At 39.3% G+C, this 120,779-nt stretch overlaps 4 protein-coding genes across 8 annotated transcripts; 1 reads left to right on the top strand and 3 right to left on the bottom strand.

Annotated features, from left to right (window-relative positions):
• Nucleotides 1-15,785: 15,785 nt before the first annotated feature.
• Nucleotides 15,786-38,294, bottom strand: CUNH1orf198 (chromosome unknown C1orf198 homolog). The gene is given in 9 exon segments (XM_029961624.1): nt 15,786-18,240; nt 20,184-20,735; nt 30,021-30,071; nt 32,131-32,144; nt 33,585-33,597; nt 37,903-37,953; nt 37,955-38,025; nt 38,028-38,046; nt 38,049-38,294. Coding segments are annotated over 9 exon segments (1,005 nt in total). The 5' UTR covers nt 38,226-38,294; the 3' UTR covers nt 15,786-18,183.
• Nucleotides 38,295-43,002: 4,708 nt separating this feature from the next.
• Nucleotides 43,003-83,745, bottom strand: TTC13 (tetratricopeptide repeat domain 13). Of its 4 annotated transcripts, none has more exons than XM_018077445.3 (23): nt 83,547-83,745; nt 79,769-79,863; nt 76,897-76,972; nt 74,049-74,119; nt 71,693-71,758; nt 70,840-70,932; nt 69,711-69,827; nt 68,811-68,921; nt 66,313-66,395; nt 64,206-64,347; nt 62,817-62,991; nt 62,239-62,395; nt 60,979-61,109; nt 60,523-60,655; nt 59,958-60,050; nt 55,704-55,787; nt 54,251-54,335; nt 51,821-51,930; nt 50,296-50,431; nt 49,481-49,560; nt 48,279-48,357; nt 46,665-46,744; nt 43,003-43,196 (listed from the first exon to the last, which is right to left on the bottom strand). In XM_018077445.3, the coding sequence occupies exons 1-23, from the start codon at nt 83,743-83,745 to the stop codon at nt 43,073-43,075; spliced, it is 2,520 nt and encodes an 839-aa protein (XP_017932934.2). In that variant the 3' UTR covers nt 43,003-43,072. The 4 variants fall into 4 exon arrangements, with proteins under 4 accessions (XP_017932934.2, XP_029817475.1, XP_029817476.1 ...); XM_029961615.1 differs by lacking the exon at nt 83,547-83,745 and adding an exon at nt 81,715-81,817; XM_029961616.1 differs by lacking the exon at nt 83,547-83,745 and adding an exon at nt 81,715-81,817 and having other exon boundaries at nt 51,821-51,927.
• A 202-nt stretch (nt 83,746-83,947) lies between these two features.
• ARV1 (ARV1 homolog, fatty acid homeostasis modulator) lies at nt 83,948-99,620 on the top strand. Of its 2 annotated transcripts, none has more exons than XM_008923577.3 (5): nt 83,948-84,083; nt 94,082-94,201; nt 95,869-96,022; nt 96,909-97,133; nt 97,598-99,619. In XM_008923577.3, exons 1-5 carry the CDS (start codon nt 83,985-83,987, stop codon nt 97,702-97,704), a joined length of 705 nt encoding a protein of 234 aa, XP_008921825.1. In that variant the 5' UTR covers nt 83,948-83,984; the 3' UTR covers nt 97,705-99,619. The 2 variants fall into 2 exon arrangements, with proteins under 2 accessions (XP_008921825.1, XP_017932946.1); XM_018077457.2 differs by lacking the exon at nt 83,948-84,083 and adding an exon at nt 84,234-84,345 and having other exon boundaries at nt 97,598-99,620.
• A 10,934-nt stretch (nt 99,621-110,554) lies between these two features.
• FAM89A (family with sequence similarity 89 member A) lies at nt 110,555-116,819 on the bottom strand. The gene is given in 4 exon segments (XM_029961606.1): nt 110,555-112,551; nt 116,565-116,635; nt 116,638-116,684; nt 116,686-116,819. Coding segments are annotated over 4 exon segments (411 nt in total). The 3' UTR covers nt 110,555-112,392.
• Between the last annotated feature and the right edge of the window lie 3,960 nt (nt 116,820-120,779).

Raw genomic sequence — 120,779 nt, 5'->3', positions numbered from 1 at the left:
GTGGCTCTAGGCTAGACTTGCATTCCCTACTGTCCACTGAGACAGGCAGGGGTTTGTTTTCTCTACATTTAGACCTAATAAGGTCTAATTCTGGAAGGAAAGTCAAGCTGCTGTAAGGGTGAAGTTCAAACAATGAAAAAACATAGGAATCGTGGTGTTTAAAATATCTGTTTTCTTTTTTCTAACAATTATAATCTTGTAACTATGCAGAAAATACTCTGGAAGCTGATCAAAAGCTGATGGTTGCAGTATTTGATTAACTGAGGTACTCAGCCCCATGAGGTATATTGATTTTCAGATGTGCTGATTTCATGCCTTTTTGACAGCACCAGAGAGAGCTGTCTAAATTTGTGAAAGTTTGGATGAAAATCTAGACTGTAAACATTCAGGCACATACTTGAAACAGAAAAATCACAGATCCATAATTGGTTCATTGTGCAAGCTTAGATGTGGATACAAATTTGTTGTAATATAGCATCGCTCACAAGCATGCAGAAAAAGAGGTGTCTCAATACCTGGCATCACCAGAGTAGCTTTCTGTTCCTCTCCACAGAGCTGGGATTGTCTTGTGGAAACAGAATTGCTATAAGAATGTGATAAATATTGAGGTGAAAGCGACGAGGCACAGGCAAAATTTTCCTCTGCGTTCAAAAGAAAACTCACGCATTTAAGAAAAAAAACACACTGGAGAGTTTTCTGCCCACTTAGAGTAGTTGACTGCTGACTGTATGACAAGGAACTTGAAAGGTAACATCTGAGTCCTTTAAGAATCAAGTGTCTTTCCTGGCCAGCTAGCTCTCTGCAGAGAACCAAGTCCCTGTCCTACCTTGGGGCTACACAACACCCATAGCCACAGCAGAGTTAATGTAAGGATGTTAAGCACATTGAAACCTGTACGTACAACTTCACTATCCCATGGCCACTCAGAGTCTGTTGCAGCAGAGTCCCTATCCCACAACTATAGGCTATAAGGATATTATGAATGCTCTGTGCTGAAACCCTTGCTAACATCAAGGTGAAGGACAGCAACTGCTCCCTGTTGTCCTGTGTGCTAGACCATTTTCTTTCTGCATTGGAATGACGTCCACCTTAAAAAGTAACCTTAGAAGTAAGGGCACGTGAAGATGGAGGATTACATAATCCCTGGTAAGGCGTTTTTTTGTCTGCTATTATACTGTTCACATGAGTGACTGAGTGGGTAAGCGAGACATTTTACTTCACAGCCCTATCTGAACATGATGGTCCTTTTCAGCACAGGACCCACCCAGTGTTTGAGCAGGAGCACAACTCAGTGCCCAGAAGCAGGAGTTTGGGCTTGCAGTTCTTCTTTTCCTTTAATCAAGGATTTTGAACTTAAAGCTAGATCTTGCTGCCTTCTCTGGTGTGAGATGTAGGTATGTTTGGCTCTGTTGCATTATAGGAGCTATGGCAAATCACTTACGGTGCTCTGAAAGCTATGTGAGTGATACATTCCCTAATGTGGTACACACAGACCCTGTTAGCATGAACTCACTCATGCTGGGAAGGCCTGCCTGTCTGCTAATAGCAACATTAATGGGGAACATGAGAGTCATTCATCATAATTATACTGCTGGAAAAAAATAGGAATTGCTTAATTACAGGATTGCAATCTGAGCCTGCTCTCCACTACCTCACAGAATGAAAAATCTCGCTCCAAACCTGCTGCTAAAGCCTCAGTTCAGATGTTAGCAGGGGCTGGCTGCTGCCCCAGAACTGGTTGTCTGTGCCCTCTCAGCTACCTCATCTCCCCAAGACGTTGGGCAGTGCTCATGGCATGTTTCTGAGTTTATAGGAATAACATCAACTCAAGCCTTTTGAAAGGGTATTCATTTGGAGTTTGCCCCAATCTCAGCCACCTCCACTACCCTAACCACCCTGATGGTAGATTTGTCAATGGCATTTTCTTCTCTTGAAGTAGATTTTCTTCCCAACCTGTTGCTGAGGCCAGAAGGGGTCTAGTTAGTGAAAACTACCATGAAGAACAGCCATAAAAATGTAAAGAAACTGAAAAACAGAGAAATTGCATTCTGCCATTTCTCCATGCAGAGACAGAAACTGTCGATAAACGTTTTAGACAGAAGCACCCCATGTTTTCTCAAAAACTCCTAGGGAGTGGCTCAGCAATGCTGCATCTTCGGCAGCAATAGTTGGCTTAGAAAATAATTTATTTTTTTTTTACAGGTCTATTTTAAGCCTCTCTAGGTCTTTCGGGGGCCTGCACACTCATGTGTGAGCACAGAGGGTGTGTGAGGCATTGTGGGGGGGCAAGAGGGTGGGAGAGAAAAAAAGGCGAAGTCTGGGCATCCCTCTGCTGTAAATCCTCCATATTGTGGTGCTGTGACATCAGGAAGGGGAGATGCTAAAAGTCATGTGGCAGTTCATCCCATTTACAACAGTTGTGGTTGCTTCCAGTCATGAAAATTAAATATTTGTGAATAGATACCAAGTTATCTAAATAATTTTCATTTCAACTACATTATCTCCCCACAGCCCCCTCTTCCCCCCCCCCCCCCCCAAAATATTTGAGTCTTTGAGCTTTTTGACTTGTGGCAGTATATGTTTTGGAAGCACATCAGAATGCTGAGGGCAGTTTGTAATGTTCCCAGCAAGGCCGGAACTTCAACATTTTAAAAATTAATTATAAATACTTGCTGACTGAGGTAAACACACAAACTGTCAGCAATTGCCAACAACTATCTTTTGCACGTCAGCCACTTATAAGGGCAAGTGTGTATCAACTGCTCTCCAAAAATCTCTAATTTTCATCCCTCGCCCTTTGCGTGACCTTTCAAGGGAAGTGAGCTCTGCTGAGCAGGATTTGGCTTCCTGGGCAGCCTGGATACCTCTTTGAGTATTATCTGCAGAGGCAGAGGACTCAAACAGGGTAAGGACAGCAGCAGGCATCAGACACGTTCTTCTGGTCCAAAGAATATGTAGCCATAACTCTTCGTTGCTGTTTTTTCTGTTTTTTCTAGTTAAAATGCCCTGAACCAAAGTGAGATGGTGTATTCATCCCCATCTTCCCCAAAAATATAGTCAGAAATGGTGGATATTTTCAGATAATTCAGGAGAATATTTCAAGTGTGCTTTTTTCTCTGATCCTTCAGAGAGGAAAAAGAATTTATCTACTCCAATCTGAAGAGTGTCCATATTTCATCTGTCCCTGGGTTGCAAGCAGCCAGAGCAGGCAGAGCTGCCTGCATGCCTTGCTTGCAGTGTGGCATTTGCCATGCACGAGGGCCAAATTTCCTCGCGCTTTGAGAGAGCTCAGTGGGGAACAAGGACAGGGATGGGGTCCCCTCATGAGTGCTATGTGGTCACCTTGCTTGGAGACAGCCCCACCAAGGACACAGTCCAGCCCCTGTCCTGGTAAGGAGGGCAATGCCAGCATTTTGTGACAATTTTATCCAGTTGCTAAGCAGCTAGGTCCCAGGGACACAAATAAAGTGAAAACAAAATGTCCCGAGGGAAAATGGCTGCTCTGGGAGGGCACTCCATGCCTCAGACCCACATCTTCCGCTCCCCTCCTCGCTCAGACATGCACAGTTTTCTGGGACTGTGCCAGGAGCTGTCTCAGGGCCTGAGTGAGGGTGATGGCATGTGCAAGGCTTTGGGAAGGGATTCTGGTAGACAGGGTCCAAGCTGAGCTGGCCTCTGCTCAAGGGGGTGGCAGTCCTAGGCTGCCAGCAGAAGGCTGAGGGCACAGAGCTGGCTCTTCCAGCCCCTCAGCTGCAGCTGTGTCTGCACAGGGCAGCATTAAGCACTGCTGGGGCTAGAGAGCAAAGCTGTGTTCAATGCTCCAGCACAGCTCTCAGGGCACCCACTGCTGGGACGCAGGTTCTGCGCCTCTTGATGGCTAAGTGTTTTATGGCAAATGTTCTCCTTGTCCTACTAGCAAGACCAGCAAATCATACTTTTAAATACTTACAGACTCCTTTCACCAATCTTGACCTCTCAAAGAACTGCTTTGTTTCAGCACAAACCAGGTAGCTCCAGCACAGGGAACTGAGAAGACCCCTACCAGCACACCTCAGTGTGTCCTATCCAGTGGTAAGAGCAGAAATCGGAGATCAAGGTTCAAAAACCCTTGAGCAATTCAGATAGCATTTACCTTTCTCCAGTCTATTCTGGTTGTTAGATACTAAGCCTTTCTGCATCAGTTTAGCATCAAAATCCAAGGCTGTCAGCCATTCAGGAATTAATGTGTGGGACCTTACTGCTCAGACAGGTTGTGGAGTCTCCCTCACTGGAGATATTCAAGAACTGTCTGGACACAATCCTGTGCCATGTGCTCTGGGATGACCCTGCTTGAGCAGGGAGGCTGGACCAGATGACCCACTGTGGTTCCTTCCAACCTGACCCATTCTGTGATATATCAGCAGGTATTTTAGGACACAATACAGTGTAGCAGAACCACTTATTGCACAAGGGGGAACCAACACAAATCTTCAGGGATGCAGTCACATTGCACTACAACCCCCTTGGTAATCCAGCAGGCTGCCAGTGTGGGCATCTCAGCATCTGCTCCAGCTTGAAAACAGATTATCTGGTGCCACAGAAAATGGACTTATCATGACTGATCCCATTCATTTCCTAGAGGACATGCCAAGTGACTGAAATAGAAATGGGGTCAGCAATTAATAGGGTAGCTCTCAGTCACTGTCACCATATGTTGATATGATGATGGCTGGTTTATCTATTTACCTGATAAATAGCTTACTGCAAGTTTTATCAGGATACAGGTCAAGGATAATGGAGACAAAACTCTCCAGGCCATCGTACAGAAACTGACATCCTCACATATTCCTTCTCCAACATTGAAGCTTGCATAAATATTTCTCCCATTTTGGGGAGGGTTTCTTCATGTCCCTGGGGAAAGGAGGGTGGATAAGTCACAATCAGCTGCAGCCTCAGTTTAGCCTACTGCCCCACCAGGTTCAGATGGAGACTCTCTGACTTTATTCCTTACAGGGACCTCATATATGCCGTGTTTTCTTGAACTGGGGTAGGCAAACTTTGGAGCACAAGAAAAAAAGCTTAAGGAAGCTGCCACAATAGCAGTGGCCAAGTTGCGTCTTATGTTGGAGCCAGGAGCTCTTGGACATCTTTAGTCCTGCCATCACAAAGGCTGTTTAAGTTTCTGATCCTTATAATAAGTCCAGCCTTCTCTGCAGCTCATGGTTAATACCTCTCCAACAGAATCCATGGCACTCTTTTAGAGAGATGTTATTCCTTCCTGAGGCAGGAAATTTCAAGCTTGTCAAAGCACTTTTCTGAGCCAACAAGAGCTACAGTAGAATAATTTTGATTGAAAACAGGTGCAAGGCTGGCTGGACAGCTGAAAAAGTTTTACTGTGCAGTTTGCATAAACCCTGAGGAAAAGATACGTAATTCAGTGTGATGAAAAGAAACTGAGTGTGGGATGGTGAGTCTGCAAGGAGACAGTGATGGCTCCCTCAGCAGCTCACACTGCAGTCCGCAAACATTTCATTGCAAGTCTGGCTTAACTGGGTGGAATATAGCTTGCCTAGACCACTAGGGAGCAAATGTGCTGCTCCCTTCTGCTGGCATCCTTTACAGTTGTGCTGTCAGTAACATAGAATTTCGTCTTCTCCAGAAGCCTCTGAGGAAGTGAATTTGTCAGCTTTTTTACTGGAAGTTTCAGCTTTTGTGTTTACAGAGAATATCTATAAAATGGCATTTGAGCAGGCCTTAAGGCTTCAGAAAATGGAACACAAATAAAGATCAATCCCAATTTATTATTTTTGAAGTCTAAACCCTGTTGATAATTTTAGTGGCCCTAACTCATGTTTTGTGAATGTCTTGATGTGTTGTTACTGCTCCTGACATGAAATAACCCTATGCTGGCTTTGTTTACAGGCAGGGATTTCCTTCCCTAATAAATGATTGAGAGTGTTTGGTCAATTAACTCTCCAAAGTTGTTAATTTAGTAGTGTCCTGATCACTAACAACCAGTTCTTGAAAAGCATTAACACCAAACTACCCCAAGAGTGGGAATTTTGTCGCTGAGACCCTTGAAGAACTAACATTGGTTTTCTAATGCTGCATTGTTTGAGTGAGCAGTATTTCTTTCCTCTCTGTAGCCTCTTTGCTTTTGGGCACCTCCCAGATGCACAAACAAGGGAGGGAGATATCAAATTCTATTGCTTCAGAGGCATATCAATATGTGTGCTAAGTTAGGTTTATATACATTTTATAAAATATGTAATATAAATAATTGTATATGCACACACACACACACACACACACATATTTTCATCTACATGTAGGACAGCTTCTATACAAGGCTTCAGTAACAAACCCCAGTAGTGACACAGCTTGTCCCCTGTAGGTATTGACAACCAACTTTTGGTTCTCCATGCATGGATTATCCAATTTCACAGTTAACTGGGAAACTGTACCAAACCCCCAAGCCTGCTCTGCACAGACAATTGCCTGTAGTCACAGACTCACCTCTGTCCCAAGGGCAAAATTCTGTTTCTCCAATTACTCCATAACATGGCAGGCAAAAAATTTCCTATGTGTTTCATAGACCTCTGAAGGGAAAGGCATAGGCATGTATGTGTGTATCCACATGGGAACCCTGGTGAGGCGGCTGTAAGGAAGAGCCCCCTGTGGCCGGTGTAACAAACCCTGTCATGACAAAGACCTATCAATCTCGCACTACTTGTTTTGCCTCTAAATGGGAGCCTGACTTCAAACCTCTGAATATTAGCCAAGTGGCTGGGCCAAGCAGGCAACAGTGAATACAGAACTCACAGTAAGATGCTTTTTTTTTCCAGTTGGTCCCTTTGCTGTATAAGTGGTGAACGCCTCTAGAAGGTGCTTGGTCTTCTTGAAACAAGGAACCTGCTTTCCTGGCCTCCATCCGTAGACCTGAAGAATGCTCTGCACCCTGCAGGTATTTGTTGCTTTTTTCCATGCTTTTAGCTTTCACCCTGCATATACATTGCACATGTAGATTTCTTCTCAGTCAAGTTTGCATCAGACAGCACAACAAAAATATCCCAGGCATTTTTGCCTCTTCTTTGTGTCTCCCTTAATTCCCAGTCCCTACAAGCCTCAGACACCCTGGGTAACTATTGAAGGCAGACACCTTTAGCTCCAGTAAAAAATGTTAAAAATATTAACAATTCCTTTTAACATTCAGCAGTTAGCCTTTCCCATCTGAAAGCCAGCTTTAGGCCAAGCAGCATTGACTTAAATGATTTATCAAGGTATGGGGCAACTCAAGAGGGCTTTCAGGGCTCTGGAGGCTAAAATTAGATGTGCCAGTTACACTTTGGCATTGTCAGTGCATGATGCTCCAGCTGGCCCTGCCAGCTGTCACACCAGGGTGACATACTCTGCAGTGGAGTGACTCTCAGAGCCCAGCAGTGCTCCCATGAGCCAAGGGGATCTGCTCTGTAGATTGCTGTGAAAGCTGCAAAACTGACCTTCAGTGGGACATCATTAGTGGGGAAACCTTGTTAGTGTCTCCGGGCAAGGGGCAGGATATTTAGCTGTGTTTGCAAAGGAGGTTAAAAATAAAAAGCTATAGATCCATGACTAGGAAGTGCATCCAACAGTGGCTCCAAAGCTGGCCCATGTGCACACCATGACAGGCATTTTGGAGGTGCTACTTCTCTTTGTGTCAGCCATCAGCACAAGCATGGGTGAAATGCCGAGTCTGCCTTCCCTTGGAGGCACAATAAGCCCCTGTTTTCCAAGCTGGATCACATTTCTATTTCAGGGCAGCAATCACCTGCCAGCAACACAGTGTATAGAGATATCAAGGAGAAAGGGTCCCTGTTCCCTTGCTGAGAGCTTGGAAGCCCTCCTCAAAAAAGGGCCACCACATATGCACAGATGGGATGTGCCAGATTCCTCATCAACTCTGTTCCCACTATGTGTGAGTGTCCTGAAACACCCAAGGGCTATAGGAATATCTTTCTCAGGTGTGTTTGGCAACTGGGGCCACCTTTTCTGTTTTTAAGTGTACTTAGAATTTACGTTTCTCCATAAACTGTACTGAGAATGAATTCCTCCAGCAAAGACTTGCCTTTATTGCATACCAGTGGGTGCCACTTCTCCAGGACACCTCAGTGTGGGAAATGCTTTTGGGTTGCTAGTGGTAAACTGGCCAGCCACAATTTCACACCACAGCAGTATTCCTGTGCAAGTGCCGACAGGAGCCGTGGGGACATTTATTCTGCCTGTACCTTCATCTAACGTCCAGAAAGACATCTTTGCCACCACCTCAAGTGACTTACAAAGGTCTGTTTCTTGCACTTCCCACCATGAGGCTGCTTCGAAGTGACTTCAGCTGATGTTTTTTGCAGCTTTTCAGGAGGCTAAAATGATGCTTTGAGCTGTGTGCTGGCATCCGGCTGGAGGTGATGCCAAGATCAGAGCCCACAGCTTTCACTGTAAGTCTCACAACAGGAGTCTTGATGTACTTTGCATTATCAAGAGAAAATCTGAAGGATTTCAGTGCAGAAAAGTTCTCTGGAATAACTTCAACACTGGAACAAATGATGTCCTGTAATAATAAAATTGGCAAGTTCATTTACTGGGCTACACCTCATACAGCCGGCTGAGGCACGGGTGCTCTCTTGGCTCTTCGCAGGGAAGAACTGTGGCTGCGAGTAATTTGGGAAGGGGAAGACTGACATCACTATCTCACTGAGGCTGAGATGGGCCATGAGGACCATGAGGGCCATGAGCACGTTGTCTTTACCATGGTTATTAGCAATCACTTTGGGCAGGAAGTTTTCATATTCTAATTTCATTTTCTATTTCATATGCAAAAAATCTAATTCACAGGCCTTTATCTAGCTGGTCCTCAAAAGATGACAACAAATGTCAGTATTACTGTCCTTAGGCTTGTATGTGCTTTACGCACACACATGACCAGCATCCCTTCAGGACAACCTGTAAGGGCTTCTCTAGATGAAGCTAGCAATCTGAGGTCATGCTGAGTTTGCAGACAAAGGCTTGAGCAGAGGTGTACCACAAGCATTGCCTCAATCTCTGCAGCTTGGCTGTCCATGGCTTCCATTCCCAATCACCCCTTCAGCACTGGAGCAAGAAGAGGTGCTTCAGGGTGGAAGCCCAGCACTACTGCCAAAAGGGACAGTAAAGAGCTGGGCTATGCCACAGTCTGTTTTGGAAACAATGTGACAGATGGAGCTGACTCTGATCCTTGGAGTTTTGCTGAAGGCAGAACCACTGGCAGATTTTCAATGTTTCAGTTGCTGTTATTAAGAGTGAGCATTTCTAAGCCCCAGTTTCTTGAGTTTGAAAATACACGTATATACTAGTTCACATCCTGTTGACACTTGGTGTTCTTCAGGAGTGTGAATGCACCTTCCCTACAACTACCACTGATTTTGAGTTGTGCTGTCTCCTGCAATGACTGGGCATGGAAACGTTACACAAAAATGGATCAGCCGCTCATGAGGGGTTTTGAACTGGCCACATTCTGTGGGTAGTTGGTTGCAAGTGCTGAGGCTGTTAAACTCAAAAGCAATTTTACATGTGGCAAGAGTAACTTGAAGCCCATGAATTTTTAAACAGAGGAGCTCTGGGTCAATTAAAAATCTTTCAGTGCACCTCTCCAGTAACAAGTTGTTTACGTGCCATGTGCTTTCCCTCTTTCTTTAACTGTGTTATAATCACTCTCCTTACATAACTGTGTGGTGAATGCATTGGCATGTCTTGCCACTCTTTTTGAGCCAGTCTGACAGCAGGAATCTGGTCCTCTTGTTTCAAGAGAGTCACTGCCCTCACTGGGGTGGGTTTGGAGTGTCTCAGCCATGAACAGGCAGCTCAGCTGCGAGAGCAGAGCAGAGACTGAGCTCCATCACCTGAGTGCCAGGAGGATGCTGGAGCAGTTGGGTCCTTTTTTTTTTTTCATTCAAACTGTGAAATATCTCAGCCCTATCTTGAGGCAGAGGGAAGCTCTGAGGTGCCTGGGTCTTCCGCTTTTGTGAGGCAGGAACCTGTTTTGCTCCTCCACCGGTTCAGCGCTTGACCTTCGTCTCTCCAAGGTGGGTGAGGATGTGGGGTGAGTGCTGGTCTGGAAGCTGAGACACTGTGGGTAGTGGCAATCACCTCTCACAGCTCCATGGAAGCCACTGGCAAATGCAACTTCCCTGAAGTCCAGGTGTTTCAGCGGAGTGCTGGGCAGTCTGGGCTGCCTGTCCTAGGAGTACCCAGAGAGCCAGAGCTCTGGTCTATCATGGTCTGTCGGCTGGTAGTGTTACAGGGACAGGGAGAAGCTGCAGAAGGGACAGGATGGATGGGTGCTGCTGGCTGGGTGCAGCAGCATAGCTGAGCAACCACTCCAGAGTCCCTGTGATGGATGTAGCGGGGAGGCTGCTTCTGAAACACTGGGAGCAATATATCCTACAAAAACATTTTTTTAATTGGAAATTTAATAATTTCTTCTCTAAGTATTTCTACTGCCTGGCCAAAAAAAAAAAGTGTCTAAAATTAGCTTTCCCAGATAAAGACATTTTTGTCATATTTGGTGCATTGCTATCTGAACACTGAAAGCCAGCTGTTTGGGCTGGGTTACAGAGAGGAATCTGTTTGTAACTATACTGATCTGGCATTGTTAGCCCTAGAATTAATAGCTTTTTTATCTTTCTACATCCTAGGCTCATTTTTTCCATACTAAGAGAGTGCCAGAGGAAGCATTATAAGGGCTATATAATTAAAACCAGAAGAGCCTCCCAGTGAACTTAACTGTAAATGCTAATGGCATTTCTAGCAAAAGTAATGCCCTGAGGGACTCATTGCAAATGAAATAAAAAGGACTCAGTGCTGTTGTTTTTATGGATTTTAACTGAATCTGTACAGTTGAAAGGAGTCGGGATTTGGATTTTTTTCATGTCAGTTGAAGTCCTCTGTAACTGAGGTCACCAACTGCTGGGTAAAACCTGTGAGACCAGATTCAGAAGCCACTCTTGATGTTTTTTATCTTCATGTAACTTGCCTTACCAGGACATTACCATCACAACCCAGTTTTTCCATCTACTCTTCTGGCTCTACACTGGTGAAAGTCATTTGGTTTCAGGGAATGGAGTGAGAAAAGAGCTGGGCTTCAGTTTGAGGAAAAAGTGGAGGGAAGCTGGTGACCTGGCAGTTGGGCTGATGACAGCAGAGGGACTGAGAGCTGGCTCTGAACATCGTAGGGCTCTGCACCCTTTAGGGAGTAAAAAAAAAAAGATGTAGGGAGAGACGAAAATAACATATTTGAAGAATGCCCACAAAAATCCAGTGGTCTCTTAATGTCCATGCTTTGCAAATACTTCTGTGCCTGATTTTCCAGGCATATGTGAGAAGCTTGCACATATGTGAGAATTTTAGGAGACTTTGCTGTACTGGTGAAGCCTTCCTGTGGCCTCTCCACCGAAGTGCTTGATGCAGGGGTGGGGGCTTTGGGGGTAAGGCAGAAAACTGGGGAGCCAGTAACAGCTCAAAATGAAAAGTTTTCTGCACTAAAGGTCAAGGATGGCACCAGTGGGCTGCAGGTGGACTCTGGTGCCTGGGTTATGACCTACTGACAGCCAAATGCCTCTAAGAAAAAGTGTCCTGTCCTGGCACGGGGCCTTTTGCTAAGCTGCTGCTGCAATAACAATCTGTACTGCTGGGGAGTCACCTGGCAGCCTGGGAGGGGAAAAATTCCTTTAAAAGGGCAAGCCCAGGGAGCAGGCTGGGCTGGAGGCTGGCAAGCTAGTGCCCACCTTGCCAGCTCTTGGTTCCTGCTCTGTCCATCAGCATCAACCCTCTCCTTGAGCCCTGGAGAGCCTGGATAGCCCAAAATGGACAGCTGTCTACTAGGAGTGACCTAGACCAGTGACTGTCTGGGCAGGGAGAGGTCTCCATCACTGGCTGTAGGTCTGAGGGACCTGGCTTGGTGCTTTGGCACATTCATGCCATGTTGGGAATGGGGAGAATGAATGTCATTCCTGGAAGAGAGGTGCCAGATGCATCAGAGACATGGAACTGCATGTGGTTACAGGGTAGAAGCTGGTTCATTTACCTCATAAGCAAGATTTGCTTGCTCCCAGCCAGGACTGGTTTTGAACCAGCAGGTGGAAAGAACATATAGGAGGGTACTTTGCTCTTTGATAAGCTTGTTCCTAGTCACCGGTGCTCCTGAGATGTTACTGGGGAAATCCTAGTGATGAAAAGCTTCCTTGGAACTGTTCTGGGATTTCCACAGAGTAAGTTGATTTGACACCAAAGTTAGTGGGTTGACTCAAAGTTTGTGTTAAGGCTGATGGTAGAGATATGGTACAACTTGACCAAAGATTGGGCACTCAGAATTACTTGATCTGGGATTTTTTCCCCCCTTTCTCAACTCCTTTTGAGGTTTCTGGAGGAAAAGCAGCCAGGATCTTCATGTAATTTAACATGCCAAGTGTGGCCCAGTGAAAGAAAGTCCCTGATGCCTAGCTATGTTATTAAAATGTCTTGCAACTTCACATTTTCTCACTAATAAAACACTTCATGACATTTCATGACAGCAAAACTATTGTCTTGGTGAGATGAGAGCCAGAGAGGATGAAACAGAGGACAAGCAAGAAGCAGTACTCCTGTGTTGGCAGGACAGTGGGCCAAGAAACTCTCACCTCTTGGTACTTTTGCAGTGACTTGGCCAGACAGTTTCTGGAGCCAGCTCAGTGTGTCTCAGACCGCAGGTCACTGGTCACTGCCTGCACTGCTGCCAGCCTGGTGGGAGCTTCTAGGTGCCCTCCTAGGTGCCCTAAATCACTGACAGCAGCTCAGTTTCTCCAGGATGGAGAAGTTAAAAAAAAAAGCTGTAATTACTGACCACAAAATTTGCAGTACTCCATGCCTTGGAGGAACTGAGCTGCAGCCAAACAGGGGTAGAACTGAAAGGGATCAGTACAACACTCGGGCCAGAGCAGGGTTTCTTAAACATAAGCTTATAGGCACATATCAGAAGTTTCTTTCTTGGCAGATGTAAGCTCTGAAAAATGTGGCAAGGAGAGCAGGATGTTCAGTCAAGCTTTTAATAACAAACAGCTGTAATAAAGTCCGGGCTTCCTCCAAGGCAGAATAAATTTTGCCAGCAAGCTTAGTGGAGCCAGTGCTTCAGCTCACATAGCTTGGAAATGCCAGGGTGGAGAGGACCCACACGGTGAATTTTCTCCTCCCATCTGAACTTTGGTCCTTCTTCCGTCACCTTTTCTTCTTCTCCCAGCACCCTGCCACCACATCTTTTCACAGCAGCTGTCATTTTACAGCAACAAAAACAATCCTCATAACATAATTAGCACCTATTACAAGTGGGAGATTTTCAAAGACTACCTTCAGCTCTGGTTATCGGGCTTCAGAGAACAAGCTCAAGAGACAAATGACCCACTGAACTTCAAGGTCACTGGCACTCTTTACACTTCTGGTAAGAAGAGAAACTAGGGCTGAGGTCAGGCCCTTGTAGAAACCTCTGGTATATCACTGAAGTTGAACTGTCCAAAAATGACAGAAGACTCTTTCCTTTCCCCATCAATTTTTTGTTCCATTCCCTTATTCGTTTTGGAGACAGGCATTACAGGAAAGCTACAGTAAGCTATTTTCAGGGCAGTTACATGCTTTTTGATTTGTTGGCATCCCAGTAAGGTCCTGACCTGCCAAGAGCATTTAAGCCTGTATCTTGGTCCTGTATGAGGTCCAAGTTTCGTAGCCATTAGGCAGCAGAGCTCATAAATGCTGTGATTTAGAGGTTGCCTAATGGAATCTTTTGCACCAGAAGACATTCAGAGTAAAATCCACACTGATGCTTACAGAAAAATGGTAAGCTTTAAAAGTAAAGTGTTGGGTTGAAAATGAGTAGAGACATGGCTGCCATTCTTCAGCCAGGCCTGATTGTTCATTCCAATAGCTGCTCTAGTAGAATGTACCTTTACTGTGCTAAGCACATGAACTTGTCCTGGAAAGAAAATCAGGCTGCTGGTGAGAAGCAAGATGAGCTGCACCCTCTCCCTTGTCATCTTCAGTATGAACAGCTAAAAGAACAGGAAGGAGCAATGACCCTGGTAAGGAAATCTTAGGGAACCAAAGGATCTGTTGAAGGAGAAGGATGAGATGGTGAGGTTTTCTTCTCTGCTCCATTTATGGAATAAACTTGGTCTCAGATCAGCATCTTTTGGGTGCAGTCCCCAGTACCACTGCGGAACTGCAAATTAGGGATTCAAACAGGTCTTGTGATCATCTCCCACCCCACATTCATTGACTTGAGGTGCTGTCAAGGCTCCCCAGATGGTGGGAGGTCAGATGAAGATGTAGCTCTTCGTGGCGAACTACTTGGTTACATTATATGTTGAGGGGTAAAGCCCACTTGAGGAAAGGGGACAGTAACAGAGACCTCCAAAAGAAACACAGAAAGCACTCTGTTGAGAAGAATTGGCTGTGCCTGGCTTACCTGCTCTGTAGAGGCATTAGCTCATTAACTCACACACAGGACAGCCAAATTATGGTTTTGTCCTCATGGTAACATGAACATACTGAATTAAGTGGGTCATGAGCAAACCTGGACAGCAAAGCCTGGGGCCTTGTCTGTAAATAACGCCTACAAAGTCAGGTTTGTATCTCAGGGAAATTACTTGTGAGCTCTTTGGGGGATGCTGTTGCCAAGTGATCAACAGGACTCTGCCTGCTGGATGCTGCTCCCATACCCACAGCCATGACCTCAAAGGCCGCCCTGTGCTGTCTGAGCACCCTCAGCAATGATGGCTAAAGTCACCAATAAATAAAACAATCGCTATCCTTTGACAGGCTGACAAAGTGTCTTTTCTACTCTGCCTTTACAAGTCTTCACTCAGTAATGAGACCTGCTAGCTCCTTGTGCCAAGACAGTGCCCAGATGCTGTGGATTTGCCTTTGTTAGAGAGAACTTTTAAAAGTTGAGGTGGAGCTTAGACAAGATTGAAGCAAACTATGTGTAGGCCAGATCCTAAATATAGTTGGAATACCACCCCTTAATTGGCTGTCGAGTCTTTCCAAACCAAATTCTTCTTCAAGTGCCTTTTTAGTTGTTGTTGGAAATTCAGCCCAAGTGTAAACCAAATTGTTTTTCAAAATACATTTTTGTAGATGTGAGCAAGCAGAAGAAAAACTATTCTTGTAGCTGCACATTTCGCTTTCTTACACTTTGAGAACTTGCTTCATAGGACAAAAGGCAGAAAGTGAGACTACCCAGTGGCCTCTGCTAGCACCTTCCTTTTCGTGACATGCTTTTAAAACCCATACATAACCCATTCTCTCCTCCATCCTGCTTGGGGGAAGTGAAGAAACAGCTGTGTGGTGTTTAGTTGACAGCTGGGGCTAAACCATGATATGAGTTTTCAAATTGCACCTGCAATAATGATCCAGATACTCCTTTGGATTACCTGAAGATATTGAGGGGAGAGTGTGTGTTAGGTTTAAGTCTATTACAGTGAAGTACAAATAGATTTCAGTCTTTCCAAAATCTCACCTTGTCCCCAGCTGTCAGATGAAATAATAAAGCAAGGATAGTTTCCCAAAAGATTCACTTGACACCTTGAAAAAATAGCTGAAGTGTGTTGATTTCTTTTTTCCTGACCTAAAAAATTCAGCTTGTAAGTTCTAGATCAAATCATTCTTGGCTGCCTCTCAGGAAGATTCAAGATGCCACAAACAACTCCAATGGCACTGACGAAAGCAGAGTATATGGGACATCACACAAAGCACCACAACAGCCTCGAACGTTTTATTTAAAGTGACTTTATTAAAACACTGTTAATATAAAATGTGACCAAGTACAATTTTTTTGTAAGAATGTTTAATAAAAACATATTCAAGAAAGAAGGAGCATCAACTCTTGTTAAGCACAGGAAAAACCTACCAGGATAAGTAAAAAGTTCTGCAGCATGTTCTACCAGCTGGTCCCAATGTGTCTTAGGGTCGAGTTAGCCAATGGAAGAGACAGGCAGTCAAGGTTCTTCCCTAAGAAGCTTTAAGGTATTTAGCAGAGATTTAATGTAACACTCCTCAACAGCAGAAGACTTCATTTTCAGATCTCCCCAAATCACAAGAAGATTAGAATTTGCATCTTCATTTTGGATTTAGAACTTTTCAGCAGCTCAGTGTACAGAAAACTAGATTCACTGGTAACTGTAAACCCCAAGATTAACATTTGTCAGCTTTGAAAAAAGGTGCGAGTCAATGCTAATTATACACCTAAAGAATTTGTGCTAAAGTTGTTCTAAGCTATATTAGTGCTGGATGCTTGTAGCAAATGCTAAAAAAGTGCAGCTAATTAAAAAACAGCAGAAAAGTCCAGGATGGTAACAAGTACTTTCTGAACTGCTGAATGCAAGAGATAATATCCATGAATTACAGGAGTTTGTACAACTCAGGAAGAATGTAAATATGCTTTCAGAAGTCTGTAAATAAGACTATGCAATGACTTCCACTCTGTGGCAATCTTCCCCTTTAGCTAAGAAACCTCTTAAGAAAACACTAGAAAAATTGGAAGGTTTGGCCGTGGTGGTTCAATTTTTTGGGGGAGTGAGGGGTTCGAGGAGGAGTGGAAGGAGAGACATACAGTATTTTCCTTGATCAACAAGTAAGTTTTAATGCTCTATCAGCACACTGTTCAGAGAAAGCAGCACACCAATTAGAGGTAAAGATTCTTCCAGGACATTTCAAACTCTTCCTGTAACAGGTAGAGTCCTGCTTCATCCAATTCTGCACATATAACTGCCCCTGGCACCAAACCAAATGTCAAGTGCTAATCCATGAGAAGCCTAGCACAACTATGGTCTAGGAGATGTTGACCTTCTTATAGCCTTGGCTGGGACCCATTAGAGCCCTGTGTTTTGCCTTCTACCCCAAACAAATGCTATGGGACTATTGCTGAGGTAAAGGGAAAAGTCAAACCTTTGGCATTGGAGCAGACCAGTCACTGGCTGTGCGTAGGGGAATTAAGGCTTCAAGGTGAGGTAAACACAGTGAGAATCAGTGTGTAAATCATGCTGCATTTCAGAGACGACAGATTCAAACGACAGCTACTCTTGTTCTCTACATTTTAAACACCAAAGATCATTCAAAAGCAGAACTGGAGGCAAGACTGCTGAGGGCCACCTTGAGATGCCTCTCTGCACCTCAGGAACAAATGTAACCCAGAGGTTGAACACTAAAGAGAATGTACCCACAAGGAGGAAAAAGCACCAAAGTTGATGAGTCCTTGAGACGATAAGCTGCTTAAAAACAAAAAAGCCTTACGCTGCTATGACCTCCCATAAACATAGTGGTTTCCTGACATAAAGGTAATCTACACTCCAGAAATTCTCCAGTGCTGTAGTTCCAGCACTAGTATTATGAAGAGTTATGCTCTAGTAAGGAGGCAGTGAAATTGTTAGGCTTGTGTTCCCTGAAGAATTTCGCCAATTCATTAGTTGTTGTTCCATTCCCCTCTACCCACCCCCAAGTCTTTAATCCAGAGAGCAGAAACACCTGTCATTTCCACATATCATTTTTCTAACACTCTTATGTTATTATAGCAGATTTGTAGGGTACAAACACAGTGCTTCTTTGGATCCATCATTTTGGCAATGCCTTTGCCCTCTTCAGAAGAAAAGTGTTTTCAGTAAGTGGTACAAAAGTAACTTTCAAACAAAACAAAATCTATAAATCAATGCAATTCTGTATGTTTGTTTTTCATACTACTTTTGCTAGCTATCTGAAGTATGGAATGATTTTCTTACTTGGAACCACTGCACGTGCAACACTATTTCTTACAAGCCATGCTAGCAAGGTTTCGATTGAAAACAGCAATCTGGTCCTGCAGGTTCCATTTGTAGGATACAGAGACTCTCATTTGTGTTTCTTTAACATGTGTATGGTAACTTCTCCCATTCTCTCAATACAGTAGCTACCAAAAATTTTAAGAGATATTAAAAAAATATCCAAATGAAACCACACTTCTATCACTGTTTAAAAAACAAAACCGCATATGGTGTTACAAAAGTTTATACAAAGGCAACATTTAAGAGTTTGAAAGTTACTTCTAGAAAAAGACACAAATTCTAGTAAATTAACATACAAGGAGAAAGGTATTCCACTCCTTCCTCAAAATTGGTTTGATCTGTTTTGAAGTATCTTTTACCAGTTGTCCAGAAAATCAAAGCCAGTCTTCAAGATAACATTGCTTGTACTAGTCTGGAAGGGAAAAAAAAAAGAAATAATATGTAGTTGTTAATTATGGTATTACAGACTCAGTATTTGACTGCCTATCTACAAAATAAAATTTAAAATGTTGTCTGCCAATATTTCAAGGTCTTCGCCTTGCTCTAGACACCTAAATACCTACACCATAAAATGCCAGACACGGAAAAATACTCACAATGGCTATTTAAAGGCAATTGCAAATAAAAATAAAATTCTTTTCATGGGCTGCAGTCAAAAACTTATTTTTCTCCTTATGGAAAAATTAATAAAGATCAATCTTTTAGACTAGAGTGGGAATTGCAGAGAATGAAACAAACACAGAAGAGAAGCATCACTAATTCAACAGATTGCAATTATAGTCAGTTGTTTCCAGGAAACTACACAGTTTAAACTTTGATAAGTTATTTACTAGGCTGTCAAGAACATGCTCACTCCTGTAGTGTTTCACTTTTAGCCATGACATTTGAAGTGATTTTAGCGTTCAGGAAAAGTATTCAAGAGGCACAGGTGAGTCTCTGCATTATCTTCCTAGAGCATGGCTTCCCAGAACAGGGAAGAAAATTCAGAGAAGAGGAAAGGAAGAAAATTCTATAATACATAAAATTCTCTGCTACTCTGTTCACATTTTGACATGAGGGATGTGCTTTTCCATAGAGAGAAAAATCAGGCTTTTCAAACTCTTTCAGTTAGCTTGAAAAAATTCCCAAAGGAATTAAAACTAGCAAATCATTAATTTGTAGGAAAACAAGTTAAAGCCTTTAATTAAATTAGAGGACTACCATGGTCACAATTTGCAGCAGAACAGCTCAATAAGCATTATCTCTTAGCTTCAGAAAAAATAACTAATCATAGAGCTTCAAATACTGAAGTGGCTTAAGTATTGTTCTCTCCTAAGTGCTGCCACTTCTCTTGCGAGGAGCTACCTCATTCTGTATCTTTCTGACCTTACATAATCTTGTTCAGAATTTAAACAATCACAGTTCAGAAAATGTAGTAGAGAAAAAGTTATGCCATGTGCTGAAGATGTACAGTAATGTGTCAGGCTATTGCCAGAGTGATGCCACAGATTACAAACAGAACTGCACAGCTCTGTTTGAAGAACCGCTCCTCTTCCCTACTTCACAGTTTTCAGGCTTCAGATCTCTTTCTTTTCTTTCCTTCACTATGTCATATCCTGCTGATCCCTTTCTTTTCTCACAGATCAGCATCTCAGCATCTGCTTTTAAAATAGCTTCAATTGGCTATTGAGCTGCTTAAGGTTATTTTTTGTTGTTGGGTTGTTTGGGTTTTTTTATTAAAAAAACATTCAGAAAGCTAATTCTGGAAGCTCACTCTATTTCTATTTTGGACTTTAAGAGAAAACACATTTGAAAGCAGCCCAGCTGCCTGGGACAAAGCACTGGGAAGTGGCTGTCAGGCTACTGCCTGAAACAGCTGAGAAACTAGTTCACCATTCACCACTATGCTGTGTGTACCAATAAAGTATCCTAGCCTAGACTCCAGCTTATCTACTTTTCAAGTTAAAAATTTATTCTTTCCATTAAGTGTTTTGCTGTTTCAAAAAAAAAAACTAAAACCAAACCAAACCAACCAAACAAAAAAACCCCACACTCGACCAAAAGAAACCTGCACAACCTCTTTTACTTTATATAGCATGTTACTAGGTAGCTTGCTGTCAATTAGCCACTGGGTGCCTTGTCAGCATTTCTGGTGTTATATTTAAATTATGCCTTTATCCTATGTGTTAAAAAATATTTAATTCAAGTTAACGTGTTAAACTTTTAAACAAAACGTTTAATAGACTCCTCCATTTGAAAGATAAAAAGCCATCAAGCTTTATGGAGTCCCCAATCTTTGAGAGTGGGTGGCCCTGTCAGATTTTAATGTACTATACAGTTTTTAAATCTAGGGACAGTGGATATAGCAGTACTTACCTGTCCAGGCATTTGTGGGTCTGTAAGTATAGTACCATCAGTATCTTCCTTGTTTGTCCTAGATGATGCCAGATCCTGTGGTGGGTCAGGAAGAAAGAAGTCATCTAGAGAACTAGTGGGGAGTTGAGAAGGTCGAGGTTTCTCCCATTCGAGAGATACGGAAGGTAGGCTGGGGGCGACAGACTTCTCTGGTTTAGTTATGCTCGGCTTCTCAGCTTTTGTCATCTCCTTTGGAGTAGACTCCTGTCTGTAAAAAGAGGGAAGGGGTTTCTCTCCTTTCTCCATGGACTTGATCTGGCTGGGGGTCAGGGACTGGAACTCAGACTTGTCTCCTTCAAACTTTGAGCGCTCTGCATTTATCTTCCAAAAAGAGGACTCCTCTTCCTTTCTGGGTGCTATCAACCCATCAGAGCCAGGGGTCTTATTGGCCTGAGAAGATTTAGGGACTTGGACGCCAGGTGCTGCTTTAACAGGCTGCCTCTGTTCATTTTGCATCTGGGCACCACCTTGTTCTTGTATGGATAGAGATGCAACGCTGAACTCCATCTGACTCTGTTCAGGGTTAAAGAAAAACAGAATTTCAAAGCCCCTCACGAAGATAGTTTTGACCTTCCGACCTCGATGCATATAGGTAACACCTTTGCCCACAGTGAGGCAACTCCCAGACAACAGATACACAGCAAAGTTAACTTATTTTCTCAATAAATGTCTATTTTTGTAGTTTCATAAAAATAATAATTTTTAAAAGTCTGAAGTGCAAGCAAATATAAGAGTCCTAGACCTGCTGCAGATTAGTCAGAGAAAGCAATCAGGCAATCATATTCGAGTTACTCAGTGCATGCACAGCACTAGAACGTTAGAAGAGCGACACTAAAACATCAGAACAGCTGCAGATGTATTTTGAAAATCATAGATGTTTTACATGAAAATATTAAGCAAAAAAAGCTTTTCAGTGTAGTTTAAAGGACAATCTTCCACTACAGCCTTTGAAATAGTTGGCTACAATTCCACCTACTTCCAAGATAAAGGATTAGATGTAGTGGGTATGCACAGGCAAGTCATTTTACAATTCTAATGCACCTCTGAAGGAAAAGAAACATCTCCAGCAGGACCAGTTCTTCACCTATTCCAGAACCTTGTTTTGTTTTTACTTGCAATGCAAATAGCTAGTCATTTCTGATAGGTAACACTGGGTCAAGGAAGCAAGTGTTCACAGTTAATGCATGATACAGATCTTGCAAAAGTCACCTGAAAGCTAACAGTACTTCAAAACGTTCATTTTACTTACCACCACTTCAGTGAAATGATTGTCAACTAGTTGCACACTCTTTAGGCTAATAAAAGTTAAGCCTTATTTCACTCTGAGAAACATGTAACCATCTTTAGGAGCACAGACAGCACCATAGCAAGTGCCAGGAAAGAACAACCTAATGTCTAGACTTTTGTTTGTAAAATGGAACAAATAATGCAAAAAAAAAATAAAAAATTTGCATTTACTGTTACAGCTATGCTGTTGCCTGACTGGGTTTGAAAAAACTCAAGACGAGCTGTAACTTTTCCTACAAATGGTTAATAGATACTTTAGAAGTTCATTACATATTTGTGATGTTTTTTCCCATTCTACTTCATTACCCAGCCTTTCTGAATAAGACTGCAATAGTATGTATGGGCCTGATTCTAAAACAAGTCCCAGTTGCATATCATTTTCACTAGAAATGTTTGATCTCGAGTCCTACATTATTGTGCATGTTAAGTTCAAAGGGACTCTAGTTCTAGCAGGTCTCACACAACTAGTAGTTAATATTCTGAAACTTCTCATCAAAGAGCAACTGTTAACCCAGCAACTGATTATTTATAAAACAATTTTTTTTAAACAGTCAGCAGCTGCCTACACATAATTTGACTCCTGGACTTACTTCTGACCTTTCTAAAGAATTAGATATATTATTTTTCCAAGGTTATAGGCAAGGAAGCACCAAGCTCCATGTTTTCCCTAAGAATATCAAAAGATGCAGAACATAAATAAGCTGGAAGTAATTATAGCTCAGCTAGAGTAAAGGTGAGTGCAAGGATACACACAACTCTTACCAAACAGCTCAACACCCCATGCTGCCTGCAAAAAACTAAGAGGAAAACCGTGGTGCTCCAATTTTTTTTTTCAACAAAAGTCATGACGTAAACCTAAGTGCAGAAATTTATCCTTAGATAAATTTTGCATAAACAAATTATAGATGCACTGGTGTTGAGGATTATTTACAGTGACTGCCATTCCTTACATTAAAATATAGGGATTTATTTGCCTAAGCTCATTTGGCAGCAGTACTGAATAGCGATTTATCACCCTGAAGTTAAGACGCTTTACGACTTTAGAACTGATAAAATTCCAGCTTAAAAAACCCATAACACAATATAAAATAGACCTGCACTTCTCTACTATCCAAAAGGAAAAATAAAAGACAGATTAAAAAAAAATTCCATCTTGGAAAGCCTAAATTGTGTACGACTTGTCATGTAGGAATTAAAACAGTGCTACTTTTTATCCTTCAGCAGTCAACTGCCTTCTGAGTAGACTGTCCCAGGGCTCACACTAGGGATGACAGTAGCTAAAGGCCACCACAGCAGGAGTCACTTTCAGTAGAATGATTCCTTCACCCTCCAGCCCAAGAGAGAGGGAAGGTCAGTGCCCAGAGGGCAGAGAGGCTATCACAACCCCAGATCCACCAGGACAGTGTTGGAAATAAAACCCAGCAAAAACACTGATGGAAGGGAAGCAGGGGTCTGTTAGAACAAAAATTAGAAAAAGTAAACCAACAAGATGGCTCTGCATTTCAATGTCAGTAAGACAGACAAGCAAAGCCAGGCCTCCTGAGAAGTTCTTAGACTGTGGAGCTAAAGGTATATTTTATGTTCTTTTTTATGGGTCCAAATATCAACTCAGAGGTCTGGTTTGGAAGTGGCACAGATGTTGTGCCTTTCCAACCTGCTCACGGATGCATGTTCTGAAGAAGATGTCCTTTTTGTCCTCTTAGTATGGAGATCATGGAGTGTACCTTTCCATTTTAGAAGACAGGGCCACCTGACATTTAAGATTGCATACTTGTATCATGGTATGCTTTGGAGATCAAACAGTTCATAATCTGACATGGAATAATCCAAATGAAAATATTTCTTCAGGAGTTTGCGTTCTCCCACAAGGAAGGTAAAGAAGATAAGACTACCCTGACAGGTTCTGAAAGCACTGCGTCTCAGCATGATGTAAATACAGCTCCGTGAGGTCAGATGTATAATTCTGCTTCTAGCATTTAGCTCAAGAAGCCAAGAACTTCTGTGGACCAGCCGCAAGATAGTCTGTATTCCTTGAAATATATAATGCTTCTATTTGACTTTTGAGGTTACTTAACACAACTAAGCCCCTAAGTTAATGAAAGAAAATGATTAATAGGCAGTATCTTTCAAGTAAAAAAATTGGCAATAAAACAGCCTCCCCCGCAAGATAAAACAAACCAAATAACAGAACAGCATCATAAGTAGGAAGATAATTTCACACAGAGATGGAGAAGACCCATGTGTGAAACACCCTATGCTGACATCTAAGTAATGAATAGTGCTGAACACTCTAATGAGTCACTAGACACTACAAATATGATTTTAATTAGTGTTCTGCTCTCAGTTTCTTACATCAGATTGCAAATTGGCAATTGGTTGCGTCAGCAGGAGAAAAAAGGAAACAATATTTAAAAGACAGTTACCCCCTTAAAAAAAAAATTTCCTTTTCCTTAAGGTTTGCCAACCATGAGAATAGCATCTCTCCTGGCCCCACTCAATATTAGGGCAGCAGCTCGCCTGTCAAGGGTCACACTGTGTGCTCGCTTTCCTCAGGCTGAGGCAGAGTTGCTGTGAGCTGCACTGGCACACGTAGCATTCAGCAGTGGAAGGGTGCCTGTGGCACTCTATTAGCTGCCACCTTGGGGAAGCAAACACTGAACACTGGGATGTGATTTCATGATCAAAAGTGAATTGTCATTTAGGCACCGTTTGGGATTCTAGAGACAGGGCTTCAGTCCCCCACTGCTTTCATAGATTTTGTATGACTTTAAATGAGCTGCAGTTTCTGTACTTATAATTCTCTATCTAAGGAATAAAATAAAATTACTTTCTTTTTCCTACCCTTTGTCCAAATTGTATTTCTGGGAACTATTCAGCCCAGAAACTCTCAAGAGTTTACAGACAGGCTAGTGAGGTCCCAACTGCAATTTCTAGAAGTTATTGGAATTCAAATAAAAGCTATTAACAGCAGTAGTATTTTCAAGATGTTGCAAGAGCAAATCTTTCTCAACACATTAAGAGAGAGGGGGGAGAGAGAGCATGTGAAAGCATGCACTAAGAAGTATTTTGAGGCAGAGTAAACCTGGAAGTCTGTGTTCTTTATGGTCTTATCCCTCTGGTCCCAAACCACTGCAAGGGTTCAAATAAAGGATGCCCTGTCTTGATCATTTTTCTGAATAATAAATATGAATAATATTATAAATTGCAGTTTTTAGTTGTATGTCCATCTTTCCTTAAAAAGATGATATTAAGGTATTTAGGAATTTTGTTTATTGGATTAAAAAATTTAGACTAAGCTTCAGTCTCAAGGCAGCGATAATCCACCAAATCATACTAGTGGCTGTATATACTCATGAGAAACAATGTGTTCTGAAAGAGAGGCACCACATACTGAGAATGTCATGATTTAATAATACTGTATAAAATCGGGTCTCAGTTCATAAGTCTATATTAAAAACAAGATGACCACAAAGAACCCAGGAACTTTTAAAGCATCTTATTCACTCATCAGGAATGTGTAGTATTTTACTAAGCAGTCACGCAAATACAGCCAAAACAAATTGTTTTCCTTGGCAGGCTGAAAAATCCAAATTGTTGAGAAAAAACTGCAGAAACACTGTCAAAAGCAACTTGTTTTAAGCACAGACTAATAAATGCAGAGGTAAGAAAGCCAACCTTAAAAAGATTTAGAAGATGACTTTGCTTTGCTGAATGGACAAAACCAAAATAAATATGGGACTCAAAGTAGTTGCAGTTTTTGCTTTATCTCCTGTGCACATCGTGGGTGTTTTTAGGATCTTTTCAGTCAGAAAGAAATCGTTAGGTCAGCAGAGGCAAATTGCAAGGGCAAAAAATAGAGCCAAGTACTCAAAATCAATCTAAGTAATTTTAGTCCCTACAGAAAGACAATGCCAAACATATATAGCATGGATCTCTGGAGGAAATTACATTATATACTCTTTGGTGATATGAACTGCATTCTAGTCTGCCACTGCTACCATCTAGCTTGAGCCAGCTGATGCTGACAGTATCTGGTACATGCCTGGTTTTATGCCCAAAAACAACTGTCTAAAGAGTGATGCAGGTAACTGAATCCTTAACTGAGAACACTTGGCCATGCAGAATAAAATAAACATTGAACATAGTTTCTATTACCACAAGTTGTGTTTTTTTTGCTCAAGAACTAATAGTCAACAGTGGTCTTACAGCAGCGTGTTTTCAATGTGTTTTAAAGGGAAGGCTAATCCCAAAACCTCAGGGATCTTGCTTCTTTCCTTCCAAGGAAGCACTGCCATTTATGCCTGCTTCATAAAAATAATTACGCCAAATTATAGTTTATAACAAACAATTATAATATCAGGCTGCTAAGCAAAGGAAGGAAAAAACTCTTTTCTTGAACTTTTTTCCTATTTAAAACAAAACAAAATCCTCCACAACTAGGACTTGTATGAAGAAGGATACTGAAGTCTGTCTTTTAGTTTTAGATAAGGGAAACAGTTTGCAAACCGTGTTTCTTTATAAGTGCAATTTTTCTCTTCCTAAATCATTGCTAGGATTAGATCACTTCTGTAGCAATATAATTAGGGAATTCAGACATGGAGGCAGCAAACAGATTTTTGAAGGGATTGAAGCTTGACACTTCCTTGTTTTGCTTTTTTTGGTTTGTTTGTTTTAAACACACCTTGAAGGCTTTTCTTTTCAACAAATAGCTGATGGTCTGTTGAAAATAGAAGAGAGCTGGCAATTATTCTACCTGTATCAAGAAAAACAAATTTTTAGATATGCATGTGTCAATTTCAAGCATTTGGAATAAAACCTGTTTTCATTAATAGCATAAATTAGAAATAGATTACGACTTACTCCCATGCTGCTCAGTGCAATCAGCGTGTTAACTGAGGTGGCAGACTGAAATTATATTTTCTGCCCATTATTAAATTATTAAAAAAACAAACAAACCAAAACCATAAAACCCACAAAGTTCTCAGTTCAGGAAGAGTTGCAGAGAAATTTTATTTCCAAACGCAGGCATGAGTCTTGTTTTCCATTTATATCTTGAGGTCCATGCTGAGTTTCACTGAATTTTTACTTCAAACAAACCAAGAAACCTCAAAGGCTAAACTCAGCCAAAATGTCGTCTTTCATCTCACGTAAACCTGAAGCCATAAATAGAATGCCCTGAATTCATAAACCTGGCTAGAGCTCCATTTAAAAATGTAACCCACATTTCAAGACATTATGTCCATGAGGGCTCCACCCATGAACCAAATCACTCCCTCCAATTCAATCTCTGGTTTTAAAATGTCAGCCTATTTGCAGTGCCAAGAGAACTCGTTGCTTCCCAAGTAGTTTTCCTTCTGAGAAGTGATATAATTATCTACTAAAAATATTATTTTTAATGCTGTCAAACAGCTAACTCAGCAATTTACATGGTATTTCTACTTTGATTTGTTTGAGGATTTAAAAATAAAAAGGTAAGACAAGAAATACACATCAAACTGCAAAAAATAGTGGAGACACTCATGCAAGTGTTTGCTGTGATAAGATGACTTAAGCCATATCTCACATTTGTGTTTAAAATGAGAACACAGAAAGCTTATTTTTGACACAAGTGAAGTTATTGAGCCCTTCAACAATGTTCTGCCCAAAATGACTGCAATTTAGTACACTGTTGTCTGGGTAAGTTTGACAGCCATGGAATTAGGGAATCCATTGCACTAGCTCCTGTAAGAAAAATTTATCCTTACCTAATCCCCTAGAATCCCCTATCCTTACCTAGAATCCCCACTGGCATCACTGTAACACCTGAGAGGCTTCATCTTGGGAGAATACATGCTGTCTACTCTTCTCATTACCCTCTTAGTTTCCCTCATGTTAGTTACAAATACTGATTTTGCTGCTTTATTTTTCTGAGTCCCACTGTTCAAAAAAAAAAAGCCTAGTGGTTTTACTTATTTACGTCTTTATTTTGCTCTGCAAAAGCCACATTCCTTTCCTTGGGTAAAACAGATCACATTCATGTACATTGAAGGTATTAAAGTGAGATCAGGGGAAAGAATATTGTGGAAAGACTAACTCTTCACAGGATAGAGCTCATGGAATGGAAAGAGCCTGATGGTCTTAAATAACAGGAGGAACAGATTTGGCTCACAAGACATCGCACGTGCATTACAACACATCAACCTTACTGAACAGCTCATTCAGGTTTCCTCACATGGGACCAGTTCAGCAAGGATACTTTTTCCTCAGCTGGTACCTCATGGGAAAATTGCCTTCCAGTATCACCTTATTAAAGTACTGGTTAGGGAAGAGATCTAAGAGTAAGCATGAAGCAAGATCTCCACCTTTAGAAAAGGAAGACTCAGCAGCTGAAGGATTTGGCTGACAGACTGATACAATACGAAGCACCAAATTAAAACCAAAAGGAAGCACCCATAGAAACCAATCAACCCACACCCTGTAAAGCCAGACAAAATGCATTCCCTAGAGTTTTGCTAGAGAAAAAGGTCAGGCAACTTTTCAACCTACAGCTGAGGCACAGCTTTTATCCCTGGTCAGCAAGCAGGGAGCGGGGGAGAGGGAAGCACAGCTTCATCAGCCATGACAATTACTTCTAAAGCAACCTCCTCCCCTCCTCACTTCTTTTCAGCAGCCACACGGGTGGTCCCATATCATTCTATGATCCTCCATTCATTATAGTAAAGGATGAAACTAGTGCATCTATCCACTTGGGTCCCTCATTTTGAAACAGTAGGAGGACAATAGAAATAACAATTATCAGTAAGTGATAAACCATAGGTTGGGTTCAAAAATCCTTCACTAGACATACAAGCATTAAAAAGAAAAAGAGTATCAATTAAAGAGAAAATCCATTCAAATGCAGATGCATCTCAATTTGGATCACCAGTCAGCACATTACACAAAGCATTATCCTCCAGGAAGTTCAAGTATTCAGAACTTACAAAGTATTATCAAGACAGAGCATAAAAATATGATTACAGCTGCCACGTTCCCAAACCTGAGTTTTTGGATTCATACCGAAAAATAGAGGAGACACAACAATGCAGTCTCCAACATATGATTTATTACACCTTATTGTCAATGAGGTCCACACTTTTCTCACGGCTTTTCCTTTCTTGGCAGCTTCACCCAAGTACACCCATTTTAAAAAGCCTCTTTGATATTATACTAAGAGCCAGTGGCTGTTTCTTCTAAAGGTTCTGAAAGACAGGAGGGCTTGCCTGAGCTACCAGGCTTCCACTGCAGGAAATTTTCCACTGGTTCCTGAACCATCACAGCTTATAAAGGGAATTTTAAGGCAAGTGAAGACTGGCATTGGTTTCTCTTAAACCATGGCACTGTAGGCTGCCGGGACCCAGGAGCCACATCAAGTTAGAGGTTAATCAGCTTCTGCAAAGCACAGATGGGGCGCTGGCTACAGGCAGTGACCTTGAGCAGGGAGGGCGAGGGTCAACCAAATTAATTTAGTGTTCACTGGCATTTCCAAATAATTACTCTGCATTAGGCTAAGATTATATTCATAAGCTCATACATGATTATCTACATAGTTCAAGGGCAAAAAAAACCCAAGCCAAAACAAAATAAAAACAGGGAATAGGGCAGAAGCAGCTTTCTCTGACAGAGAACACAAAGTCTGAAATGTATGATTAAATTAATATGTTCCCCATACACAGCTGAGAAAGGCAATGAGCTGTGGTTTTGCTCCCAGAATTTATTCAACAAGAAGAATTAAGCTTGATTTTCCACCACAAACATGGTACAACCATATTTCCTCAAACTGCATGTTCAGAAAGATGGAGAACTCTGGCTCCATATTAGGCATATGAGAATCCCATCGTAAATAATACTTTAATAAAATACCAGCAGTAAAGTGAGAGGTGAAAAACAGCAACACAACAACTCCCAAACCAACCCACCACAGAAAGAAAAAAAAACCCACCACATTCTTTTTTGAAGGAGATGCCTTTTGGAGATGTAATAACATAATGCTTGTATCATAACCTCAGGTCAACAAGTTTCATTACATTTGTTGTAGGACAACATTCTAGGTCATAATAAAAAGATGAAGCATAAGACAGGCCTTAAGAAAAAATCCAATCAAGTTACTAGATACCTGCAACTTTCTCACCCTGTTTCCTAGCTAGTTTACTCCTGACTGCCAAAGTGAAATATGGTTATGTTTTATACAATATCTGATAAACATGGAAAGTTGATTAAAAAGTTTGCAATGAAAAATCAAATAATTTGTAATTAATCAGTTTTACACCCGCACTTGAAGCCAGAAACTTAGTTCATGAAGTCCCATTTTGTGTTTCTGTTGATGTAAATCAAAGTACATCAGTTCTGTATCATTTGCAGGATAGTCACTTTACACAGCTCTCATAGAATAAAGGTGATATTAGTCTATCGAGTATCAAAATGAAGACAATAAATGCATAAGGAAAAGTATAAAATGACAGACCAACATTAAAAGTAAAATTGCTGCATATTTACCTTCGTTTCCCAGGAGAATGGAGCTGAGTGTTCATCTTGCCAAGTTATGTCCTGAAATAAAATTCAAGAATGACTAAAAATCAGAACAACAACTTTACCTGCTGAGAAGCATCATACAGATGACATTACATTACACTGCTGGAACTGTAACAACCACTACCACACAGCTTGCTAAAAAGTGAAAGCCCTACTTGAAGATGGCGCTGATTACATTTTAGGACTGACTGAAAGCAAGTTCTCTGAGGGGAAGGTTATCAATACTATACCAATTTAATCTACAAAATATATGAAAGTTTAACCTGGTCTAAACTACTTGAAATGGCTTCTCAACAAATAGCTTTAAGATGTATTATATTTCCAGTTTTCTACTAGGCATTTCTTTGGTAGCCACTAGCAACACACAGGGACAGAAAAATCAAAAGGAGAAAGGGAAATAAAGTCCCATTTCCTCCCCTTGGCAAACCGAAGAGCATGTGCACAACCAGGCAGTCACATGGCAGTGAAACAGCTGTGCAGCCATCAGGACAAGCCACAGCTGGATCCAGCCCTGACAAAACACATAATCATGCCACTTCAATGATGGCTGGTCTGAAGTAAGAATTCAGTGGTGTTGAAAGAGCCACACGACATCGATGGAGTAAAATCCCAATCTGAAATCAATTCTTTTAAGAAGGTATATTTCTGAAAATAATCCCGATTTGAGAAATTTAAATAACCTCTTCATACATGGCATGCCCTCCAGAAATACATGACCCACATCAAAAAAAGAAGGAGTGAAATAATAAAAAAATTACTGTATTTCATATTTTTTGAAGACTTAAAACAAAACTATTGCATTTCTATTCCTAGTCATGGCTGGGTCTCACTGGTACACTGGACGGTCATGCTGGTAGAGGCTGTGAGTTGCACCCTCCATACTGAGTATATCCCTGTTTGGCCACCCCAGTATATAAGAAAGGAATGGGAGTTGGAATACCGTATGGAAAGAGAAAGGCCAGGAGTAACCATGCAGGACTTTCATACTCCTGCTGTTCAGAGAATAACAGAACTAGACTGTGTTTTAAGACAACACAGGAACCCCACATCTCACTATGACTGCTCTTTTCTTCTTATTTGTGATCTCTGCCTTTATATAAATGTATTTCTCAGACATCTGATAGCATTCTCTTGAATTGCCATCTTATTTCACCCTAGGCAGATTTTGCTGGCCAAGAGCTATGAGATCACAATTAAAAATGTCTGAAACCATGTCCTAAACACGAAAACATGTCATTCTCCAACTATTACTCATCTGTGAAGCACAGGGTTTCTTGCAGCAAAGCATTTGTGGTATATATAAGGATGATCCCATGCTCTTAGAAAGAACTGGGCTGATGGAGATCATCTAAGAAGAAAAGCCTGGACTCTGCTAGATCCCACATTCTGGCCAAAAAGGAAATTTGGTAAAGGAAATTTTTGTCAAGAACACAAATGTAATACCAGGTTCTCTCATTCCAGGAAACAGATACTCAGATGTACTAACATTTAAAGAAAACAAAGGCAATAAAAGTCTGCTTTTTAGTATCTATCAGTATTTGCACTGTGCTGCTGACCGCATGGGCATGCCACACCACTCAGTGTGTGATGCCTCACAGAAGGTGTATCAAACTATTTCAAACTCATTTTAGGACTATATCATTTGCCTCTGAAGCACATATGACAAGAATCACAGTCTGAAAGGGAAGAGAGATGGGACAACCCAACCATTGGATTGAGTCTCATACACAAGGCAGGACTATAACACTTCTGTCCACATGGGGTCTGGAAAAATCAGTACTTGATTTCAACCACAACAGTAAAGGATACAAATGAAGTTCAGAGAACACTGTAACACTCCCACATGCTGTCACAGCACCTTAAAGCTCCAGACATGTAGGCATAGCTGCTGGTAGGTTTTACCTTAGGAATTTAAAGGAAGCTCTGTCTTCTTCCCATTTACAGGACAAGCAAACCAGCTGTGGACCAGTTTTAAACTTGGGTGCAAGCCAAGACCATCCTTGTCCTTGATGCAAGACATCCAGTTCTTTATTTTCCTATATATGAGGCAAGTGTAGACAGCACTGGGAGGGACCTCTTCACCCAATGCTCTCTGCACACTCTCAACTCAGTGATGACACCACTGTTGTGAGGCTGACCACAGAGGGATAGTAAAGCAGCATGGAGAAGGCAGAGTGAAGGTATGAGATCATCATGCAGCAGGATACATCATTCCCCACAGGGCAAAGCAAGTCAGCCTCCCATTTCATAGAATCTGATGTCTGCTCAACCATCACTGCACCTGTTGGAACCTCAACTTGTAACCTCATCCTCCAGCATAGGCAAGCAAAAAGCTCTTGAAATGAATTAACAGTATTTTGGTACCAGTTGTTAAAAAGTTCAGTTTAGAGATAAAATCTAAGACTTTCATAGACTATTTCAAAAGATGGAATTAGTAGACATTTGTTAGGCATGAGCAGTTCCCTAAAAGAAAAGGACCATAGATTTGTTTTTCTTAAAAGGATGGCTCATTGTATCTCAGACTGCACAGCCCAGCACACTTCAGAGCCAGTAAGTCTGAGGAGCTCTGCCCACTTTCAAGAGATCTTCCATAGGACATAGCAAAGAATAAAATAGGATAAGACATGGTTTGAGGATACAAACCCTCAAGGTGATGTCTGTGGTTATTTGAAGTGTACTTCAGGGTAGGATGAAGGAGACAGCTGACGAGTTCTGTCCATTGCCAGGGAAGGGAAGGAAGTTTGTGGCCTCCACCTCTTGTGCCCTCACACAGAGGACATGAAGAGGAACAAGTGAGAAGCCAGAGATTACACTTCAATAGTTGCCTACCTGAAGTGCCTGATTCATGTTTGTCATCAACAAAATATGAGAAATAACTTTGATGTAGAATAAACAAATTCTTATACATTTGAGAAAACTGGGAGCAAAATAATCAACTATTTCAATATTAACAAAAGAGAATTATGAGTGAAAATTCTAGAGAAAAAGGCCTCAAGGCTATTTATCATCAACATAGATTAGGAAAGATCCATATCTGATCAGCTTTTGTTTCCAGTACACAACAAAGCCTTCTTCCAGAAAGAAGGCAAATAAATAAACTTTTGTTCACCAGTGTTAAAGAAAGAACCTATTTGTAAGAAATGGGGCCTCATGCAACATATTTCAGAGCTGAAAAAGACAAGAAAAAAAGAGAGAGAGAGGCAAAAATCTGGTCATACACTTGACTTCAACAACCAGCTGCAAAATACATAAAGAATCACAAACTACATTTGCTGTATGTAGGCAGCTCGTTGCAAAACAGCATCTGAATTTCAAAATGGAAGACACTGGTAGAAAAATGCCTGCGTATCTGACATGACTGTTGCTCAGTACAGCTGTCAGTAAGTGGGAAAGTCACAAACCCACCAACAAATGCATCTTGGAAGTATTATCAGAACAGGACTTGCTCTTTTTCGGGGTTTAACTGCACTCAAAAGCTGCCCTGCATTTTTCATTTTTTAAAAAGCACAAGTCTCTAACAGGCCCAACATAAAAGTTTTTGCTCTATTGACTATTTGTTGCTTTAAGGCATTTTTAAGTAGGGAGGTAAAAGGGTTGATCCTCTGCTTGGTGCCAAAGTTCTTAAGGCTAAGCAAAACAAAATACCGTATCTGCCTTCAGGTAGATAAGTCAAGCTTCCCTATTAAAAGACGATCAATGAAGCTAACCGAAGTCTCCTACCTGTCTTTGCTCCACATAAAATGCTTACTACTTCTTAAAGCATATGGCATTTACTTCAATGAAAAATTTAGTTATTTCAAGTCCAACTCTTTGAGCTACTGAATACTGCTCAAATATTGAATATCCAATTAAAGAAGAAAAAATAAAAAAAAAGAAAAATCAGACCTTGAATCCACCTGTATGTCACACACTTATGGATAAAGAGGGACAGTATTAAGAGAACAGTGAGAACTTGTTGTAAACTACTATCTAAACTTTCACTGAATCAAACAGAGGATGCAGTGGCACCAACTAACACCAAACCAGCCGCTTAACAAAGGCTGACCACTACAGCAGGCAAAGGGTGGTAGCCTCTTATACACTCTGGTTTTCCACTGGTTCCTCTCATAACTTATGACACATTTCAAAAATAATCAATTTATATTACATTCATATTCAATCCTGGTTTCTATTTTCAGATTTTCCTCCGTTCAGTTAACCTTCTTTTCTACCGCTGCGGGCATTAGACATGAATGGAGAAATGCCAGTAATTGGAGGCTTGTTAGGAAAGAGGAAGCTCTGTTTGAAGGTCGCAGCCTCCAAAAGCCCTCAGTCAAGAGGTCTAGACTGTCTAGATAAAGAAAATTATGGTGAAGCAACAAATAATCTCCTGGTGCTGGGCTCATGTGTGATGGTAGCGAGTCAATCTTCAGTAAACAGAACAAAACTTATTTCATGGGGTCGTTAAATGACCCTGCCAGCCTAGAAGAGATGAAAAATATGACCTAGACCAGCCAACTCTAGAAAACTGAGCAAGACAGAGAGGTAAGGGATGTTGGATTTTTCTAGCAGGAGGTGTTAGAGAATACTGGGTCCTGCAACCCCATCAAGGCTATTGAGCTGATGTATTCTGGGGTTCATCTCAAACAGGAAGTCTTAGCTTGACACTGTGAGGCTGACGGTGGACATGTAATGGCTGGTTGGTGCTTGCATGCACCCTCACCACAACAGCGTGGTGCCCACAGGTATAAACTGCCAAGCAGAACTGGGTGCCACTCAATCCAACTCTGCTTGAGAGAAATGCTGCTTGGGGAATCAGGGAGCCTAACTCCTGTACTTCAGTTTCTTTCATCAAGCTTTTTAAGACTTCTAAAAATACCTTCAGTTCTTTGACAGCAAGACGGGAGATTAAAAGAGCAGCTCTGGTGTCCTGGCACAAATAGTCTTTGGGACCTGCGCTCACAGTGCCCGCACAGCTTCGGTTATTAACTCCATGGCTGGTGATGCTGCAATGAGCATAAGATAATGGAAGAGAAGAAGCAGTGGCATTCAGCTGACTTTAGGCATTTGCTAAGAGTCACACATGGTGCTGCAGTGCTCTAACACTATAAAATGACTGGATCATGGCTGCAGGATGCCATGGTCCTGTTACCGCACATCTATTTTCTCTAACACCCTTCCCACACAGCCAACATACTGAAAGGTATTTTGAAAATGTAAGAGATGCTTATAGTTTGAGAACTTATAGTCCTGGGCTATGAGTTCAGGAGATAAATTTGGTGTTAGAAAAGATTTATGTGAAATGGTGGGAGCGAGAAAGAGGGAACCAACTGTCCAGAGATATGAGACCACTACATATATCCTCTGGACCACCTTATGAAAGTGGTCAAATGCATGAAAGTGGGACTGAAATGGTGAGAGGCCTGGACGGGTAAATCAGTATCTTCATCATTCATCCTTGGTTTGCTTTCTCCCTAGACCTCTAAAGAACATGAGGTGAAAGAGATAAAATTTCCATGCTTAAGCAAGCACAGGTAGATCACTACAGATTTCAACATCAGTTAACAGGGAAGATGAGCTGTGTCTGGAAACTTGAAACCTTTGGAGCAGGTGTCAGCAAGAACATCACCAGATCAAAACACTCCCACTGAAAGTGCTGCAAAATCAACAAGTGATTCTGAGGTATGCAGACTACTCTCCATTTCCTTGCCTTCGGATACCATACATCAGTAGACAGGGACAGCAGCCAGGACCAATCTAATTGCCCTGAGCAAGGGCTGGGTGACCACAGTACATGTAGCAGTTACGTCTTACAAAGACAGCAGGAGCACAACTCAGTAAGCTGTTAGACCAGAAGACAAGAAGATAATAAAGCTCTGTAGACCAAGCCTGGAAAGCTGAACTGAAATGGCAAGAGACTGGCCACAGTAGCTCTGCAACAGCAGGACAAAGAGGAACAATTAGTGAGCCAGGGCAAATGTCCAACAATCAGGTCGAATGCCAGCAAGGGAGCCAGGGGAGAGGAAGCTATCAGATGAAGAGCCAGGAAAGGTTCCAAGGCCCAACAGTGCAGTTGGAAGAACTAAAATGGAAATTGAGGATGCCAAAACGAGTGGAATCTCTTTTCTTCAGAGAAACGATTTATATTAACTTCTGCTTAGAAGTCAAGGAGGAAGTCAGTTGAGGCAGATGCTTCCAAAATTAAACACTTCGTATCAAGTATTTTGATGAATTCTTTGATTAATGGCAACAGAAACGCTAATACTATGAATTTTGTAACTGCATTTGGGGAAAAGAGGGGAAAGAAAACAGCTTGCTGAATTTCAGATGGACTCTCTAGCTGTTTTGTCAAGTGGGAAATTATAATTTCCATACAGTACAGCACAACAGCCTACAACACGCTTGCTTTCCTTCCAGATCCACATAATTCAAAGCAGAAAGCATACCAGAGCTCTCTGAGACTGGGAAGGCTGAACGTATTTACAGTCACAACTTTCACAACTAACTTTTAAATTTCCCTTCAAAGTTTGTTTGCACAATCAAATTTGTTGTCTTGTGTTCTTCTATACCTCTCTTTCACCATTACTATCAAATATTTACCTAAAATTTTGGGTATCACAGACTAAACAAAACTGAGCTTGACCCTGTGTTCTCTAACTTTAGATAGGATGTGCGTGCGGCACAACATCACACCTTCCTGACAGGTGAAACGCAGGGAGCAGTCTTCTAGCATAAAGCTCCTTGGGAACCATGATGCCCAGAATCAATGTGCCTCATATGCTTCCTATAGATCCTATTGCAAGGGATATTGGAGAGGAGGCTAAAAGTAGCACTGTTCTCTTTAAATTGGATTGATGATTACAAATGCAGAAGCAGATTATGTTTTTTTTTTTCTGGTAGAAGCCACTTGAGTTAATTAACAATAGGTCACTGTAAGTTATTATATGAACATAGGGAAAGAGACTGGCTCTGTAATCATACAGAAATGTAAAAGAAAAGAAAACAAAGGGAAACAATACACAGAATAAGAGACACAGTATCTGAAGAGCACTGTCAGGTCTCTTCAAGCATTGTTAGACCTTCCTCTTTAAGGTATTGCACTCGGTAACATGACCCACTGCTCCAGACTGGGTACCCTTTATACCTATGGATTTCCAGAAGGGCTGCCACGCTTTGCCATTAGATAGACGGCTCTCAAAAGGTTCGAAATCCATACTTTGTGCCATCTATCTTTCCACACCCTTGTTTTTCCTGGCATGTGACATGGAGCAGGCTGCATTTTTTTAAGGTGTCAAACATGCCAAGAGCTGGAATGTTTTCAGTGTTGTATTTTTAACTGTGTCTAAAACTAGAAACAAAAAGGAAGAGACTTAATTCAATGTAAACATTCCCTACAGCCTATTTTCAGCAAGGGACTATGCCCAGCGCCAGCCAGGGCCATGCCCCGCTGTCGGGGCAGCTGGAACTGGCCTCTTCTTCAAGTCCCCGTTCTGCAAAACCCACTCCAGCGTTACCGTCGCTGGTGCCTTCCCTGCTTTTACAGTGTGACCGAGTCCCCCCGTGCGCGGCGTAACATCCCGCCCTCGCGCACAGCCAGGGAGCCGGGAAAGGAATAAACCTCATCACCGGGGCAACTCAACCCCGTGAGGGTGATGCCGGCGAGGAGCGACACACCCTCCAGCCCCGCGGCGGCGGCACGAGCGAGGAGCAGCGCAGCTGGGGCAAGCTTGCGGCCGCTCCGCCCGGGCGGCGGAGCCGTGGGTGGGGAGCGCCGTCCGCCCAGACCCGCCGGCGCCCCCTCCCCGTCGTGCCCTCTGTCCGCGGCGCGGCCCCCGCGGTACTCGTCCGAAAGCGCACCACCTTCTGCACCGGTGTTGAGGCGGCAGGCGGGGTAGGAGGCGGGCGGCGCGGGCGGCGCCGGCGGCGCCGCGGTGCGCGGCGAGGCGGCCTGACGTGCGCTCCACCAGGCACTTGTCGATGATCTCGTCTGCTGCCGGGGCGGCAGCCGCCTCCCTCCCACTCGGGCCCGTAGCGCTCGCGGATCCGCTCCTTCTCGGCCATGATCTTGCGCGCCATGGGGCTCAGCGAGGAGAAGTAGCTGAACCGCTTGCGCTCCCGCTCGTCCAGCGGCCGGTTCCCGTTCATCACCGCCGTGCGGGAGGCGGCGATCGCCGCCGCCATGGACGCCATGGCCACCCCGCCGCCGCCAGCCCCGCACTCGCACGGCGGGAATGGGAATGGAAACGGGAAGAGAACCGCCTCCTCCGCTCCTCTCCTGCAGACGCCGCCTCCCCTCGCTCCCTATAAAGCCGGGCCCGGCCGCCGCCCCGCGCTCCCCGCTCCCCGCACGCCCAGCGCCGGCGGCATTCCCTGCCCGCCTCCCCCGCGGCGCCTCTCGCTGCTCCCGGGTGGGGGGAGCCGACCTTCCTCCGTCTGCCCCGCAGCCGGCCAGGGACAGAGGGAAGCGGGGAAACCTCCTTCGGTCTCGTTACCGTCGGTAGCCTGGGGCTGACCGGACCCCGCTGCCCTCAACTGCTCCTACCGTAGCGCTCGTCTCCCACAGCCCTTCCCCTTCTTTCCAGAGGAGACAAGTTGTAGTATTCCCACGCTGCCAGGGCCAGGAGCACCAGGAAAAGACTTGCCTCAACTGGCAGAGTGGGCCAGAACCAAGAACCTGCCTTTCCTAACTTCTAAATAAGTATTACATGTTTCTTAACACGATAGAAGGGTCAGCAGCTGCTGTCAGAAGGGACATGATGCCTGAGATGGGCTGTTTTATCCAACTCAACAGGTTTAGGGAGCAAGATGGTCTAAAGCTTCTGTATAATTTTGATAATACAAAAAATTGCAGCCTAAGTGTAACAAGTCCATGCAGCAAGCATTAGTTATTCTGGTAAAACAGATTTCCTAGAGGCTGAAGTAACTAGGTTTTCTGGTCTCTTCCTTCACTGTACAAATGCTCTCTTTTCCTGCAACAAGTCCTAACTTTGGCAAAGCATTCACAGAGGTACCGCACAAACTCACAAAAGACGTCCAAAGTCTCCGGGGGTGGGGACACATAGTTCCTCTTTCCACAAAAACAAAGCAAACTTACCTAAGACAGGCAAATATGCCAGAAGATTTATGTGAGGCTAAATCTATTTTGATTTTTGGCCTAGGTACTTGCATGTGAATTTGTACTATCTTCAAAATAGATTACACAGTCACACAAATATTGTGATTCAGATTAATGGTTTTTCATTGCTTAGCCAATTTTTTTTTCCTCATTAAGCTTTCTTTGACATTATTCTTAATCGATAAATGGTTAGGACTGCAATATATTAATGTTCCCATTTAAGAGTTCAAATTATATCACTAGACCAGCTGTCTAAGATGACACAGAAGAGGATGGAAAATGATAATTAGATTTTCCACATATTTGGTTCTTAGGAGGTAATTAGTTCCCCAAGTCATCACATACCAGCCCAGTTATATAATCCTGTTTTGTTTGTTAAACTTGTTTGAGAGCACTTGACTTGAGCTCGCTTTCTTAGTCATCTGCATCACGCCCAGAGAAACAAGCCTTTGAAACACGTATGTACACACATACACACTCACAGTGGTGTAATCCATGTTACACCTACCCTTCTTTGATGTCCCATCAATCTTTTCCTCTGGCATCAGGGGGTGGGTGTGAAGTCAGTCACAGGAATAAGAAATGAGGAGAAGGAAACCCAGACATCGGTACATGCTTTGTTTGCCCAGGCAATTTTTATCTTCCCCACCATCCTTTCTCCACTTCCTCTGGTCTAATCCCTAAAACAAGAAACCTCCTATTTTACAGTTCCAAGGACTGTCTGGTCAAGTGCCAATGCTGACTTCGCCTTTCTCAATGAGTAACACAAGGTGTAAGAAAACTTACAGGCTTAAAAGAAAGATCACACCATTAGAATACAATCAAGGCATAAAGTTTGGCATCTCTTCCAGGCTACTGTACCCATTTCTCCATTAGGTAGGTAGAAAGTAACAATTCCTTTCCTCCATAATTAAGTCTAGTAGAGGTTTCTGAAACTTCTGGACTTTTAAACAGAAGAAGCAAATAGTGCTTATTTCTAGTGGGATAGAGGAAGGTACTCAAGCAACAAAATGGTGGAAAAATACCATTGTCACATTTGGAAAGCAACCCAATAGTTTCAATCAAAACTGACAAGCCTCCTTTATCCTTACTTGGAATGAAACACATACTTTTGTCCTTTACAGATACTCTGATCAGGAAAGTTTAAAATGCATGTTCATTAGTACCAGCCAGACAAGTGGTCAAATTTGCTTTTATTATGGCTTGGTTAATGAACCTTAGGTCTGCATAGGAAATTCCTTTTTTTTTTTCTGATGAGTTTTACTTACTCAAAATTATACCTATCCTTCCAAACACATAGCAACGTTACAAAGTGCATTACTGCTCACTAATGGCAAACAACTTGGATTCCAAACAGATGTTTCCCCAGTTTTCTAGATTTCCTTGTGTTTTGGGCACTCATCTGTTACACATCCCTGATCAGATGCACCTGAACTTAACAAGCAAACAAGCAGGAGAAGAGAAAAACAGGCTTTAGGGAAAATGCGTTTAGACATGGGCACAGCATTTGCTTTCTGATATTTGCAAAGCATATGTTGATTTCTACACTTCAAGATATTGCACATTAGATCATTCTACCCTTGGCTGGAAGTTGGGTCACTATTTTTTAATCAAATCTAACCATGTTATTATCAGTGCAGCTCCAGTACAGTCCATGCAAACTTTGAAATAGATTCTAGAGCTACTCTTAGACATACTAGAATCAGGACTAAAAACAGTGAACAAAATATCTGCTTCATACAATGTTACTTCTGCTGTGCTTACAAGTCTGGTAACACCACTGTAGGTCAGCATGGCAAGAAGTTAATACTCTAAGAGTCTGTTCTTAGAGAGGAAGAGTTACTACATAGCAACATTTGTTTCAAGTGGAAGGAAAGCATGTTATTTCCCTACCGTTTTGTTTTCAACATAAAATCCTAGAATATGAACATTCACGAAAGAAAAGTTCCCAGAGGTACATACACACTACCGGTTTAATTTTAATTGGGAGCACACTTGTGAAGCAAGTCTCTCATTTTCTTCACTTGCCACATTTTGGTTCCCAGTGCAGAGAGGTAGGTTTCAGAATACCTGTAGTTTCATCCAATAGAAGTCCAAACTGGAAGTTGCATTGCTGATGTTCTTGCTATATCCAATGAGCAGCCAGTTAATAAACTAGACGAGCAGGCAAACGTATAAGCTCTAAAATGCATATCATGAGGGAACTGAGCTACTCACATTGGGTGGAATGCACTGCTTCCCAATGAAGACACATCCACCTTCTGGGATTTATTTTCTATCTCTATGAAAATCCTTCATATAGAAACTCTCAGGCCTCTAGCTGCCCATAGCTGTCCTACTCTGCAAATAAAGTAACAAATACTGAAATCTAACTTGAAACCAACGTGGCTTTTCATATAATGGATGTCAGTATTCACCGCAGTTCTAACTTACTTTATGGCACTTCCATCCCCGAACTTAAACACACACACACACACACACACACACACACACACACACACACACACACACACAGAGCCCCCTTTGAATCCAATAAATACTTCTGTGGAATAATCCTGAAAAGACTCTCCATTCCATAAATCCACCCTATTATAATCAGTCACCTGTATCAACATTCTTGATGCTTTGCTGCATTTCTTTCTTCATTAAAGAGGGAATTGAGATTGCACTGTGCTGTAAACAGTGAAATGCAACTACATCATTGGTACTGGTACACTCTGGGGTATGCAGGATGTTTTTGCCTCTTCCTTCTACACAGTTCTAGTATATCTCATGTTACACGGTTAGGCCAGGTATTTGCAAGTGCCCAACAAATCCCTAACCTCTGGAAAACTGAAAGAAGCTAAGTAAAGAATACAGTATTTGTGTAGAAGATGACAGCAACAGAATCACAGTTTAGACCATCAGTATTACAGAACTGAAAGCTGTATCTAAAACAAAACAGTTCTGTGGTTTTTCTGAGATACTGAATATTCAAGCAGGAAAAAAAAGTTGATCAAAGCTACTGAGGAAACCAGACGTTTGACCTGCTTGCTGTTCCTGAAATCACTTAACCTGATAAAGAGCTCAGAAGTCATGGAACTCTAGCTAAAATGTGTATAATTCAGAAAAGACTCACCAGAAATATCATAACCACTATTACAATCAGAAATTGGTTCATAGTATGGTCCATGTTATTTGGACTGAAAGAGCCCTGCCCTACAGAAGTCTGCCTTTCCGGAACGCTGCCAAGCCCATCCAACAAAAACAACTGAAGGAACCCTAGCTAGCTCTCCCAATATACTGTCAACCCGTTGATAACTTTTGCCAACCACCACCACCAATGGGTACTTGGAAAGGGAGATTGCTGAGTTTCTGACATTTACTCACCAAGAGCCTAACTCCAAATGTGTAATTTGTTTGGTTTTGTTTCCAAATGATGTTTCCCTGAAACCCATTCTTTTAAGCTGACATCTGTTCCTTCCCTGGACTGCATTACATGAAACACCTATGTATTCACCAATTACTCACATATGTACAGCTCAAAGTTTTCCATGCAGAAGTCAGAGGCTTTGAAAAAAAAAACAATGGGAAGTAGTAGAGTGGCATTTCCAACGCAGATTATTTTTCTTTCCTTTTTTTTTTAAATAAATTTTCACCTGCAGTATGTTTGGTTCATAACTGTGATCCAGTTTCCTACTGCTCTTCAGTTTGGCCCTGAACTACTATATTGCTGTTAGAGTCTTAATATGAAAAATCAGTTATTCTACTTCTTTTTTCCTCTTTGGTATTACTGGTCACAGAAAGATTCCTTTTACTCTAGTGATAAATAGTCAAGTAAGTTTGTTCTATTAAAAAAAAAACAAATCAAACTCTTTTGACCATAATTTGCCATTCAAAATAATTTATGAAGCGGTACCTCTTGGCCTTTTATTTGTATAAATTATACAACAACTATAGTTTTTTTTAGACAGTGAGATGAGTCTGTATTTAGTACTTCAATCATTGTTCTCAGGGTTGGAAAAGTCTCTGATACAGATGGTAGGCTCTTGTAAGAAGGTGAAATACTGAAAGAGATAAAAAAACAACAACAAAGTTATTTATCTTTTGATGAGTTCTATGATTTACCTGAAAGTTAACACATTAGCTTATACTTCATTCCCTCCTCCAACACATTTGGAACCTGAAGTCAAGAATCAGCCCCAAGCAATGCTACAGGCTTGGGGCAGAGTGACTAGAAAGCTGCCTGGTAGAAAAACAGGGGGTGCTGGCCAACAGCCACTGAACATGAGCCAGCAGTGTGCCCAGGTGGCCAAGAAGGCCAATGACATCCTGGCCTGTATCAGGAACAGTGTGGCCAGCAGGAACAGGGCAGTGATCATCCCCCTGGGCACTGGTGAGGCCGAACATCGAGTACTGTAGCCAGTTTTGAGCCCCTCACTACAAGAAGGACGTTGAGGTGCTGGAGAGTGCCTAGAGAAGGGAATGGAGCACAAGTGAAGGGTCTGGAGCACAAGTCTTATGAGGACCAGCTGAGGGAGTTAGGATGTTTAGCCTGGAGAAAAGGAAGCTCAGGGGAGACCTTATCACTTGTTCTAACTACCTGAAAGGTTGTAGCAAGGTGGGAGTTGGTCTCTTCTCTCAGGTAACAAGTGACAAGACCAAAGGAAATGGCCTGAAATTGTGCCAGGGGAGGTTTAGATTGGATATTAGGAAAAATTTCTTCACCAAAAGGGTGGTCAGACACTGAAATAAGTTGCCCAGAGAAGTGATGGAATCACCATCCCTGTAAGTGTTCGAAAGGTGTGTGGATGTGGCACCTGAGGACATGGTTTAGCGATGAACACAGTGGTGCTGGGTTAGCAGTTGGAACTCAATGATCTCAGTGGTCTTTTCCAACTTTAATGATTCTGTGATTCTAAGACTCTGCTGTTCACAACCAGCTCTTGCTTCTCTTAACTCCTCAGTCACTATACAGAATGAAAACAATGACTATATGGAAGAGCTTTTAAAAGTAGCAGAAGTTAAAGAAACAAATTATTGCTTTAAGTCTTCCAGCCTTATTTACCATACCCACTACAATTCATCTACCACATACAAATTACCCACTCAGGTTAATTACCTTCATATTATTACACTAAATCCTTCATATTATTACAGTAAGTCCTTTGGGCTGTAGTTCTTCAAATGTTTTTCTCAGCATCAAGCAAAGCCAACTTTAGCACTTTCTCCATTGGCTCATTTCCTCACCTATTATACATCTCTCACTTGAGCCAGCAATATTTTAGGTGGTACCATGCTATGAAATGGTCTTGATTAAAATAAATTTTTATTTTGGCAAAGTTATTTTTAACACAAATGAGTTCCCTGATGTGGTTTGATACAAGTTTCAGTGGTACAACTGAGGGAGTTGGAAACACATGGATAGCACTGAAATGGCTTAAACTGACTTTGCTCTCAAGAGAGAAGTTTCTCTTTGGTAATGTCTTAAAAAAAAAAAAACCAAACCAAACACAAAACCCAAAACCAACATGAACAGAAGATTAATAAAGAAGTAGGGTACATAAGTTTAGAGATTTACAGTAGAAAATTATGGGAACCATAAATATTTTATATTTCCAAGACAAACATGTCACAATATTTGTGCAGGCTACTTACAATAAAAAACACTACTTGCTACTCTGTAGTTTAAAAATGTCACTCCTTAATGAAGACTGACTTTGACTCATTTACAAGTAGATTTTTAGCCTGAGTTTGACAAAGATGTCCTTGAGTCTTCTTAATAGCCTTCTTCATTTAGGAAGGAATTTTACATTCTAGTGAAACTCACCAGGCTGAGAACCCCTGATAATGAAGTTAAACAACACTAATCGGTATGCACTATTTGGCACTAAGAGCAGCTGCAGAGTTCCTCAGGCTCTCAGAATAACTCAGGTTGCACTAGACTGCAGGAGGTCTGTGATCTAACATCCTGCTCAAAACAAGGTCAACTGAGTAGTCAGACCAGGGTGTTAGGGCTTTATCCTGTCAGATCTTGAAAATCCCCAGGGATGAAGAATGCACAGCATCTTTGGGCAGTCTGTTCCACTGCTTGACTACCTTGAGGATGAAAAGATTATGCTCAGTCTAAACTAAAGCACATTGTCTTTTGTCCTCTCACCAAGCACTGCCTGGCTCCATTTTCTCACGGGTACTGCAAAGCTGCTGTTAGGTCAAAGCCTCCTCTTCTCCAGGCTGAACAAGCCCAACTCTCTCCTGTTAAGGCTTGTGCTCCAGCCCCCTGGCCATCTTGGTGGCTCTTTACTGAATTTGCTCCAGTTTATCATAGTCTTTACTCCAGCTGTATTTTAGGTGTGGTCTAAAGCGCTGAATACCCCCTAAATGGGATTATCCAAACAGCTTTTTAATCCATCTAGTTGTCCATTCATCCTGACCATAATGTGTGATCTTGACATGAGAGTATTGTGGGACTCCTTGCTGAAGTAAAAATAAACAACATTGATTGCTCTCTTGTCATCCCCAAATCCAGTCGGTTTCTATCAGAGAACAATCATATTGAGTCACACAACATTTGGTAAGCTCATGTTGACTGTTTTCTGTCACCTTCTCCCTCATATACGCTGAAGTGTATATGAAATGCATTTCATGGCTTTCCCAGGGACCAAAATGAAGCTGACCAGCCTACAATTTCACTAGACTGTCCTTTTGGCCTTCCTGAAGATGAATGCAAGATTTCCTTTCCTGCAATCAGCAAGAATGTTCCCTGATGTGCACCACCTTTCTGAGATTACAGATGGCCCTGTTAAAGACATCGGCCAATTCTCTCAGAACCCTGTAAGTGTCTTGACACCGACTTGAAGGATACCAGAACTGGTGTTGTCTTTGATTTTTAGATTTTGTATCGGGAATAACCACTAAGGGACAAATCAAATGCAGCAGATTCATAGTATTAGTTCCTTGTCAGTGTATTCAGTATTCAAAAATCAATTCATATGCAAATCAAAATTTTTAAGCATTGCACAAAAGCCATGCAGCTATACTAAGTAATGTAATTCTGTATATTCAAAATGTTCATCTACTTTGAAAACACTTATTCCCCAAATCAAATCAGCACTAAAGGATAAGTAAATGACTGATATTTAGTTTGAAGAGATTCATAAGAATGAAAAAAATCAAAATTGCCCCCTGCTTTGTTGACTGATTGCCAGATTTACTAATGCTAAAAAATAATAATAAAAAGGCAAAATCAACCGCTGGACAAAATAAAGACAATATTAATCCAGATAATTTTCTCAGAGGATAACACTCACAATAAGTGAATATGTAGACTACTAACTACTCTGCTAGAATAGAAACACTACTGTGTGTGTAAATACAAATCTTGTCTTATCAATTCCTAAACAGTGTTAAAAAAACCACTGAATCATTTACTAAACTCAAAATTTCTAAATAACATTTTTAGTGCATATTAAATTTTATATTTAAAGTTTTCCATGTTTTATTTATCCATTCTCCATCTGAATAAAAATATTTACCTTTTTAGATTCATCCAACTCCGTGCTATTTTGCTAAAAGCTTCAGACCCTGGTGCTGTCATTGCTTCAAAATCAACCAGCTGAAAATGCAACAAAATAAAAAAGATATTAAGAAATTACAGAATTTTTAAGTTCTCTAACTTCACGAAGAGCTCTAAGAGCATGCTACCTATATTCTTGGTAAGACAGGAGTAAGCTTACTAACCAGTCTGTGCCCAGCCTACTTTGTCCCTCATCATCAGTTTGGAAGTCAGCACTAAACATCTCTCTGGGTTTGCACACCCCATCACAACCAATACTGGAAGCTACACTGGCTGTGGTTACTGCCTGACCTACCAGGCAATAACAGGACTCTTGACTACTGTGCATCTTTGACTTCAGAACAGTCTGAAAATGCATGTTGTCATGAGCTAAGGACCAGCTTAGCCCTTCTAAGGAATATGGCAAAAAAGCTCATTCAACAGGGGAAAAGAATTTCCTCCAGGTGGTGAGAACTTTCAAAAAAAAGCATTTATTCCAATTCAGCCACTCTGTTTCAGGAAAAACCCTCAAATGTAAAGATGTCCCAAGTGTTCCTGTAAGTCAGAAATCCTGAAACTCTGCTTGCCTGCCTAAACTCAGTCAGCAAAATACACTACCCTATCAAGTCCTAAGTAAATGCTTAAGAAACCCACATAAGTGTTTTAGGTTAGCTTGAATGCCCGCAGAATGGGGAAAGATACCAGATTAATGGCATACTGAAAAGGAAGCTTTCTGGCTACTAAGCAATTGCAGTTTGCTCTTAAAAGCTACTAGGAGTTCACTGTACTCAAAGCACAAACCTCACTGTTTTCAGGGCCTTCTAGATCAAAAGGGAAAGTCGCCCTTTCTTCAGTTATCCATGCAGGATATTTTCTTCAACAACTTGGATTCTCACTGCAATTTTACTGATTTTTTAGAAAATACTTTAAAGAGACAGAGGTGTTCTCACTCCTTTCATGCTGAAAAGTTAACACAGCTAAGAGCCCAACAGCTGAAGAAAACAAAACCCTTTATTGAGCAAGGTGGTAAAACCCTTTATTGAGCAAGGTGGTATAATATTGAAATGTAGTCATTAAAAACTAGGACTTACCTTAAATTAAGCAGAATACAAAGGGGAAGGAGAAATCAAGAGAAGTCGCAAATACATTTCTACTTACCAAGCCCTAAATGCTCTAGAACACAGTGAGAGCAGAGACAGAAAATTTCTGCTGTGTGCCAGAAGCATCACTAATTCTGCCCAAGTATTCTCAGAACCCTTCTCAAAGAATGCTGAAAAGAACAGCTCAGCACACCAGAAATGCTTGTTACAAATATGCAATGCTTGTGGGACCAAACTGCTACCATTTCACTAACGCAAATTATTGCATATACTATCTCCAAATCTCACCTGCTGTCAGAAGAGCAATGAAATTTTCAACACTCTCTCAGACTGCCAGACATTATAGTTGCAGCTAAACCATCTCCAGCAAACAAGTATGCGGTTCCTGTCTAATCTTACAGCTCCTTCCTCACATTTACAAGTATTACTTCCTCCATCAAGGCTGAACCAGTGCATTTCAATATTTTTGTATTTTGAGATATTTTGATACTTGCCTTTCCTTTAGGGATTTTTCCTGACACTTCTTTTCCACTTGCCATTAGTGCTCCCATGATCACTGAGTAAGCTATCACACTAAAAGATTAAAAATAAAACCAACAAATGAAGTAGAAGTCTTTCCCTGATGTTAAACTACAAAACAAATAGAATATAGTACTGTTTCATAGAAGGCTAGTAAAAACTAACGTTTTAGTTATTTTAGAAGCAAAACCAAGCACAAAACACTTAAAAAGTGAAATCACTGTTACCTTCCAACACCATTAAAATGAAGTTATGAACCTATGGAGTGTAACTACTGTTTCTACATTAGTTACAATCATGATTTCAGACTTTGGAGTTCTTAAGACTCCACAGAGCTGAAAACAAAGGAAGCTCCTGTTCCCAAGAAACTTAGCTGCAGCCCAGAAGAGTTTATGAACTCTACTGCAATAGAGCTAGAGGCCCTGTTAAGCTATTGAGTTACTTTTTTTTTTTTTTAATTATGAATCTCAGACAGAATTTCTGTTAATTCTTTCATTCTGTAAGATAAATGTAAAATCTGACTATAAAACCAAAATCTCAGGTTTGTTTTTGTTTGTTTTTTTTTAATGAACTGTGTTTAGTAGTAAGCTTAAAGATCTTAAGTGCTTAGTGGAACAGAAATTCATAATAGTCTTGAATGTAATGAGGTTTGCATTAAAATAGAACCTCAGTTAAAGAGTTCTGTGACACATGGAACTTTATACTACAGTTTCATTTGGTGACCCTAATAGTTGCAATAAATTACTAAAATAATATTTTAGTATATTTTATTAAAATAAGTTAACTCAAAGTATATCTCAGCTTAAATACATGTTTCAGAAAAGCCTCCTAAGTAAGAATACAGTGGAGTAAGACAATATGGATTAGGAAACCAAGAATTACAATTTAAAAATGACACTTTTCAATCTGTGAGTTGAAGTCTAAAAATACAGACTACTCAAAATTTTAAAAATACATGAAGCTATGCATAGTTACCATCAGAAATTACAAACTAGCTTTTAAAACAGTCCTAAGTCACTTCCCATTGTCATGGCAGGACAAAAGGAGAGACTGTACAGGACATATAGCTCAACCCAGAGCTTTTTTACACTTAAAAAAATACATTAAGATACAGCAACACATGGACATTTTACTACATGCATCCAAGGTAACAGACACGACGAATACAAACACTAACCTAGATCCTCTTGAAAGTGGCATTAAATTATAGAAGTAATAAACTAGTGACAGGATCAAGTTGCAAACAGTATCTACTTCCTAAGGAAAAGAAAAAAGAAAAGTGAATTAAAGATAATTTAATAGTCAGGTAACACCTTCTAAAGGTACACTTATTGCAAAGTCTTACAGTACTACTACTATCTTTTTTTTAAAAGAACCATTTAAAATGTGAAAAATGTCAAGCTGAGAAGTTGAATTCTGATTAAAGGATGTTTAAACAAACTATTTTGTTGTAGCTTTAAAATGTAGGTGAAACATAGTTCATCTACTTTGTATTAAGGGATGAAAAAGGAAAAGCACAAGCTCAAATGTCGTTAGATTCTCACAGCAAATCAAATCAACATAAATACAATTCTAGTGCTTTTCATGAATTCATGTTACTTATCTTACATGTAGCCACCAGGAGCCAAATCCTAAACAGTACTTATAAGGATGGTGAAAAAGTTGAACACAGACCCACGAGAAAAATAAAAAAAATAACAAGAGGGAAAAAGAAAGAAAAAAAAGAACCAAAAAAAAGGAGCACACTGTGATATTGAGACCTTGCCTGGACACCATGTATTACTGCAGGCAAAGCATAGCAAATTTTTAAGTAACAGAGAGAATTATGGTTACTTCTCATGATATTGTCCATAATTAGGTTTAAATGAGCAGTCGATTTTATTACTGAAGAACTCTGTCAAAAATTATTAGAACAGTGACTGTTAGACAGAGAGTATAAAAACATACTGGGATTTTACCAATGAATTAATCATTCCACTAAAACAGCCTTACCCCCAGCTCTGCAGACAGAATCAGAATTTTTCCTTTAGCTGTTAGGTCCTTATACAGTGCATCTATTTCTGCATGATACAGCTGTGTTCTCTCTTCTGTTGTCTGAGTTTCCACTGAAAATAGTATGTTCCCCACTCTAGCAAGCAGATGGAAAAAAAAAGGAGATATATTTTTTGAACAGAACTTGATGCACAATCTAATATCCAGGGTAAGCTACATATGTACTACAGTTACACATCACATCACTTTTTTTCCATCATTTTTCCTTAAGCAAAAGATTATGGGCATTGCTTCCCATTTAATTAAAAGAACTCCAAAAATCACTGAATTAAAAATGTTACATCGCTTTGTAAGTCTGAAGATACGTAAAGATTGCTGTCTAATCACAGATGAAGTATTTTATTTCCATTGAACAATACTTGACAAGCATTAGCATTTCGCTTGAAGTGTGAGTAAAAAATAAGAAATATGAAATTTTAAAATATTTTCATGGGCTTAAGACATAAGAATGTATGTAAAGTGTAGTTTCATTAACTTCTAAACCACCAAAATGAAATTGTTTTGCTATAAAGCATGGTTACAAACTGTGGATCAAAACAGTCTGAGTGATACTGAACAAAGTTTGTGCAGAACAAAGACCATTTTACTGACATCAAAATATTTTCCTCAAAACAGTGAGGCCATACATTTAATGTCATTTCACTGTATATATGCCTATGATTTACAATACGAAATGAAAAAGCATGAGATACATTAACATCTTAGCAGAGAAGTTTGGCTTCCATGCCACTCACTGAAAGCACACAAATTCTGGGAAAAATTCCAATGCAGAGAATTTTAAATTTTTTAAATTAAAACGAAGTTTTTATTTAATAGTAGGACAGATCTTCTGAGCTTCAGAGTAATGCTCATATTTCAGGAAGACAAGGAGTCAGAATCCATAAAGTTAGAAATTCACTAACTCACCCAGAGAGTGACCCAAAGACCCCTGACTGTATTCTCATACATTCAGTTACTATTTAAATTTTCATTTGCAGATAGAAGGTCTGCAAACATCTCAAAAATAAACACAAAAAAGGTCAAAAATTCAAATAGAAGAGTCTCTTCCATTCTTAGACCACAGAAATTTCCATTCCATTTAGGACTTCTCAGTCAACACAAGAGACAAGGTCTCACAAGAATAAATGTATTTTGATATTGATAAAGACTGAGATTTTTGAGATTTTTCCCCTTCAGGCATTTTATAGCCTAAGATGAAAAACAAGGTCTTTCTTTGCGTTTGTGCTATATGTTAGAGAATCAAAGCAAACAGGCCTACTCCATTAACGTTATCCCTATCCCCTTTTTGTCAGGGAACACAACAGGAATCAAGTTCTCAAACAAATACACTTCAGTTATTTACAAAAATGTCACTAGTGACAAACAAAACCCACTTTATGCAAGCAGAAATGGCATCTCAGACAATTAACTGTTAATATCTCATCGTTACTTAGTGTACCCAAACCTCTGAAAATAGCAAACATACTTATCTCCTGTTATTGTAATTGTGAATCCATCATATTCTTTCCCTTGATCCTTGAGGCTGGGGACTTTTGTGTTCACGGTAAACCCATCTCTGGTTTTACTGTTAAACTGCTTTCAGAAGGAAAAAGTGTAATATTAGAGGTAACAGAGGCAGACTGCCTAGCTATTGTTTTCAAACACTTAAAATACAAGGAGTAGAAGTAAAAATGAACAAACTGAGGGAGCAGGACAAAGTTACTGTTGACTACATTATTTCATTTATCCTTTATTTCCTACTGAATGGAAATCATAAATACTGAATGAAGCATATTGGCATTCACTATATAACTATATAGTGAATAGAAAGCAGCACTGTTTATGAAAAGCAACCGTACACAGCAGTTCCACTTGTATAGATTTTTCCCCAAGTTGCACGCTGACAGTAACCTTTTGGTGCAACAATGTAAATACAAAAGTAGGAATTTAAGACCCCATTTTATGTTTACAGTAAGAAGTGGCTGCATTAGTCTAAGTGTGGATTCCAGAATACAAATCAAAGCAACAGTTTCTTAACTGTGATTCAGTTTCGATTAATGTTTATCCTCATCAGAAGGAAGATATCACTAGGTTTAAGAATTTTACAAAGCTACATTGTCTAAGAGTAACACTGTAGCCAGAGAGCACTATAAACCAGGCAAAACTGCATTTAAGTAAAGCCAGAAGCCCAGCTTTTGACATACAGCATTCCCCAGCTATCCACATAACCAAACTACATCGCTATTAGCAGACATTCATTTTATACAGGCACTGCTAATGACTATTATGCACTAGTGTTGAATGAATTACTCAGGCAATTATTTATTTTAACAGAACTTGTGATCCAGATGTGTTGTTTGAAGAGAACCTGGATTTATTTTAAAGGAACAAAAAGCCTCTAATGAGACAGCATTCCACTTTGATACAGTTTGGAATGGGATACAGGAGACTCAAACCAGATCAAAATGTAAAGGTTATAGAAACCAGAAGAACTTCTGCTGCCAGTTGAGGCATTTACTTTGAAATAAGTAATGTACAGTCCACTATGTTTATATATTTTCATCATTCTTTTGGAGTAACCTATACTTTTAACTCCATTAATAGCGTTTTTTCTGGCCTACAATTCAACAGTGTCCATATCAGGTGCTTTACAGGGCCCTACTTGCACATGTGTGTGGCAGTACGGAACAATCAGTTGTCCATCCACCCAAACATCTACTACTTCTTCAACACAAGTTTTTGTTTAAGTTCAGTTAGTATCCACTTGGCTTCATCTTTCAAGGGCAAGAACAAGACAGTAATATAAAAAGGACCTCCAAAATTATGGTACGTTCTGTGAAGTCACTTATATTCACAATACATATCACAAAAACCCATAGAAAAATTTAGTGCTTTAGCCATGCAGCTCCTGCAAAGATATCTGTAGTGCACAAGTGACCAAGCACTATTCCTATGAACAAATCCAAACCCAGACAGTCTTTCAGCAGTAGCAGCAATGTAGCTTCAGAGAGCCCTGTTTTATGGTAACCCGCCAACTCTGCTTAGATACAAAACTGCAATGTGGACACACATGATAAGAAAGCAATGAGTTTGTCTCTATTTAGAATGACTTATTTCTTCCCAAATTTTATTCTGCTCTAAAATCCTGTCCAACCCTTTAAAAAGACATATTTTCTAACATTCCCCAAACCCAAATATTTACATGCTGCTCATCCTAGATTAATTTGGAGGAGAGGGGGAGAGTGAGAAAACTTTTTACTTAAACCCAGTTCAAGGGTAATAAAACTTAATTTGAGATAAGAGTATAAATAATTTTGCAGGTCATATATCCAAGGCCTTTCTACAAAGACCACCATCAAGAAAACCTGCAAGTTTCTCCAATCCTTTTCAGACAAGTCTTCCAAAGCTCAAGAACATTACTCCAGTGTTTCATTTCAGCTACCAGTTGCTAAAGGCAACTGTTCCCCCATTTCCCCCTGCCAGCCCCATCACATACCAACCTGCACCAATGAACCTAAAGAAAAAAGAGCTTCCATGTTCTTAATCTTTCAGATACTTAGTTCAATTTTTTTCCTTCCTACTGCACAGGCATACAGTGAGTCCATTGTGGTGAATCTGTTCACAAACCCTCTCGGTTGAGAAGGCTGACTTCAAAGAATTACATTCAACAATTTGTTTCTCCATAATTTTGTTACCAGTTTGCAGTTTGGCCAAGGATTTCAAATACACATCACCCACCTGCATATATCAAAGGGAAGGTCCAACCCTTCATACTGCAGATTTGGAATAACCTGAGCTAGTATTTCCACTTACTCATTTTAAGTTTACACACAATGGTTTTATTCTGAGGAACTGCGTATCTCCCAGAACACATTTTATTATTTTTATCATATTTTCAAGTTTTTCTTTAATTTACCTTCATTATGGGAAGAAGATCTTCTACTTTATGTACCTTTTCCAAAGCCTCTCGCACCTCTAACAGTCCTTTTGGATTATTAGCACTGGAAAAAAATTAAATATGGAATACAACAGTTGAACACATAGCACTTCTGGAAATTCACCTACTTTTAACCTAATTAGCCATAGTGAAGTAAGTTATTGAAAGTTAATTATTTCTTTTCTGAAGATTAATTCCTTTATACTTGGCCACATGGTCTCCTATTTTTCAAAAAGTAATCTCCTATATCAACTCAATTAATTTTTTTCAGCTTCAAACCTCAACTTCAGGTTTATCTTACTCTTAATTTACTACTCTGTCTTACTCTAAAGTATTAAAGAATGTTTGCATGAGTGTGTGTAGACAGGGGCTTCTAGATAAGGAAAGATAGAAAAGAATAGAGTTAATGTTAAAAATATTCTTCACAAACTATGTGCATCTCTGTAGCCTCAAAGGCACGTAAATACTCCAGATGCACGCACAGCTGGACCATGAAGAAACCTGTTGAATTACTGTTTTAATATTTACTAATTACTGTACACTCAGATTTTAAGAACAGAATTATTTGAAAAATCACAGCACAAATTGCTCTGGTTTAAGGTCAAAGGCTGCTGGCTTACTCTGAACAAACTTAAACTTACTCCCAATAGAGGATAGACTTCCCAGGAACTACAGAACTTATGTACTTTCAGCAACTATCATAGATTTTCTAAAACTTAGATGTTTTCAATAGTTATAAAGATTTTATGGACTTTAATTTTTTTATATTTAAGTAGAATAATGAGATTGAAAAATAGAGCTCCATATTTAATATGGGTTACAAGGCTAAAGAAAAAATAGAGAGTTTAAAGCTGAAAGGGTTTCTTAGTTTTTAATGTTATCAGAATACTGAGTCAAGAGATGGAACAGTCATATTTGCTCATAAAAAACTTAAAGAAGTTTGAAATAGATGCCAATATCAATTTTCACATTACTTTTTGTCACATTCTTTTATTCAAAATTCTATAACTGCCTTCAGTTCCAGGACAACATCTACCAACCCATCTATGTAACACGTAGTAAAGATTCCCTGCTCATTTAAACCTACCAGAAGGAAACCAAACATCTTTAATAAATCATATACTTAGAAAGAACTGAGAAAATCGATCATGACAAAACTGTTGCTGCAAATTCAAAACAGTCATTAGTTTCTAAGTACACTGTAATGCACAATGGTTTTTTTCCTATTAGTTTAAGTTTCTTAAGGTAGCAAAAAATAGCATTTTGCACCTTTAATAGGAAATAATTATCTCTATAGATAACTAAGAAAATTAGAACTTCCTAAAATTAAGGAAAAAAAAATCTCTCAGACTTTCTCAAATGACTATGATATAAATTTCAGATCAGTATTACCAGGGGAGTGAAGTAGGGGAAAAAAAAATCAGTAATTTACCCGTGATAAACAAGGATCCGGTCTTTGATAAAATGAAGAATTTTCTCAAAGTATTCCAGGTACCGCATGTTAATGACCTGCCCCCTACAAAGAAGAGAAAAGTTTTTTTTGAAGACTTGTTTTTCAACTCAGCATTCCAGGGCTAAAACATAACTATTACTCATTAATACTTGACACAATTTTATGCATAGATGCTCTGTTAATAAAAGGAATGAACTAGAGTTTTATCTATGTGGTCATTTGCCAATCCCCCATTTTAAATATAGATTACACAGTGAACTTACAAAATCTCATGTATCATTACTATTGTTGTTCTCTGATAAACTACATTTCAATACATATTTCCCTGTTTTCAATGTACTCAATTCCAGTACATCTTATTTATATGATAAATATCAATTTGCACAACGATATAATCTTCCCTAGACTCGTAGATTCCAGAATTAGAAAAGAATTCTCAATCTCTGCATTTATTTAGAGAACCAACACTCTCCAGTTTACATTTTTAGCAATATATATGTTGATCTGCTCTGACAGTCAACATACATTTTTCCTTATTCACCTATGTCCCTCTTTATTGAAGTAATTTTGCTTTGACTCTTAATGGCGACAAGTAGTAACTGTAAAACAAAAGCATTAAAAAGGTGTTGCTTTCTCCCTTGGACTACTAAGGAAAAGAAATTTATATTAAAGTGTGGCAGAAACCTGTTAGGATTATAACCACTCTGAGAGGAAAAATTACATACCCTTATTGCATTTGTAGGAGTCCTTCCTCTTCTCCCAGTCTACAAAACAAGATTTTATAAAGCAAACGTTATCGCTCTCTGAGGAAGCAAAACCACTGTCAATCACAGGAAGGTGTGTACATCTAGCCTTTTTTTTCCACTCTAAGCGATTTTTGGCAGCTTAAGTCCCTATCTAATGTCACACTCAACAGTCTCACACCTTAGTAGGCCTAGTCTCAGAAAATCAGCAGAATCAGTCTTTAAAAACTGAACAGAACTAGAACACATACACATATCTGCAAATAGGAAAGGGAGGTAGGGAAAGTGGAAGGATGAAGACAAACCTATATACATAATTTGCCCTTGTTGTACGTCCCATCATTTTCCATCTGTATTTTAAAAAAAAAAAAAAAGTGTACAACAGGCAGTAGCGTGTCAGTATAAGGAACTGGATTTTCCTTTAGTGTCATCTTGGAAAATACATCCAAACCAGACCTATCATTCTATCAGGCCAACTAGAAGCTGTAGTACCAAGAAAGACTTTTGGTGGGTGGTCAAAAGTGATCTGTGTTTATTTCTACTCTTTCTCCTTGTTTACTAAACACTACCACCAAGATTTCAAAAGTCGAAGTGTTCCAGAGTGTCCTTTTTTTTATAAAAACATTAAGTATATCATTAATGTTTAGCTGATCCCAAATCCTTGCTTTGCCTATAAAAACAGCTTAAGCTTTCAAAAATGTTTCTCTACTTTAAATGAAACTTGCTAGCTTTGATCATTTAAGCCAGAAGGAGATAAGCCAAAGTTGCCCTTGTCTATAGGCCAACAAAGGAAGTGACAGCTAATACACTTGTATCTTGAGTACATTAAGATCTGAAAGCCTATGAAACATTGTGAAGTGTAAGATGTTTCTTAAATATCTTTATAAAATGGTCCCCAAATTGACTCATAACCAACAAAAAAAAATGTATTTGTTTTCTGACACACTCCAAACATTCTGCCATTCTGGAAAAGGAAAAAAATTAAATCAGCAGACAGTGAATGTTAGTGCACCATGACAAGACTCACTTGACAGGAATCACTGAACAATAATGGACTTACGGTGCAAAGAATTCTGAGTAAAGGAAAAGGTTATGCTAGCAGATATCTAATCCAAATATTTTTGTCCACAGAAATTCCTACTGTACAATTCAGATCAAATAAAACCTAGATACAACTTCAGCTCAACCTGACTAGATGTGTTACAAGTACTAGAAGAACACTCAACTGATATTGTCACACTTCTTGACTGAACACCTTTTATCTTTGTATACAAAATAACCATGAAGTCTGCTATTTGTCAGCCTAAATCTATTGTTACACCTGGTTTTTGGGTAGCCATTCTACAGAAAGAACTCAGCCTTAGTCGTACAGGTGTCAGAATAACTTTCAAATCATAACCCAAATATAAAGCAAAATATATATTCCTGAAAGATAGGGAAAAGACCATAAAGTTATCTTAATTATCAACAAAAAGGTGTTAGCTCTGTAGCATATTAGCATCTTCAATCAGCAGCCATTTTACAAGCTGAGTAATGTAAGAAGTTATACAAATCTGCATAATTCATTAAAATGAGATTGTGATTTAGAAATCATACTGAACTAGAACATGCTTCAAAAATATAATAAATTTAAGAAAATCCTCATTACCGCATAATATATTCATTTCTTTTAACTCTCACATCATCTTGAAATCATCGAGATGGAATCCAAAAGAAACAAATCACAACAGAAAACTGACCAAGGAAAGCAGCTATTGCTTGGGATGGAGAATAATCAAACAAGCACGGGTTTTCAGAATCAAAAAGAATGCAATCACTATACAGTACTAAAGTATGATCAACTCCTAAGGCAGCAGTAATTATGCTGCTTCAAATCTATTGTTTCTTCCAAAAAGGGGCCAAGTCAATAATTTTCAGAGAACCACTACCTAGCTATTAAAAAAGCACAACCAAAATGCTGATGAGATACCCAAAATCCAAGGCTGAGCCAAAACCAAAAGGTTAGAATTAGATTCACTGCGGGCCTACAATTCTGAATGATCATGAAGTTTATTTTAGATTTCTATAAAATTACCAAAACAGCTGGAACAGTATATCATGAGTTTTGCTACTATTCTTTGACGAAACGAAAACAAGTAAAGTGTTTGGCCCCTGCAAAACAGAGTTCCTGACACAGAGATCTTGTACAAGGACAAATTTCCCCAGATTAAATGTTCAATGTTATTTTCAGGATGTTAATTAAATGTTGTTACATGAATGCCTTTCTGCCAGCACAGATCACCTAGAAATGAAGCTTTTACTCCCTCATTTAAAAATAAAACCAAGAAGAAAGAGATGAGCTATGGAATGGATCCATCCCTGCCTCAAAGTATAGATGGCTGAGGTTTCTGCTGCATCGTATGTGTGAGAAGAGAGAAACGCAGCAACAGCGAAGATGAACGTGGGTTGAAGCCCAAACGTAACACTTGGCTTGAAGGAAGAGAGAAGCCTGAGCATAAGACTGTTAAAGAAGCAGCACATCCTGCAAGGCAACTACTGATCTGCATTGGAGTTTAATGCTACATTAACTACTCTATGAAGTAAACCAGGGGCTGCTAGGGTCCATTTCACAGAGTGGAAGGAAGAGCAAGGAAAAATTCTCATTTGCATCTGCATGTGAACATTAGAATATCACTGTTTTTCTCTGCCTGAAATAATTCTTGAGAAGGCTTTGTTTCCCTTACCCTCCTTTTTCAATAAAGCTTCTCAGAGAAGAAAGAGATAAAAGGAGAATGACAGATCAAAGTATTTCCCATGAGGGGGTGGAATAAGATGAAACCTGGCTACATATTTACTTACACAAACACACTCTGCTCCTGTGATTGACAGTGATGCTGCCACATCGAGTCTCTCTGTCATGACTACATGTCTTGCAGCATGGGAGAAGATGGAACGTACAACAGTGGTTGAATCTTCTAAATTTTTCCTTTATTTGAAAGTGCAACTGTTACCTTTCAATGTTTACTGATTTTGTAATTTTTGCTTTACTTTGACCTGCTCTGAAAACAACTAAGAGAACTATGTTTTTCCTCTCCACTCTAAGTTGGTATTAAAGCTAATGAACAGCATTGTTTCAATGCCAATGACACTACTTTTGAGAAGCAGCATTTGAAAAAATTACAACTATGATGAACCTAATCAAATTTTTACATTTAAAGTAATTTGGGAATTAAAAACAGCACATAAAAATACGTGTATTCTGGATACTTGTTAGATCTTGCTATAACTCAGTTGTACAAATAAAATTCAGGAAAAAGAGGAAATATCCCAAGGGAAAATCTGAGATGCACAAACCCCAAATGTTTCATTAGAAAACATAAAATAAATATAAAAGTAAAACAATAAGCATATATACATTCAATACTGTACGATGCTCTTTCACGAACAGATGGTAAGTTTTTGTACAATTCCTTAGTGAGTGTGGGAATGCTGTTTGGTAAAACTCTCATACCTGATTAGGTTAATGTGATTATTGAAACCTCTGCTAAGGCTTCGGGCAGGCATTTGGTCCAACCAAAGCACAGGCTGGTCAGGGTCAGCTATCCTACAAAGACAAAGAACATTAACAGTGGTACATATTTCACTCCATGTAGTACTTTTAATAAAGCTTTCTTCACAGACAGAACAATTTCAGGCAAAAAATAGAATTCACAGATCACAAAAAAGAACGTTTTATTGAAACACAGGTTTTTTCTTATGAAAACCATACAATTCAAACATTTTACGTTACTGGAATTTGAAATTCTTAGTTTTTGTTTGCCTTAACTGCAATGGATCCTGTCTTTCACAGCTTTGCTTCAACCAGCAAAAGCTGTTCCCAACTCTTTCCCTCCTTTATAGAAAAATGGAGTATTTTCAGGAGCGTGTTCCTTGTACCTAAACCATCCTTGTCTTCTATCAGAACATCTTCTAGTTACAGAATGGTAGCAAGTGTTCATTTTCTCCTCCATGACTTTAGCCCTTTGGTTAGCTGGAGCATGCATTATTACAACAGTATAAGGCTCTTTCACCATTACCTTCGCCACTTTACAGCAATATCAAACATATCTCTCCACTGCATCAGTCTGGTTTTCCCATTCATCCGAACTTTTGAGTTTGCCCAAGTCCGCTGCACAGCTTGCATTACTTCTAGAGTGGCCAATCCCATTGCTGAGGTGAGGGAAGAGAAGAGAGGGATCAACAAGAGAAACAGAAAACCAATTAGAGCCACTCATTTTTGTACAGATAGGAAAACTGAAGAAGAAAAGCAATGTATTTACAGGAAAAGAATTGACAACATCAATAAACTCTGGAAGATCATGACTTCCAGTCCTCAGCTAGGTCAAGAAACTGCTGACATAATGATTATTTTAATTTTAAACTTTTTAAACAGAGCATAAAACTAATTTGCAGATAGCAAAAGGAATAGCATTCAATTATTACCACATTGATTTTTTTTTCCCACTCAAATTTACAGAGAATTTTCAGTATACCTCTATGTATTCTTTTATTTGGAAGAAATCCTGGTGTCTCATACTGCATCATTGAACCCAGATGATCAGCTACACATATCAGCTCTTGCACATCAGGCTTATAGCTTTCAAAATTCTGAAATAACACATCTCTTACAGAGGAGAAAAACACACATCAGACGTAACTTGGCAACAAAAGTCCTGGAAGCATTAGACAAACTAATCTGTGTTTTACAAATCAATAGTATTTGTGTGAGAAACACTCAAAAGCAGTATAAAGAACACTCATTCCACCTCCCAGCCTACTGAACATACACAGTACGTGGCAGTTACGCTCAATATCTCAAATTAATTCCGTCTTACTGAGATCTTATTATTAAGCAGATCTTATTACTGTCGCAACCAGTATTCCACCTTCAGATTTGCTCATAATAAGTGATACTAAATAAAGTTCACAGGTAATACCTTATTCTTCACTGTTACACTCATCCTGATTAACTTATAACTACATAAGAAAAGGATATGTGTAGACCCTGGAAGTCTTATTCCATTAACTTATCCCATATTTCCATAAAAGCTTCTTGTGCTAAAAACGTGGATACTATTCCACATACACAAAAGTCAGAAACTTTTAATGGAGCAATGTTTTTACATAGACAAAGTGAATACAGGACAATATATCTCAAAAGTGTTTTACAGCAGGAGAAATTGCTATCTTTTCTTTAGTTACATAATTTTGAAGTCTGTTTTAATAAATCCCCTGTTTTGTTGACTGACGTTACCCTCCTCCTAAAATACTGGTTATCTAAGTTACTCCGGAGAATGTTTTCCCAGTGAAACCCAGCAAAACCCAGCTGCCATTAAAGATATAGTATCTAGAAGTTACATCTATAACAAAATAAAAATGTAACACACAACAAGAAACTGTAATAAGGGTACTACATTACACTACACTGAGCATCTCAGACTCATCTCTTAACATTAATTCCAAGAAAAAAATAGAAGAGTTAATCAGTAAGGCCATAGAATACGAAAGAACAATATGTGAATATTATTATGTAAAGACAGAAGTGAAGAAAATCATCCTAATATTAATTCTTCCTCTTTTATGAGATAAACCAACCCTTACGATCTACTAAAGGATTTAAACACTCAGTGGAATTGTACTTTCATACAATATTAAATATTTATGCTGTGAGTGCCTCAGAATGGCACTTTAAAAAGTCAAACTGAAAGAAAACAAATCACATTTAGAGTAGGCTTAAAAAAAATAATTCTCACTTTATATGTGGCTGTAACCCTGGCTGTTCTTCATAATTTTCTATAAGAAAAGGAAGATTTTTGGCCCAGTGGTCCTTGAAATTTCCAGGAAGATCTATGTCAGTATTATACTCTGTAAGAGGAGTATCCAAATGTGCATGCAAATACCTAGAATACTCTGGAAGAAAGAAATAAAATTAAATACTATCTGCATAATCAATCTACTTATGTCATTACACAAAACCAGTAATCAGATTATATGTTTGTCAGTTAAACAACATGACTTTAATAAGTCATTATTTTTAGGTAATATCATTTTGCTATTAGCCAATTTCCAAAACAGAAATTAGTCTTTTTCAACTAACCATTACAATATGCTTTACCATTATACAGAAACGTGTATTTTATTTTTGGTCCTAGTTTTTAGCGATACGAACAATAAGAACCCGTGTATTTCATTTTTTTTAACATACATACTCAACAGTGCTCCTGAGAATATACACTGGTTTCTTTAAAATGGCCAGAACTACAAGCAAGCTTGCACTTTTAAGGTTATTGAAGCATTGAGGAAAATTTAAAAATCCACAATTCCAACTTACCTCGGAGGTATTTCACTTTCAGATATTCTGGGCTGGCCTTCTGTCCTGGTAGTGGATCATTTAGCATAACTTTGGTCTGAGCTTTTATGCCTTCATAAAACTGTCCCATTGCAACATGGCTAAGACCTTTCATGTACTGGCACACTTCATTGTATGGTTCTAGCTGCAGACATCTCTAGGAGATTAAAGGAACAAAATACCCATAAATCAAGAGAGAGAAAGATTATCTTCAAATAATCTAACCTGTCTGGTCAGAAGACCACCTGAAAAGATTTCCTGATTATTAAAATCCACTTCCATCACTATTTTCTTTCAAGTGATGCTGAGCACTTAAACTGCGAGCAAACGTAAGAAAAAATATTTTCAGCTTTATTAAAGGGAAAATAACCCCCTGCCAGTGCAAATGTGCTTTGCACACTTTAATTGTTATGAAGACAGATCATATTTGCTCTAACAATATTAGCACTACAGAAGTGTCAATGTTAGCTAGATGAAATTAGAAAAAATATTCTCCTGACAGTATTAGTAATGTCATTTTTGGCTATTTATATATATATATAGTGTCATTTCTTCCATTCATCTCTTCACTACTTCATACATAAGTACACTTCTATGGTAGTCAACTATTTACCCTATGTCCACATCTCTGTCTTGGAAGTTGAAGTATCTTTTTAATTACACCAGTATCTATAAATTATATCATGTGAATATTTAATATGCACATAAAGTGTTCTTCCGATTAACACAGACTCATTTATAAAGGGATGGAATAGTTTCTACATCTTATTTCACTCCTTGTTTTAAGGATATCGACATACAATTAAAATGTGCCTTTATTGTTCTATCTACAAAATGAGGTAGTTATTTAATGCCAACAGAGATAGGCAAGACTTTGTTTACCTATGGCAACAGGCACATTTTTGCAAGCTCAGTCAATCGCAACATATTCTGAATTTTTCAAAAGAAAATACTTCAGAAAAATTAGATAAACATTGAAACTTATTTTACATTTAAAATTCCAAAGACTAGTACATTTCATTTTTCACTAGATATGAAAAAGCTTTAGGTTTCAACTAGAACTTATATATTAGCAAGAACACAATTACCAGTTTAAAAAAAATACATAAAACACTTCAACCAGAGATTGGTTTTAGACATACATAGAACAGTTAGAGAAACGATCTTAGTTTAATCAAAATTCCATTTTTAATTAAAAACTGTAAAGTTTTATACATCATTTACGACAGACTTCACCAAAAATAATTTTCGTTTAAATGCACACACATATTCAGAAAGAAAAACTTTGAAATTTGTATATTTTATTGCACTCACTGAATACAAGTCCTTGTTAAAACATTTTAATTTGGTATTTACTTAGGGCCTGCTTACCTTAAAATTCTTTAGTGCTTCATCTAAACTGCCATGATGATAAAGCATCATTCCTTTGAGCTGTAGCGTCTGAACATGATTTTGATTTAGCAGTAAAGCCTTCTGGAAGTTCTCTGTAGCAGCATCAAAGTTGCCAAGCTCTCTAGGTGATTCCATAAAGTGGAAAGTGAAAAATATAGAAGGCAACAATGACAACAAAATTACTTGTTAAAGGTTGCCTTAATGTGTCCAAAGGGGATATCATAGAAGAGAAACACAGTACTAACAGAAAATTTCTATAACAAAAGCAGTAATTTTGCAACTATTCTTCTGTGGTAATAACAGAACAGCTGCACAAAGTTTTGACTCCCAGAAATATGTGCTCTGAAATACAACTCCACAAGACCATGAATCTTCACAATCCTCAGCAGACATAAAACTGTAAAAACACATACCTATGGCATTTCTTCAGAAACTAAAATAAATAAAACTTCCACAGAAAGTATCCTTGGAAAGCACTACCTTTGATAGGTCTTCTTAGTATAAACACATTTTTAAAATTTACTAACTACTTAAATGCTGATTAAGAAGAAAGCATATGGTGTTTGAAAACTGAAACTAACTAAAAATTTATTGACTGAAATTACTCCATGTGCAGGACAGCTGTACATGTAAACAGACAGTAAAAATAGTCTTGGAGAAACTGCCATGAGAAAATTAAAACAGAAATAGTACACAATTTAAATTATCTTCATTTCTTTTTAATTCAGTACACTGACTTCTTTAAGGTTACAAAATTCTTTCCACATCAAATTATAATAGACAAAATTAATCCAAACAAGAGCAATACTTGAAAAAAAAAAAAAAACAACCCAAGATTTACTAGTTTTAAATACATTTGCCAAGAAGAATTTTTAGGCAGAATAGTGATTAACCACAGATCTTTGGTTCAAAATGAATGCATGAACACTAAAGTCACTACATTTGAAGCAGGATTTAATAGGCAAAATTTTGTAACTCATATTTCACAGAAAGGCAAAAAAGGCTAAAAATTGTCTACTTTCACTTCAAACAATTCTTCAAAAGGTATTTTTACACATTGTATTTAAAACTTACTTGATGCAGAAGAAAGAGAGCATGAACTTAAGATGAAACATTTTAGAAAGAAGAACTTTAAAACTGAAGTTAACTGTGCCCTGGAGAAACGAGATTATTATTTCTGCCTGTTTTAAGACCAGAGTGTTCATGAGGAAGTCATTCAGACTCATGGTAGTTAGTCAGTAGTTACAGTGTACTCAGCTATTGAAACAATACTCTATTCAGATTCTGGCTTCTCTAACTGCTGAGTCTATAGAAGAGTCAGCAATAAGTTCTTAAAAAAAAAATTAAAAAAAAAAAAAAGTAGTTTCTCTACACTCCTGCCTCTATTATTTCCTGAGGATCAGAGAACTTTGGAGGCATGGGACACTGAGAGGGATTTTAATTTAAGCAGATTAGATCAGGGATATTCTGGTTAAGAAACTTTTGGTTTGTAAAACAACAATGAAGTGCAAAGTGAGATATTTTAAGGCTTGCTTTTTCTCTCCTTCAAAATAAAACTTATTCAGATTAAGGTTTCTTGGGCACAGGGTAGAACAGCTGATCAACTAGAGAGGCAGTTCCACATCCAAAAAACAGAACAAAAAAGTTAAAGCATTTATTGAAAATGTAAGAAAGCAACTGCTCATCTTTCAGACTACATTACTATCATTTAGCACCTTGAAAGTACTTGCAAACCACAATAAGTATCACAGAAAAACTCACGAGGAAATCAGTGATTCTACATTGTGTTTTAAACTTATATACTGTGGTAAGTCAGGCATGAGTCCACAAACAAAACATTTTCTTAATGAAAACTGCCATTTACCTATCCTTAGGAGGTTAGAAAACTGAATTAAAAATACAAAGCAAAACTAGAAATTATTTATATTGAATATATCCTGATATAGCCATACCAACTGCAGGACCTACCAAATACACATTAGATTCTGTATAATTTTGTAACAAGTGTATAAAACTTTAAGAGTGCATTTTAAAGAACACAATCAGATAGAAATCTGACTTTAAAACTACTTCTGAATGCAATTACCTGTAGGCTTGCCCCAGACTTTTATATGCATCTATGAAGTCTGCTTTCTGCTTCAGAGCTTCTTTGAATGATTCAATGGCTTCCTACAGAAAGGGACCAACAAAATAATTTATCACTTACTACACTGATTAAATTTCAGCATCCTCAGTAATTCCTAGCCATGGATTTACAGTTATTCATCAAAACCTTTGGAAGAAACAAACAAGGCATATATTTATTACAAAAACTACAGAGTAATCATCATATAACAAATGAAATACTGAAACATTCTTTACAGTAATTACAGATTTAGCTGGAATTCCTTAGTCTAATATCCCATGGGAATGAGTAGTTCTTTTAGCATTTTAATAGAATTCAGAGATGAAATCCCTTCAGAATTGGCTTTCAAAGTTCCCTATGGCAAAGCAGTCTCTTCTCACAGTCTTCCTTCTTCGTTCATAATACACCTCTTATTTTTGGAGTCCAAAAGTCTCCTTCAAATCGGTACTCTGTTTTTAATTGTTTTATTGTATTCTTTGTTATTTGCACAGTTAGCAAACACTCTCGAGGGATTACAGAGTAAGTGATCACCTTCACACAACAGCACATACTGTTGCTATGAAGAACACAATGTAATAAAAATAAAAGTTAAAAATATATGCATATGGTTAAAGAAATCTTCTTCAAAGAATTTCATTAAGAACTCAGCTTTTCAAACCATACTGGCTATACAAATTTGCATATGCAATACTGAGACCTAGAATTAAGGACGGAATAAATCAACTACTTTATATTACTAAGGAATGCCTGAAAAGTATCTTGAAACCTACAGTACAATAATTTAAATGCTGTAAGGAAAGAATCGCTAGTGTCTTCAGTAGACTTAGAAATTCTTATTTAGAAAAAACTATCAAATATATTTTGAGCACTACAACATGCACAAAAATATCTATTGAACAAAAAATGTAAGAAAATCACCTACCTGTTATTACTTATTAATTAATCTATTAATAAAAATTAACCTATTATTAATAGGCTCATGTCCTCTAGAGAAGTTTTAAAACCAAGATGATTATTCCCAAAAGCAGTGACCCGAAACAATCTCTTTTCACTCGGCCACTCTCATCCCAAATCTCAGTTTTCAGAAGATATGTACAACTTTCCTATAAGAAGTCTGAACCTGACTGGAAGCTAAGGTATACCTGTGGATGAAAAGCCACTCAGTCATAATCTCACTGAACTTGAATATTAGAGAGGGAAGGTACTTCCTTTGAGGAGAGAAACTGGGGGAAAGGAGGTGATGCAGAAACGTGTTGATGTGCATATCAGAAAGAAGAAAACTTTGTTTCTATTTTGCAAATTGAGACAGTATTATTTTTTTCAGTTGTATTTTCAACATCACTTTCTGGGGTCTCTGTTGCCTACATCAAAAATCAGAAATTCAGACTGTTATTAGCAAGTAACTCATGTGACTGCAATAAAATACAGACAGTATGTTCAATGACTGCTTGAACTTTTCACAGCATACACTGAGAGCATGGAAAAAATACCAGCTTGGGTACTAAAAAAAATGAGGAAGTAGACTGCTAAAGAAAAGGGAAATACAAAGAGCGGTGATTGCCTATGAAAGATAATGGGCCGAAACTCAGGAGTTCTGGGCTGTCCTCTGGGTTCTTTCAGGATTTCTTCATACAACTGTTAAAATCTCAAGCTATTAGCAGAGGTTTAAAAAAAAAGCTTCCATTGTTGGAATTCACTGTTGGAATTTAGGAATCACACAGTTGTACCTTTACTTTTCAAACTGAGGATTTCAAACAACTTATCTAATTACTCTCCCCTCTGAAAAATGGCAGTAGTATCTGTAATACTTTACAAGCAAGAAAAGGGTGCAATATTACTACAGCTAAAACATACAGAAGTTTTGAGTCACTAAATGGTGAAAAAGTAAAAAAAGCATGGGAAGAACTTACTTCCTTGATGATTTTCAAAACTGAGTGAGCACCTCTGTTCCCTCAGTTTAGATACCACCATTCCAAAAACAAGATATAACTGAAATAAACATGCATAAATGCAGGTCTCTCTATCAGCATTTTACTTGATTACCTTCTAGCTCATTCAAGGAGGAATTTAAAATTATTTTTTCTCTTCATCTGTTTCTCCTTCCCAAAACCTAGAGAATCTCCACTTCGTTTTGAAATTTTGAACATAACCATACAAATATTAGCAGAGGTTCCAAATACAAACATCTTTCAAAGCACTCCATAAACATGTCAGTTATCACTGATTTACTACCATCCAACTGGTTCAGTAAGACCAGCAGTATTTACATGTCATATGATGAAGTATTACAGTCAGCAATGGCACATTTTCATTTTGGTTGCACTCTTTTGTCTTAAGAAGTCTTCCTTATGTGAGAGAGAATACATATATCAACAATTATAATATTTCTATTATTTTATGGAAGTAACTTCGAATAGAGGGTATTGTTCTATATGAACTATTAGTTAAAACAGCTTTACCTTCAAAAGTCCTCTGTGAAAAAACGTTAAGCCTTTATAAAGCATAGCTATAGGCTGGTTTTTGTTCAGTTCCAACGAGTGCTGAAAATCATCATGGGCTGTTGCATAATCCTGTGATAAAGCAGATTTTAAGTGACAGAGGAAATAAAGAGGAATACATGCTTTTATTTTCATAAAGCAAACTACAGAACTTTGTTTAATATATGAAGTCAGCCTCAGTGCTAAGCAGCAATTATTATCAACTCCTAATCAGAACATCAAAGAATAAGGAATACACCTCCAGCTTTTACAGCAACCACTACATAGAACACAGTAAAGTAAGTGAAAAAGACAGCCGGAAACACAGTGAAATCAGAAGAATAAATTGGGAAAACAGTTATTTAGTATTTACACAATCTTTGAAGACAAAGTATTAAAAACAACACAAAAATTACACAGCAAAATAGGATGTTAGCATTTTTGTAGGGGTTTTGTTTGTTTGATGTGAGAAGTGGGGTTTTTAAGTATATGGAGCACTTACTGCCTTGGCGATAAGTTTTTTCTTTTATAGACTGGTGTTCATCAATACTAATTAAATGTTGTAGGTTATAAATCAAGTCAAAATCTTTATCCATATGCTACTCCTCAAACACACAAAAAAATCTGAAATGTGCATGCAAGATATTTTCCCTTTGATTCTCTGCATTAAACAGATATGCAGATGATATACTGAAAGAATACCTCTGAACTGTCAAAAAGACAACTACAGGAGAATCAAGGCTTTTGGTGTTATATTGTTTGGGGTTTTTTTAACTAATTAGGAAAGAATGTAACAAAAGTAACAACTGGCACAAACAACAACAAAATAATCAACAACATCCCTGCAACCAAACCCAAACTGAATCCCCAAAATCCACTAACCTCAGATATGAAGTAAAGGGTACCTCTGTGCCTGTAGAGTCGTGCTGATGGTTGTAGCTGAATAGCTTTGGTGAGATCAGATAACGCTTCACTGATTCGTCCTAGTGGGGACAATATCTAAGAGTATAAAACCACAACACAGTTTAGAGTAAACAGAGTGAGCAGATTTGTTTTAGAAACATGAAGATTTTTCTTTTCCATGTTCAGCTGTAAGAGTAACCATATTTGCTAAAATAGGCTGAAAAGTTCCACTATAAATTTCAGTACTTATCACTTTTATAATATATCCGTGTAAATGAACACCACCAATAGCATTTGCAGAAACCTAGTATTCCGAATTAAAAACAAGTTGGCCAAAACAAAATACTCCATTTCAAGCTATGTCAACATACTCAAATGAAATTGTAATCAAAATACTCTCATAAAGCTAATTTTGAAAAAACACTCCCCTCAAAGGAAAATGGCCTATTTTCCAATTATTTGAATGCCTTTCACATTTTTAGATCAAGATTAACACTAAAAATATTAAAACTGTGAATATTATAGCAGCTATCATTACACAGTATGCTGGTTTTAACATTTATGCTTTTGATTTGTCTACAAAACTGCATCTTGAAATCCATCTTCTGTAATTAATGTGGCAAAACCAAACCTGATTTTCAAAATAAAAAAATACATGTGAATCTGAACGATATTTAACTTATATGCACAAATATAAAACCAAAGCATTTCATTAAAAACTCACACTTTATAAGTTTGGCACTTTAACAACTAGCACTAATAATACCTTTACTAAGGTGATGGTAGGTGCAAATAGTAAGGGGTCAAGCGATATTTGAATTCATTTCATACCAAAAAAACCCCCAAACTTGCTATACAGTATGTTAAAAACTGAAAATTTAAACGCAATATATGCCATTCTCTTGGCTATAGTAACTACGTATGGTCTGTTTTATTTGAAAAACATTCCACGAATTACAGTGAGAGCAAATACATATGTTTTTAAAAAAAGGAGGAATATTCCCAGAAGAATAGAGAGCTTTAGTCATTAAAACAGTGAAGAAATACTTGAAAATACTACATAACTGCAAATTCTCCAAAAGTCTGAAAAGAGACAAAAAATACTCACTTCTGCTCGCTGTTCAAATACTTCAGGATGATCTGGTTCTAAACTAATCACCCTACTGAGCTCAAACAGAGCAAGTTCAGCATTTTTCATATCCTGAAAAGGAGAAAAATTAACAAGGTGAACAACCGTGCATACTTAGACAAACATACTCTCATGATGAAGGACAACTAGATTGGCTAAGTTTCTGAAACTGTATCAGTTTACATTAACATAAAGATGTAGTATTCTACAAATAGTTGAAAAATAACACCTATCTGCTACAAACAAGGAAAATAAACTTTGTTTGTACACATCTCCTTTGTATTGTACCTCTAATAATTTATTAATATAACTGTGAATAAACATTAGATTTATGGCTTCGTAAGTCCCTTTCTTGTCAGCAAAGCTGGCTCAAGCTCTCACATGAACTCCAACAGTTATACTCACACCCACCAGTGTTTTTGTCAGCACTATCTGTAACCTAATCTAAGTAGTACTGGTGGTTGCTTCCATCAGCATCTTGCCCATCTAAATTTTTATATTTTCCTCAATAAATTGTAGGATGAAAGCAGTTACTTAATTAGAAAAAAAATCCAAAGTGGTTATACAGCAAGTTCTGTATCAGATTTCATTGACCTTTTTCTCCTTTTTCAGAAATTTTCCATGTGCTTAACACCACCTTTGTGTCTTGGAAGTGTCACTCACAAAAACTTTTATGAAGTGAAACTGTCAACATCATGGAAGCAGGAAAGCACGAAGACTTTGTGGTGTATTTCTCAAGTTCTAATCAGCCTATCTATTCCTGTTACAGACTTTCTTATAGTTTAGATTCAAATAATTCAGTCGGATACTAATTTAATTATTATCTACTTACATGTAGTCCTTTTTTTCCATATGCTATCCCTCGTCCATAAATGGCACTAACCAGCTCTGGTTCTTCCTGTTAAGATTTAAAACAAAAAATATTCAGTTGTGGTGTGGGTTGTTTTGGTTTTGTTTGGGGGTTTTTGTTGGTTTTTTTTTGTTTGGTTGGTTTTTTGTTTTTTGGTTTTTTAAAGCTATCTTTCTTCAATACATATTTAATTCTAGCTGATCCAATGTAGTAAGCAATGAACAATCACAGCTGCCAGGCAAAGAAATTGATTGTATTACAGTCCATACTTTCATATGTTCACAATTTCAAATTCAATTTAATGGAATTGTTCTGGAGTATTTGTCTGGTAAAAAAGCAAAAGAGAGTGCAGTTATAGTATAGTGCCAGTGACCACCTACCAGAAGATATATACATCAACTTCACTAGTTGTAACCTTACTGGCAATTATATAACTTGTCTAATGTCACTGAACTGATTACAACCATACAATTCAGCCATTCAAAGCTTATATTGTATGTAATTTAAATTTGAGATTTAAAATTTGGACACAGGATATTGTGACATCTTGATGAAATTTATATTCAGGCAGCAACTAAAACCAGAGGTATTCTACCAAAATAGTTCTGCAAAATTCAAACCAACCTGCCTTGAGTTAGATTTAAGTTCATGACTTTCCTACTTCAGAACTTAAGGGGGATGCATCTTCCATAGTGAATTTACTCTTCTTGTTTAATGCTATTTACTCCAACCACAGTTTCCCATTCAAATTTCAAGAACTACACAGCAAAACTGTTTTCTCGACAGAACAAAGCCTATGCAATCAGCTTCCCTGAAAACCAGTTAGGAATCACATCATCTTCACACCTGCAATCAACACAACTGTGCTACAAAAATTTGTAGCACAGGCCTGGTCTTAACTGGGAAAACTGCCAAGAAACAAACTCACTCCCAGGAAATAAGCTCTTCCATTGACAAAACAACAGAATACATGGCATACCAATGGTGGCAGCTTGCCAGAGGTGAGCTGATTCCAAGTCTATACTTGCCAACACCAACATCAGGTAACTTCCTACTTCTAACACTATGGCTAAGCAAAGCTGTTCTATTATTAAATGTTCTAATACTCACTTCATATGTATTTAAAATTGCCTTATGGAAGACAGAGTGAACAATCATGACCACTTCACAGTTTTTCAGGCATACTATGAGCATCATATTAATTTAAACTGAGATGTGTGCATTGCAGAGGTACTCTATTAGATACACACTTCTCACAATATCTTGCTATAGTCACTGTATCTTGCTTATCTTCATATTAAGTTTTCTTCTGAATAAAGACAGGAAACAATATGTAAATGCAGTGATGTTGGAAATAGGATTTCTCATTAGGGTAAAAAAAAATCCTCACATTAAAAACAAATCAGAGATCACTGAACACCTATTTCAAACAATGAAACAAACAAAAACAAAAGCACACGAGAAAAAATATATTCTGGTCCTCAGATAAATTCCCAGGAATAATTCCATTAAATTGCCACACTTCCACTCAATTTAAGTATGAGTCATATGACATTTTAGAAGAAACACATGCTATTATTTGCAGTATTGCTTTCAGCTTGCATTTGTGTACTTCACCCAGTTTAGACGAAAAAATAGGTCCATGCTTCTGGCAGTCTCAGGTTTTTAGCCATAAAAATACAGTATATCAGCTTTAGTTGAAGCTTATAAACTGTTGGGGCTGGTTTTGTTTTAAAAGTAACTACCTCCTACTTAACTGCAGAGGATTTTGAATTCTTTATCTTGGCAAAAACCTTCTTCAAGATTTTATCAGGAAAAATCCCACAATGTTGAAGTATCAGTTATGTTTTATTTATATATTAAGCTAATCAAATGCTTATCACTGAAAAAGGATAAAGCCATCATACAAAATCATTTATCATCATGAAAGCAATGCATTACTTGCCACACACACTGTCAGGGTTTTTTTCTGACAGATGTTACTGGCAACATGCTGTCACCCCAAAAAATCCACATTAAAATATCTCAGCCTACAGATTAAGAGGACAATTTAAGGAACCTGAGCTTTGCAGAGGTCAGGTTGCTAAAAATGCGTGACTTTTTTTTTGAAGTGACATGAAAACTTTATTTCTACAGATCAGGAAAATACTCACCCAATAATCAAGATACTGATCTCTCAGTTCTAAGACTATGCTTATGTTTGGATGGAAAAGAAAATGAACAAATAGTAGAATAATTACTCTCATTTTAAAATCCTTAATTAAATATTTGTTTCAGTAAAAGCCCTATGTTGCAATGGGTAAAGTTATTTTTTTAGGGGTCCAAACAGAAAACTTACCTGCAGCATTGTTGAAAAATGTCGTATAGCTTCATCATACAAGCCGTTGCCAATCAACACGTAAGCAATTGCTAACAAAACATTGCAAAAGTAAATAAAACAGCAAAAAAAAAATCTTTGTTTTTAATATATTTTACAATGGTTGTATTTAATATAAGTTCCTACATTGCACTGAAGATTAAAGTAGCCAGAAGATTCCTGAACTCCACCAAAATGATATGACTTCCCTTGATCATTACATAGTATTCATTATTAACTCAGTTCACACTGTGCTCTTCAGAATTGTTTTGGGGTTTACAGGTTTTTCAGGAAAGAGTCTCTGTTTGCTACCAAAGTACTTAGGATCAGGAAAGGTACCATGATTCCAATTCAGTAGCCAATTCATGTTTTCTCAATTCAGAGTCAGTTTGGCTATCACTGACTAACTTTTTTTTGGATAATTCCATTAGAGAACTTCCCTTTTTTGTACACATTTTGCTAAACCTTATTAGCTCATAGTAAGTTTTTCCTTCATTTGAATTAACTAGAAATACCTCAGCTAAACTGATTCAAATATTTATAAAAATGAGACTGAAAAACTACAGTGTCTTTACCTATGTTATAATTATGGAAAGCTTTAAAGATCTTGCATATCCACCCACTTTGAAGTAGAAGCCAAGTGTTTGAAAAAGAAACAGACCACTGTTTTAGAAACATGTTCCTGTAATCTCCACAAGATACAAAAATACAGTCGAATCACAAGACTGCAAAGCTGCGGTTGTGCTTGCGTGACTGAAGTTCAGTTCTGACAGCTGAATATCTCAAGATTGTTTCATTTTGCATGTTTTAATCCCTTGCAGTTCTTAACTCTGGATAAAGCTCTGTTTACACTGCCCACAAAATCCAAGTATCTTGAAGACCAGAGCTATGAAAGTTAACGAGAACTTTTCCCCAGCCAGTTTGCTCAAACAGCTGGCAGTGGAACTAAGAGCGAGGATTCACCTTTCTCGTTACTTAATAATGTGTTTTAGCAGTCATCCAAAGAATGGAAGAGGCACCTGTTAGCTTAATTATTTATTCAAACACGAGAAGAGACAAATAAGTCAGCTAGAATAAAAGTATTTTTAATAGGACACAGACACTTCTCTTTCATGCAGGCAGAGCCACATTGTTTTGGCAGTGTTGCTAAGAACTGTTCATTTAAGGAGGGAAAAAGTTAAAGGAAAGAAACAAGAAATGTATTTAATTCAGAGCTTGTCTCATTCTCAGAGCATTTCTATTATGCAGAAGGAAATATTTGTGTGAAATATAAGCTCTTTCCTCGATACATAAAAAGCTTTACTTGGTACAAATACATAGCATTGCCAAAAAAGGGAAAAAAATTGGCAGAGTGAACAACAGGTTGAAGAGCTCTTGAATTTTCCTCATTTCATTCTCCTCCAAGACTATACAGTTATTAGTATCATCTTAGGATTTCAAGCCCAGAATACAGAAAAGCTGGCATGTAAAATAAAATTAACTCAAAAAAGTGGAGGAAGCAAGATAAAGAAGACTCATATTGTCACTCAATTGTCCTGCTCATAATTACTTAATTTTGTTTATCCAAGACACTCAGCAAAATGCAGGGGATCATACACTTTGTAAAACTATGCCAAGTGGTTGATAGCTAGTAGCTGATACAGTATCAGCTTCTTTTTAATTTTTTTTTATTTTTTCATCTTTAATTAAATATTACAAAAATGCGAGTAAGTACAGTATTATGAAAAACCACAGGATTAAAAATGGTCCATTAGCCAAAGTATTTGGGTACCAACATTGCTTCGGAATGCCCCGTACATTTCCACTACTTTTCCTCAGAACAGTTAAAAGTAACATGCACAAAGAAGGACCCAGGCTCCACTATGACATACTTGGAATAAAGTGGGTAGGTAGGTGCCAGCCTACATGCCAAACATGAGGACAGAGACCTTCTGGCATAGTTTTCCAAGTCTACAGAACAGTTGCTAAAGCATCAGATATTTTCAGCTGAACAGAAGTTTGGTATTCCTTGCAGGATTCTATGAACGTAGTTAGGTACAAGAGGAATACGAAAAAAGATTAAGCTCTCAAATTTTTCTGGATAAATCTGTGAAGGCAGAAATTATGTTAGGAAAAAAACTACTTAATTGTTTTTAGTTCATTAGACAGGAAAAAAGTCTCCCCTCACTCTTATATAAAAGATTGTCTGCTGCCTGCCTTGCCATACATTCTCAACAATCTCTATGCTGTCTCACAATACCGCTGCTTCCTACACAGGATACCAGTTTGGAAAAGCAGTGCAAGTAACTCCCTCCTTAAGTCCTTTGAGAAAAGTATTTCCTGTTGCTTTATTTGAAATTTCTTTTTTTTCACACTGACTGTGCATTAAAAACAAACATCAGGTAGCAGCCTAGGATGTAATTCAAAAAACTTTCCTGATGCCTATAAGTGTTGATAGGTAGAAGGTGTGGAGAGGGGGAGACAGATCCAAGATCTATATTTGATAAAAAGCACATTGCATTGGTAAAATTTTCTGGATGTTTTATTAGTTTTAGTCATCAATAACAACAGTAAAAGGAAAGCAGGAAGTAGTTGAGCCTGTTTAAAAGGATTTATCAAAATGCTTTTTGAACATCTGCTTAAGAAGACATGGTGAAAAATTCTATTGCACAAAGCAGGAAAGATTTTTAGCAAGATAAGTATTTTCTTTGTATAACCAGGGAAAACTCACTGTATTTTCAGACTTATTGGAACACTTCAAAGTTAATGCATCTATCAGTTTATTTTCAAAATGTTGTACTAATAATCAGCACATCATTCACTCGCACAAACCTTATACAAGGCATCTTACCCAATTCTTCATTTGTGTTGTCATTATCAGTAGCAAATGGAAATCGTTTTTGCTCTGCAAGCAACTTCGCTTGGCTCTGTAAAACATCATGTTTTTTAAGTATTCAGCAAACAACAATCAAGAATTTAATAGAAAATCCATGTCTTAAATCCTTAAGAGAATGCCTTAAGTAGCAAAGTTAAGACTAATGTGGTTGCATTAAGGTAACAATACAAATTCATTCCTAGTCTTCCATAGGGAGAGAAACTACTGCTGTTTTCCTCTCTAACATAAGGCTAACCAAACCTTTCAGATGAAAGAACACTGTCAGCATTTTACCAGTGGCTGATGTTTCTGTATTACATCTGTTTAACATGAAGTTTTGGAAGTCTTTCTAAGACACATGCTATTTCATATGAAAGTTCATACTCTTTACTCCATTAATTATTCCTTTGTCTCCTCCAAAGGGAAGGATACTGCAGAACAGTAAAACATTGAAAATAAACACTGAAAAGAGCATCACTCCATCAATAAAGAAAAGTGTAACTTCACAATGCCATATGAAAGAGCCTGTCCTTTTAACAATTACTTTCTATCAGTTTTAGACTTTGTTCAGCCAATTGTAGCCTCATCCAGGATGTCTGTTCCCTAAATAATGCACCTACAGAAACCAATACTGTTCAAGACAACCCCTCAGAAATATAGAATTACTCCACTCTGTTCATTTTCACAAGTATTTTCCATAGATAGTTGTAAGTCTACGAGAGTAGTTTATGTTAGAAAAATAAAAAATATTCATGTCATTAATACATCTTTCAAACTGTTTTAGGAAACAAGAAAGGGGAAAAAATAACTTCTCTCTCTGTTCAGTTCTCTTCTTTTGCTTCAACTAAACAGCTTCTCTACTGTCTTCTTTTCATGTTTTTTTGCCTGTCTAATCAAAAGTAGCCATGTTACTTGTATCCACAAAACATATTTCACTTATCTACAAGGTGCAAAAGTAACTGGTCAAATTCCATTTCACATTTTCTACCCTGTGCCATCTAATAACGAGAAGAAAGTTTGGTCTGCTCTAAAAACTTGAGCATTTTTGCGGGTATGAATGATTAGCAAATGGATTTTACAAACTTTGTTTTTACTGCAATAAAAGATAACGTATGAGCTCTACATTACACCATAACACTCTGCAAATTGTTACTCCACCTACTGCTGCACTGCTACAGTAACAGAATGGAAAAGTTCTTCTCCTTTTAGAAAAAAGTAATTAAAAGCCAGCACAAGAATGAGCAGCGTTCAACAGGTATAACAACAAGTAAAATAAATCTATGTTGCAGTCCATACACATTTACAAATCACACAGACTTCGAAACACAACCTTTTTATATCATCAATGGCCTTTGAGTAATTTCCAGAAACCCTAATTCAGAAAGTGATCTTTAACACTTAATTATTGTTCTATAATTGTATTAACAGTATGAAAAAACTCCACAGACTTTTTACTGAAGTATAACCTCTTCCTTGGGGGATTCACAAAAAAGGTCTACACTTCTTTGTCTGCAGACAAAGATATAGCATGATTCCACACTGGGTATTGGAAAATAAACTACAAGTGGTACAATCTGGCATTACAGTAATTTCCTATGGATTACAGGCATGCATGTGACAGCAAGAGAAGTACCACTACCTTGCCTCTTTTGTCATTACAGAATAACAGAACAGTGGTTGGTTCTTGGGGTGGCAGAGAAAGAAATCCTTCTTCAACAAACTCTGAATTCAGGTACAGGTTAGACATTCTGCAACTCTACATGCAAAATCTGTGAGTCATGCTGCCTTCAAGAAACGGGAGAAGAATTTTCATCACATCACCAGACCCCAGCAGATTGAATTGTTGCTCTCTTTAACTTTTCTTTTTTTGTAACAGGGAAATGTCTTACAAACTAATATACATTTCACTGCTTTAGAAAGAATTGCTGCTGCTGTTGGACTAGACTAGACAGAAGATCTGACCAATATCTAATGAAGTAATGTCTAAGGAGAATATCCAAATTAAATAATTGGGTTGGTGGATTTGCTGTAGTTTTATTTCCAAATGCCACCTTTGGAGAAGTTGTTTCCAATTACCATCTTTTTTTCCATGTTTCCCTATAGCCAATAATTCCTACAAATTTGCCAAGGCTTCTTTATATATTCATATGGGAATTATTTCAAGATTTTCAATACCTCTGACTACACTGGACTGAAGAAGCAACATCAAACCTGTGTTCTGATGTAGACTGAAGATTATATTTGTTCAAGATCAAAAGGCTAATAGCAGTGTTGCAAGAAAACTCAAATTACAAGATAATCCTCTTGAAGTCTCTCTACCAAGAAATGCTCTTCTTCTGTTAGAATATTCACCACATGCCATGTCTACATTACATTTAGAGAAATATGGCCTGAAGCCTCTAACTCTTGTCTTTGCACAATGTTATTTCTGTAGTGATTGCAAGTCACTATTCCTGCAGTTATACACATTTTGTGGTAAAACTCAGGAAGCTAATCTGGGTAAAAAATAATGCACCTTCCCCTATTTCAGGCATAGCCCCTGCACCCCTAAATGCAAACAATTAATCAGTTGACTAATTGAGGTGAAGGTTAGCTTTCAGTGAAAACATCAGTCTCAATTAGCTGACAGCCCTACAGACTCGAGATGGAGCACTACAAAGTAATACTTTTATGAGCAACATGAGTTCATTCATACTTAAGTCTTTTGGGCACCTACACCTACTGATTAATAGATTCTATTTGTAGTTACTTCCCTGAACGTCATTCTAACTGGTTAAGGAGCAAAAGTGATCTGCACCTTCAACAATCTATTAAAATTGTTCTGTACGTTATATTCTTGATAGCATACCAGAATTTTCTCTGTGTTCAGAGAAAGCATAGATTCACAAGACGATGACCCTCCTATGTCACAATCCGATTCATGGAAGTGCAAAAATGATGAATCTGGGGGAAAAGAAAGAAAATACCTTTAGGAATACCTTACATGTGTGTTCTATTATCACATCTCACATCTCCTCATGTTCAGCTAAACAGCTTCCCCACTGGGCACTCCACTGGGCAAAATTTTCGTGAAGTGCTTTCTGCTCACAGCACTACATCCACACAGCCAGGGAAGCAATAGTTTACATGACTACTTTTATATAGTTAGTTTTCTGTCTACTTGTGCTTCTGTTTTTGGTTAAAAATAAATGGAAAAAAAAAAGAGGTGCTAAAAAAGAGGGTGGAGGTAAAAAAAGGAGGATGCTGGAAGCAAATAACAAAACTTTGGGGTAGACATGTCCCCTTTTAGCATTATGATTCCATTCTCTGGCCCCAGAAATAATAAATAAAATTATCATTGCAATCCCAGAGAGGAAATAAATGGAATGGACTGTACAGAGGCAGGGAAAGAGCTGCTGTTGGAGATTCAGAAAACAGAGATATTAAGACTAAAAAGCAGCCAGAATAGTAAACCATAATTGACTGACCACATACAAAGGTCCCCACAGGTACTAATAAGAAGGGCATTACAAAAAGGGTAGGATTGATTCAAACCTATAAAAAGCCAAACACAGTTTGTTGAGAAAAAGTTTAAGACACCAAATAAACAAGTAATAATAAAAATCAACAATCCCCCCAGATTGATATACCATAGAAGTCACTACTTCCTCTATAGAGTGCTTTAATTGCAGAATTGGTACCTCTAAATCTTCAGGTCCTAAAGCTTCTATTATCTAGAAATATTTCAAGAGTAAACAAGAAAAAGCAGATATACAGTATTATCTCTTTGAATCCATGCCACAAATACCAAATTTTATCATCTCCCCTAATATTTGTAAATATAAGCTTGAAGCTTAGTTTGAAAGGCTGGGGGGCAGTGTGCTCTTTGACTTCTTAAGGATTGCAGTTAGTTAATTCCCTATTTCTCACAATCACAGAGCTAAAAGAGAAAAAGAAACAGTCTCCTTATAAAGAGAAGTCAAAATAGCATCTAAAATAATTTCCTGTAAATAGGAACTTGGAGCTATGTTGAGCCATAAATGATAACCAGTAGAAGTTTTACAACAGCAGTAAGAGTGCTAAAAAGCAGAAGGTCAAAGTATAAAGTCAGAAAGTCCTGTGAGAACAGTGGCTCACCACCCACAGTTTCCAAAAAGACAGCAGGAGGTTTCAACACTGCCCTTTGTTCCTCACGTTGGCCAAACCCTCCTGTGCTATGGCAGCGTTATTAACATGTTACTTTTTCCTTGTTGGTGCTCATAAATCAGTGACAGTTAAGAGTTTTGGCTGCAGACTCACAGAGTAATTTTCACTTTAGAAACCAAAACAAAGAGGTGCAGGTATGGCCTACCTCCACAACAGTGTTCTGCACAAAAGCAAAAATTCAGTGATGGAATTTTTTAATAAGGGGGCAGGGAATAAGAACAGCCTACCTGTTACAAGCTATAGTGCGGAAAGGACTCCTAATATCTTGCAGTTTTGGGGGCAACAAACTGCTTTACTCACAGAGAAGAATGGATCTGCCTTTGTCTGCAAGTCAGATACAATCAAAACTGTACCACGCTAACAACTTTATGAAAAACAAGAAACATCAACCAGAGAAATTACCCGGGACCTCAAGTACTTGAAACAAAAAGAATCTCAGCTTCTGTGAAAGTTGTACTGAAACAAAAGAGCAGGAGCTAAAAGGAATTTTATAACGAGCAATTTATTTAGTCATGCTATTTAAATAGCAAGAAGTGAATTGGTATACAGCTATTTCAAGTATATTGTTTTGTAATTAAGGGCTATCTTATTATCATGCACACAAAGTACCTGAGGTACCTGATGATTTCAGCAGAATTCCTGGTATCAATCCCAGATACACTGGTCTCTTTAAAATAACATCCACCATTAAATCAAAATCTAATCTTCCATATACACTCTGAAGGAGTATCCTGAGTCAATCATTCACGTCAAGTTTACTAACAGACGTAATCAAGTGCTTTGCCATTTATTAACTTGTATGGTGTACAGATTTTGATCTCAACACTGGGTGAAAGTCTTCTTGGCTTTATGCTTAAACTTGAATAAAGTGTAGCAATGGTTATCTGAGATAACTTTCACAATCTGATTTAGTGTTTACATTCTGTGGCTCTCAGCCACTGCAGCCACCCACATCCCCCAAAAAAACAGTGATAACAACTAACCAAAGAACTATATAATGTGAAGACAAAAGTACACACACAAAGGGCGGGGGGGGAAGGAAAAAGCACAGATGCAGCAAATACATAACAAGGTATTTCTACAAAATCTGTAATTCAAGTGGATTACACTAGTTGTATATTAGTTCTTAGGGACCACAGGAACTGTTGATGTGAGCACAGGCTTCATGAAATAAAGGGGGGAAAATCATAAAATGGTGCTGACAGCTAAGAAGTCATGACACATTACTGATTATTCTCCTACATATAATTTAGTGTCTACATTCCAATGAATTGATAAACCTTTTTCTTCATCTGTACTATGTGTACATTTTGATTCAGACTGGCATTTTTGTACGGTCCATTCACACCATGCTCACAATCAACGATCACAAGAGATTAAGCCACATGCTTCTGATGCAAAAGATATTGAAACACATAAAAATAGTTTTAACTGTGCCTGTTTTACAAGCCATCAATTAACTTGAAAAAGACCAGAAGACCTGCTACATAAACTTCTCATAAAGAGAAGCACCCAGTTCACCAGCAAAATACACGTAACTGTGGCCGAAAATAAATCAAGCCACATCCAACTTACAGAACCACAGAATTCTCAGGGTTGGAAGGGACCTCTGGGGATCATTTAGTCCAACTCCTCTGCCAAGACAGGGTCACTAGAGCAGGTGACACAGGAACAAGTCCAGGTGGGCTTTGAATGTCTCCAGACAGGGAGAACTCATGACCTCTCTGGGCAGCCTATTCCAGTGCTCTGCCACCCTCAATAAAAAGTTCTTCCTCATGTTGAGGTGGAACTTCTGCTTGTTTTAGTTTATGGCCATTCCTTCTCGCCCTGCTGCTGGGCACTGCTGAAAAGAGCCTGGCACCACCCTCTTGGCACCCGCCTTTGAGATATTTAAATGCATTAATGAGATCCCCTCTCAGTCGTCTCTTCTCTAGACTAAACAGGCCCAGCTTCCTCAGTGTCTCCTCATAGGAGAGATGCTCCAGACCCCTAATCATCTCTGTGGGCCTCCACTGGACCCTCTCCTTGTCTTTCTTGTACTAAGAAACTCAGTGAGCACAAGGTGCTGGCATGTCCCCACGCTCCTGAGTGCAGGGATTAAAAAGCAGGCAGAATCCAGCTGCCAGGCTCGGGAGGTGAGTGGGGCAGCAGGAATCCTCCAGTGTGGTACCACACGCCGTACGGTTTCTCCGTCCAAGGGGTGAGAGCCTTCCCTATGCCCGGTGCCGCAGCCCCCGCTCCGCGTTGCTCGGGGGTGCCGCTCGCACGGGAGATGCTCCGGGATGAGTCAGCTCAGCGGCACCGGCGCGCACAGCCGAGGGGCCGCCGGAACCCCGCACCGCCCACCACCATCACCCCACCGCCTCCCGCGCCAGTCCAGCGGCTCCGTCACCGCCGACCCGGCACTGCGGGCGGTCACCGCGGCGACGCCCCAGACTCACCGCACTCGGCCGAGTACTGCTCCGCCCACTCCCCCGCGGGGCCGTGGCGCTGGCGGTGCCGCTCCTGCTGGAGCAGGGACAGCGCCGGGTAGCGCTCGGTAAGGGCGAGAGCGGCCCGGGCCAGCAGGGCCAGCAGAGCCACCGGCACCCACAGACTCCGCGCCACCCCGCCGGCAGGTGCCATCTTCACAGTGCTCATGCGCGCTGCCGCCGCCGGGGACATGGGGCGCCCCCACAGCCCCTCCCGCGGGGCCGCTGCCGCGTTGCCCCCTGGGACATGGAGTTCTCCGCCGGAGCGCCCTGGCCGGCGGCGATAGCGAGAGAACTACAACTCCCGAAATGCAGGGCGGCGCGGTCCGGCTCGGCTGCGCCCCCGAACGCGGAAGCGAGGCGGCGGTTTGGGAGCGCTGAGAGGGCTGGGAGGTGCTGTCGCGCGCCATGGCGGCGCTCGGTGCCTACCGCTGCATCGAGTGCAACGGGGAGGCGGCGGAGCTGTACCGGGACTACCGGCGCGGGGTGCTCCGCATCTCCATCTGCGTGAGTCAAGTCGCGCCCAGGGCGGCGGGCGGGGCGGGCGGGAAGGATAGGGAAGGATGCGCGTGGAAGGCTCCGACGCCCGGAGGTGGTGGCACGTGGTGTAGGCCCCGCCTGCCACGCGCTGCGGTCCCTTGGGGCGCCTCCTGCTGGCGGCGTTGTGGCCGTTTTCCCTGAATCCAGGTGTCTTACGAGGAAAGGCTGAGAAAGCTGGGCCTGTTCAGCCTTGAGAAGAGATGATTGAGAGGGGACCTCATCAATGTATGTACGTATCTAAAGGATGGAACCAGGTGGTCTTCTCAGTGGTCCCAACCAATAGGACAAGAGGCAATGGGCAGAAACTGATGCACAGGAAGTTCCACCTGGATATGAGGAAGAACTTCTTTACTGTGCAGGCGACCAAGCACTGGAACAGATTGTTCAGAGAGGTTGTGGCATCTCCCTCATTGGAGATATTTAGGAACCATCTGGATGCAATGCTATGCCATGTGCTCTGGGATGACCCTGCCGGAGCAGGGAGGTTGAACCAGATGACACACAGTGGTCCCTTCCAACCTGACCCATTCTGTGATTCTGTAGGTCTTACATCTGCCCTGCTTCCCAGTGTCATTTTCTCCAGTTCCTCAAGAGCACCTGCATGGTAGCACTGTCCCGACTGTCCTGTGCAGTCCTGTACAGGGCGTGCAGTGGGTCTGCTGCTGTGTGTGCTTGGCTTGGCTCTTGCTGAAGGGTGAATCTGAGCATGGCTATGTGGTTGGACATAGCTCCCATACCATTGGACCTAAATGTCACAGTCTGACTGATGATTATTCAAAGGGACCTGGTCAGTGGCAAGTTGAATATGAGTCAGCAGTGCCCTGGCAGTCGGGAGGGCCAACTGTGTCCTGAGGAGCATCAGGCAAAGCATCGCCAGCCAGTCGAGGGAGAGGATTGTCCTACTCTGCTCTGCACTGGTGCGGCCTCACCTTGAATATTGTGTGCAGTTTTGGGCACTGTAATGTAAGAAAGATATAAAGCTGTTAGAGAGCGTCCAAAGGAGATCAACAAAGATAGTGAAGGATCTGGAGAGGAGACTTCATTGCAGTCTACAGCTTCCTGATGAGGGGAAGCAGAGGGGCAGGCACTGATCTCTTCTCTGTGGTGGCCAGTGACAGGACTCGAAGGAATGAAGTTGTGTCAGGGGAGGTTTAGGTTGGATATTAGAAGAAGGTTCTTCACCCTCGTGAAGAGGTTGGTTGCGCACCAGAAAGGCTCCCCAGGGAAGTGGTCACAGCAACAAGCCTGACAGAGTTCAAGAAGCATTTGGACAACACTCTAAGGCACATAGTGTGATTCTTGGGCATGGTCCTGTGCAGTGCCAGGAGTTGGACTTCAGTGATTCTTGTGGGTCCTATCCAACTCAGGATGTTCTATGATTCTGTGAATGTACAGACAAGGACTTCTGTATTACTTACCCAACTTTCTGAAATGGCACCAGCATGTTCTAGGCTATTTACTGCTCTCCCTTCCCACTCTGCCTCTCACAGTTCTGTTATTTTTTTTCACAGTCTTTTCAAAATGTTAAAATAGCTATTTTCTCTTTTAGCATCTCCTATGGTTTTTTGGAGATTTTGCAGTGGCAGGAAAAAAAATTTACCTTTTTCAGCAGTGTTTTCAAGTATTTCTAAGTTACTGTTTTCAACTTTTGATAGGGTTTGTGTAGATGTGTCTCTGGTGTCAGTTTTTACTTTTTTTTCTACTTTTTTTGGTAGCATGTAAAAAACTGGATCACTTAGGAAGCTAAGGGGAAAAAAATGGAATGGAGAGATCTGCAAATACAACTTGACTAAGCCTTTGATTTTATCTGTGACTTTGTTTCATAACATCCTGTCTGGTTTCTCTAAAATAGAGGAAACCCAGTGCTTGAACCAGTTGTTGAATATTTTCTAAGGAATTAGTTGTGTATCATTCAAATTTCCTTGTGGTTGTTCCCTCTGGTTTTGAAGCCCTTGGCATTTTGCGAATGCTGGTAGAAGATGCATTAATTTACAAACCATGAAGCTATGAACATAACAGATGACCAAAACGCTTTGTATGAAATCTGTGATGAATTCCTTTACAGCTTTTTAACTTTGAGTCATTCAGACACTTCCTAGATCAAAAGCAGAGATTGTAGATTGACTTCTGTGGGCAGTTTACATTTGGGGAAATGTAAACTGGCCTACCTCAGGTTGAAAGAGATACATATTAGATCTCAGCTTTTGTTACCAAGAAGCAGCTGTGAAAACAAGGTATGTACAAATCACTGATTATAGTAGAAAGAGCTGATTCATGTCTTTCTCTTTTCCCAGCCCAGCAGTCACTTTATATGGCTCGTTGCTGTAGAGCGTAAAGCAGCTGAAAACATAGACAAAAAATCTCTGACTTTTCAAAAACTTTAAGATTTTCTCTCAATTTCTGGCCACCCAGGAAGTGCTGAAAGTAGGAGCTCATGAGGAACAGGCAATACGAAAACCCTTGAGTAAGAAATATGTTACCTCATGGTTTATAAAGTGGAGATGAGAATTAGAGGATTGCCAAGATCAAAAGATTCCTTTAAGTGAGCAGATCTGAATTCAGTTTTATCTGTACATTGCAGGAAAGCACCACTGTTTGTCTCCATCTACCAAGACCTCATGGTTTCTAATACAGCAGTTCTTGTTTTACTTTTTCCTTTTAATCTGTAAGGATAGTTTTGTCACTGTACTAACTCTCTGCAGATATTCTACTCCATGCAGGCAAGACTGTGCTGCTGACAACAAAAGATAGTAAAGTACGGAATGTCATTTGATACCCTTCACAAACTTTCACAGGGAGTGTTATAAGGAGTTTGTCAGTGTTATGAATCTTCCTGATTATGAATCTAACCTAAAAATAATGATAGCTTAGAAGGCTTCACTTCAAAATATATGTAGATCCCACTTATCAGCATGAAACACCATTATATCAAGTAGGTATAAAACTTAGAGTGGAGGCCTCTAAAAACTTACAAAAAGCTAAAGGTATTTAAGAAAAATTGAAGGTCTGAGGTGACATTAGAAGATGTGATCACTCAGCCTGAGAGCAGTTTTCATCTGTCTCTGTGGAGTGAGAGCATTGAGTACAGCTACTCCATTGGAGCATAAGAAAGAAAAAATGAAAAGTTCATATAAAGATTGTATAGTGATACTGAAAGTGAGGCCAATGGTTTTTTTTGTTAAAAAACACTTGTGTTTCATTCCCATTTTCAAGTAGTACCTGAAAATACTGACACATTATGGGAAAAAAACAACCAACAACCCGATATTTGTTCCATATGGTAAGTAAAATAACGGGCCTCAGAAAATTAGAAACAAGCAGAACACTGTCAAGATCATCACTGTTTTATACTGACCTACAGACTTGGCCCAGTGCTAGTTTAAAGTTATCGTTGATAAATTAATAGATCTGCATCTAAAAAGGTCTTTGCCGTTCTCAGGATGACCCTGTCATTCAACACTTTTTAGAACATCATCTCAAGGTTGAAGAAGCTAAATTCTCCCAACTGCATCTTCTGTTTGCCCTACATTTATTTCTAGGATGTGTTTAACCTGATCTGCATGTGATTATCATGTGGAAGATTTAAATTTGAATATCTAAGCAAAATGCCATAATTTTGTATTCTGTTACTAATTTGTTGAAGTAAAGAAGGAATTTTTTCCAGAGGCAAATAATAAAAGCTTCCATTAGGGAATATGTGTTTCCAGCTCACAACATTAGAGTACAATTTTGGAAATTCAGCCTAATGTTGCTTCTGTTTAGTACCTGTGGCATTTGTTATTGCTCTTAATATAATTAAAAGTTTCTTTGAACTCTGTATTGTAATTTTAACATGGGCAAGCATTAAAGACCTCACAAGTGTTACTATCCACTCTGGGAATAAATTTGCAATGGATACTGAAGAAACTAAAGGAACCTTCTTCTGTAAAACATAGAACTCCGCACAGTACCATGAAGCTTGAGTTGGAAAGGCCATATATTTTGTCAAGAGCTCTGCAAGATCGCTAACTGCTACAAATTCCTCAAGTTCCATAACTTCTTTTTATATCTGTTTTGTTTAATCAAAACCAGTTTCAGCAGACGCCTAGCCCAGACCTCTGGCATTGCACATTCATTCTTGCTCAAGATTCACATTTAGTGGATGAACCTTTTTCTCATCCTACGTATCCTTGGCTGTGGAAGTGCCATTACAAGAAACAAGTGGGCTGTTGCTCCTTAAAAAGAACTTAAAGGCACCTAAAAAGAGATAATAAAATTCTGAGCAAACTCACCTCCTTGAGAAGACTTGTTTAATATACTTTGTTCTCAGCATGAAAACTGGGGAGTGGCAGGAGAGGGTGTAGGGGTGTGCAGACATGTTAGGATTGCCTCCAATGAAAGTGACATTTGGCTGTCCTTTTTCAGCTCATGGGTCTGGTTTTAGTCCTAATCTGTGAACGTACTGATGCTTACCCTATTCTAAATGAGAAGTGATGGTGACAGTAAGCCTATATGGTTCTTTCTAGGTAAGGTTTTTGTTAATTATTTTGAAATCCTTAAAACTTAATTCATCTGTAAATAATACAGCAAATCTTCACTGAATATATTACAAACCAACCACTAAGAAGAGTTAGAAAAAAATACTGCTCAGATAACATTGCTACTATAATATTAATGCTGGGGCAGGGGGTGGGAACACATTCGGATAACCTACAATAAGTTCCGCAAAGTGCAATGAATATAGAAGGAAATTAGCAAACTTCACTTTCTCAGAAATAGAAGGAAAAGCATGCAAACTTTTTAAAAATTTGGTTTTCAATTATATATATGTTGTTGTATTTAAAAATAAATTGTTAAAATCATTCCAGACCCTAACAAAGGGAAAAAAATTATTCATTGCAGTATGTAGAGCTCAGTCAGGATCCCCCTTGTGTTTTGTAATAAGAAAGCCAAATTGCCTGTGTAGTGCACACTTCATTTAGCTTTTCTGCAATTAAAAAATAATTGAAAAGCTCTTTTATTGCAGCAAGGTGGAGAGACTGTAAATGCTTTGAATGCAAAGCATTTATATGGTAAGATAACAAATCTGTCAAGAGTACAAAGATCATCCTGGAAAATAAAGTATGTGAATTTTACATAACTATTTACAGACCAGCTCTACTGGAAAATGTGTCATGTAGGAAAAAAATATAAAAGAATATTTCTAATTTGTTTTCTGAAATGGAATGCATCTGAAACCAGGCTGTTTCATTTTTCAGCCTATTATGACACTTAATTGCATCCCTAATAAAGAACCCTCTCCTGAAAGCAGCACAGCTAATTACATTTTACTGTTTAAGGGGGCAATTGGGATTAAGGGCACTCTCACAAGAGGATGGCTCTGTGCTAATTTGCCCTGTGAACCTATGTAAATGACCTATGTTCATGTCAAAGTTATGTAAATGTTATTAAAATTTGCTGTATGTATAGTCCAGCAAAAAATTGTAGCATATTTTTGTCAAACTACAATGAAACTGTTTCACTGATGTTTCTAATGTCCAGAGATTTGCAAACCTATTCCCGGTGTGGTTTTCCTGGTATTTTTATATCAGGATGGAGCTTGGACTCCAAAAAAGTACTGTTTAGGAACTTTATCCTTCAGAGACAGTAGGTATTTTCTCAAATATTTGTACACTTTATTGTATTGGGCATACATTTGTGAATGCTGTTTGCAAGTTTTCATCTTTGATGAACAAAGAAGAGTAGTTTGAGTAGTGTTTTATAAAAGGTCATAAACATTAGAATTACGTATCAGTAATTTTACGTATGAGTACTTTTTTTGGTTATATGTAATACAACTCAGATGTTAAAATATATATTGCTTTCCCTAAATGTTTTGGATTGCTTTGATCAAAAAGAATCTGATCTACTATGCTATGAAGAACGTGGTTGTACCAGCTTATATTTTGAAAAGAAACTAAGTAAATTTCTAAACTGTGAAAATGGAAGCTTTTTTTTTTTATTTTGAAACAATGGACAAGCACAGTCAAATATTCCTAAATATTTGGTTAGTCAAACAGTTCCTAAACTAATACCCATTTAAATTTATTAGAATATTGAAATACTTTCAACACTCTTTTTTAGGGGACCACGGTATCTGTTGGACTTTCGTGTGTCAGTATCAAACTCTTGTAATTTTCCTTAAATTTACGAATTCAGAAGATGTATAAATAGAATTTATGGTGTCAGCTTTAACCTTTCCTCTTCTGCAACATAATCTGAAAATACCTTTTAGTCAAAGTAATGTGTATTTTTTCAAGAAAAAATACCAGTTACTTCCTTTTTCTGATGTCAGTTACATATTTAAGGAAGAAATTGAAAAATGGCTAAAAGCATAGAGAAATCCAGTTATTTCTATCGCTTTAGAACTGGTTATGATAACTGAGGCATTTCTTCAAGAAAGCCCAGAGAAGACTGAAAAAGCTCAGGTTTGTTAAAGAATGGCCTTTTTCACTCATGCTGCCCAGGCCATTGACTACAGCTGTGCAGAACTGCAGCTGGGAATGAGATGAGCACCAGTGTTCCAGTTCACTCTAAATTGCCTGACTGAATTCTTAAATGTGCAAGCAGTTCTCCAGAGCTGAGTTGCTCATACCAATATTCTCTGACAGTATTAGTGATTATGAGTGTCAATAAAGTTACATTACTTTAACTAGATAAAACTATCTGGTTAAACCTATGTGTACTTAAACTGCATCAGCCCTTGCTCGCACTGATTTCTGAAGTCAGGCTCTAGTCACAGGTTTCCTTCCTAGGCATTTAAGGTTAGCATCAGATGTTTTAGTAATATAGCCAGAAATATAATCAAAAAGGCCAGGTCTGGAGAAAAATTCATCCTAGAGGGCATGTTAATTCTGTGATATTCTATCGGTATAGCAAACATCATCTTGTCCAATTAGTCTGTGGCAGTGTGTACGCAAGTCTTTTGCAGCAGAGGTGGTTTGTAGGGCTCACAAATCCCTGGATGAGCTCATGCCGGCTAGGTGGCTGGATATGCACAAAGGACTTTTCCATCTTACAACAGAGATTCAGATAGAAATAAAGTAAACTGGGAATATAAAATATATTAAGAATAGGGTTCTCATCTAGCTCTAGAAGACAGAAATACTAAATTAAACATGATTTTTATACCTGCAGACAGTTTCATATTTGGCTGCCAGAAACTGTGGGGCAGAAGACACCATTATTTGTGTATTCATTTGTAGCAATCTCCTTACGTATCTGCAGCAGAATTTCTGTATCGTTGGTTTTGCCCAGAGGGTTGGTCCGATATGTTTTAATGGTCTAAAATTCATGTCAGCTGTCAGTGCAAATTTTGCAGTACCTCTTAACTGCACATTTTTTGATCAGTGTTCAATTGGGATCCTCTGATTGAAAATACCATTCTTTACTCAGAAAGATTTTTGATCCTGGTCAAAAAATGCTCTGTTGTAGGGGAATTTGAGAGCATAATAAATCCAAGAGTATGTCAGATATCCTTCATCTAACCTTTATGACACTCGTTGTGTTGAAGAATAATCTCATTTTGTATGGACTTGTCCAGTACTTGTGTGAATAAACCTATTAGAAAAATTGGACTTTTCCCATGCTACATCAACCCAGAGATTTGACATATGTAAATTACCACGTATAAAAATATCTGTTCATGATTTCCCAGTAGAAAGAAATGAAGCAGGACACTGCCTTTAATTAAAGGGGCAATTTCTTTTTCACTCTATTAAATCCTGTAGCTGTGGTCTTCTGTTAATTATGTCCTTTCTTCCATCTCACTCACTTTAATTTTAGACCTATCAAACTCTTGGTTAATTGAGTCAGTTTTTCAATTCATTATATCTAACTTGTGTACTGTCATACACAGTATTTTCTTTTTTAATCCAAGTGAATTGAATTTTTCCTTGAAGTGGACCAAGAAACACTGATTAGTGGTTGTAATATTCCCTAGACATTCTATTCAATTTATGCATTTGTTTGGATGTTTTTCTTGATATAGATGTTGGACTTTTGAGTCAATTTGCTGATGAAATTTTGCATTCTCAGGTTCTACAATAATAATTCTGTTAAATAGCAAGGCAAAATTAACTTTGGACACTTCTTGGTTTTGGCTGATTTAATTTTATTCCTAGTAGCTGGTACAGTGCTGTGTTTTAGATTCAGTATGAGAGTAATGCTGATAACACTCTGCTGTGTTAGTTGTTGCTCAGTAGTTACCCCACATCAAGAACTTTTCAGTTTCCTATGCTCTGCCAGCCAGCAGGTGCACAAGAAGCTGGGAGAGAGCATGGCCAGGACAGCTGATCCAAACTGACCAAAGGGATACTCCATACCATAGAATGTCATGCCCAGTACATAAGCTGAGGGAATTTGGCTGGGAGGGACCAATCACTGCTCAGGGACAGGCTGGGCTTCGATCAGTGGGTGGTAAGAAATTGTATTGTGCAGCGCTTGTTTCTCTTGGGTCTTATCTCTCTCTCTATTCTTATCTTCCATTTCATTACTATTATTACTATATTTTACTTTATTTCAATTGTTAAACTGTTCCTATTGCAACCCATGCATTTTACCTTTTTCTGATTCTCATCCTTTTGGGGGAAAAGTGAGCTAGCAGCTGCGTGATATTTAGTTGTTGTTTGTACCATAGACATAAGGAATCTATAAAACTGAAAAAACTTTTTTTTCCTTTCCTGGGAGTTTGTCTGTAGGTGTGTGCTGTCTGATGCTGCATTTTTTACCGTTCAGCATTTCATAAAGTGGTGTGCATACGTGTCTCTTCTGGCAGTGCACAGCCATACACTCATTAAAATGGAAATAGATATCATTTCTAGGACTGTTGTACTCTGAGCATGGCAACTAATGCCAAGGCCCAGGGGAGCAGGATTAGCTGAGGACAGGTTGGAGGAGACAAGAAGCCAAACTGGAGGATTGGGAGCAGGAGAAAGCTGACCTGCAGGCCAGCACCCTTCTGCAAGTGCACTTGTTTGAGCTGAAGTGGTTGCTGCTGCTCCTCAGCTCTCTGCTAAAAGTTATTTCTCCCCTCAGGTCTGCTAGGTGAGCCTTTTGTAAGACTGTTATTTAACCTTCCTGCTCAAAGTTAGTGTATCAGCCTTTTGTTATCCCTTCTCATTTAACTCAAGGAGTGATCAGCCGTGCAGGTAGTTCAGTAAAGCAGGAGGAGGTTGATGACAAGCAGTTCCCAGTGGTCTGGGTGAAATAACCTCTCCAGCAGGAACAGGGGCAACCAGCAAATGTATTGAAGAAGCAATGGTCTAGTGTCCTACCACTGTTTAGTGGCACCTTCTGACTCTTTGGCTATAGCTGTGTATGAAAACTACATTATCAGTATTCTGAATGTATTGATATTTGCTCAATAATGGGAAATCAGTTGAAACATCCAGACAACAATATGGAATAACAATGCAACAACAAAAAACATTTACTGTCTTCTTGAAAGGAAGAAGAAGGTAGGATTCTAGGATAAAGCATCTCTGAAAAGAAGGAAGTGATAGAAGAAATTAGTTTTCTTTCCAAAAAATTACAAAAAATAACCCAAACGAAATACCCAGTAGATGAGGCATGATAAGTCAACCTTTAACAACATACTGGTGCATTTCTTGAGTCTTGGGAAGGTAGTTTTATTTTTTGCATCTGCAGAGCACAAAATGATGACTAAGTCCATGCTTACATAGTTTATTATCAGTGTTAATCTGAAGCCTGTAAAAATCGATAGTGTACCTTTATGTTTTATACGGGAAGTCTGTGTGTCAACTGCAGTATCAAGAGAGGGGAAGCAATTTTTCTTCATGGATTCAAAAGGTATTGAAAATTAAGGAAAGACTAAAAAGAATTGAATAGCTAGTTTGGATTTATGCAGTTGTGCTAAGATTATAGGAACATTTCATAAACTCTTGCTTTCTATTTTTTTTCCCTAATTCTTGATTTTTAACTTTCAGAAATCCTGCCAGAAACCTGTGGACAAATATATTGAGTATGATCCTGTTATCATCTTGATTAATGCTGTCTTATGTAAAGCACAAGCATACAGGCACATTCTTTTCAATACAAAGATAAATGTAAGTTGCTCTGCCCCTACTTTGTGACTTTTTTGGTTAAAAATATATTTAGATTTGGTAAGTTGATTGTTATAGTTATAAAATTTTAGAGATTGTTCTTCTCCTGCCCTTCCACAGATTTCAGCAAGCTGAACCAGTTATATCATAAACAGAACACATGAAATCTCAAGTTCCAGCTGTTACTAAGACAGTTTCTGTCTTCATAGTAGTGATGTCACAGTACCAGCAAATACAGTTTACCCACTGAAGAGAAGGAACTGTATAGAACTGTTCATACGGTTCTCTAAACCCCCCCAATTTGCCTATCACATTAATTGATGTTAAAAGGATGATGTGCTAAATTACATTGTAAGAGAAAGATCTAATTTCAAATTAATTTCCAAATTAAATTTCTGTTGGAAACAATTCCCTCTGAAGAGAGCTATAGGAGTAGAACATACCATATTAACAATACTGTGGCAATTAAACCTACTGTACTAATTTCTCATGAGTTTCTTCCTGATTAATTAACCATGCTCTCAAAGCTACAGCAAAAGATTCAAATGTTGTTGATGCAGAGTTACATAATCAACTTAGTTGGGCTGGCCAGGCTGTAGTGTACAGGTGTATACTTTCTGACAGAATCGTGTAGTTTTACTGTAAGGATTGATTTCCCAGGAGAGGGCAGCTAATCTAGAGCAAACTATCCAAGCATAAGTGTGTGCTGGGTTCATGTTGATGCCTCTTAGGCAGTCCAGTTTAAGCAATGTTGATATATATACTCACCTCATCTCTCAAGCATAAATCTCACTAAATATTTTTTATTAATTCGGTGCTTCTGGAGACTGGTAATTATGTTTACTGTGAGGGTTCTGGAAGAACTATTCTATCTGTGGAAATGTCATCTATTCAAATAAATTGAGTTGAATTTTAAACTAGCTAAGCCTGGGCATGTATGTGCAATTGGCATAACTTGCCTCTAATGGAAAAAATAGAATCCATGCACAGAAATTGCATTTATGTCTTTAAATCTCTATGAAATCAGAAATCACCTCACATACACACAGTTTATAAGCTGTTTAATGTGGAAACATGCTAACTTTGGGCCCTCACAACATCATTTTTGCAGTCATTTCAGAGGATATTTTTGTTTGGTTGTATTGCTCCATTTATTTTTGGCACCTCACCCTTTACTAACTAAGAAATATTTTGGTATAACTGCACTACTAGTTTCTTCTAATGGAGATTGTCCCAGTGAAAAACAAGGCTATATAAACCAGTTTGCCAAATGGGAGAGTTGCCCTTAAACTGGAATTTTGGATAGTATAATTCTCCTAGCTGGCAGAATTTTGGTTTTGCATTCGTAGATGAAACAGCCTTCCCAATTTTAGAAAAGTATGGATCAGGCTTTAGAAACCACAGTTGTATACATTCTTCTATATTGAACTATTCATGCAGTTTTCTACATGTTGTAATTTGTCTGTCGATGTAACTGATATTAAAAGGATGATGTGCTAAACTAGTGATTCAACAGAAGTAGTTTTGATTATATTCTAAAGAAAAATAATAAACCTATGGAGCTTGTTTGTGTAAAGATGTTGAAATATATTTTAAATACCGATTTCATACTACTGCTTTAATTTATGCTGCTTCAATACTAATGCTTTTATTATTTGTTCATTTACTAGATTCATGGAAAGCTCTGTATATTTTGTTTGCTCTGTGAAGCTTATATCAGGTGGTTGCAGCTACAGGATTCAAGCCAAAATACAGATCCTGATGACTTAATCAGATATGCCAAAGAATGGGATTTTTATAGAATGTTTGGCATAGCTTCTTTAGGTAAGATTGATGATATGTCACTGTCTACTTTTTAAGCATTGCAAATCTTCATCAGTCTTTCAAGCCCATATTGCGAAAATACATACAGAATCAATGTTATGTCAAACCCTGTAAGCTTACACTATTACACACATGCTCTCTAATTTGCCTTCATTTAATTAAATACCTGTTTTGATCCTGATTACAGTTCAGACTGGTATGATTAGCATTAGATATGAAAACACTGAAAAGTGACAATATTCAGAAATCTTTGACATAGTTTGAAGACTAATGTAGGTGTCAGCCTTATTCCATATTTGATGTAGACTTAAAGGTTTATTATTCATTAAGGTGATACAACATTAAGGAGCCTTACAAAAGTAAACAACTGGAAAAAGCTGTATCTGTTGGTTTGGGGTTTTTTTAAATAAATGTGCAAAAATACAGACCAGTAAAGAGTAAACACATCTGTGCTCTAAGACTACATTTGAGGGCAGGAGAAGGTTTTTGTTTTATGTTGGTTAATGCATTTATTCTCATACTTTTCAGGTGATAGTGTTTACATCAAACTTGCAGATTAAAACTAGTATTTCTCTTAGACATTCAGAGTTTAATTTAAATCATATATTGTCTAATGTTGCTTATGTCAGTAAAAATGTTGAATTCATTTTTCAGTAGTAACTCATCTATTACAGTTGTTATGAGAGGGTCTTTGACATCTGCATTAATTCCACCATAACACAGGAATATGGTGTCAAAAAAAGTCTAGTAGCTCAATGGTGTTTTCACCTTAGTATTTTTTCTTATGCTGGATGAAAAGAGTTCATTGCTGGTGACCTTTTCAAAGAAGACAAGTATTGATTTTGTTCTTCATTCTCTCTTTCCAATTCCTTTTATTCCCTTTTAGAACAAACTTCATTTTTCATTGGCATTTTTATTACCTTATGGTGGATGACACCTGAAATGCTGAAAAGAAAGTCTGACTTCATTTTACTTCTCAAAGCACTGCTGTTGTCCACCTATGGAAAGCTTTTGCTAATCCCAGCTGTTATTTGGGAACATGACTACACACCTTTGTGCCTTGCGTTTATAAAAGTGTTTGTCTTGATATCAAACTCTCAGGCAATTAGAGGTACATTTTTGCTTTTTTTTATTTTTATGTGTATAGAATGTATGTGAGAGACTGCAGGTGTTACAGAAGTCATTATTCTTTCTATATTTTTAATCAATATCAGATATGTGACTGATAGATCTAGCTTAAAACTTTAGACTTTAATAGAAAGTGATTGAAACAAAAAACTTTATTATTAAGAAAAGAAAAAGCACCTCATCTCACTATCATCCCTTTGTATATGCTGTATTATATCCATTAGATCCATAATTAGAATTTGAAACAATTCATCATGGATCATTAAAACAAAAAATAGAATTCTTGGAGTTTCTGGAAAATCAAAATTTCATGTTAATTTTATGCATGGCTTTGGAATGCAGATCTGTGTGATTTCTTATACATGCAAATGAATATCAAAATTCTCTCATGGTTTCTATGATCTTCTTAAATGGTACGTGATAAATTTGTTCTGTTTTCTTTTGCAGTTACATTGAACTTGAATCGAATACTCCCTTGGTTTGCCATCTTCTTTGGATTAATTTTGGAAAATGGTGTGGTCTGCTTGTTCCAGAAAATGGGATGGGATGTTTGAAATGGTCAGCCCAGATATGAAGAAATACCAACACTATGATTATCATTTTCTAAGAATGATCTCTACCAGCAGGCTCTAAAGACACTATTTTCATAATGATAAAAAAGATGATAGATAACAAAAACTTGGGTGAGTTTAGACAGTTTCAGAATGAGTTAAAATGAGAAACTTCAGAAGTTTAGCTCTTTACTGTGATGAGCCATAAAACTTCAACCTTAGCTTGTTTATTTTCTCATTAAAAATAGGAACATGTCACCATCCTAATAATTTTATAAATCTGCCTGCGTAGCTATGGCTGTTAGAAAACAGGTACACTTAAAAAACCCAGCACTTCTACCAATCACTGCATTTTGGCATTAAGAGGAGGATGAATTGTTCCCTTAAGAGGAAGGGAAGCAGCGGAAAAATGTAAAAGCTAAAATTTATATTTCCACTACACTAGATTTTCAGAGAAACAAGTGAACATGTGCAAACAGTTTATTAGAGAAAAGGCAAGTATTGCACAATAAAACTTCAGTGGTAAAACCAAGAGCATTCTCCGGAATGTTTATGTAACACTCCAAAATAATAAAAAATCTAGTTCTAGAGTAATCTCTAGGAACGATAGTTGTAACTGGCTTGAAATTTTCTGTGATCTCATAAATGCTGCTGCTTTGTTTTGAAAGCTGAAAAGAGAGTAAAATAACTCTGATCCCCAACATACACGGTTGTTCAGGATACCACTACTTCTGCATTTAATATTAAGTTACATCCCCCACACCCAGCCCTCATCTGGCAGCAGGTTTAGCAGAAGCAAAAAGTGAAATATGAAGCTGTTCAGCAACAGAGTAGTACTTTAAAAAAACAAACAAATGAACAAAAATATTTAGGCCTAAATTAGTGAAGAAACAAAGTTTTGCACCCTTTTCATCAGCAAGCAAAGAGAGGGGAAGATGGCCGACAAAGGAGCTGGCAGAATGAGTTTCCACCGGACAGTAATTAGGACACAAACCCACTTCTTTTGTGCAAACCAGTTACCATTACATTCCATCCAATGTTTCATTCTCCTGCTTCAGTTCTGGAAGGCTACACTATCCATAGATATTACTTCCATTCTTTGTTTTCCTCAGATACTGTCTCCGGTCTCTGTTTTGCAAAATGAATCAGAAACATTTTGCAACAAGCTAATTCCCAACAGGTTTAGACTAAGTCTAGATTATGACCATAGAAGACATCAAACATGTTTGTCTGATGCAACTGCCCTTGCTATATAAGTTATTTGGTCAGAAAAGCAAATGGTTGCTGATTCTGTTTTATTAGGTTGGAGGCTGACAGCACTTGTGTTATTTGTGTTACACTTTACAGCTTCCTGGGCATGTGAGAGAAGGCAAAAAACCCCAAATTGCAACCTTTTAAAGTATGTGAGACTCTTGATTGATAATAAAGTAAACTAATTTCCCAAAGTTGAGTCTGTTTTGTCCATGAAGTAACTGGTGAGTGATCTCTCCCTGTCCTTATCTCGACTCATGAGCCTTTCCATACATTTTCTCTTCCTGCGCAGCTGAGGAGAGGAGTGATAGAGCGGCTTTAGTGGTATCCAGACAGGGTCAACCCACCACGACTCTGTATGTCTCTTCAGAAAATGTACATAGTTTCTACTGCCAATCCTGTTTTTCTAATGATGTAACAACGGTGCTTTGGTTTGTTCTTATTAGGATAGATACTTATATTTTTTTTGTTTTCATCATATGTGTCATGGTTATACACAAAAGGGTTTTTTTTTTTCAGACATTTGCTCTGGCACTGGTTTCAGTCTAACGCTGAGTGGATCCTATTTAAGTGTGAGTAATGCAAGTAACTACATGTAAATGTTACCTTGTCAGCAGCAAAATTATAAATACAATGTATATAAATTTTACTTGGAGACAGTGTTCTTAAATTAAAGTTTATTTTGAATTTAAAAGAATTGATTTCAGGACATTTTCTGAGTTTTATTCAGAAGACCTAGAAAGGACATGAACACGCTCTGAAAGAAGAAATGTTTATCTGTTGTGTCACCCAGGCTGATAACATATCAACTATGCTGTCAGGAGCCACCACTGTCCTTACACAACTTTGAGGGGGAGAAGACAATTAAGAGCTACAGAGCTATGGAACAAAAGCAGGTGTGGTACAGGTTCTCAGTCTTCAGAGGCATCGTTAGTAATGTAGGACATTCAGGATTGTTTGGTGTTAGAGCTACTCATTTACCAGAACTAACATGGCAAATACACTAATATTTCATAACTCTAGGGGGAGCTTAAGGACACCCTCTGTGTGTGGGGGCAGGTGTGTGTGCACTTCTTATGCTTTTGGAAAAGTGTTCCATATGGTCCTTCAGAGAGAACCAAGACTATTTTAAGGTCCTGCCTGTTTAAAACAGTCATATCTCTCTCGCTTTTATTCTTTTTTGTCTTACGAGCTCATCTCTTTTCCATATACTTTTTGTAATGAAACAGTCATCCATGCTGGAAGATGTATGACAAATTGCCCGCCCTTTCTATATGTCTTCAGTTGCTTCATTAACTAATGGGAAAGGATTTACTTCAGTTAAAAATACAACATACTGCAAATGAACCCATGTAAATTCTTTGAGTTTTGCTTGGAACTGAACAGGATATTGTGGCCTATGGAGCAAATTCCAGAACTCTGTTATATGAAATGCACAGAAGAACCAGGGATATTACTGAGACTTGGGTTGAGCAATGGTTTAGTGATTGCGCAGTGGGAGCTGGGAACTTCATCTGGGTCCATAGGTCATGTAACAAGCATTTAGAAATTTTTCTTTGCAAAACTGAGAATTACAGTGAAAGCTGGGAAGCATTAAAAGAGAAGACAGGAGTCTGGTAGACTTCTACAAAATTAAAATGGCTATAAAACTAAGGGGATAGAATCTGTAGAAAAATATGTAAGAAAAGATGCAGTATAGATGCGTGTGAGTGTATCATTAAGCAAATATCTGAACATCCTATTCCCTGGTTTACAATGGATGAACATGAAGGAAGAATATTATTTATTGTAGACATTTTTGTAATAGTCAGGTGATGACATGGCAAAGGATGTCTTCCAAGCAGTAAAGTCTATGGCTTTCCCTAGAAAAGATATTAGTAACCTCATTACTTCAATGGTTTGCAGTCCAGCCTTGAAAATACATTTTTATAAAGCAGAATTACCAGTTATACAGCGATAGGATTAGTCACCATGAATACAAAGCGCTGTGCAACAGCAGAGCTTCTCCCTTCATCTGGCAGTAGTGTGGGCTGCATTAGGCTTTGCTGGTGCAGGCAAGGGCTACTACCCTTGTGACCTCCTGCAAGTACAGACAAGCAAGTCCTTTCTTCCACAAATCCTATCTCAGGCATATAAGCTGCCATTTGTTAGCCCAGTCTTCACTGAACTGAAAGCAAAATAGGACATCTGCATGGAAAAACTCTTAGCTGATTTCTCATAAAACAAGCAAGCCCTTGTTTTTCAGGGGCTTGCCTGCTTTTGCATTCCAGCAGCCCTCCGCAGCGGGGTGGTGTTAAGCACCGCAGTGCCATCTGGAGTTGAAAAGTAAAGCACTATTGCTTTCAAAACTGGAAGGAACATACAGGCACTCTTTGATTAATTTTTGTTTTGTAAAATCACAAATTTAAAAATGAACATCCATTTTCAGTTTAGGGAAATGTCAGAATGAAATTAGTGATGAAAAAGAGGTCACAAAATATTTGTTTTGGTGACTCAGTATCAAGGTCAATTCAATACACGAACCATGAAAGCTATAAAATGCAAATTATTTCAGGACAACATCTCTTTAAGACCTAAACAGTCCCGCAAGCTGGGATTATTCTGAATAGCCTTGCTGAGCTCTGAGAAAATTCACGTGGCAAAACACAGAATGAATGCATTCCTCCACTGCTAAAAAATCAATAGGATTTTTGTTGCTGAATTAATTTGAAACACAGGTTTCTGCATTTACAATTTGCAGAAAGCTGTATATAACAAGATTCCCATTTTCTCTCCTGCCTCTTATAAAGCTGTTTGGACCTTCTTAGTCTTTCCAATAATGCTTACTGTATTACTGAGGTGGCTAGAAGGAAGACCTGAACATTAGGAGCTTTGTAAAATCTTTTTCCTGAACGTGATCTGCTGTCCTACCTTTGTAAAGCTTTTTTGAGCATAGACAAATGGCAGGTCTGCAAAGCAGCTAGGAAACACTGCCAATGATATTATTTGGGTTTGTTTGGGTTTTTTCCCCCAGGCAAAAATGTGATCTAAATTCCCTTACATCGTAGCATAGGAGTGTGAATGCACAGAGTTTATACCTGTGCTGGCTGCTGCTGCAATAAATCCAGATGACCTCCACGATTTCTTACAACCTCTAACTGTAATTCTGAGGACATTTTTAGGCAAAAGAAGTATTGTCCATAAGCTGCACAGAAGTGCGTGCCATAGCTATCTGAGCAGAGGACTGGGGACCTGAATTAAGACCTGAATCCTAATCCTGGCTGTAAGTCCAACAACGGCAGGCGACCTTGAGCAAGTCATGTACGTGGCTCCATAAAATGATTGTATGTCCACCATCACAGGATTTGGGGGCGGATTAATTTGTTCATGTCTGCTTAGAAAGATGAAAAGCTTTAAGTCCTTTCAGCTGCAGGTTGTTGGGAGTCAGTCAACACCACGAATGTCAGATATGAAACAGATATGCCAGGAGCCAGAGAGTGTGAATATTAAAGGTGACATGTTTAAATCTTTGTTATACTAAGGGAAGCTTTTATTCTGACCCTTGCTAGCACACAGTTCTATAACATACACATCTGAAGACTTTTAGGAATATATACAGCATATCATGAATTTCAAGTTACTGCAGCTGCTGTGTGCCAAAATAAATCTGAAATTAGTTAAAAAACTTGGAGGAGAGGGAGTTGGCACATTAACTGATCTTACTTTCAGCTATCTGAAAGAAACATTAAGGTGCCTTATTTGACAGTCTAAGCGGTTGAGGTAGAAAGCACTGGTAGATCTTGCATAAAATTAAAATTACAAACCATTGATACCTTTAAAGTAAATAAATTCAATAATATTGCACAAACTTAAACAAGAAAACAAAACCTCAGCAACATAGAAGCACTTCTACTCACCTTGCACTTTTTTCTCAGAACTGCTAATTCACTCTGTAAGCATCTGTGGGTGTTTCCTTTATAGTGATTCCCTGCCAGGCATGCTGCAGCCCATCTGATGCTGTCATACATGCATCACTCCTAAACTTTGATCCTTTCTTTGGTCTTTCACTTCCAGTATAAAGCTTTGGTTCTAACTTTCAAAGCCACATTTATATCATGTCTTGGCTTCAGCAGAGATAGCATCTCTTTCTCTCAGTAGGACTACAGGGTTCTTTTGATCACCAGAAATCAAAAGCCAACAGAAGTCTAGTAATAACTAGGAAGAAAACATTTTCCATTGAGAGTATCCACTGATAATAATGTGCCACATACCAGCACCAGAAAAAATGGCTTGGATTTTGCAGGCTAGGGAATGTATTACATTGACCCTACTCCTAATAAATCTTTCCAACAACAGGAATCTCTCTTTCCCTAAAAGAATGTTTCTCTAGTAGTGTGAAAATGGCTGATGGGTTGCACAGTAAGGAAAGCACAATCCATCTCTTACTAATTTTGTCCTGGGAGAGAGCAAAGTGAAAATAAAATACTGATGGTTCATGAAGAATTTTTTCAGGAATGGTGGACAGATTATTCAAAACCTTTTCTTTAGAGAAGCAGGTATTCATTTCTTTACACAACCACATGACGACAGTTAGTTTGTATTAAAACACATCTTTTCAAATGTATTTTTACACTTCTTTCATTTTAGGTGGATTTTTCCCTAAAAAACTTTCCTGGTCAAATGAATTGTGCAATTTATCTAAATGATGTGTCTGTGTAGATGGAAGGAAAGGGAAGGTCAATCCTGTTCTTACAACCTGTGCATTTTCTGCCTTATCTATGTATGAAATAGCACAGCTTCTGCCTGTTTAAAGGTCCTACACTGAAAGAAAAGGCCACCTGGGAGAAAGGCACCTTCTCCCCACAATAGCTTGATTACTGCGCAACAGGACAGATTGTATCAGCTTAAATAAAAGAGTCATGCCCCTGATAAAACAGCATCAGAAACATGTAGAGACCACAGCTCTCTTCCCTCATTGTTACTCAGCTACTTTCATTTAACAAAATGCCATCGTGGTGATTCTAATCTAATTCAGCTGCACAAGCACTTTGATAGAAAGTTCAGAGAGGTGTTTTTAATCCTCTACAGCATGTCCCAATAGATGGCAAAACAGGAAGCTCTCTCACGCAGATCCTTCCTCACCATAATGGCAGGGTGGAAGGTGCCATCTGTCATTTCATGCCATTATACTGGAAAGTGCTGTCTCCTCTAAACTCCTTGCAGCAGCTGCTGCTGAAGGCTCAGCTCTTTGTCCTGAGCTGGCAGCTGCCTCTGCCACTCCCTTGGGAACAGTTTTGTTTTCACATAATCAGACAGGGCTAGAAGTGAACTCAGAGGTCATCTGGTCCTTCCGCCAGCCGCTGGGATGGATAGGCACTCCTGACAGATGTTCTCACTGGCAGGCAGAGATCCTGGCTCTGAGAGACCAAACTTAAGCTTCCTTTCCTAAATTAGGAGACCTGTCAGCTCTTACTGCATGCAGTGGCAATTTGATGCCCAGTTATTTTTCAACTATGACTATTTATTCAAGCAATATGATTTTGTGAAAATACAAGATTTTACTTGAGGAATCCATTGTGAAGATGGTGACTTCATCTTTATCCTCCAAGTTGCATGCTTCCAATTCCCTGCTAACCCCTGCAACAGCCTTGCTAAGCCAGCAAAATGAAAATCCATCAGACAAATTCCTTGGCTGCAAGACCACAAAGCATTTAAGAGTTTTAAATAAGGCAGCCTCTACCTCTTCAGATCTACTGCAGGCTTCTTGTAAGGACATACACACTGGTTTACACACCATTAAGCTGAAACAAAAATATGATTACTGCCTACAAACGAAAGCCTTTAATACAGAGAATGAGAGAATGGGCATGGTGAATTGAGATATCTGTTGCTGGAAAATAAACTCATCTGTACAAACTCCTAATTCGCAAAAGAAATTGTAAATTTTCATAGTCAGGATACTTTTAAGCAGATGCTTACAGAAATTAATATCTGTGGTAATAGCGAGATAAGCTTGGTTTCTCTCATACTGATTGATGTGTTCTGTCCATACACACCCGCATTTGAAAGCACAGAAAAGAGTATTTATTCTCTATGAGAAGAAGGGACATTGAAAGCCTAGAACAGACCTACATTTGCAACAGAAACAGAAAGGACTTTTTGAATGACTGGCTAGTGATAAGTGGAAAAAAGTCCTATTGTGTACCCACATAAAGCACTGAAGACAAGACAAACCTATTTACATATGAGAACTCAGACCTCAAGCAAATCCTATAAAAAAGGACATGAGACAGGATAAAAGAAATGCATAAAACAGAATTCCTTCTTCCCCACAGAGATTACTGCAAATGTATACTTCTCTCATTTATCCTTAAGGTTTAATCCTTTATGCAAGCAACTGTGCAATGATGGTCTCCAAAATACACTAGAACTCTGTTCATAACTATCTTTCCTCTTCTAAAAATGCACACAAATAGAGGAATAAACTATACAGTGAATAGGTGCTATATATCCTGTTCTCTCTACAGCTCATATTTTATGATGCAAGGTATTTAAGGAAATGCTTCTCCAAGTTGAGCACTTCTGATTAAGTATCAGTCAGAAAGAGCAAGGGTAATTCAAATATACAATCCAAGGTTGTGTATGCTTTGTACAATACTAGCAGAAGAAAAAGGAATATCAAGACCCTTGGAGAGAATATAGACATAATGTGTTCATATAGGATAAAAAACCAAATGGTAACACGGCTTTGATGTTCTAGTACTAAGAGAAATTAATTTTCACTCTAATTTGATGTATCATTTTTCTTTCAGCTGATTCTGATAAAATGTCCTTTCCCTATACCAAATTATTTTAATATTTCATTCATTTACCTTTTGTGTAACATAGCATATAAAAAAGTAATTTTATTCCATGATACAAACAGCCTTTGATGTTGTTTAGTAGTAATGGAACAGGTTAAAATGTGGTCCTGTTTAAGCTTGTACTTTACCTGTTCAAAATTTTGCATCACTCACTGTTAGCTCACCTCTGCATGCTTGAACTTTCCAATATCCATGAGGGTTTTCAATACAAATAATTAGTGCTACAGCTCTTCGTTAAAATCCAGATTCAGTTAAACCAAAGATACTGTAAAGGGTTGAGTTGAGAGAAAAAAACCAATAAAATTTAATGTCCTTGTCATCCAGGTGCTTTTATAACTGAAGTAACAACCTTATTACATTGTCTTCTTGTAAATGACTTAAAATGGTTCTGCTGGTTGACGAGTCAGAAGAGTTTAAGCAAGAGCTGGTAGGGCTCAGACAGGCAACTTTATTGTTTGTGACAGTGCCTGCTATCCTGAGCCAAAAGGCGCTCACGAACTCTTACTCATGTGTCTAATCAGATAATCACAGGGAGATTTCTGAGTCGTGGAAGAAATGCTTGTGATTTCTGAAAGAGAATAGTTAGCACTGCAAGGAGGATTGAACTGCTAACATGAATTTAAGGCAGTGGTTTGACACAGGACTGAACTCGCTATGTGCTAACAATTCCAAACAGTCTGCTTTGGTCACTAAATTCTAATAATCCATGATTTGCATATGATTTCTCCTCCTGTATTAAATTGAGGAATTCTGAAAGACTACATTCTCTTGATGACATTATCTTAATAATGTCTTAGCACAAATGCATTTAAAACCTGTGGCAACAGTTCAGAGAAGAGATGAAATAGTCACAAGTCTGTGTATTTCAATAGCAAATGGCTTTGTCTTTTTAGATTGCATACCAACCTTATCTGAAAAATGTAAATTCTCCTGCTAAAAGCACATTCCTCTGAAATCAGATGTGGTCTTCATTACTCAGAGCTGGTTGTTTCCACATTCATCTAATTAAGTTTCCCAAATAGAAAGGATGAAAGAAAGGGGGCCAAAAAACTAAAGGAAAGAGACTTCTGCAGTGAATATTCATCCCCTCCAAAGCTCCTCTGTCATTTAAAACCAAATAGCCAAACTCACTACTGGTCATCTGAGTGAGAACCCCTTGCTAATCCTCTTCATTCCTTACAAGGCACAATTGCCCCACAAGCTGCAGATGCCAGGCCAGCACACATCCAGCCTCACCTATGGTTCAATCCACATTAATATGCCCTGGAGCATATCTGGATTTGGTGAGGTTACTTCTGCTCTTCCAGACCTTCTCAGCTCAGGAGACCTTGTCTCTCTGCACAGACCACATCTGCATAGATCCCCCAAGTTCTTTGAGCCACAGCACAACCCTGGTGTTTGTAAAGCTACCTGCAGAGTTGGAGTCACCAGGATCATAGAACAGGCAGTTAGGAAGATCTAGCGCAACAGGGAGCTTTGAAATTCCCAGGAAATTTTTAAATCAATTGAAGATGACTTTTCAAATAAGAAAAACCTTTTAACTGCTTTGCTAAGAGAACAAACAAGTTATTTCCTTAGGTAACACAGTGTTGTCTAGAGCTAAATATAGCAACTTCAAATAAACCAAAGATAACAATGGATGGAAAAATGTACTTCTGAGGAGTTTTCTGAGAAAGTGAAGTTGGTATACGAAACGGAACATGAACCTCAGACTGCTGTGGTAATGTATCTTCTACAGGCAGGCATCACAAAAACAAGAGCAAATTCTTTCTAAGTGGCTGAAGGACACAGAACTGACACTGGAGAAAAGACCTGTTGATAGGGTTCCCTTTGGCATGTACCTGATTAATCCACCCATTTCATATTCCTCTCCAGCAGTCAGCTGAACACCACAGTGGGAGAATTAGTTCCCTCTGCCCTCAGAGCAATCTCATTCCTCAATCAAAATGAATGGCTTTAGCTAGGCAGCACGGCAAATAAAACACATTCTTTCCAGTTAAGCAAAAGCACGTACCTGCAACAAATGACTGTCACGTTAAAAATACATGACAAGCAGCATAAAACAGGTTGAAAAAGGACATGAAAACTCTCCCAAGCTGTCAGCAGCAGAACTAATGAAACATGGGATCTTAATTCGTGTCCCAGGATCTCAGCATCTCCTACCGGACTGTGCCAAGCTGCAGCCTCCAGAAACTGTGATATCCCTTCCCATAACACTCCCCTTCCAGGATCCCATTTAGTCCTGAAGGCAACATCAGGGATCTTCCTGGGGCCCCTTGCCGTATCCCTAGTTTTCATCCTCAAGGGTCAAATGATTTGCTGAAGACTCACCTCCTTCCCACACTGCCCACTGACACCCAGCACTGAGGAAGATACAGCATGTGCCCTGGCTACTGCAGTGCTGTCAGCAGCTGCCTGACCACACAGCCTTCGCTTTCTGGAAGCTGGGTGGCCAAATAGACACCAAAAATGCTGTTGTCCTGTCCATGGAAGGAGCAGTGAGTCTCTCCTTCTCCAGCTCCAAATTTTTACAAGGTTTGTAAAAACAAAGCAACTCTCCAACTTCTGTCCTATCAGATCTAGTCTATAGCAAACAAACTGACAGAAAATGCCTGGACAGAGTTACTGCATAAGCATTGTTTCCTTAAGATGTAGGCTAAACATGACACAAAACCTTAGGTTTTTCAATAGATACTAAGTGGATCAACTTTTTCATAAAGATACTAGGGGCTTTGCTACTCTCTTTTTTGCATTTAAAATTTTGCAAAATGTCTTATTTGCAAGAAATTGTAAACATAGTTTTAAAAATCAACTTATTTTAAAGGTCATGTAAAATGATGTAGTTACCTATGATTAGAAACAAATTACAAATACTATAATAATTTTTGCATCATTCTCCTAGTCGTCCAATTTCACACAAATACACTAAATATTGTATTAAAAACTCAACTTCAGCAAGCATCCAAACTACTCAGAGTGCAATTTAGCCCTACCTTTATTGGAAAACTCTTTCTTTGAAGCAACACTATTACAACTGTTACAAGTTATTCTAATGATCGCCTACTGTGTTTCACTGCACTAAAGCAGTACCTTTTAGTAGTAGATTTTTAGTGTGTATTTGAGTCTCTCTTGTATCATAGTAGAGATACCATGCAGCTCTTTCACGGTCACGGAAATAAACAAGACAAAACAGCAGTTCTGATTTTGGGAAAAGATCCCTGCTTGGAAGTCCGTCCCCACGAAAATCAATAGGACTGACAGTGAATTCACCTGGAGCTGAACCTAAATGCTCACCGGTTATGTCTGCCATGGTATCAGCCACCTGTGTTTTTTGGCACCTACTTTCTCCAGAGTAGAGCACTTCTTCCAGACTCTTCTCTTTTTGCAGACTACTTCCAGGAGACTAGATTGTAATGTAATTATGGCAGCATGACTCTGCAGTTGTCATAGCAATAGAATGAGGGTGGTATGCTGTTAAAAACAAACAAACAAACAAAACCCCAACCTCAAATACAGCTAATGGAGACCTAGCAATTGTTTCTAACTGCTTTACCACATCTGTAGGCCCTTTGGAGAAAGGCCAGCGAAGAGTTACCCATGGCAGATTGCCTTTTGAACTGCTGTACTCAATAATTGTTTTCCATCTCTGCGCAGGAGGAGGCTGACTGCCCTTCTTTCCTTGTAAAACTGTCTTTTCCTGGGCTTGCTCATTACTGGCTGTGCTGTGTGGGACTAGAAGAGTTCTGCAGGGTTCACTGGGTAGGGAATAAGAGTTTCTTTCGTTATACTCTTAAAAGGTACCTTAAAAAGTTACGTGTAAGACAAAGTGAGGTTATGGAGTAAAAATGGGAAAGGTGTGTTGGTATGTGGTTTGGACCAAGGGTCGCAAGCTTTTGTAGTAACACAGCTTTGTTCCATCACGCGCAAAGCCAAGCTCTGACTTGAAGCTCATAACTTGAAACATGTAACAATTACTCAGAATTTAAGCTGTGCTTTCCCACCGCACACCTCTTTCAGAGCAATTTCCCTGCTTTGTGCTATTATAATGCGGTAAGGAGATACAACGCAAAACTGCAACACCAGGCATGGAAATCTGCCTCTGGAACAACTGCTTATAGACTTAAAAACAAATTTCTTCTTTTTAAAACCTTCATCTGGCTAGCCAGCCTTCGTGGCATTTGAATTTGCCTTAGGAATATAGACTGAAACTTCTCTCCCATGCAAGATGGTGTTATTAAAAGGGACAAGGTGCTGAAAACTTTGCAAGTCCTAGTAATCTATGCTGTTTTCCAGTCCAGAAGTTGTGGAGTGATGCCTTAAGACTTTTATACTTCCCTTGGTACAGGGAACACCAGCTAAACATTCCATGTTGCCCAAATCACAAGCATGATAAATCCTTTTGCTTTTTAAGTTTATGTAAGAGAAAGTACTGTGAATTTTGCTGAAGTCTATTCTCACCAGTGAGTCTATTAATGAGTGGCACTTTCTAAAGATCTGTAATACAGAATCATTAATTCTAGTAGTAGAGACAGAATTTTCTCTGTTGAATTCAGAAACAAGTAAAATCCAATTAAGATAGAGCAGTAGGAAATTCCATTCCAAATATAGGTAGGTAGAACCTTTTCCACTGTAACTTAAAAATTGCTTGCTTTGGTCCAGGGGTGATGACTAGTCCTAGTTTTCTTATGGGAGGGTTGGGAAAGGGGGTAGGGTTTGGATTCACTGAAAAGGTAAATTAAAATACACACAACATTAAAAAGTTATGCTAAACATCATGCTTTTTATTTTTGGAGAAAGAGCAAGAAAATAGCAGTACTTCAACAAACTAGAAAAAGCCTCATGTAAATACCAAAAGCACAGCAAATTATATTAAAAGCTGATACATTCTTTAGTCAAAGCATAAAGTTGTGTATGTGTGTGTACATATACATGTATACACACATAGGCACACAACTTTCATAAGTACAGATGTAGCTATCTGGATTATGTGTGTTTTCCCTATCATTCAGTTTAGTTTTGTGTGAGTGAAGTAATTAGACCAGAATTAACATTAAAAGAAATTCCAACCATCACCACAGACTAGATTAAGAACTTGTACACATACACAATTACAGCACAGTCTTCACTCTTGTGGCCTTTGAATTCCACTGCAATAAGCCAGTTTTAGAGGGAAAGCACCCTAGAAGTCTCTTGGCTTTTATCACTGCAACATCCTAGCCTCTGCTAAAAACTAAGAGAGGAGGTACCCCAGAATGTGATCTCCAATTCTTCCTGTAAAATGTACGCATACCAGACATGAACCATGCAAAAACTCTTTGAGATTGAAGCCCTTAATTATTAGCTTGTGTCAGGATTCAGGCACTGTGCTCTACAGCAATCTTTAGAATTAAAGTTAAGGAATAAAAATCGTGTTGGGAGTTGATTTTACTTAAAATAGAGAAGGGTGAAGACTCACATAGTTGGCAACTCTCAGCTGATTAAGCATTACATGGACACACTATGAAATAATAACAACTTAACTAAGTGCTTTAGTAAGTTCTGAAAACAAAAATAAGTTATACTTCAAAGAACAAGTTAGTATAAAAAGTTTTAACATATGCAATGTGCTCAAAATACTTATTTTGCATTTTTAAAAAGAGCTGTTGTCTACCTTACAGAAACAAAGTTCACCCAGTATAAAATATTGCAATTTGTCCCATTGTGTCATATGAGAGGTTTCCTTAATCTTCATATGATCGAGAACACTTGCACAAGAGTTCATGTTATTCCAAGCCACATAGTGGCAGACAGACTATGTTTGAATCTGTGCTTTTACTATGCAGTACAGTAAAAGCTAAGCAAACCATTTCAGAACAGTGTTTAGCAGGTCAAAGAGCTATGCAGATGCAAGATATCCAGAGAATAGTATAAAAGTTAACGCCAAGTGGCAGTACCAAGAAAGTGAATTAGATCAACAGAAAAAAAACCCTGCTGATAACATTCACTATCACATGTACAGCTTGTAAGCTAAGAATAAATTAGCCTAAGGAGAAAAAAAAATTTAAACTGTGTAAACAATCCACCCAGTACAAAACTGGATGCAGCCGGTAAGAGCAGAACTAGCTTAGTAGTGCTGAGGATGTGCGTGCATCCAGATGCCTGTTCAAAATGCATTTATCAATATCACTGACCTCCCCCCCAAAAAACCCCACCACCTATAGCTATTTACATCACAGCAGAGGCTTCCCTGCCCCCTTACTAAGTTATTACAACTCAGGAAGTCACTGTTGTCTTCTATAACTAAAATTCCAGTTATAAGCTACCAATGCTTGTAAGTTGAAAACACCCACCTTGCAAATTAAATTCAAAACTCTTGTCAAGCATGTCTGAGGACTCTTCAAAAGTTAAGAGTACAGCACTTTCCTCAAGTGGTATTTGCATGAGTAACTTGTACTGACAGCCTGTTAAAATAAGTGAATTTAACACAACTCGGGATAGCTGAGTATTCCTCCTCAGGAAGAGGGATCCAGATTCCAGTTGTTCTTGCTGAGGTGTGTTACAGGGAAAGAAGGACAAAAGAACCTCAGTTCAGTCAGCCTGGAGGTCAATCTTTCTGCTTCTAGAAGTATTCCTCCTCTTCATCAAAAAATCCATTTTCCAGGGCATATGAGCAGTCTGCATTAGAGTCAGCTTGGCAGGCACCTTTGTATTCTTGAATTGATTCATACAGGGAGTACAGCTGACACAGCAATGACATATCCAGCTGCCGAAGGCCAACCTGAAGGGGGAAGAATTCAAACAAATAAACAAACAATCATTATTACAATTGTTTTTTTACTGGCAGTATAATGCTATATATCTTGTTGCTAAACAAGAGGTTCAAGCTTTTTTCCACCTTGAACAGTTATGAAATATGGAAGTAAAATTCATTTTCTAAGGTGACAGACACCCCATTTACATGGGATAAACTGGACAAAAGAACAAGGAACAATGTGATGCAATAGTGCAGAACATATGCCAAGCATTCTTCAAAATGTTGCTGTATCACAACACCGTGCTTAACTTCCAATAAGCAATCCACTCCCATCAGCAGAATTACAGATAAATTAATAAAGTCTATATTTGTCATTATGCAAGAGAGGTATTTTTCCAGAAACACTGCGTGTCTTTGACACCATCTTTCTCTCTCACATATCACAGGCACTCTGTTTTTGTTTGAAATGGCCAGGAGTAAAAGTTTTAAATAGGACTCTAACTGGTTTTCCACTTCCTGGCTAACTATTTCTACTCTAATTTTCTTTTCTCTATTGACATACATAGGCATCTTGACAAGACCAGCTCTGTCTAGTGCAATACAGCACACTACTTGAAAGCAGCAAAACTAAAGCAGAAGTGAGACAAAGACATATATTGTAGATTGTAAATCTTCAGAGTATTTTCCACGTGCCACTGAAGCATAGGCTTGATTTGTATTTAAGCACCTAATATTTTGGTCCTCAAACTTCTCAGGTATTAGCTCCACAGCTAATTAAACATTTGGAGCACCATTAAAAAAAGGTTACCTTGTAGCCTGCATCTTTATGTCAGCTACAAAACCAGTATGTTGCACTGGAAAGGGAAACAAAGCCAGTCATTTAACTCAATGTAGTCTCCCTCTCTGGCAACAAAATGGAGAGTTCACTTGATATTGTCACCTATGCAAGTCAGATCAAATTAAATCTAGGCTTTGTCTTGCAGTAAATTAAAGCCACTACCCAATTTAACATTTTCAAGAAACAGCCATTTCTGCCTAATTTTTCAAGTAAGTGTTAAGCTGACAGGCTCTTCCCAGTAAGCCTCAGTTTTATCAGAGGTTTTTGCCACAACCCATGTGAAGACGAAAAAGAAAGAAATAATGTTAGTAGCCTTTACTGCAGCCTGAACACGAGACTCTGTTTTACCCAGAATGAGAACTCTTACCTCAAAAATCTCTCCTTGCGTGTCTAAATTCTAAGGACAAATACACTCAGCACACCAGAAAACCAAAAGAAGCTAGCATGAAGATCTTCCACTGACATTGCTGAACTATCCTAACAGCTCCTTTTTATGAAGGTAGGAGGAGGAAAAAAATTCCCATACGCCACAATGCCCCTCCAACTCAGAAAAGGAGGATACGGCATCTTTGAGGAACAGCACAAATTACTTGGTGAGGTCATGAAGCCAAAACATGAAGCACAGACTAACTGCAAGGACTTTAGGACAAGACATGGAACACTGTGCTAGCTGCTAGGATGTTAAAGATAAGTCTTTCCACCACCTCAGATCTACACTACGTCTCTTACCCATCGCCATTTGCCTTTGTAACCTAAACAAACTGCTCACCTCAGGTAAGAAAGGATGCTGTGAAACTGGACTTCATCATCGTCATGGCTAGGCTTCGCAAACCAAGATTTGGGAAAACTGGACTTAACGCTATGACATGTGAACATGAGACCCACCAGAGAGATGTGCCTCAGAGCTAAATGTTTGATGGACAAAACTGCAGTGAAAAACTGTTCAAGGAGCAATTAGGAGTGAGTTGAGCCAAAAAACTCAACCTGGAGACAGACCATCTTTGTTTCCCAGGAAAAGTGAGAGCATTTCCACCAGCAGCATTCCTGTTTCAACCCCATAAAGGACTTCAGCACTTTCTGTTAAGTTCAGTTCTACTGATTGCCAAGCACAAACTTCAAGGCAGAAATTGCTCAGCAGAATTAACATAACAGGCCTTAACACCAAATGGTTATGTTTAATATCTTATTTTTCTGTTGCTGCACTAGTGTCAATGAAACAAGAAGTCTACTGAGAAAAATGCAGGCTCCAGCTCTTCACAGCTTTCAAGTATGAACCCTGAGGTAGCAAAAGCCTGACAAAATTATAGCACTAGCCCAAAGTTTTTAATACCAGCCAATTTGCATTTCTGAGTCACAGTCCTGAATTGACCATTCCTTTCCTCCCTCCTTCTCCAAAGCATCCAAGTCCATCACTTTCTCAGCTTTAAAAACTCATATACACAGTTACTTGCTTGATCATGCTGGAAAGATGCTGCTATGCATTTCTTCCTTGCTCACTATGGAAAATTTAAAGCAAATTCGTTACTCAATAGAAATTCTATCTTTTGACTGCTGCAAGAAAGTGTGTTCAATATCAGTAATAAAGTGCTATTACCTTCTTGATGAAAGGCAACCTATGAGTAGAGTCTTTCTAATTTGTACAGGCCATAAAAAGTCTTGAAAGTCTTTGATGTGTTCAGAAGTATTTTTTTCGTCAGAAGTAGTTTATCAAATTATCATCAAGGATAACAGAGTATTAAAGAGGATGTTTAAAGGGGAAGTCTAATTGTCAAATGACTTTGAGAAGCATCTCGTTTGATTTCCCCTTAGGAAAAAAATAGATTAGAGTTTTATAATGAGTTATCTTTGCTTTTTTGGAAAGGCTTAAGACGACTAAGACCATATGTCCTCATTTCCCCCTATAGCATTGCAGAAGAAAGCCCCAGCAGTCTATACTAACCCGTCCTTCCTGAGCTTCAATACAAACTGGCAATTCTAATACGCAGTTCTAAGAATGATCTCTAACTGTGTTTAAACTACTTGTTGAAACACTGGTGGCAGACTAAGATCTCAGCACACTACACTGTCCTTCTAAATTCACAGAAGGGACTTTCAACAGAACTTCTTGTTTTCAAACACCTTTTTAGCCTGAGAAAAACAGTCTTGAACCATGCAGATTTTCGGCAATGTCATATTTTATGTGCTTCACAGAACTGTTAGGGTTAGAAGGGGCCTCTAGAGATCATCTAGCCCAAGCCCCTGCCAAGGCAGGGTCACCTAGAGCAGGAGACACAGGAATGTGTCCAGGTGGGTTTTGATTGTCTCCAGACAGGGAGACTCCACGACCTCCCTGGGCAGCCTGTTCCAGTGCTCTGCCACTCTCAGTGTAAAGAAGTTCTTCCTCATGCTAAGGTAGAACTTCTGGTGTTTTAGTTTATGGACATTGCTCCTTATCCTGTCACTGGGCACCATCAAGAAGAGCCTGGCACCATCCTCTCAACAACCTCCTTTGAGATATTTATAGGCATTAATGAGATCCCCTCTCAGTCTTCTCTGCTCTAGACTAAACAGGCCCAGCTCCCACAGTCTTGTGTCATAAAAGAGATGGTCCAGACCCTTTGTGGCCCTCCACTAGAACCTCTCCAGCTCCTTGTCTTTCTTGTATTGTTTCTTCAGAATCCTCAGCACGCAAGGCTGAGGCTATTATTAGTCATTACAGCCGCAGCTTGCACCAGCAAAGCACCAACACCCAATCAGTGTTTAATCAAAAGGTGTGCCAGGTCGCCTGGAAGAATTTCGCTGCTAATAACGCCGCGCTGCAGGATCAAAACAGAGTCCTGAAGAAAACTACGCCTAATCGCAGCCACTCGGGCTGATCGAATCAGTGCCGACACTTGGGTGTTTTTTTTTAATGACAGCCTTGTAGCGTGGATGCCAGATCCCGGTGGATGCCGGTTCCCGGTGGGTGCCGCCGAGCGCGGTAAGCGGCTCTCCATCTGCAGCCGGGGCGGCCACCCGCCCCCGGCCCCGACCCCTCCGCCGCCGGTACCGGCCGCGTTTCACCGCCCGCGGCGGCCGGGCCGTGCTACGCGGGGCTTGCCCAGCCCGGCCGCCCGCGCCCACCGGGGCGCGGGCGCCCCCGGCCCGGGGAGTGCCGGCGCCCCCGGCGCCGCTCGCCACGTCCGCCGCCGCCGCCCCGCCGAGAACCCGCCCCGCTCACCATCTCCTTGCGGAGCAGGGCCAGCGCGCGGTCCAGGTTGGGAGGCTTGGGCGGGCGCGGCGAGCCCCGGCGCCGCCGCTCAGCTCGTCCTGGATGCGGGACTTCTGCGCGTAGAGCCGTCCAGGTCCCCCAGCGCCCGCCCCCTGTCCGCCGCGCCGCCCGAGGACGAGGGAGGTGAGACAGCCCGCTCAGGGCTCTTGGGCGCGGCGAAGCGCCCGCGCCGCCGCCGGGCCCCAGCAGCCCCGGGACGCTCATGCTGCGGGGCGGCACCGACGGAAAAGAGCAGCCCCCGCCCCGCCGCGGGAGGCACCGCCCGCAGCCGCCCCGCCTCCGGGCCGGGCGGGGGCGGGGAGCCGAGCGGGGCCGGCGCAGGGAGGGAGGGACGGAGACGGGGTGGGGCGACGGGGAGCCGGTCACAGGTGCCTGGTGGGCTCGGCTCGGGCTCGGGCTCGGCTCGGGGCCGCAGTCGCAGCACGGTGGCTTTGTCTGGGCCGAGGCGAGTCCCTTCGGGCGAATCCTCAGCCTGTGACCCGCAGAAACACCCCCGCGGCACCGTCTGCCCTCGGGTCATGGGAGGCAGAAGGGCCCTGCGGGAGCGGGGCTGAGCCTCTGGGCTCGGCCTAGGAGCTGGGGGAGGGATGGAACGCAGTGAAAGCTAGCATGAAAGCAGATTAACTGCTGCAGGCGGAGGGTGGCTATTTCTTCTGTGGTGATGCTGTTACATCAGTTGCCTGATAACGCGACAGTGCTCTCCCCTTCCATCAAGGTGTTTCTTTCTGTACTGTTTTGGGCTGCGATGGAGTTAATTGCTTCTCAGTAGCTGGTACAGTGCTGTGCTTTTCATTCAGAATGATAGTACTGTTGATAACAGATTGATGTTTTGGTTTTTGCTAAGTCGTGTTTATCCTAGGTTAAGAATTTTGTGTATGTGTGTATGTGTGATGCTCTGCCACTGGCAAGGTACCCAAAAGAAGCTGAGAGGGAGCATAGCCAGGACAGATGATGTGAACTGGCCAAAGGGAACTGGCCTTTTTTATTTGTACTTTGTTTTCAATTATTAAACTGTTTTTATCTCAACCTACCAATTCTACTTTTGATTCTCATAGCCATTCCACCGGGGTAGGGGAGAAAGAGAGTGGAGTTGAGCGAGCAGCTGCGCAGTGCTTAATTTTCAGCTGGGCTTAAACCATGACACCTTCACATCCCCACAGCTAAGTTTTGTACCAAGTGTTTTATTTCCAAGCACTGCAACCACTCAAAGTTCGGCCTACCGAAGCGGGGTTTTCTCTTCAAGAAATAACCAGATTTAGTGATTTTGAGTTAAGCCTCTACATATTTTCAGTTTTGTTCCTGGACTTGCATGGCTTTTTCATGGTTTAAATGTCATCAGACTCTGTGACAATTGTTTTCAAACTGCTTACTGTGGAGGAAGCTTTTGTCAATTTTCGTTCATGTTTACACACCACTTTAGAGACTGATTTTTCCGACGACCTGATATGTTTTTTAGAGCTTTGTACACTGGACTGAAGATTTTTTTTGCCCCTGTTAGTCATAATGCCACTTCTGCCCAGGTTAATTGTGAAAAACAAAATTGTGCTGACAGCTTTTTTGAAACTAAAGGCATTTTAAACTATCCCTATTGTAGATTAAAAGTGTCAACAAACCCCTCATCCTTCCAGGCCAAAGGTGCCTGACTGCAAAAATACTGATTCGGTTTGCTAAGGAAGTAGGCGCTGTATTATGTTCCTGCTTATTAGCAAATACATTTATTTGTTTTCCTTCCAAACCCCCCCCTTTTTTTTTCCCAGATGACAGCTATTTGGAAAAGCTTGTGAGTAGTCTTATTTTATCTAGACCATCTTATTTTTTTTTCAGTTTACCTGATCTCATGAAATTCTGAGTGCATTTTCTTCACATTTGGGTCCTTTAGGCACCTTGTTGCCATATCTTTACTATTGCAGGAATCTTTATACTGGCTTAGTACTCAACTTTGTAATCTGAAAAATAAAAAAAAAAATACGTTGTGGGTTTTCAGTGACCCTTCTCTCACTTGGCTACATTATCTAACCTTCATTCATATTAAATTTGTAACTACTCTTTAAAATCTGAATCTACTGCTTTATTTAGTCTGACCTAGTTATAACATGGTGATAATGGAAGCTGGAGTCTCTTGCAGTTATGTCCCTTGGTTATGGAGTAAGGTTTGCGAGTTGTGTAAACCTCTTGGTCTTTGTTGGTTCCTAGAATTGAATCACAGAAATGTGTTACTTGTCTAAACTGATCTTTGCTAAGGACATTACCTAAAAAAACCCTACGTTAAAAATACATGTAGTTATGTCATAAAGAATTAGGAAGTGCCAGAAGAGCAGTGTTCCATACCGTTTCCGTACAGAAATGCATTATGTCATATTTTTAATTTACATGTTCATATGTGGTGTTTTTCCTTTCCTCATTCATTAGGAGGTTACACAATGCCTGTGTATCATTTGTGCATCATTTACTAACATTCCTTTTCCCAAATGTGGTGATCTATATGCATTATAGTGTACCTTGAACTGATACATTAAGACTATTCCCTACAGCCTTTTCTCTGATGCTTTCCCCTCTCATAACTGACTTATCTAGAAATGTTAACGGAATTCTTCTTTATGACAACATTGTGATAGAAGGTGGTATTGTTACCCACAGTGGGGCAAGGACAACAGAAAGCTAAAGGTAGGTCATGTAAAAAAAAATCTACTAATTTTAAGTGCCTGGTTCATTCCTAAGGATGATTTTCCACCTGACAGAACTGACAGAAGGATGTGTGCCTCTGCTTCATGCTACCCCACACAGAGCAGCACCTTTGCTTAAAGCTACTTTCATTAGAGATTTAAAGTAAGACTCCAGATATTGCAGCAATATTGTCAGCTGTGCATCAGGGATATCATAAGACTTGCTAAACAAGATGCACCAGAGCTCATCTGTCAATGTCCTTTTTGTGTTTGCAAGATGTCTCTGTTGGGTTAACTTACAGTCAAGATTGCTTGTCAAGGACAGGTCAGGACCCGTATATCACAAACTGAGCATAAGTAAGAGAAATTAATAATTACTGACACATGCTTTACTCTTCCATTTGCTCCTCTAGTCAAAGTGCCTGAACATTCTCTGTTTCTTGTGAGGTCTATGGTTTTTATCACTGATGTGGAGGAACAGAGATCACGCTGTTCTGTGGCTCGCTGGGATTCATAGAATCATAAAATATCCTGAGTTGGAAGGGACCCAAAAGGATCGTCGAGTCTGATGTGAAACTCAACCCTTTGGCTAAAGAGAATTTAGAAGGTGCTGGCTTCAATTGGAACCTGATATACAATGCCATATAGTGGCATATCCAAACAGGAATCAGGTTTTCAGCTGAAGACCATTCAATTCTTAGGCATTGTTTTTCATCAGTTTTAAATAAAAATGGCTGAGTCCTAATTTTAACACTTTTTTTTCCAGGTATATTTCCATATCAATGCCTAAAAGATGAAACTCCAATCTATTCTAACACATATCACACAAGCTTCCAGCTAGGTCCCTAGCAAAGTGGTATCCTTAGATCTAGAGCAGGGATCCTCCTATTTAAGATACCTGAGTAAACAGGAGCAGTAGTGGCCTCTTACTATTTTAATGTCTGCTACCTCATAGATACCCAAAAAAGACACCTCAGGCTTTGCAGGGTTCAGAATGAACTGCTAGAAACACAGAAATATGGAGATCTGGGGATCCAGGCTTCAGTTTAAAGTTCTTGATGAAATGTATTCCTGTGGTTATAAACCCACTTGCTCTCCCAGCCTGTTGTTATAGCCCTTGTCCTTGTCCTGGCATGGACCCTGTTCCAAAGCAATGTCCCCTACCTGTGGTCTCTGATGCCATAGTTCCTGTCCCTGCCTTTTCTCACTGCAGCTGCCACACACACATGCTTGAGCTGTGTGCCTCTGGAGAGGGACCCTGGACAAAGTAATGCCAGGGACTTTATACCCCTTCAGTCTGTGCACCTGCTCTTCGTGCGCCTTTCACACGCCTCTGGTCCAATCGCGATTTATGGTCTGGGTTCTTCTAACACTTCACTAGATTCTTTCTTCATGCTCATGTGGGCAGGCCAATCATTTTTCTTACCTTGGGGCCCTCCAGGGTCTCAGCCCTTATCTGAAGATATCTTTATTTACGTCCCTGCTTAGCCATTCATGTTAA

This window comes from Manacus vitellinus, unplaced genomic scaffold (genome assembly GCF_001715985.3).
Source record: "Manacus vitellinus isolate BGI_N305 unplaced genomic scaffold, ASM171598v3 scaffold_37_pilon, whole genome shotgun sequence".
Taxonomy (NCBI): domain Eukaryota; kingdom Metazoa; phylum Chordata; class Aves; order Passeriformes; family Pipridae; genus Manacus; species Manacus vitellinus.
This window is presented reverse-complemented; position numbering and strand designations above follow the sequence as displayed.

What these genes read in the sequence shown, in the direction of transcription:
- TTC13 (XM_018077445.3), bottom strand. Translation starts at nt 83,745, where the DNA reads ATGAGCACTGTGAAGATGGCACCTGCCGGCGGGGTGGCGCGGAGTCTG. An exon ending in GGGTTACAGCCACATATAAA is followed by an intron (nt 61,110 to 62,238) that starts GTGAGAATTATT and finishes CTCCTCTGTAAG; the next exon opens with AGATGTGTTATTTCAGAATT. An exon ending in ATTACAATAACAGGAGATAA is followed by an intron (nt 50,432 to 51,820) that starts GTATGTTTGCTA and finishes TCTGCTTGCTAG; the next exon opens with AGTGGGGAACATACTATTTT.
- ARV1 (XM_008923577.3), top strand. Translation starts at nt 83,985, where the DNA reads ATGGCGGCGCTCGGTGCCTACCGCTGCATCGAGTGCAACGGGGAGGCG. An exon ending in TGCTCCGCATCTCCATCTGC is followed by an intron (nt 84,084 to 94,081) that starts GTGAGTCAAGTC and finishes TTTAACTTTCAG; the next exon opens with AAATCCTGCCAGAAACCTGT. An exon ending in AAACTCTCAGGCAATTAGAG is followed by an intron (nt 97,134 to 97,597) that starts GTACATTTTTGC and finishes TTTCTTTTGCAG; the next exon opens with TTACATTGAACTTGAATCGA.